Below are 144179 nucleotides of genomic sequence, written 5' to 3' on the forward strand. Positions count from 1 at the left end.
ACTTGACCCCCTCCACATTGTCAAGTTAATTGATGACTTTGACTATAAAGGACAAACTTGTCTAGTTTTTGAAACGCTGGACAAGAGCCTTCACCAGCTGTTGAGAGAGAGACGTGGAGAACCTCTCTCAATTCGAGCAATCAGACCCATTACACAGCAGGTACGTGGATTTGATGATTCCATCACCAAACGATGTCTACTGATTTACTGAACATATCAAGCCAACATATCACCAACATCTGAACAACCAGATTCAGTCTTTGTTTCTTCTTCTGGTCCTGCAGCTGCTCTCAGCTCTCCACACTCTGAAGACTGCTGGCATCGTTCACAGAAACATCAACCCACATACTGTGATGTTGATGAAACAGGAAGACCAGCAGCCCTTCACAGTGAAACTTACTAGCTTCAACTCAGCCATCCCAGTTGCTGAAGTGAAGAGCAGCTCCGTCAATCAGCTTGTTGGATACAGGTGGGTTGGAAGATTTGTCTTCCAGCATCATGTACTGCTGCTCTTCTTTGACTCATCTGATCTGATGTCACCAAAAATCATGAACATGTAAAAGTGAGCAGGAAGTCACTGCAATCATTGACTGTTGTCTTCCTTCCTCAGGTGTCCTGATGTTCTTGTGGGTCTACCCATCTCTGAGGCAGTGGATATGTGGTCAGTGGGTGCTGTTCTGTCCACCTTGTTCCTCGGCAGCCCGCTGTTCCCTCAGAGGTGTCGGTATCGCCTGGTATGTCCTCCAGTGTTCTAGGATTTAAAAGCACAGCTTCATGTTGGAAGTCAAATAGATGCAGGAGTGCCTTTTATGCTGATGTAGCTGATATTCTCTGTTTAGATGAAGATTTTGGTGGAGACTCTGGCTAACCCAGAGAATGAGCTGCTTAGTGAAGGCCCCAACAACCAGCTCTACTTCAAGTCCACGGAGCACACATGGACACTGAAGGTATGGAAGCCTGTCCTGCACAGAGTTCTTTGACATTTAGCCAAAATGAATGAAGTTGTTTTTCTGCTTTTAACATATCAAATGCATTCTCTTGTTGATTGTCTGAACATGGAAATGCTGATTTCAAACATGTGTGCTGTTTTAAACAACCATTAAATCTTTTTTTTCCAAATGCAGCTGGATCCAGATGTGGACGTTGATGAGATCAAACTGTTCGTCAGCCTCCTAAAGAAGATGCTGCATCTGAATCCAGAGAGCCGAATTTCACCAAGTGAGGCTCTGCAACACCCGTTTCTGTGCTTCAGCAAGGAGGACAACAGCTCTCAGTAAGTGATGGCTGGATGGAAGCTGGATGCTTTTTTTGATGGAATGTTCCACTAGTTGATGGATTAGTTGAATATTTGATTCATTTCTTTGTTGTGGTTCTTCTTTCAGTGACATGGTCTCAGCTCTCTCTGTTTCGGCCGACGCTGCCGCCTCCTCTTCGGATGACGCTGTTTCACCTCCTGATGAGGCTTCAGGGAGCTCTGCCTCAGATGAAGCTGCTGTTTCGGCAGATGATGCCGCCTCCTCTTCTTGTGACACTGTTTCACCTCCTGATGAGGTTTCAGAGAGCTCTGCCGTACTGGACACCGAGACAACTCGTGCAGAAGAAGATCCAGCAGAGTCTCCAGAAGCAGATCTGAATGAGGCTGCAGTCTCCTCTGCTTCACCCATCACCGTTCAGACTGACCTGAATGACGCTGTTTCAGCTGATCAAGGTCCAGCAGAAACTCCCACTACTGCTGAACTGAAAGATGAAATGGTGGCTGAAGCTCCTGACACCAGAAAGGCTCCGAGGAGGCCTCTGAAAAGAATGAGGAGATTTTTTGGCAGAGTGTTCAGATCTCTGTGCTGTTGTTGCTCTGTACAAGTTATGGAGTAACTCACTTTTATTGTTTATTTTTTCATTTATTGTTTATTTCTTTTATTTTTTCCATTTTGTTTATTGTTTTCTGTTTCATTTATTCTTCATTATTTCATTATTTTTTGCTATTTCATTTTCCTTTCATTTATTTTTTACTTCCTTGCAAAATAAACAAAAACAGCAGCTGAATGAAATGTCCTCAGTGGTCTGACTGTCAGCTGGAAAAGCAGTGAGACTTTCAGCAGGGATCACAGCTGTAGAAGGAGCAGCAGTGCTATGAACCACAGAAATGGCAGTGGAGTTGGAGTTTCAGCAGGAGTTTAAGAAAACAGATTGTATTTAGAATTGTGTTTAAAGAAGCTTGATTCATTCATCTTTGTCATCAGGTTATGAATATCTTCAAATTAATGAGAGAAAAAGGAAAAATATATTCAACTTAGTAACCTTTAATGGAATAAATCATGACTGAACTCTGTTTTTATAAGACACAGGTCCACTTATCAGCCTTCAGCCCTCAATAACTTTACATCCTGAATCTAAGTTGAAGTTTAAAACTCAAAAATGACAACAAATACATGTAACTTCATGTAACTTGACACAACCACACTGCTGTGCTTGTTTTGACTGACAGAAAAACGATTTTATGTGAAACTTTGCATCATGAAATACTACAGACATTTTACAACTTCACAAACTATCAATGGACAAGTGCCTTGAAACTAAATCTTGCTCAAACAGAAAATAAATAACTGTTTAATAATTAAATCATTTCAAACGACTAAAGCTGACTGAGCCGGCGACCTGTAAACAGGGGGTGTGAATCCAGCCCATGACCATTTACTGCATGTCATTCCCCACTCTTCTACATGGGCTTCCCATCTCTCTCTTCACTGTCCTTTTATATAATAAAGGCAAAAAGGCCAAAAAAAGCTGTTAAAAAAAGAAGTGATTAAAGCAGTTAAAGTCAATCAAATAAATGACACAATAGCTATAAGACATGGTTGTTGTTTTTTTTATTAATCAGATCAAATTTGATCAAATATTATGTGTAAGTTTTTGAGAAACGTGGTAGTGGTAGCTTCATGGTTTGAGCCTGTTTAGCTACAACTAGAACAAAATGACTTGTCTACATTGATGGAGCAAGAATTTAGAATTTTACCAGTGTGAAGGAAAAACGACTCTCTTTCCCTCTACTAAGGAATTTCCTTGCAGCTGTTAGCTGAAGTCATCTCAGAATATCATACAGCTTGCATCTGTCAACTGCAGTCACCTCAAATCATCCTGTAGATCCTATCAGACACTTCAAGTGAACCCTGTTCTAATTTACTTCTCCTGAACTCAGGTTGTGAGCACCTTCAGGCCTTCTCTCCTTTTAATATGGTCATGAGAAAGAGAAGAAGATAGATTCAAAGACAACTGCTGTAAAAAGAAGATATGTCTGGACTCCCTTACCTGGTCAAGATTGAATATTGTCTAATCTGACATGCCTGAGAAGACGAGTTGTCCCCATGTTAGGTTGTAATGTAAATCTGACATTTCTCCCAACCCAATCCCAATATAACCAAAGATCGAAGAGAGTCCTCAGAATCGATGCTGGCAATGCTCACATGAATGTGCTGCTTTGTTGTCTCACTTCTCCTGATATCAGTAAACCTTACTGTCAACCTAAGCCATCTGAGTCTCCAGAGTGTCTCTGTGTCTGCCTCCTCATCCTCCCTCGACATCGCTGAAAGCCCACAACCAGCAAAGTGTCAAGAAAAATGTAAAGACATTCATCTGTAACCTGAATCTCAAGAGGAAGTAATAATACACCTGATACTAACGCAAAGATTCACATACTTTTTTCCCTCATGAATATGTAATAAAGGGTCATTTCCCTCAATAAATAAATGACCAAGGTGTTTTGTTTTTTATAATTGTCTTCTCTTTATAATTGGTTTCTCTTTTCTACTTTTAGGACTTGTTAAACTAGGACTTTTGGCTGTAAAAATCTGATCTATTAAGGTCACATTAGGAGGAGACATTGCAGTGTAATATTTCCGGGTACAATGCGCTACAATAACAGATGATATAATTATGGCAAATGCTATTAGACTAAATACCAGAAGTAAAACATATGTACTCAAAACATACTGGTGTAAACTTCAGATAATATAACCTTTGACATATACTAGAATAATATGCATGAAATCTATCACAAAATAATAAGGGTAAGAAGTGGTGCAAAAAATCTAAACATGACCTCTGTAACAGATGACCTAATGATAACCTAATGTCTTCTGTAAAGTGAGATCTCGGGGTGAAATATGCCGTCATGATCTGACCAATAGATTTAGAAAAGTATAATGGTGTCAAAACTGCCACTCCTATCATACGCCCTATAGATGTGGAATAATGACCAAGGCTCACAGCATAAAAGATGGTGCACAGCTCAGTACCTTCAGTTCTTCTTGGGGTGTTACCGCTACTAAGAATTACTCCTGGATTTTTTGTTGATCAATAAATCCTGCTGCCCTCCGAATGCTGACTTGTCTTGGTGATTTATTTTTTATTATTATTTTTTGAAGATCTGAACACATTTAAGTCATAGATTCTGGCTTTGATTTGTAACTTAGTTTATACTTGAGATGAACATGAGATGAAATGAAAATGATGAGCAGAATAATTTATGTAGTCATTAAAAAAGTAAGAGTGGATGTAATATTAAGATTATTGTGATGAGGCAATTAATATTTCTGAAAAAAAAATCAACACAAAATATTTTCTTTTTACCACGGCTACCAATGTGAAGATGGGTTTTCTTTTTCTTTTAGTCGTTTGAAATGATTTTGAAAGGAAGTAAAGAAATAAATGAAAGGAAAATGAAATAGCAAAAAAATAATGAAATAATGAGGAATAAATGAAACAGAAAACAATAAATAAAATAACAAACAATGAACGAAATCATGAAAAAGAAATCAAACAGAAAACAATAAACGAAATATATCTGTAAACTCATCTGCACCTTCATCGTCACCTACACACATCTGCAAATTTTGTCAGTCATATTCTGTGGATTTTTTTTTTACATTATATTTAATACATTTTTATTTTATTTCGATTCATTGTATCTTTTCTTGTAATTTGATCTTCACTTTGTTCCCAAATATTCTGTGTTGTCTTATTGCTTACCCTTCTATTGATGATCAGTGCTGCTGTAACAACTTCATTTCCCTCCGCGGATTACCAAGGAAAGCAAAAATTCAACTTAAAACTGAGTTTATATTGAGTTCTTATTCCAATATTGTCTTTTTGACTTTGTTAAAGCAACTTTTTATTATCAGATGTTTCTAAAAATCAAACGTCGAGTTCTACAGTTTCCTTTATTAGGTGCTTTTATCCAATGCAACGTATATCTGAGAGTAGATACAACAAAACCAAGGATCTAATCAGGAGAAAACAACCTGGATAAGTGCCATAAAACAAGTAATGGATACAACATCACACCAGAAAAAGAATTAGAAGACAACAGTGAAGCTGAGAATCTTTTCTGTGGCTGTTTCTTCACTATGTGTCATTTAAATGACTTGAGGACATGGATTTGCATAAATTTGTCTTGTTGATACAAGCAAAACATATTGATGGAAGGCCTACAGGTTGAGAAACCAGGCTTCGAAGTGTACACCAAATTTGTTGAAAGTGTTCATGATAAAAAACAAACAAACTGTGTTTTCTGAATTTCTCTCAACAGCAGTGTAAAGAACAATGGAAAAGACTGTGTACACTACCAGTCAAAAGTGTGTGGTCACCCAGGGAATGTCATGTTTTCCATGAAAACTCACACTATTATTGATGGGTTCAAGGGTTTTCTAATCATCAATGAGCCTTTCAACACCATTAGCTAATACAATGTAGCATTAGAACACAGGAGTGATGGTTGTTGGAAATGTTCCTCTGTACTCCTATGTAGATATTCCATTAGAAATCAGCTGTTTCCAGCTAGAACACTCATTTAACACAATACCAATGTCTTGACTGTATTTCTGATTCATTTAATGTTATCTTCATTGATAAAAAATGCTTTATTTAAAAAATCAGGACATTTCTCCGTGACCCCAAAACTTTTGAACACTAATATAGGTCTGAGAGTAGATACAACAAAAGCAAGGATCCAGTCAGGAGAAAACTACCTGGATAAGTGCCATAAAGTAAGTACTGAATATAACATCACACCAGAAAAAGAAACAGAAAACAAAAGTTTAGATTCACCTCTATAGTACATATATCATGGGATCTCTTCAGAATGTGTCAGATACAGAAGAAGTTGAGTTTCTCTTGGCAGTCCCAGTTCTCCCACAGTCCGTCTTTGGTAAAAGCTCCACAGCGTTTCCATATCGGACACTGGTGGTCCTGAGCTTCTTCTTTGGACCAAGCCTCATATTCCAGAGGGTCACCGTTCACCCACAGCCAGCGGTCACCCAGGAAACGCAGGCCGATCCACACCCGCTCCGTGATGTTGTTGTGCTGGATCTCAGTCTGGGCCAGAAGCTGATCGGTCTCAGAGAGCAGATTGGGGAGATCAGTTTGTTTCTCTCTGCAGTGGCTCAGAGCATCTTCCCAGGACATCTTCATCTCCACAGTCACATCGATGCAGTAAAAATGGTGGGAACTTCCCTCAAAGCGATCATCCCATTCTCCACTAGATAGGATGAATCCGCTCTTCTGATTGCCCCCATGATTATCTGGTTGATTATGACCCCAGTTCTGGTATGTAATGTGACTCCCTATTGACCACTTCCAAGCAGAATAGTTGTTGGGATCTCGCTGAAGGCCGATCCATCCATCAGAGATCTGTCCACCTGCGGCTTGTCGGAGCTTGTCCATATCACTCTGGCTGTTAAGAAAAGAAAGATCAGTGTGATGTCGTCGACAGTAAGCCTGAGCTTCAGTCCAGTTCTTGTTCTGACGGATATAAACATGTTTTCCTAAATCTCCTTCAACAGCAGTGAAAAGAAAGACAAAAAGAATGGTTCTTTCCATGGTCACTGCTCTGTAGCTTAACCATAGAATGTTTTCTATGGCGGTTTCCTCTTCAATTGTCATTTAAATAACTTGAGAATGTGACCTTGCATGGATCTGTCTTGTTTATTCAAACAAAACATATTCATGGAAGGCTTACAGGTTGGCAAATCAGGTTTCAAAATGTACACCGCATTTGGTGAAAGCGTTCATGATAAAAATTGTGTTTTTCTGTATTTCTCTCACCAGCAGTGTCAAGAAAAATGAAGAAGATGATTCTTTCCATGGTCGTGACTCAGTAGTTGAAGCTGAGGTGGTTTTCTGTTGTTCAGAGTATCATTTAAATCACTTGAGGGTGCGACTTTAAGGTCGGAGCAGCTCAGAAATGTCAGCAGTTGTCTGACTATGTATAGCTCTGTATGTGAAAACAAGAATTTAAAAATAAAAACCTGAATCCTGTTGTTCAGAAGCACTCTGGAGCACAACTTCATTCACAGATGTAAAAGTAAAAAAAACTTTCGAAATGATTTGCTACACACTAGTTTCACCCCTGGACAACTATTGTCGCGAATTCACAACATACCATTTTCATTCAGACTGCAGCTGAGTTAACGAATCCATTCCCCTAATGCAGGTTTGTGCATATTCAATACGTACCTCAGAACCTTTTGCAAGTACTGGTTTCCCATAGGACCGGTAGGAGTGGGACCTAATTATTACATATCTGTTATTATTTTTATATATCTATGAATCTATGTTCGATGTGTAATATATAAATTAGCAATCTCCACTTAAAATTGAGTTTATATTCAGTTCTTATTCCAATTTTGTCTTTTTGACTTTGTTAAAGCAACATTTTATTATCAGATGTTTCTAAAAATCAAACGTAAAGTTCTACAGTTTCATTCACAAGATGCTTTTATTCAAAGAGATATATATCTGAGAGTAGATACAACAAAAGCAGGGATCTATTCAGGAGAAAACAACCTGGATAAGTGCCATAAAACAAGTAATGGATACAACATCACACCAGAAAAAGAAACAGAAGACGGTAGTGAAGCTGAGAATCTTTTCTGGGGCTGTTTCTTCACTGAGTGTCACTTAAGTCACTTGAGGACATGACTTTGCAAGGGTTTGTCTTGTTTATACGAAGAAAATTATTCACGATAGATGTATCAGTTGAGAAATCAGGCTTCGAAGTGTACACCACTTTTCTTTTTTTAAAGTGTGCAGGATTTTTAACAAAAGTGTTTTTCTATATTTCTCTCAACAGCAGTGTAAAGAAAAATGAAGAAGATGGTTGTTTCCATGGTCATGACTCAGTAGCTAAAGCTGAGGTGGTTTTCTGTGGCTGTTGTTCTAAGTGTCATTTAAATCACTTGAGGATGCAACTTTGCATGGCTGTGTTTTGTTTTCACCACGGTAACTTTAAGCCAAATAACTCTCACAAGCACAGAGCACTGAAGACAATGAGAGAACAAAAAAAAAAGAATACATTTGATTGAATTACAATTCTACAATTTTTACAGTTTCATTTAGCAGATGCTTTTATCCAAAGCAATGTACGCTACTGGTCAAAAGTGTGGGGTCACCTAGGCATTTTCATGTTTTCTATGAAAACTCACACTATTATTCATGGATTCAAGGGTTTTCTAATCATCAATTAGCCTTTCAACACCATTAGCTAACACAATGTAACATTAGAACACAGGAGTGATGGTTGCAGGAAATGTTCCTCTGTACTCCTATGGAGACATTCCATTAAAAATCAGCTGTTTCCAGCTAGCTAGAACAGTCATTTAACACAATACCAATGTCTAGACTGTATTTCTGATTCATTTAATATTATCTTCATTGAAAAAATGTTTTACTTCAAAAATCAGGACATTTCTACGTGACCCCAAACTTTTGAACAATATTATACGTCTGAGAGTAGATACAACAAAAGCAAGGATCCAGTCAGGAGAAAACTACCTGGATAAGTGCCATAAAGTAAGTACTGAATATAACATCACACCAGAAAAAGAAACAGAAAACAACAGTTTAGATTCACCTCTATAGTACATATATCATGGGATCTCTTCAGAATGTGTCAGATACAGAAGAAGTTGAGTTTCTCTTGGCAGTCCCAGTTCTCCCACAGTCCGTCTTTGTTAAAAGCTCCACAGCGTTTCCATATCGGACACTGGTGGTCCTGAGCTTCTTCTTTGGACCAAGCCTCATATTCCAGAGGGTCACCGTTCACCCACAGCCAGCGGTCACCCAGGAAACGCAGGCCGATCCACACCCGCTCCGTGGCGTTGTTGTGCTGGATCTCAGTCTTGGCCAGAAGCTGATCGGTCTCAGAGAGCAGACTGAGGAGATCAGTTTGTTTCTCTCTGCAGTGGCTCAGAGCGTCTTCCCAGGACATCTTCATCTCCATAGTCACATCAACGCAGTAAAAATAGTGGGATAGTCCCTCAAAGCGATCATACCATTCTCCACTAGATATGATGACTCCCCTGTTCTGATTGCCCCCACGATTATCTGGTTGATTATGACCCCAGTTCTGGTATGTAATGTGACTCCCAATTGACCACTTCCAAGCAGAATAGTTGTTGGGATCTCGCTGAAGGCCGATCCATCCATCAGAGATCTGTCCACCTGCGGCTTGTCGGAGCTTGTCCATATCACTCTGGCTGTTAAGAAAAGAAAGATCAGTGTGATGTCGTCGACAGTAAGCCTGAGCTTCAGTCCAGTTCTTGTTCTGACGGATATAAACGTGTTTTCCTAAATCTCCTTCAACAGCAGTGAAAAGAAAGACAAAAAGAATGGTTCTTTCCATGGTCACTGCTCTGTAGCTGAACCTTTGAATGTTTTCTGTGGCTGTTTCCTCTGCAAGTGTCATTTAAATCACTTGAGGATATGATTTTGCATGAGTTTGTCTGTGTTTATAGAAGCAAAACAGTAGATCAGTAGATGAAGCTGAGGTGGTTTTCTGTTCTTCTAAGTGTCATTTAAATCACTTGAGGATGTAACTTTGCATGGCTGTGTTTTGTTTACACCATGGTGACACCACCAAACCAAATAGTCGTACAATGACTCTCACAAGCACAGAGCACTGAAGAAGCTGACAGAACAAAAAGATGGATACATCTGATTAAATTACAGTTTTATAATTTCATTTAGCAGACACTTTTATCCAAAGTGATGTACATCTAAGAGTAGATACAACAAAAGCCAAGATCTAGTCCAGAGAAAACAACCTTGATACGTCTCATATGATAAATTCAAACGGAGGCATTCAATGAAGAGCAAGTTTTTAGTCTTTTCTGAAAGACTAAGAGGGACTCTGTAGATCGAACAGAGTTTGGTAATTCGTTCCACCACTGGGGAACCACAGAGGAGAAGAGTCGAGATATTGACCAGCCCTGTTGTGGTGGTTGTATCAGGTGCCTTCTGTTGGTTTACCGTAGTGGGCGGTGGGGAGTGTAGACCTGAATGAGAGAGCTCAGATAGGAGGGAGCTGTTTTCATTGTAGATTTGAATGCAGGTGTTCAAGTTCTGAATGTGATGTGGGCAGCAACTGGAAGCCAGTGAAGAGATCTGAACAGCAGGGTGACATAACATATTTTTACACGACAGTCATGAAAGTAAAGGAGGAGGTGTGTCACGACCAAAGTTTGGGACATGTTGTATCTTAACACAAACAATTTTTAGGGTTCTGACTACTCTTCTTGTGCCAGTCAGGAACTAAAAATATCTACCCAGGAAACAGACTTCTTTGGAGCTCTGATCACTCCTTTAACTCGATCTTTTCTTACTGCCTGTATAAGTGATTTGTAGCATGACATCTACAGCAAAACCACATCCAAATTATGAAATTTTCATGACATCGCTTTTTTGATTTTCATTTAGCTGCATTTTGGTTGTACTTTGGCCACTGTAGTTTCAGTGTAGTCGATTAATCTTCACTCCATCTTAAAAACAAGATAAGACCATTTGCTTAATGTGATGCACAGTGTAAAAATGCCTCCTGCAATCCTGCATACAAAATTCAAAAGGACAATGGAACCTCAGTGGTGTATTGAGCAGAGTTTCAAAACACTGGGGCTTTTTTAAGGAGCATGCATTGTCTTTTAACTTACCATTTGTTTGATAATGCATTTAGTTCCCTCAGAAAACAACAGTACAACATATTCCACCCACATGTACACCAGTTAGCCACAACATTAAAACCTCTGACAGGTGAAGTGAATAACACTGATCATTTCATTCATCATGCAATGTTCTACTGGCAAACCTGGGGTCCTGGCATTCATTTGGATGTCACTTTGACATGTACCACCTGCCTGTTTGAGACTGAACACACCTCATCCCCATCGTAACTGCACTTCCAAATGGCAGCAACCTCCCCCAGCAGGAGAAGGCCCCCAACCACACCATAAAATGGCTCAGGAATGTAAAGGAACACAATAAAGGACCCAAGGTGTTGACCTGACCTCCTCAACTATCAATCCAGCCAAGTGTCCGTAGGTTGCACCATGACCTTTATGCTCCATAACCAACAGGACCCAAAGGATCTGGTGAGTGCATTAGTCTGGGGTATACACACCTTGTTCCAAAAGGTCATTCTCCCCAGAAAAACCAAGCTCAAAGACTGAATATGCAATGTAGTCAATTTCAATAACCAATATTTCCAACTTTCACATTGATCACGGCTTTCAGTCTTTCAGACGTTGAATGTACGAGGTTCTTGAGTGTGGATGGTTCTATCTTCCTCCACTAGAGTTGAGCTGTGTCATGGTGGTTGGTGGTAGACTGGTAAAGATGCAACTGTTCAGGATTCGCCAACACTTTTCAATTCGGCTGAGGTCACAGGAGTTTGGTGGCCATTCCTCCTTACTCAGAAAGCCAGTTAGATGCTCAGAACACCACTGCTCAGTCATACGGGCAGTATGAGCACGGGCACCATCTTGCATATATACTAATTCTGAACATCTGTTAAACATTTTCCATTCAGTCACAGGCCCTGATTTTTTCCTCCTGGCCAAAACTGGAAGTAGTACCTTTTCCAGAATGTTCTTAGTATAATAATGTGCACTAACAGTGTACCTTGAGACACAATGTGCAGCTCTGAGAGACCTGAAGCAGACATAGACCCCCAAACCATACTAAGGACACTGAATTTCACTTGCTCAAAAGATGTTACTTTTTCACGATCATTTGTATCGATAAGGTCATTTTGGCTGTTGGGTGTCAGACATAAGCAGAGAGGGCATTCATCAGAGAAAATCCAGTACTCCCAGTGTTTTGGAGCTATGTACTTCTTTGCGAAAGCCAGTCTCGTCTCCTCTCAGTTTGTGAGTTTTTCCCAATGTTTGTCCAATGAGGAGAATGAACTTTTGGGACACAGTGAACATAAATCAAAGAAAAATACTTCTATGATAATGATACAAAGATTATTCACAAAGAGAAGGAAAGATTCTAAAAAGGGAAAAAAAGGACAAACATACAAGACATTTGAGTTGCACAAAGCTCTTTTGTTACATCATGGGGACATATATAATAGGTAGGGTGGTTTTAATTTTGTGGCACATCGGTGCAATAAAGCACAGCAGAGGTTGATAGCAGTGTGTCGTGGAAATACTCAAATAAACCTCAAGTGACCTAAAATTGAGTGCATGCAATTAGTTATCCTCCAAAACCGACTCTATTGCTCCTTACCAAGGTTTGTCATAGTTTCAGTGTTAAAAGGACAAAAAACTGACACAAACCATTGTTGTGTACTCTTGTGTTGACTTAGCACAGCCTGGTGTATTGTTCCACAGCACTTGTATCCCTACCTTTGCTTTTGTTTTGTCTGTCACTGAAGGATCACAGGCTGTCAGCGCCAATTCAAAACAAGCCAAAGCAAACTATACGGTGCCAAATGCATCTTGGCATCAGACATAACCTTCATTAAACAGATGAATTTGTTGACTCTATCTTGCCGCAATGCTCCTTTTTATGTATTCAAATCATTGAACTGAGGTTTCCTTTTACGTTCAGCGATTAGCTGGCAAATCATTGCAATTCATACGGTGTGTTCGAGTGCAGCTTTGAACAGAAGAGGCGAGTTGATACAAAGCTTTGCTCTGAAAAGTGAGCTTGTGAGGTTTGTCAGTAATCGCTGAGTTACTGCTTATAACGCACAACCCCTGCAGATACAATGAATGGTAATGATTTGTACTTCTGAGCAGAAAAATCATACTAACTGCACCTTAATATGATATACTGAATAAGACTCTCACATCAATACACTTTTCCCACCGGCGGCACCATTACCGCAATGCTAATGAAGGGAGCGCTTGGTGAATAGTTGGATCATTAAACTGTGTGTGTAGAAGCTGGAACAGAGTGGAGATGCAGAAAGGAGTCTGGTGGTGATGATGATGATGGTGTATGGATGTTTGCTAAACATGAAGGCTCAGCTTTAGTGGTGTTCGCACCGCTCAATCCAGCAAGGATGGTAAATGTGTCCCCACTCTCTCCTAATGAGAGGACACTGGCAATAATGTTAAAGCCTGAAGCCAAAAGCGAGAGAAAACAGGAGAGAGGGGGAGAGTATGCATGGTGGCATATCTGTGTGCGTGTGTGTGTGTGTGTGTTTGTTTCCCAGAGGAATCGGTGGTGCGTTATAGATTGGAAAACAGGCCTGTGTAGTGAACAGATTAGAAAATCAAGATTGCTCATTGTCAGCCAGCACTGGTGTCCAAGCCTTAAAAAGAGAGAGGTAGAGAAACACAGAAGAAAGAACGGGAGTCAGGATGGTGGCAAGATGCCATTCATCAAAAACTCTGCAAACAGTAGCACGGATGTCGAAAATTTGTTTAAAAGCAGATATGGCAAAAACAGAACAGACGCTGATGGATGCTGGATTCTTGACACACACACACACACACACACACACACACAGGGTCTGTTACTGCTGTCAGCATCAGTACCGCAGTTATTCATCAAAGCCTCTCTTCCTCTTTGTCTCTCCTCATCTTCTCTTCTCCTCTTCCTCACGCACTTTCACATATATGACGGTGCAGAAACTGAGCACGGGGATGATTTGAAAAATATGAAAGAGTCTACTTGGCGTAAACCAATTGAGATTTGAGGTGAAAGATACAATTAGCCCTAAAACTGTGAGGTTTACTGGTACAGTGAGTTTATTTACAGTTTTTTTTCCGATTGCTAACACGCATTGGTCGAAACTGAAGTCACATGTTCAAAACTCTTAACACAGCCTGCATTTCCATCACGTATCTCAGCTAAACGGTAAATCTTATCCCTAAAACTGTTTCTCACCAACAAAACACTTCATACATGTCTCAAAATAAGCTCATTCAACTACAACACTAGCAAATAGTCTCACTTTGGAAACAAATGCTGTCAGTCTTAGGACACTGAACTGCAAAATACTAACAACAGAGAGCATTACATGAAATAAATTGTAATCTTTCAAGTTTGAATGATTTCGTTTTTAGATAAATCAGTATTTTATTATAAAATAAGATCTTTGCACTTTGAGTTTTCTAAATTATTGTAATATATTGCAACAAGAATGAATCGGGAATGCAGCAGTTTACTTCAACAACATTGACGTATTTTTTCTGTGCCTTTGCATAGGTACTTTGGGACCTTACAAAAAATAGAATGTTTATCTCAGAATCTCAGAATTCAGGGGGCAGAATAGAAATCAAGGGATAAAAGTCAAAAACTAACAACATGTACACACGTGGACAAAATTGTTGGTACCCCTCAGTTAAAGAAGGAAAAACCCACAATTCTCACTGAAATCACTTGAAACTCACAAAAGTAACAATAAATAAAAATTTATTGAAAATTAAATAATCAAAAACAGCCATTACTTTTGAATTGTTGATTAACATAATTATTTAAAAAAACAAACTAATGAAACAGGCCTGGACAAAAATGATGGTACCTCTATAAAAGATTGAAAACTATTTGACCAGAGTGACATGATTAACTCAGGTGTGTCATTTAATTGACATCACAGGTGTTTCCAAACTCATAATCAGTCAGTCTGCCTATTTAAAGGGAGACAAGTAGTCACCCTGCTGTTTGGTGAAAAGGTGTGTACCACACTGAACATGGACAACAGAAAGCCAAGGAGAGAATTGTCCCAGGACATCCGAAAAAAAATTATAGACAAACATCTTAAAGGTAAAGGCTATAAGACCATCTCTAAACAGCTTGAAGTTCCTGTGACAACAGTGGCTGATATTATTCAGAAGTTCAAGACCCACGGGACAGTAGCCAACCTCCCTGGACGTGGCCGCAAGAGGAAAATTGATGACAAATTGAAGAGACGGATCGTTGGAATTGTATCCAAAGAGCCCAGAGCAACCTCCAAAGAAATTAAAGGTGAACTCCAAGGCCAAGGTACATCAGTGTCAGATCGCACCATTCGTCGTTGTTTGAGCCAAAGTGGACTTCATGGGAGACGACCAAGGAGGACACCACTGCTGAAAAAAACTCATAAAAAAGCCAGACTGGAATTTGCAAAAATGCATGTTGACAAGCCACAAAGCTTCTGGGAGAATGTCCTTTGGACAGATGAGACCAAACTGGAGCTTTTTGGTAAGGCACATCAACTCTATGTTCATAGACTCAAAAACCAAGCATACGAAGAAAAGAACACTGTCCCTACGGTGAAACATGGAGGAGGCTCAGTAATGTTTTGGGGCTGCTTTGCTGCATCTGGCACAGGGTGTCTTGAAAGTGTGCAAGGTACGATGAAATCTGAAGACTATCAAGGCATTCTGGAGAGAAATGTGCTGCCTCGTGTCAGAAAGCTTGGTCTCAGTCGCAGGTCATAGGTCTTCCAACAGGACAACGATCCAAAACACACAGCCAAAAACACCCAAGAATGGCTGAGAGAAAAGCGTTGGACTATTCTAAAGTGGCCTTCTATGAGCCCAGATCTGAATCCCATTGAACATATGTGGAAGGAGCTGAAACATGCCATTTGGAGAAGACACCCATCAAACCTGAGACAACTGGAGCTGTTTGCTCATGAGGAGTGGGCCAAAATACCTGTTGACAGCTGCAGAACGCTCATTGACAAATACAGAAATCGTTTAATTGCAGTGATTGCCTCAAAAGGTCGTGCAACAAAATATTAAGTTATGGGTACCATCATTTTTGTCCAGCCCTATTTCATTAGTTTGTTTTGTAAATAATTATGTTAATCAACAATTCAAAAGTGATGGCTGATTTTGATTATTTAATTTTCAATTTTTTTTTATTTATTGTTACTTTTGTGAGTTTCAAGTGATTTCAGTGAGAATTGTGGGTTTTTCCTTCTTTAACTGAGGGGTACCAACAATTTTGTCCACGTGTGTACATGTATACCGTAACATTCACAACCTGTCGTCTGCATTTGGCCACGTTTCCATCCACGTCACATCTGATGTCTTCTCTCGCGACGCACTGTGGGTAGAACCTTTTTGAGTGTCTCCTTCCATATGGTTTCTGATGAGGCCAAACACAGATCACCTGAATCGGTTTTCAGCTGACAACTACACTCAGCTGTGTTTGGAATTACATAATTTTTTTAAATTTATTTTTATTGTCAATATTTTGAAATGATTTTCAATCAATTTCAATGTGGCTGCAGCAGAAATTCACCATGTTTTTCCCCCCAATCATTCTGTTTTGATTGTGGTTTTAACTGTTCTGAGCAAAGTGTGTTAGCATTTGAAAAATGTGCCGTAAAGGTCTAGTGTTTTGCAGGTGGTGAACTAGAAACTGAGAACAGAGTTCATGAATTTTGGTGACTGTGGTCACTGAATGCATTTTGTGTGAAAGCAATGGAAAAAGATTCACAGTTCAGTCCACATGGACTGCTGTTTTGCAGACTGTGTTAAGAGTTTTGAACATGTGACTTCAGTTTCGACCAATGCGTGTTAGCAATCGAAAAAAACTGTAACATTCCCGACTGTTTGTTGAACCCTTGCTAATCTTACATAGCCAGACCCATCCCCACAGCCCTGTAGCAGTGCTGGAGAATGGTCTGACTACACGTTATTCTTATTCTGCTATAGAGGCAAAAACAATCGTATTGTTTTGGTGGAACATTTGAATGCAGAGAGGTGTTGTTAAAAAGGCTTGTTCACCAAAAGAACCAGAAGTGCTGCCTTCTTGCACAATCCAAATCTCCAGAAAAACTTGCAGTTGTCAGCCTCTAGGTCGCTGCTTGGATGTCGTTATTGTTTCTAAAAGGGTGTGGGATTTGAAAACAGAGAGGGAGGAGAAAGTCCTGTAAAATGCATCACAGAAAAAGCAGACTGAAGTCTACATCTAGTGAGCCCAAGACTGTCATTGCTGTATGTGTTTCAAATATATCTGGGACTTCAGAAAGAAACAATGTTGGCTTTGTGAGACCACATCTACAGAAAAAAAGTTTCATTCTAAAACAGTGTGTTATAACAAAAAGGATCTTTTTACCAACCTTTCAGAAATATGCCTGAATAAGTACATGCAGGTGTTGTTGTAAACATGAAGCAGGCGGTTGGTTGCTTATTGTTGCAGAATATAGTTTAGTGGAAGAACAGCAATGGGAAAAAGTAAGACATAGCCACTGTTATCACATACAAAGTCAACAAGGCCTGTAGCTTATTCCCATGTTGAATTAACCATTGTTTTTTTTTTAGGTTAATGCCTTTTTTTTCACTTGATCGAAGCCTGATGAATTAGAAAGCCACAAATAGTGACAATTTTGATTTGATTAGAAACCAAACATGGGTGTCTGTGTCACTGGTTTCCAAAAATCTTGGTTTCTGCCTGTTCAGACTAAAACATAACCACATGGATCAGCAGTGTCTACATAAGTCTCCATTTAATGGGTCTGAAACACTACAGTTTGGGTGGGTGGTAGGGGTAAATGTAGTAGAAGCCAAAAAAAGAGCTAAATTCTAAAAAAAAAAAAAATGTCTCCAGCTTGTCACAAAGATTTTTTACACTCACAAGAGGTGGTTTGTGAGTTTTCTGGAAAGGGTTAACAAATGGATTATTAATAAGATTAGTCTGACACAGCAAATGTCGGATTCTCAGAACTGGTCAGCTGTTTCTGTTGGTTTTTGTTTGTTTGTTTTGTTTTCTCCCATCTAGATGGCATGAAACTTCTACAGTTTCTACAGGTTCATTTAGCTTTCATCCAAAGCTATGTCCATCCGAGAGTAGATACAACACAAGCAAGGATCTAGTCAGGAGAAAACACACGACCCATAAAATCACATTTTCTTTGTTTTCAATATTTTTGCAACATTTCAGGAGTTTGGTTAAAATTTCTTGACATTTACATGGAAACACAACCACAAACTTCTATACAATCAGTCTTCTTTCTGCAACTAGAAGAGTCGCCCCCTGCTGGCAATTAGACAGAATGCAGGTATATGACGCTTACATGTTGGCTTCACTGTGACAATCTTTTATATACATTCTATGGAATTAACAGTAAGTTAAACCAAAGGCAGAGAGTTTCTTAACCAGACATGCTAATGTTTGCAGCTGATGCTAGAAAGCCTCACCCATTCCTTACAGTAGCGTTATACAGATACAGAACCTTCACAGGTTTGCCAGGTTCAGGAGGAGTTCAGCAAACAGTCATTTGACTTGAATAAATGTTTAAAGAGGATTGGAGGGTGAAAGAGGCACAGATGTGTAGCAGTATCCACTAAAGAGGGATTCCAGGATTGAGTGGGTCCCTGAGGGTTTCCCCAGCAGCATGAGTTTAATTTCACAATAATTTCATTCACAGGAGCGCATCCCATTACAGCCCGAATCGGGAAGGATGATTTAATAATAAACATCACTATTACTGCAATTATATCCCTGGATCCAACCAACTGCTCTGCAAGTTAATATCAAACGATCATCCACAACAATATCATGCGACGGGACTAATCTGGTCAGTTGAGTCTATTGAGGCTAATTTGAGTTTAATTGGAAGTACAGAGTTGTTTTTTTACAGCATAAAAATCAACAACCAGCAAGGCTTTCAAAGTGACATTACCTCCTCTGTGCAGTACACTGACACACGTGCTCCCCCCACACACATGCCTGAAACGCTACAACCCCTGAGCCAGCAGCACCTCCTTCCTGTTAAGTAACAGAGGGGGTTTGCACCCTCAGCACTGGGCATCTGTCCTTGTAGGAGGAAAGGCATGGAGCGGTGCTAAGAAAAGACGCTGACGTCAGAACATCGGCCACGCGCCTCTTTCTCTCGCTCTTCCTCTTGCTCACACACACATTCTATCTCTCTCGCCCTCGTCTCTCCATCTTTCCTCTCCTTCTGTCTCTCCTTCTAAGGAGGACAGTCGCTCTACACAATGCCAGCACTTCAATCGGAACCACTTTAGAAATTAAGCTGCTGCTATCTTTCCGTTGCTGTTTGCTGCCACCAACCCATGCTGCAACCCTTCAAGGAGGCAGGAACAGAATTGCCCAGCGAGAACATCCACCTTAGAAGAATACAGCATCACGGCCAGATCCCCATTAAGTGATAGGAAGAACCTAAAATCTAGTACGTTTATCCATAATGAAACTTTGGCATATTATCATATCATGCATTAGCTCGAGTTAGAAGTAGCTGCACTGTAGGAAACCTGACTCAAAATATAACACGATACATAACTTTGAACAAGATGTTGGGATGCAGTGGATGTATACACACATAATGACTCATTCAAAATATAACCAGAAATATCGTGCATATAAATATATCCATCCATCTATTGTCTATGCACTGCCTAGTCCTCATTAAGGTCAGTTTAGAGATACCAATTAACCTCAGCATGTTTTTGAACTGTGGGAGGAAGCCGGAGAACCCAGAGAAAACCCATGCATGCACAACGACAACATTCAAACTCCATGCAGAAAGATCCTGGGAAGACAAGAACCGAGGATCTTCTCGCTGCAAGGCGAAAGTGCTAACCAAGCCACTGTGCAGCCCCATATAAATACACTAAGAGTAAATACAAAACCTCATATAAACAAAAGCTTCTAAGAACAGCTTGAGTTTCAGGAGTGAAATAAGATAAAAGCCTAATCAATCTATTGCTGTTACCAATGCCATATATAAAACAGAAATGACCAATGTTTTGTCGCTTCTCCGAAAGGGCAGCTCTCTTTAAAAGTATTATTTTTTGGGCATTCTTGCCTTTATTACGTAGGACAATGAGAGAGAGAGAGAGAGAGAGAGACAGGAAACATGGGTAGAAGAGTGGGGGAATGACATGCAGTAAATTGCCATGAGTTGGACACAAACCCATGACCGCTGCATCAGGGACTACAGCCCTTGTTCATGGTTCACCCGTCCAGTCAGCTGAGCTATCTGGGCGCCTGGGCAGGTCTCGTTTTGAGAGCTGAGTCACCAATGACTCCCCGCAAAAAACACAAACCTGCACTAAAAGTTTTCCCCCATCCATTTACCTGCTGAGAAACTGTCAGCAGTGTCCTCGAACAAGACAGCGACCTACCTATGAGTTCCTGGAAAGTAGGCTGATTTGGTCCCATGTGGACCAAGTTTCAAATAGTCCTTTTACTGAGAATTATTAACAGCAGAGTGCTTAAACACAGGATACTGGAGTGTTGCCATTCAGTTACGACGCTGCAGTGGCCACCCTTTAGCATGCTTCGGGTAAAATGTGCCAAAATTGCATGTCAGGTGGAAATAGGTAAGTCCCTCTTGTGCTGCAAAAACAGCTCTGAGTTGTCAGCACATGGAGCCTCTGAGGGTGCCCTGGTTTTATTGTTGTGGAATTTGGTGTAGTGTCATCACTCAATCACTTTATCCTGTTAGGGATTTATATGAGGGGCTGCCTCAGTGGTTCGCGCCGTTGCAGCTATTGTTAGGGTTAGATCCCTGGTTTACATCATGAAGTTTGCATGTACTTTGGCTTCCTCCCACATCCCATGCTGAGGTCAATTGGTGATTCTAAATTGTCCATGTGAATGTAAGAGTGCTTGTTTGTTTCTATATGTAGCCCTGTGATAGACTGGCGACCTGTCCAGGGTGTCCCCTGTCTTCACTCTAAGTCAGCTGGGATAGACTCCAATGACCCTAATTGGGATTAACCCTTAAAAAGCCGGGACTGAGTATGCTCGGTTCCCGCTTACTTGTACACACAGTCGAAACCGAACATTCTCGGCTCAACACGTGTGACTTGTTTATGATTGCTAATTAACATAAAATATGCACACACTCGTACGTTTAAGTCGACCAATGGTAAGATATAAACATTGGGCTCAAATTTGCTTATTTCAAATGATAAAGCCGTATGAGCCGTTATAATGATGCCGCAATTACGAAGCTCTTATCGGGCCGAAATTCAAAATGGCGAACCTCTACGACAATGTGACCTCGCAAGACTTGATCGATATTTTTATGGATTAGGTGGTTTTAGTATGTTTTAGTATATCCACTTCTCCAGAAAAATGGCCGTACATACAAATATATATAAAATAACATGACCTTGTAAGGGTTAAGCGGTGTACAGATAATGGATGGATGGATGGATTTGTATGAGATTTTGTCATAACAAAAGATCAATTTATTGAGTTAAATCCCTTGATCTTTTACCAACAAAACCTCATTAGTTCATTGTTCAATCCAACTGATAGCAGCAACTGCTCAGTTTGTGTTCAGTGTTGAGGAATTTCCTCATAGCATTCCAGAAATAGTATGTTCCCAAGAATGAGACAGATAAACATATGAACAGACGGATGGACAAAGAGCTTCACATGTGGACATTTGGACCGAGAACCCAAAAACGTGACACCTCAGATCAGCTGTCACCACTGCAGAAGCATAGAAATGAATGTCGCAACCCGTGTGTATGTCAATTGTTTTAGGATGGCTGAGAATATTCTCACAATCTGCCATTAGACAAAGATGCTATTCTTACACATTTTGTTTCTCTGATTTGCTTCTCCATGCATCAAAGTATTACTAACAATACTACTTAGTGCTTGAGCACATCACTTTGTTCCTGCATCGCCTTGTTAACATGCCATATGGCTGGTTTATGCTTTAGATTTTATTGAACAATAGACTCATTTTGACTAACAGAATCAAACAATAGGGGGCGTGTCAAGATTTTACTGGTTTTTAATGATTTTCTTTCACGTATTTCAGATTTTCTGATTGCATATTCAACTAAGTGGCATATTAAAATTTAATTATTTTGTGGCTTCCCTGCAGTGCTGCCTGCTCACTCACCTCTAAAAATGCAAGGGGGAGATGAGAAAGGTGAATCGCTTTTGTCCCGTGAGATCGGCCTTAAAATTGAATTGCAGGGCCAAGGAGAAAAGGGCCAAATATTCATGAATGAGACGAGATCTGATGATGTCAGCAGCTCTTTGGCCGTGCATTTATTTATTTATCTAAGATGGCAGCATGTGTGGGCGATGTGCACGTGCAGGTGCATACGTGACATTGCAGAGGTGCCTCTGTGCTAAGTTGAACAGGTTCAGTTTGGCATTGGGGGGACTTGAGTAAGGTAATGGGCTGAAACTCATTTTATTATCTCTATATCACTCTCTTGACACTTTTCCCCCCACTTTTTCCTCCTCTTCACCTCGTCTAACATTGTTCCCTCTGCTGAGCTTAAATCTTCTTCTCCCTCTTTCTGTCTCTCTCCCCTTCTTTATTATACAAATTTCTTTCCAGTCATTTTTTTCCGTCCAATTTCTACTGTAATTTCTCACCTCATTTCACACGTGATCCTCCTTCATCTTCATTTGCATGACTCGACCATAAATATTCTTCTCCCCAACACACACACACGAACACACACAAACATACACAAACATACAATGTAATTAAAGTGCTCTGGGGGCAGTTGGGAGGTTAGATGTAAGAGGAGAAGAAGTGAGCGATTATGCCACTTCAAAGCAGCTGTGGACTCATTCCCCGGCAGCTTCAGATGGATTACCCCTTTTGTACCCTGGGGGGGTCATTGTCGGTCTTTTTCTTGTTATGGGGTTGAGTCGGGCCCCTTCCTGGGTGTCGATGGGAACTGGAGGTTCTTATGGGGGTTGATCTTGACCCCAGCCCCCGTTACATAATTTGCACAAGGGGTTGAGTCTAAACCCCCTCAGAGGTGGTTGATCTGGACCCACCCCCCGACCTTCCCCTCCCCACGCAGAGAAGGAAGGGGTCAGCTGGGGTCTTACGGGGGTCGGCTGGGGTCTTTGTTTCTTATGTGGGTTGATCTGGACCCACCGGGGGGGGGACAAAAATATTTCAGAAATGAGACACAATATGACAAAAGAACAATGAGTAGTCTAGTATTTTACTTTATGATCAAAACAACTTGTCATGGTCTAGAAATTATTTCAAATTTATAGTTTTACAAATTCATAATTTGCAGTTCATGTCTCCTCTGTAATTTTTACACTTTAGGGCCGGATTGGACCCTCTGCTGGGACGGTTTTGGCCCACGGGCCACATGTTTGACAGCCCTGGTAGAGTATATCTTCAAGAAGACGGCCAGAGACTCCCAGCAGCCCAACAGAGAGGGAGAGCCTCGGTCTTAGTCTCACACATTTCATCACGTTGTTAACACGAACTGTCTCTCAGATGATTCATCTGTCTGATGTCTTCTGTTTCCTCTCCAGCTGGACGTTCTGAAGAGGATCCGAGGACTTGACCCCCTCCACATTGTCAAGCTCATTGATGACTTTGACTATAAAGGACAAACTTGTCTAGTTTTTGAAACGCTGGACAAGAGCCTTCACCAGCTGTTGAGAGAGAGACGTGGAGAACCTCTCTCAATTCGAGCAATCAGACCCATTACACAGCAGGTACGTGGATTTGATGATTCCATCACCAAACGAAGTCTACTGATTTACAGAACATATCAAGCCAACATATCACCAACATCTGAACAACCAGATTCAGTCTTTGTTTCTTCTTCTGGTCCTGCAGCTGCTCTCAGCTCTCCACACTCTGAAGACTGCTGGCATCGTTCACAGAAGCATCAACCCACATACTGTGATGTTGATGAAACAGGAAGACCAGCAGCCCTTCACAGTGAAACTTACTAGCTTCAACTCAGCCATCCCAGTTGCTGAAGTGAAGAGCAGCTCCGTCAATCAGCTTGTTGGATACAGGTGAGTTGGAAGATTTGTCTTCCAGCATCATGTACTGCTGCTCTTCTTTGACTCATCTGATCTGATGTCACCAAAAATCATGAACATGTAAAAGTGAGCAGGAAGTCACTGCAATCACTGACTGTTGTCTTCCTTCCTCAGGTGTCCTGATGTTCTTGTGGGTCTACCCATCTCTGAGGCAGTGGATATGTGGTCAGTGGGTGCTGTTCTGTCCACCTTGTTCCTCAGCAGCCCGCTGTTCCCTCAGAGGTGTCGGTATCGCCTGGTATGTCCTCCAGTGTTCTAGGATTTAAAAGCACAGCTTCATGTTGGAAGTCAAATAGATGCAGGAGTGCCTTTTATGTTGATGTAGCTGATATTCTCTGTTTAGATGAAGATTTTGGTGGAGACTCTGGCTAACCCAGAGAATGAGCTGCTTAGTGAAGGCCCCAACAACCAGCTCTACTTCAAGTCCACGGAGCACACATGGACACTGACGGTATGGAAGCCTGTCCTGCACAGAGTTCTTTGACATTTCGCCAAAATGAATGAAGTTGTTTTTCTGCTTTTAACATATCAAATAGATTCTCTTGTTGATTGTCTGAACATGGAAATGCTGATTTCAAACATGTGTGCTGTTTTAAACAACCATTAAATCTTTTTTTCCAAATGCAGCTGGATCCAGATGTGGACGTTGATGAGATCAAACTGTTCGTCAGCCTCCTAAAGAAGATGCTGCATCTGAATCCAGAGAGCCGAATTTCACCAAGTGAGGCTCTGCAACACCCGTTTCTGTGCTTCAGCAAGGAGGACAACAGCTCTCAGTAAGTGATGGCTGGATGGAAGCTGGATGCTTTATTTGTTGGAATGTTCCACTAGTTGACGGATTAGTTGAATATTTGATTCATTTCTTTGTTGTGGTTCTTCTTTCAGTGACATGGTCTCAGCTCCCTCTGTTTCGGCCGACGCTGCCACATCTTCTTCGGGTGACACTGTTTCACCTCCTGATGAGGCTTCAGGGAGCTCTGCCTCAGATGAAGCTGCTGTTTCGGCAGATGATGCCGCCTCCTCTTCTTGTGACACTGTTTCACCTCCTGATGAGGTTTCAGAGAGCTCTGCCGTACTGGACACCGAGACAACTTGTGCAGAAGAAGATCCAGCAGAGTCTCCAGAAGCAGATCTGAATGAGGCTGCAGTCTCCTCTGCTTCACCCATCACCGTTCAGACTGACCTGAATGACGCTGTTTCAGCTGATCAAGGTCCAGCAGAAACTCCCACTACTGCTGAACTGAAAGATGAAATGGTGGCTGAAGCTCCTGACACCAGAAAGGCTCCGAGGAGGCCTCTGAAAAGAATGAGGAGATTTTTTGGCAGAGTGTTCAGATCTCTGTGCTGTTGTTGCTCTGTACAAGTTACGGAGTAACTCACTTTTATTGTTTATTATTTCATTTATTGTTTATTTCTTTTATTTTTTCCATTTTGTTTATTGTTTTCTGTTTCATTTATTCTTCATTATTTCATTCATTTTTTGCTATTTCATTTTCCTTTCATTTATTTCTTTACTTCCTTGCAAAATAAACAAAAACAGCAGCTGAATGAAATGTCCTCAGTGGTCTGACTGTCAGCTGGAAAAGCAGTGAGACTTTCAGCAGGGATCACAGCTGTAGAAGGAGCAGCAGTGCTATGAACCACAGAAATAGCAGTGGAGTTGTAGTTTCAGCAGCAGTTTAAGAAAACAGATTGGATTTAGAATTTTGTTTAAAGAAGCTTGATTCATTCATCTTTGTCATCAGGTTATGAATATCTTCAAATTAATGAGAGAAAAAGCAAAATATATTCAACTTAGTAACCTTTAATGGAATAAATCATGACTGAACTCTGTTTTTATAAGACACAGTTCCACTTATCAGCCTTCAAACCTCAATAACTTCACATCCTGAATCTAAGTTGAAGTTTAAAAACTCAACAATGACAACAAATACATGTAACTTCATGTAACTTCACACAAGCACAATAAGCAATCACCCAACACTGCTTTGCGTGTTTTGACTGCCAGTACTGGAAGGTTAATATATATTTACTGTATCTGTCAAACTCTAAAAAATATCACTTGACATGTCGAAATACATTCTCAACAAACAAACCATTACTAAATATAAGGTCTCTCGTATTTATTCCAGTTAATTGGCATTGTTGGTTGAGATATATATATATATATATTTTGGTTCGGCTCAACTACATGACTTTTACACCTACAATATATTACATTACCTCATTTGCAATTAACTTCTTTTAGCAATGTGTCCGTTTGAGTGGAGGAGCAGCCACAATCTTCCCCTCCTCTTCACAAATTGATGAGCTATTCCTCTCACTCGAACAGCCACATCAAATTAGCATACAACTTCTTATCATTGCTTCAAATGCATTAACCTCTAAAAGAATTTCTCCAAAATATATAAATCTTTCAGCATCATGTCCCACGAAAACAACAGACGAGACGAACAATAGGTGAAAATTCAAAGCTTTTTTTTTTTTTTTTTTTTATGATGAAACTTGAGGTCACCGGAGGAGATTTTGTTCATCTGAATCTAAGCCGAGTGATAAAACTGTCAGTGGCAGAGCAAAGAGATATGACTGTTGTCGTCTCAAATCGTTCTCGTAACCTTCATAGGCGGCGAGGAGAGGACGAGAGCGGCACCTCAGCCTCGTCTCATTGGAATGAAAGAGACATTAAGGGGATTCTGTTAGGAATGTTAATCATGTATCGATCTGTGTAATCTATGGCCAACTCTTGTCCCTGGGTCCCTATGTATGTGCGCAATGAACATCGTTCCGGGACACTGCAGGAGAAACAGAGGCCCAGTTTTAATCCTAATGAGGTGCACATGCAGTGTAAGACCTCTGTTTCCTCTTTAGTGACCTACTACATATTGCTGCTGTCTCCCCTTAATAGACCATATAGGATCCACAGTTGCCTATTTAGAACAGACATAAAACCTCCGCTTCATTCCACGGAGCAGTTATGAGATCCATCGGTCCTTCCATTTAAATATGACCCCTTTATACTTAAAGACCACACACGAGATTGATTTTCTGTTTATACAGGGGTTCACCCTCGATTTTAATTTATACACCAGATAGTTCATGTTTTATGGAACAGATGTGAAGCCACCGTTTCTTATTCCAACCTCAGGAATCCCATTTGCTACTTGAATGAAATGCATGAACTGCCTTAATGCATTGACCACACTCTATTACAGGTCTTTCTTCGGTGTTGCATCATTATTCCACTATATAAATGATATATTGATGGATGTTGGTATGTAGTTTTGGCATAATCAAAACGTGATTGGAATAAAGGACTCGTCCAGAGTTTTAGCGTGTGCTTTAAAATTGTGGAACTTGAGAGAAACACCTTAAAAAGCCCAAATCGCAGCAGCACAGGCCAATATATACTTTGTATGCATTCACAAAATAAGGCAAAAGTAGCTTCTAACTGACTGAGGAGAAAGCCCTAAAAAGAGAGTTCTATCTTCTATCTTCTAACTTTTGCACTCCTAAGTTCTTGTTCTTGTTCTCTCACAAAGCATTTTAGCTCTAAAAGCATCTGAGGAAAGTTAGAGGACTCCACTAAGACTTGCTCACAATCAGCCCTGGTCGCTGCTGGTAATGGAGCTGGTGAGAGAAGCAATCATCTCACCAACAGTGGATCATTTTCCAGTGGCCAAGTGGCAGAGAGAGAAAATGCAGTTGTGGTGTGCAGATGAAATTGAATATCTCAGCTATCTGTGAGGACTAATACATCCAACTTAGATGCAAAATTCCGTGCTCAGTTTACTCAACTGTATATTAAAGAGCACACATTCCGCTGTGGGAGGTTTTCTTTCCTTTAGTGTGTAATAGCTTTTTTGTGTGTGTGGTTAAGGTTTACAAAGTTAGAAAACCAAAAGTCCACAAAAAAGGAGTTATTCTCTCCCACAGAAATTCTCTCCGTCTTGTTCAAAGCCCAGGGTTTTCTTCTGGAACTTATCTATGTCACCATGTGTCACATTTGCATAACAGCTACCCCACAGGCAGTCAAACAAGGAACCAGCAGCTTTCTTGCAGCCCATCACTACTTCCTCACGAGAGCCACTTTGGCTAGGCACGTCTCTGTGTCTCTGCTTATAGATTTGGGGTTACGGCATTATCTCAATTCTTTTTGGCCAGTCAGAGCAGACTCTTCAGGAGGGGACCTCAAAGAGACAGGAGCTACAACGGGGCCTTTCAGAGCATGGAAAGAGGCGCCACAGTATAAGAAATAATGTGTTTTAGAACATTAAAGCAAGTAAACATACTCTAGTAGACACTAAAATATAATTATAAAACTGTAAATATAAACTTATAAAATTAATACTTGTTTGTTCCATGTGTAAATTCAATAAAACAGGATGTTTTTGCTTCCTTTATTTTGGCTCCATAGGCTCCACCACCATACTCCTAGTTGCTATCGCTGACGTAGTCTCCATCACCATGACTGCTGCCCTCTTCAGCTCTGGCAAACCATTCATTACGGACTGACATAAAATACGTCCCTACTGGTGTGCCAGCGCAGGAGTGGCAGTGCAGACACCAAATTTACAACTCCATTATAGGGTGAAATACAGAGAGATTTACCGACCCCTGATGGACTGATCAGCATTGTGGGAACTCATCTGGCAAGAGCTTAAATGTATTGGACATTTATTGATATCCAAAAGTTCCAGACTCCAGCTTTATTTTAAAAATAACTTATTGTCATGTAGACTATTACATAATAAGAAAGTGTGACATCCATAAGTATGTATCACTGAATTAACAACATTTGTAACTATGTTACCACCAGAGAAAAATGACAACCAGCAGCCAGAGGAATTTTCTACAATCTGACAATCAAAAAGGTGTGCTTATCATTGGCTTATAACACATTTATTACAGACGCATGAAGCACTACAAAATCATTTATTAATCAACAGTAAATACATCGGTTAGAACATGTAAACCCTTGTTTATATGGAATGGTTTCTCTTAAAGCCAAAAAACAAGGCAAAACATGTAACTGAAAGGAAAATTTTAATTATTTTGTCATATTTTGTCATAAAGCTGTAATAAATAGTGAATATATGTCATCACAATTCTTGAGAGCAGAAGGTGGCATCTTGAAATTACTGACCAACAAGTCATATCCCAAAGATACTCAGTTCCTGGTGAGATAAAACACAGAAAAGAAGCAAATCCTCACGTTTATGGAGACAGAAGCAGTGAGGGGATACCACTCAATCCTGATTAATGACCAATCGGTTGTCAAAATTTGTCAAACTGTGTGTCAAATGAATCAATCGAGTAATTAAAGGAGCACCATAGATATCAGCCAGGTGATATATGAGCGATGACTTTGGAGGTTTGGCACTTGTACCAGGGACTACTGCAGGTGAGAGAGAGAGAGAGAGAGAGAGAGAGAGAGAGAGAGAGAGAGAGAGAGAGAGAGAGAGGGAAGGAGAGAGAGAGTCAGTCATAAGCTGTGGCGGCACGTTGCACTCTGCAGCACTTGCGCACTCCCTTTTACGCTCCGCTCACCTCTCCGCGTAGTAAAGCCTCTCCACGCCGCGTCTCCGTCACCAGCAGCCGGACTGACGGCCCGCCGGTGGTCCGAGGCCCCCCTCTCTGAGACTCCACCGGCCAAAACCGAGACAACCGAGCACGGTTACCGAGCACCACCTCCCCTCCCCTCTCCGCCCTCCTCTTAACCCTCCTCCTCCTCCTCTTCTTCTTCTTCTTCCTCTGGCTGTTGTTGCGCTTCTGCTGCTGCTGCAGCGTCCAAGTTCAGGTGAGCCTCGTCTCCCTAACAACAAGTCCGCGTCTCCCATCCTCCCTCCTCTCCGGTGGATCCAACCGGGATGCTCGCGCCCTCGCCGTTAAATTCGATCTCATAAATGGGCCGCGCACGATGTGAAGGCTCGCTAGAAGAAGCAGGAGGATGGCGAAACCAGGCTTGTCTGCGGCGGTGCTGCTGCTGCTCCTGCTGGGCTTCCTCTCACTGTCCTCCGTTCATGCCGGTGAGTTTCCCCCCCTCCCACAGGTTGATGAGCCACCAGACACATGCTGCCCTTCAGTGTTACTGTGTTTGGACCGCAGCTGTCTCATGTGAATGCATTTGGCATGTTGTTTTATCAAAGCGCATCCTCTCCTTTTGGGAAGCACCTGACAGGACGCATGGATGTGCTTGCATGCGCGTCAACATTTACATCAGCGAGGTGGAAACAATGAGCTTTGTAATGTCAAAAATGGCTCTCACACTGAATCAGGACTTGGACTTTCACCTCAGTTTGGGAAACCTTTCTAGAAATGAACCAGTCTCTTGTTGCCTCCAGGAAGTTCTGGATTTTTGTAGGAGGAAACACCAAAATGTGTGCTTAATTTAAGCAAATAAGATTATAAAACTCCACCAAAGACTAAAGGAGCATCAGAGCTGAGGCCATTAGTTGATTAATTGAGCAGCTGGTGGATTTTTCCTTGTTCCAGCTTCTCAAATATGAGCATCTGCCACTTTTCTTTGTCGTATACGATGTTCGTCAGCCAAAACAAGACATATGCAAACATAATTTCTCTGCTGGAAAATAGTGGTTGGCATTTTTCCCTCTTTCCTGGCATTTTTTAATTCATAGATTTCCTCACTTAGTTGGGGAAATAGTCTTTATTTGCAGCCGGGCTCCAGCATCCATCAGGGTCCCGAAGGCATATGAAATGAAAGTGAGTTATTCTCTTTCAAAGCCCCTACATACACCACAGCTCTAATCACCATATATCATGCATGTTGGAGATAGCAGGTGCCTCATCTATCGTTCATAATATTGCATATTTTTAACCTGCAGCGGCTTATGTTCAAGAAAAACATTCATCTCAGACGTAAGATCTCGGTTAGGCTACGGTGCGTCCTGATGATAAGCTGAGAGATGACAGATAGTCCTTTGAAAAGCCCAAATCTTGGCGATAGGATCATGTGGGATTAATCTCAGCCTCTAGAGTTTTCATATTTGGCTTCCTGAGGCTGGAGATGAATGTAGTTTTAAGAGGGAATTTTGTTATTCTGCAGCCAGCGTTTGGTTCTCTGAGAGCAGACGACTTAAGAATGGATGGGAATCCCTCTCTGCTATTGCATTGTTTCTGTGTGTCTGTGTAAGCGCTGGAAGACAAACAGTAAGAAAGCAGTTAGCCAAACGGGGAGTCATTGCAATGGATCACGCACATACTTGAGAACACACTCACACATCCGCTCTGCATCCACAAACACACAGTGCTTGTGAGCCACTGGCAGAGTTCTGTCACCCACTAAAAAATATGAATCCCACCAACTCTATGAGACACTCTAGTTTTTTTTTTTGTGTGTGTGCTGTATTCCGATGATTGTGTTAGCATTGAACAGATGACAAGCGAGGCAGAGAGAGAAAAAGAGAGTACATCTTCTTCCTGTAATGCCATTATTTGGCTCTCTGAACAAGTCTCGGGCTGAGGGTTCAATATTTGCTGAGGTGCAATGAGACATTCTAATTTGCAAAAAGTGACCGACAGCAGTTTCTGCAGGTAATCTGGCAGGTAAACAGAGAGAGGAAAGAACACTGTGGCATTATGGGATCACACAGACACACAGCATTAATGTGGTAGCATTAAAAATGTTTAAAGTATAGATGAATAAGGCTACACATGAACAGTGTTGGACAGGCTGCATGGAAAGCAGTTACGCTGCATTAAATGAAGGTTCGCTGCACTGCTGTCACCTCCATAGAAATGTAGCTAGCTAGTAGCTGTTGACAAGCTGCAAGGTGTTTACAGGCCACACAAGAGATTGATATGTGATGTCACTTTCAATTGGCTTCTGTTAGACAAGCATGTCCGTGCATGGTGGTGGCATTATGTTCGCAACATGAGCGGCAAAGTTGCAAAACAGCCGAGTGTGGCGAGCTGCATTGTTGCCAAGCTGCTGTTGAAGTGTTAAAGCGTTCATGGACAGCGTTAATGTTGTGGTTAAATAATACTGAGGACTACCTAAGAGCAGCAAGAATACTTTTTTTTCTTCCATTTTTCAGACAGAATGGGCCAGGTGAAACAAACAGTGAACAAAACCAGTAGTGGGTGGCACTTCATCGCTCAATGCGAGTGCTGAAAAGGTTAAAGTTAGCTCAATTTCAGTTGTTAGCAAGTGTCAGGTGCCTGTTTGTATCTTCATATGGCCAGTTGTTCTTGCACCTGTAGCCTGAGCACACCAGTAGTTTTCTTTCAGACTATATTGAAAGCTCTGCTGTGCTTGTTGCTTCAGAGATGCCAAGAAAATACATCTTGTGTGGACGTTTCTACACTACTTAGATGAAAGTACTTTGCCACTGAAAAGCTGTGTGCCGTGTTGGTGCAGTGGTCGGCTCTGTCGCCTCACAGCAGGAGGTTTCTGAGTTCATATGCTTCAGCTCTGAGTGCTGGTCGGCTGAGGCCTATCTGTGTGGAACTTGAATGTGCTCCTTGTGCCTGCTTGGTGTTGTCTGAGAGTCCCGGCTTCCTTCTGTGTGTCCAGCCTAAAGAGATGCATGGTAGGTTGAATGGTGGTTCTAAATTGGCCGTAGGTTAGTGTGAGCGTACATGTTGTCCACCTCTCACTCAAGGTCATCTGTGAAAGAAGCCTCGACAGGAATAAGTGGGTATAGGATGGATACTAAAAGCTGTTTCATTCATAAAACAGCGCTGTTATCGCCGCATTACTCAGAAAGGTAGCAAAATTAGCCACACTGCTTCTTGTAGTGGCGCTACTGCTGAACACTTCACACTGCTGTGTACATGCTCAGACGGTCTCTTTTTATATGAAATCTGAAATATCATTCAAACAAAGAACAAAAGTCAATATCAATTTATGACTACCACAATCACAGACGTCCACTGTCATGCTGAGTCTTATTGGCTTTCAGTTAACTGGGTAATTCTTTTCTTTAGTCTTGTCTCTGCTGACACAAGATGAGTGAAACGGCATGCTATGCTGAAATGAACAGGCCATGACACATTCAAATACTGGAGTATTTTGGATTCAACATCAAACTTTCTATCTGTCTTAAAAAGAACAGATTGAATTTGTTTTGAAGGTATAAGACAAAAGTAAGACACAAACAATAAAACAACCCCAAAGTTAAAGCCACTCACTTGAAGCAGTTGAGGCACTGCAATGTACTTTAAGGTAAAACATCCAGGTTGCATCTTATTCTTTCAAACTTTTGTACTAGCAGTGTAGACTAGGTAGCTGATGTTACTGACAGACGTTGTTGACTTTCTGCTATTTCTCGACATGGGCTTCTGTTACTTTACAGTGTAAGCTTTCATAAATTCTAAGGGTTCACGTGCCATCTGTTAAACAAGCTATGGGCCAATAGTAGACTGTCCAGGGGCCCACATACTACCTGTAAGTAAACTGTGGGTCCAAAGTGGGCCTTAATTAAGTGTACTGGGCTGTTTGTGTCCATCTAACACTATGCCTGCCATTTTGGGCTTTGTATGGGTTGCGCACATGACCATCGTTTCATGACAGATGTGTGCCTCCCGTGGACCGCCCATTTAGGACCCAATTTTCAGACCTCAGTGGCCCCACATGAGACCCAAACAGGGATGCATAATGGGTAACATCATCCTAATAGCCACTTGCTGCTATTTGCTGCTATTTTGCTCCAGTTGCTTTAAACCCAAAGTGTTTTGGCCACTTGGGGCAGCAGAAACAATCTCAGTATATTGTCACCTTAAGTTGAAACATTCATTTGCTGCTCAGTGTTCCACCATGTTCATTTGCAGGTTGCTAATTTATGCCAGTAGTTGCAGGGCAGAAAACCAAAACAAGCAGCTGAAACGTGCTTTGCTCCATAGAGCTGTTAGTTGACTGCAGAGATGAGTGAAAATGTGAAGTGTTCATTGCTCCAAGTCAGTCTTTTTTACCACACAAGTGGCCCACATGAGCCATTATTAACATACCAATCTTGATTATAGCTGCTGTAAGACACTTGGAGGTAAAACAGCAATGTTGACTCTGCTGTGGAAAGTTATGCAATATGTACATTTTCCCTTTCAGACTGGTGGAATAATGGTTTTGTTTGGGGAGACTTTAGGAAACAACTAAATAAAATACAGCTGAGTTTGCTCATCTGTTATAATTATAGCACAGAATAGATAAATGCACATTTTAGTGGTCGTCCTGTATGTGTGTGTGTGACTGCACAGGAGCAGTCGTGTGTGTGTTCCAGTACAATGTCAAGGTCTGACTCTGACGTGGCTTTTACAACTAAGGCTCATGGGAAATACAGCTCTGACTGTGATCATAGCAGACCTTGAGTTGCACAAACACACACACTTTCCCTGTAAGTCCTCACCCCACACACACACACACACACACACATCCCACTTTGTGCTCACTTTGCAGTTAAGAAATGAAAAAAGTTCAGCAGGACTGTAATTTAATCCATCACAGTTAATTCTGGGATGTGGTTTATAGCACAAACATCAATTGTCAGGATGACAGAGGAAATATATCCTCATGAGTCACGCTTTAATGAGATGTGTGCCTGGGAGAAAGAAGAAAGAAGAAGGTAAAGATGGGAGAATATGTGTGTGAGAAAGAGAGAAACACCAAAACAAAGACAGATGAGAAAAGGTGGCTTTTCAAGGGAAACACCAAGAGGCCTGTGCATGGTTAATTAGGCCTGGTATTAATGACAAGAGAAAGATTAATTTGTGGGAGGTGAAGAGAAAATCTCAGGGAAGAGCATCAAGAGAACACGGAGGGGGGAAGACGTGTGCTCTGGTCGACACTGTGGCATCTATTGTATCTATTACACGGTGTAAAGATAGAATATTTATGACCTGTCTCTTGTAATTTGTTTCCTCTGGCTGTACATGTGCGTGTGTGTCAGACACCTTGCTGTCAGCTCCGCTTAATGTGACCATCAGAGAGCTCGAGGTCAACTCTGCCGTGGTGACGTGGGAAATCTTGGAGGGAGACCCCGTCATCGGATTCGCCATCACCCAACAGGTACCTTTGTGTGTTTTGTGTCCTACAGTAAAAGGCAATTGGACTTTTTGGTTGTTGAACATGCTTCACCTCTCATCCAAGAAGCTTCCTCAGTTCTGAGTGGCTTGTGGGGAGTTCCAGGTATTAAAAACCATTATGTATATGCCGTGAAGTGTGAATAGCTGTGAAACTGCCTCTGGAGGGATCTCAGGGCTGCATTATAAGTAGTTGACAAGTGGTGTCGTGCACCCCCTCCTCCTTTCAGAGATGGCTATTCCAGTTTAACACAGATGGCTTCTTTTATTTCTCTCTTAAACTATCTATGTTTTCAGAATGTGAATGTGTGCTATTCTCAAAGCAGTCTGTCTCATCTTACAGAGTCAAGATTCTTGTCTTAAGTAGCTGCTCTCCTGTGTTTGCCATGCACGTTTGGGGGTTTTGTATAGTCCCCCTTAAATATAGGTCTGTTCTGTCCTCAATGCATTGGACTGCATACATAGTGTTGTTCACCTTGTGTTTGGATGTTTAAACAGTTTTTGTCTCAGAGTGTTGCTGGGTCTGAAGTGCAGTGGTGGTTTGTGTTTCTCAGCCACAGTAGTTCCTTCTATCCACATCTTTTTGCTGACCCAATAAAGTCCCATTTGAGATTGGTATTGGTCTCTCTGTGTGTGTAGGTTTATAGTAAATAGTGAGGCTTAGGCTGTGTGATTTCTGTGTGGCAATAAATACCAAGATTTTCCCATCAGTCAGATAGAACTGAGGAAGAAGTTGGATGAAAAATGAAACTTTTTCAAGACTGAAAAAGGGAACAACCAATAACATCCATGAATCCGCTTAAAATCACAAAAATGATGTTCGTTATTGGCGCTTATCCACTATCACCTACTCGGTTCGACTCGACTCCGCTCAGTTTTCCATTACAATTGAGTACCACCTCATCGTGGGTGAAGTCGACATAGCATGGCGGCCCGGAAGTCCCTTAGCGTCATTTGTGTGCGACACAAATGTAACACAACAAAGGACATCGAGGCAATGGTATACCTGCTGCTCGGTCTATTAAAATAAATACATTTTGCCAAGTTCCATGAGGAACAATACACACCATCATTGCTGCCAGTTTTGTTTTTAAAAATGACCGGTTTGGGTTTTTTGAAGGAGTCACTTTCGTATGTCGTCACTCCCTGTCCAATCAGTGGACTGCACTCTGTAAACGTCACATTATCAGCTTGACTCAGCTCGCTTGGAACCCCAGTCGAATAGGTGCTAAAATAGTACCTGGTACCACTTATTATGTCCTAATAGAAAACCTTACAAACTGAGTAGAGTCGAGCTGAGTAGGTGCTAGTGGAAAAGCGCTATATGGCTCCAGGACTTGCCTGAGAATTACCAGGTTTTTAACTTTGCTTCATTGATGATTGTTTGTACATCGAGTACATTGCAAACAGAAGCACCTGTACTAAATAAATGCATTGTCAGACTTTGAAACCACTGATGTCCATAAAATATACAAAAAGCCCTAGAAAAAGCTTTGATTAGTTCATACAACTGTCATCGATACACTTTCAGATGCTTTTCTAATCTGCATTTAGTCTCCATGAAGTTTTTAAGGTTTAATAAATTCCCTTCTTTAATTGCCTGGTAAATAAAAGTTCCCCTGAGGAGCCTGACTCTTAATCTAACAGGAAACCAATTGACCTGAGCAAGCAGCCTTAGCTGGATAATAATGTACATTTCTAGCAGAGTATACATGGCCAGAGAGCCACTCTCTTTTTTTTAGGCTTAATTACATTGTAGAAAAAAGCCCAGGAGGCTTTATTGCAGCTTTTTTCCCAACTGTTAACCAAGAGAGACGTGCATGCATTTGCACCATATCGACCTTAACCAGACAAATTGGACTTTTCCTCCATAAAGCAGCATTGAATTCAAGATTCAAGAGTTGTTAATTGTCACATTTAGTATATGCAGTAAATGCTAAGTAACTGTTCACAAGGCTATGCAATAACAGTAAGACATTAGAAAGAAAAGAAGTTTGAAAAATAGTAGAAATTTTTGACAAAAATCACAATGATAACTGGAAAAGCACTCAGAGTGCACAGTACTCTGCCAAGGCTGCTCATTCCCTCATGTGGCATTGTCAAAAATGCAGCATTTGTTTTAGAAATACATTTGTATATTACTTATTGATGATCAGAGATCATGGCAACATAGAATGTGGCCATCTAATATAGATGTACCCACAAGCAAAATGGCCTTGCGCTGAGCACAGGCGTGTGTTATGCATTAACGTATACCGAATTGCACGAACTAAATATGTGGCGACACCGATACACTCCCACAATTTAATCAATTGTTCCTTGTATCACTTCGGATGAATAAGTCCCGATAAGTCCGCAGTGGCATAGGATCGCAGTCATGTGATCGTCAGCAAGCAGCTGATGTAGTGTTCGTTTGTAGTCATAGTTACAGTGACGCCGTGCCGCTACTAATAACATTGATACAGAAATATTCAACAAACCCGTAGATCCAGACTATAAGCTGCATCACTGTCAAAATCTAATCACTTGATCCTTGTGTCATTTCTGACCTTCGGTGAGAATTTCATCCAAATTCATTGGTTCGTTTTTGAGTAATGTTGCTCACAGACAGACAGACAGACAAACGTACGCCGATCATCACATAACTCTGCTATTCCTTGGTGGAGTAATAAAGCATGCATTCGGGGAACTTTTGCTAACAAGAAGGAAAATACCGCCATGAGGGAGCAGAGTGAAGCTAAACCTGTGGTTTTCGTGTAAGTGATACCGCAGATGATACTTTAAGCCAGTAGTATGTTGAAATATCAACATTTTTGGGGCTAGAGTTTTATTCTTGGTGTGTTGGGGGGAAAACAAATGACATGTACAATCAACATCTGCTACGATGCTGATCTTTTGCTTCTCTGTTTCGTGTGCGGCCACAGAAGAAGGATGTACGAATGTTGAGGTTCATCCAGGAGGTGAACACCACCACGCGCTCCTGTGCACTTTGGGACCTGGATGAGGACACCGAGTACATCGTCCACGTTCAGAGCATTAGCATGGGAGGAAGCAGCCCCCCCAGTCAGCCCGTGCTATTCAGAACGCCTAAAGAGTCAGAGAAGATGGCATCCAAGAGTCCTGGTGAGGCAGAATCACACACTATTTTGATTATGAACACAAATGAATATAAACATTTTTTTCTTTTACTAACTATGAAAGACACTGGAGCACATGCTGCAGTTATTCTCCCCTATTTCTCTCTTTGCTCACATACAGTAGATCTCATTAATGCAAACTACTATGATCAGGATTTCTCTCGGTTCTATGTGCACATTTATATGCGCAAAAACCCTTTACGTTATGCATATATCTGACATGTTTCAATGAAAAGCATAATCAAAAGCCAATCACCTTCGGTACGAGTTTTTACTCATGCTGCACACACGTCAAACATACATGTATAAGCAGATAATTAAAATTTAATACATACAAGAACGTATAGATGTTAGTGAAACCCTACAGCAACTGAGTCAATCATGCATTAATGTAGTGATGCTCAGAGGAGGGAAACAAACATTCATGTATTTCCCTTGCTGACACGCACATGTGCAGATTCACAAAGGCATCTATGCATGTCTGTACAGGCAAACATAGATTTTAGCAGTTTCTAAGCACAGACAATAACACAGCAGAGGAGTAATGTTTTGTTTATGCTTCACCAGGACAAAGAAAATGGTTATTTGACAGTTTAATACAAATAAAAAACACAAATTGCCATCTTTGTGAGAAACCCTCCCACCTCCCCATACCATTTGTATTGTTCTCACTCTCAAACGCAGAGCGTTGCTGTTATCTGGGGCGACTTGCAGTACTTCCAATTTTATCGTGTCCGACCCAGTTACAGTGCCAAAAGCAGCTGCTTCAGAGGGACACGGCAAATGCTAAACGTTCATCAACAGCAGGGTGATAAGAGAGGAAACAGGAGACATTAGGGAGCAATGCAGGCCCTGGAAACTTCACGGTGTGGGAGCTTGAGGGTCCTGTGAGGGGGAAGTGTGTTGAAGAGTGATATATGTACAATGGAGAATTGCCTGTCTTAAATCATTTAGTTTCTTCTGCAGCAACAATCTGGGGATTTTTCACGGGTACATCAAGAGATATTTTTGTGATTATGGGCAAAACTTTCACTTGAAATTTTTAGTATTTTTTGAACAACTGTGTCTTGATTTCAGACATGTAGACAAAAGCAGAGTCATCACTTTTCGTCCGCAGTGACCCATTTCGCTTTCAGAAATGACCACTTCTACAGACAGATTTTTTTCCCCTGCAGCTAGCTGGCTAGTTTAGTTATTGATGGCTATGTTCAGTGGCTTCCAGGTGATGCATTTAAATTGAAGTCCATGTAAAAATGGTCTTGTACCTGCATGACAGCTGATGTAAAGCAAAGCATAAGGTTTAGGTTTGTGTTGATGTCCATCAGTTAAAAATTTTGCATATATGCAATGGACTCTATCATGCAGATATAATATAGTCAATGCTTTAGTACATTTTAAAAACCGACTGACTAACCAGAGCGCCCCAGCTTATTTTTAAATATTATGAATAACCAATTTTACTGTGGCATTTACGCCCACAAAGAAATATCGGCAATTAATGGCATTGTGTACCTTAATATTGAAAGTAAAGCTCAGTAATAACTGTAGATAACGCAATAAGCCAGATATGCAGCTTTTGTAGCAGTGAAAACACAGAAGGAAAATATACATCCTTTAAAGTCTGAAAATGGCTCAAATCACTCTTAATACAACTTGTTGGACAGAACTTTGATATGAAGCGAAATCCATAGCCTGACAGGCATGTTGTGCCCTGTTAAAGTTGATATGCCACAGTTGGACAATCATTGTTTTGAGACTGAGAGGACGGTTGCTAATTGACAGATTAATGCAGTGATTCATAATCAGTTCATGAAATTCTGGTGTCTACTCTGTGCAGGAGGAATTCTCTTAGTAACAGTAAGCGATTTACGTGTACATCTGGCTTGGATTTAATGGAAGTTGAGGATTAGTACAAGCAGGGGAAACTGATCCAAAAGTGAAAACAACCCTTTTCACAAATTCGGTACCATCAACAGAGAAGAACAGATTGTTCTAACACACTGTTCTATGCACATTTGATTGTTAGATGCACAAATGTTTCCACGGTGATGAAGATTTAACACTAAAATTTGGAGCCATCTCCTAATTGTGGCTCCTGTGCAAAGAAAATCAAGGTTTTAGCTCTTGGTGCTGATCCAAGTTTTTGTGTGTTGCAGTACGTGTCAGGTCATGTGACGCAGGCGTTTAGTGGAACAATTTGTCTTGATGATGAGGGACTCTGACTTTGATGGAAGTTCCCTGTGTGCAAATTGTGTGTGTTGGTGGAAGCATTCATTAGCTGTCCTGATTAAATCTCACAGCCCTTATTGCTCTCCTCCCCTTCTAAGCAGGTATTAATCAGCCCGACATGATTTGGTATTTGTAGACACAACACAACACAACGCGCAGCCTGTCTGTGTTTCCATCAGTGTGTCTGTTTATCTTTCTTTCTGTCTGACTGCAGCTCATATGAAAACACAGTAAAAATATTACAGGCGATCTGAATGCACTGACGTCTCTGTAATGTGGTAAAATCTTTAGTTGAGGTGTAATGTTTTTATGTCGGTTATTACATTATACAGGGAGCTGAAAATCCCAGGTTTTCTCAGTCAATCTGTTACAGCAGTAAAATATTACAAAGCCTCCTCACTGTCGGGAACGTTCCAACCTTTAATTCATCTCTGACAGTCTGCTGAGCGCCGTGTTGCTCTGCAGCAGCAGGCTGCTTCACAGTTGCATTCATTCGCATCCAGTATGGAAGATTCCCATTGAAACCACAGCTTGCTGTTCTTCTCAGTACAGCTGCAGTAGAGTCTTTAGCTTAATGAAACACACTGCTATCTACTATCAATCCCAATTATGACCACATACTAGTACAGACATGAGAGGAGTAATATAATAGTAGCAATTTAACATTAGCAAAAAGTCGTAGAAATTAAATATTTTGGAATATAATTTCTAAATTGTAGATAAAAATGCTGTTTATTGGAGTTTGTTTGTAGACTTAGATTTGAGTCAAGGGTAGATAAAGATGTGATAATTTGATGAAAGCCTGATTGAAGCTACTTTCAAATTGCTTTGTAGATTGCTGCTAAGTTTGCTTAATTTCTGCACTGCCACCACACACAAAAGTTCTGAGTCACAGACTGAAAGCAAATTGCTGTATTTGACAAACAAGTAGCATGACTGTAAAATAAGTCCAGTTCTTGCAATTTACACTCACTGGCTGAAATTTTGCTTAGTTTTCTTAAGAAATTTCAGGTTGTTCATGATGTTTGTAAAAAGATAATTAGTACTTTTTTGTACTAAAACAAATGTTGGCATTGTGGTTATTTACAGGTTATTATGCTGTCATTTTATTGGTCTGGTCCATTTGACATCAAATTGGGCTGAATGTGGATCCTGAACTAAAATGAGTCTGATCTAGATGTTCACCTTAATAACATGTACCTGAATATACAAAAAGTGATATAATGTATACGTCTCCACATGCTCGATGCCTGGTCCTTATGGTACCTACTCTTGCCAGGAGGTTGTCTTCAAGTCCACAGTAGGACTTTACATCCATCAAGCAATCTTCTGGTCTGCTGGTGTCTCTTGACCTCATCTCGCAAAACTTCACATCTACGGTGCCAGAGGTCTACCTTCACTACAGAAACATGTAACATATAACGAAGAATTACAAAATTATTAGAGTTAAACCTTACTCCTCTATCTAGCCTGAGGCCTCAGTTTTAGCTCAGAGGGATCACCATGGCAACAAGAGACGTGAGAGCCGGCCTGACCAGAGAAGTATTGACAGCATCTTCTCATCCAGACAAACAAAGCGATGTCCTGAAGAGACCAGACTTCCCTCTTCAAAGAGATCTACATGTATTGACCTTATTTCAAAATAAAAGCAGACCATCAGCTTGTAGAGTTAGCATCAGATGCACAGGGCTGGTGGTGTATGTGAGAGCTGCTATAAAGTTTAGTATTCATTATTCTTCAGTCATTTGAAAGGCAAGTCAGAAGATTCCCCTCGAGTAGGCCAGTCATAATAAATGTGTCAGTTGTCCATAAAACATTGATTTGATAGCCTGTTTAATAAATTAATATTCTATTTTCCCTTTATTACTTCTAAATGTAATGACGAAATTAAATGCAACACTATGATCAGGAGAGTGTTATAGTGCTGTGTTTTACCTCATTCTTCATTAAGGTTTTAATTTCTGCAAATAAAAACATATAGTAATGTGTATCTTTTAAAAAACAGTGCATTTCAGCCAGTGTGCGTCCTGTGAGGACATTCACATCACCTCAAGATGCAAGCAGAGACAAAGCAGTGACAGTGGTATCTTTATTCTGGTTTTTAAGCCCTTTCGATAATGTGCTGAGCCAGGGGAAGCGTGCCTCGGCTGGAGCAGGCCCGCAGTTTGACCAGGGGGGGATGTGGGAGGCAGCACAAGTCCTGTTGGCAACAGTGAGGTTGTAGTCCGGACTGTGTTCAAACCTTTAACCCTGTGATTGGTGTTATGCTGCAGCTGCCAGAGTGCTATCAGCAAGAGAAACACAGTGAGGGATTGGGTAGGGATCCAGCTCTGTCTGTCTCTGCGGACCTCTGCTCTCACTTAGCTTTAATTACGCTGGCCAGAGTGGAGAATTTACACCAGTCGGCCTCTCTTTTCTCCTGTCACCCTGTTTGATTCTTTTATCTTTCCCTGCAGAGCTTCAGAGTGATGGCAATTTCACAGTTGCTCTCAGGGACAATGAATCGCAGTGTCCTCAGCGGCATTTTGTTGATTCTGTATGTGTGTGTGTGTGTGTGTGTGTGTGTGTGTGTTCTCTCTCCAGACGAGGTGATGATGGAGGAGGTCGGTCAGGCTGCCCAGCTGAGGGCCGGAGAACTCATCATCATTGTAGTGGTGCTCATCATGTGGGCAGGTAATATTCCTCTTCAGCAACGCACATTTATCACTGCAGACCTTATAGGAATCCACAGTCTTTGGGGCAAATCAGCTCCTGGTCTGAGTTCCTAATAAGAGACAAACACACTGGCAGCGGTGTTGGTCTCTCTGCAATGAGCATTGTGTTCCCTGCAGGACTTTCAGGAGGATGTAAAGACGGCCAGTGTGCATTTTGGATGATCACAACACAGCAGATCCAGCGTTCACTTGTGTACACTCATTAGCAAATGAAAATAAACTGCACCAGGGGCAAGCTGCTGGTACAGTAGCATGTTTCTTAAAATGGACGGAACTGTGTGTTAGGAAAGAAAATAAAAATGTGTTTCTTATTTTTGAATTTATCAAGCTTAGCAAAAAATTTTGAACATTATTATCCCCAAACTGAAATTTGTCTGGCAGGCAGGCAAAACACTGATTTCACATGAGATACATAAATTAAATGAAAGCATTCTGGATCAAAGTGAAGGCTGTTGGAGTGTGTGGTTTGATTTTTTAACTCTATGAAGTCGTGCAAACGGAAAACGTGTTATCTTCCCACAATCAGTAATACAGCTATTAGAAATGCAGCATTTTGAATATGGAATTAAACCAGCTGTTGTTTTGTGTGTTTCCATATGTTTTACACGTTATTTATAGTGAGGGCATTGTGCCTTGTCGAAAGTGTGACACTCCAAACTAATACCAGACTTTTAGAGATCTTAGGCTTTGCTCAAACTGCAGGGAAATTAGATTTTTAGAAAGCCTGTCTGCATGGGTTTTGTGGTAGATTCCCTCCAGCTTTGCCTGCACTGGCGCATAGCCCTAAAGTGACAATTTAGTTTCGATGTCTGTCCATTTTGCTGGCCATATAGCACTCCTCTAAAAGGAGCAGGAGCACTTCAGCGACTCTGGATATGACATTTCCATTGTGCGTCATGTTTGGAATCTAATTTGAGCATCCAGACTGTCTGGACTGAAGTTAATCTTTCACTATGTAAGGTGGTTCGGATCAAATTTGCAAGAATCTAATTTCATGTGGGTTTTTTTTATTTTTGCTGTTCAGACTTCCTACATTAAATTTGGATTCATCTGGATATACTGAAAAACTAATTTAGCAGTTGCTGACAGAAATGTAAAATAACTACAGGTCAGCCTAATGGTAGCTGGGCGTCACCAAAGTTTTTAGAATACATCATCATGGACACCATGAATATCTAAAAAAAAACAAGCTCCAGTCCAGAAGTAAATGAAAACTGAAGTGTCAACGAACACTAAGGATGGTGCGATTCATTCTCTGAGGACCATGAATGTCCTTCATGATTATCTGTCGAACAGTTTTTGAGGTAGCTGAACCTAACACTCATTATAAACCAACCTCAGGTATGCATTCTTGCACAGTTGCCGCCTGAAGTCTGTTGGATTTGCATTGCATCAGTGAAGTGCCTGCTTTCCTCCCATAAACTCCAAAAACAACTGACAGCTTTTAGTTATACTTTTTACCAGTTGCAGAAACTCTGACTCACACATTATAATGAGAGCACACAGTATGCACATCATGCAGAAACAATCCCGCCTTTTCTTCCTGGTCAGATCTTTTAGACAGAAGCTGCTGCTCAGTAACAGAGGACTTTCTGTCAAAATGTGCTTTTACATCAAAGTTTACCTGTGTGCAGATGGAAACATTCTGTGAACTGCTTTCTTTTCAAAAATTTGTCCACATTCAACATAAACAGAGAGCGTCCAATTGCAAGATCTCCTTTTCATCATCACATACTTATCGACCCATCTACGCAGACGAGTAAGACTGCTTGTTATTTAGGTTTCCTAGTCATTAACTTCATGATGCAGTTACCCCCTTTGTGCATCTCAGTGCTGTTTTACAGCACACTGCTATAAATATTCCCTCCTATCCAGCTTCAGCAAGTGTAATGAGATACAAACAAGGCCCAAATACTGTATACGGTATATACAGTGCACTAACAGTAAGAGGCCTCGATCTCCCTCGCCAATTACCCATGAGAGGATGAGAGGCTGGGGGGAGAAACAGGGGGAGATTCAAAGAGAGCTGGAGAGAGAGCAGTGAGGGAAAAAGAGTGAAAAACTGAGCCGATCGTGTCTCGAGAAGAGGCAAAAGGAGGACAGGATGGTGGGAAAAAAAACTGAATGTGAAAGAGGCGAATTGTGTTTTTCAGCTTTTAATTGGGCCTGTGGGGTAAGCTGGGGGATATCGCAGCGAGATATCCCATCTTGCCCTTTGGTAGTGCAGTGATCAGATGAGCAGAGGCTGACACAAGCAGAACAGTCCAGGCTGAAGCCCGTTCGAGCCCAGATTCAAAACTCCGTGCGCTCCGCCACCGTCATGAATTATTCTCTTTCTCCGTGCTTGTTCTCTATCTGCCTTCACATCTGTAACTCCTCTGCCATGTGTTTAATCTCTGTGACTGAAAGGCAAGATATCTCTACATCAGGTTCCTATCTCCATCTGCTCATTTCACACCGTTCATGTCTCCGGTTCTCTCAGTTCAGTTTTATCGGCTGTATTGACACGTCAGGAGCACGTATCATCACCTCGACCAGCTGTTAAAAGAAATGAGTACCTTTGTATCAGTATTTCAGTGTGTTTAAGCCTAGAAAGGGGAAAATCAATATAATTAAATATTTAAGAATATGGATCACAATTAAACATCACAGAATGGTAGCTTTAATTGCTTCCCTTTTTTTCAAATCTGGTCAGGTCAAGTCAAGTCGCAGGTAGTCATATCAAACTTATAAAACAGCAGACGTTAGGGCAAAGTAATATCCGATAGAGAAATAAGATTGTTACAGATTTACTTAAGATCCTACAGTAATATTTATTATATAAATTTACCTGACTGTCTTTAATTAAGGGTCTTTTTCTTAATTTTTATATTAAGTATAAAATCCTACTATAATACATGGAATTCAAATTTACCTGACTGATTTAGATACTATGGTTAAGACTAGGGCTGGATCCGAATATTGGAATATCCAGTTGTGACGATGGTATCCGAATATTAATTTTGGGATCCAAATACTATCAGCTTAATACAGAAATGTGTCTGGTCTCTATAACTCATTTCCTCATTCATGATAACTGTCAAGGGCATCCATTTTTCGTTCAAAAGTTTGAGGTCACCCAGGCAATTTCATGTTTTCCATGAAAACTCACACTTTTATTCATGTGCTAACATAATGTTACAAGGGTTTTCTAATCATCACTTATCCTTTCAACACCATGAGATAACACAATGTAGCATTAGAACACAGGAGTGATGGTTGCTGGAAATGTTCCTCTGAACCCTTATGGAGATATTCCATTAAAAATCAGCCGTTTCCTGCTAGAATAGTCATTTACAACATTAACAATGTCCAGACTGTATTTCTAATTAATTTAACATTATCTTAATTGAACAAAAAAGCTTTTCTTTCAAGAATAAGAACATTTGTCAGTGACCCAAGCTTTTGAAGGGTAATGTAATTCATTACACAAACTTACCTAACTAACTTAAAAGCTAGTGTTTAGACCCTACTAAATTATACTTAGAAAGTCAACAAATCCCAACATTGCCTTAAAGCAAGCACTCTGCCAACAGTTCCGTAGACCTCCTGCAGAACCAGGCTCTGGGAGGGCGGCCATCTGCCTCCACTGGTTTGTGTGAGGGTGAAGGGGAGAGCAAAAAGGACAGAAGAGACAAGCAAACAGACAACAAACAAGAGAGCATAAACACTCCACAGATTGGAGGGATCAGTAACAGATCAGACTCATGCAGCTCCAGAGGCAGAAACACCTGCAGAGAAGAACAAGGAGACAGAGAACAAAGCACAAACTACATAAATGAGAATAATGCAATTTCAGAATACTTAAACTGTAACTTGAATGCAAAATTTCTGATGCCAAACAATTCCAATCCAAGGCAGTTTTTCTCAGCTTTTTTGCCACTATTCAAAGCTGAGTTCATTCTTGATCTTTGAAAGAGAAGCTGACCAAACAGTCTCCACTTACGGTCCACTTGCATGCATATTCTTGAGCTTTCAACTGTATCACAAATAATGACAGAGAATCAAGACAGAGTTTAGAAACAATGCCAACCGAATGTTGGTTTTGAAACCTCTCAGGTTCTGGAGCTGTCTCCATTGAGGTTCATTTTAGTTTTGCCTCAGTTTCCCAGTTTGCCTTTTTTGCCTCCTCAACAATGGGGCTGTTTTCCTTTTGCCTGGCAGAGTTTACATAGTTCCATTGCCAGTAGCAACTAGGGGAAACTAAACCACTATGCTCTTCCTGTTTAAGTTGCTTTGCACTGTAGATGCGTTTTGTTTGTGTTGTTAGTCAAGCCAAATTTTCTCAGGTGATTTTGTGCTCGGGGCCAGACAGAACTGCATGGTAAAAATGAGGCTTACAGGGAATCAGTCTAGCTGCCGATGGCATTACTGTTCTATAACCAGTACACAGTGCAATCAACATTTACTTCATAATCATTAAAGCAGCTCGTCTGTTGCCATTTGAAATTATTTGAAATGGCTCAAAATACAATAACGGCCAATGCAAAAGCTATTAAAGTTGCTCTTTGGTCACTGATTTAACCCAAGTTACGTGTTTAAATGTTTTTTTACATGAAAATAAAGATGGAAATGATGTTGACTGCTTATTTTACTTATACTTTAGTACTGCTACTATATCTCCCATCATGTACAAAACATCATATGGACATATTAACAAAGTAAAAAAAAAAAAAAGGTATTTGCATTGAAGACAATCTTTAATAACACGTCCATAATCGACCCATACGTGATGCGACATGTTCTGAAAAAAAATTCGGGGTTGCCGCTCCAATAACTGATCTTGACGATTCCAACAAATAGTCACCGTGTCTTTTCGTGTCTCAGGGGTGATCGCCCTGTTTTGTCGCCAGTATGACATCATCAAAGACAACGAGCCCAACAACAACAAGGACAAAGCCAAGAACTCCTCAGAGTGCAGTACTCCTGAGCACCCACAGGGGGGGTTACTGCGCAGCAACGTCTAAGACCAGCCCTGCACCGCCTTCTGCAATAACCAACTCCTCAAACCTCAGGACAGGTGAGGAACACGTCCTCCTTACCGACTAGCACCTGCAAAATGCTCTCGTCCTAGATCACACCTCACAGAAATACCTCTTTTGTTCTATTTTTAATTCTCTGCTTCTTTCTTTGTTCCGTTTTCTTGCTGTTCTGCAACAGCTTAAATTAGGTAAGCATATCATCATGAATTAAGATGGGTTTCACCACGCTTTTCATGTTCTTGAACTAATCTGACGTTTAAGTGACTCTTTGCTTATTTATTTATTTATTTGCAACTGGCCGCTTGCTGAACCCCTCCTCTGAGTAGTGACTGTCCAATCGTAGCTGAAACCATAACGAAGCATGGCAGGCCTGTCAAGCTTGGGATTTCTCAACATACTGTGCACTTGCCTGCGGCTATAGTTAGAAAGATGCTTCATAATTTGAAAGCTTAGACGGCGGTGTCTTGATTTAGCTTCACCAAATCTAAAAATACAAGAAAAGTGTAATGAATACACTGCATTTTTTCTTCTGCGGCACAAGCTGTAAGTTGATAACCAACTTACTGTCTAATATGGTAATCTAGTGTAACCTTTGAAGCCCATTGCCATTCTTTCTGTGTGTTGTGGGGCTGCTGGTTGAAAGACGATGTGAATTTAGGGTCATGTTGACATGTCTTCCATGTACTGCGTGGATCATCTGCTATTGAGTTTGCAAACTTTTTGTTTGCATGAAGTTAAACCTCAGTCTGATAGCTGTACCTCCTGTATATGACTTCTTATCTCAACATGAGTCAGCAGAAGACTTTGGTAAGTCAGCTGCAGATAGAGTTTTCAGGCAATTTACTGATTAATTAGCGACTAGAACTGATAAAATCTGCTAGTTGTCATTTCAGTCACATCATTTAGTCATTTCAGCTGACAAAATCAACATTTCCTGGATAACAGAGGCTGCTTTTGTCTGCCACTGTCGTAAATCAGGAACCCATTATTTCAACAGTTAATATGAATTTTGAGTCAGTTATCACTGTAAACTGCAAGTTTTCACAGTGTTGAAATGGAAAGCTTGATAAATGTAGCAACAGTAGCTATGGACGACAGGGTTTGGTGATTTTGGAACAAGAGAAAAAACGTGCAAATAACACAAAACAAATGCTTTCATGACTGTAGAGTTTTGCCTTTTTGCTTTCTGTCCTAACCTACAACTGTATATAAAAGATGGGCGTACCCATCATGATGTTACACATTGGTTTGTGGCTAATGTTTTGAAGCCTCGAGTTTGGAATTTGGCCTTTGTCATCTTGCTCTTTTGAAACCAGACGCAACAAACAAGGGAAGAATCTGATAATATGTATAATAGTGACCTGTCAATCGCAAGACAGCCCTGCCCTAAAAGATACTGTACTTTATCTTGTATTTTTCCTTTAAATGGGACCATGCATTACAAAATTAGCATCATGCGGTTGTCACAAAGGTTCGAAATTAGTGATTGAGACCATAGCTTCAGTGGCAAAATGTTTACTGAGGCAACATATCGTGGAAAAAGTAGGGTTCATTACTAAAATACGTCTATATAATTAGAATTCATTTACATACAGAGGAGTCGCCCCCTGCTGGCTGCTGAATGCAGGTGCAAGGGGCTTCCACATTGGCTTCACTTTTCAGACCCTGAGACTTTGTCTATCTTTTATATACAGTCAGTGGTCTTTGTCTGTCTTGAAGTGCAATTATGCTTTTTCTTTCAGACCCTGAGACCAACAGAAAGCCATGCTCAGAAAATGAACTGAAGAACAGATAAATCATTACAGACACTCTTCTTGACACAATGGAGAACTCTACAAATACAAGACACAAACCTGAACTTGTGAAATCAAAGCCTGCAAAGTGTCAAACAGGAAGCAGCAGAGGATAAAACTGCATTCACTTTTGTTGTGACCAAAAACTGGACTGTAGCCAACTTGCAGCCAATACAGACACAAAGACATGAAATGGCTGTCGATCGATTTCTTCTTGACGAGAACTGCTTGATTCATACGTTATGGTTACTGCTCATCAGCGGCATCGAATCCCGGGAGAGGATCATCAAACACGAATGTCAACTTCAGGTTTGTGTAAATGTTCGGAGCTGGCAGAAGGGAAGGCTGCCACACAAGGATCGCTGGTCCAAGTACCAGCCAGCACACAGCAACACAAGTTAAGCTCTGTTTTAAACTAAAGACTTTCTCTTTTTCTATCTGTCCATCTGCCATTACCTCCTTTCTGTCTTTATTACAGCCCTCTGTGTAGCAGCTCATCTCTCTCCCTGTCTTTCTGTGTCAGTGTCTCTCTAATAAGCACATTGCTGTTTGGTGCTCCTCCTGTTGTGATTGCCTGAGCCCTTACAATCCCAGTCTCGATTACAATATGATTTTATTGTTGGGTCAGAAGTATTGCACATTGGGTTTTGTCTCCTGCATTTCTCTCTCTCACTCACTCTTTCTTTGTCATCAGTTAAATGATGAAATCTGTTTTTCTCTCTCCTCTCTGAACTGCTACGCAAACTCCTTTGAAAGGTTAATATGAAATCTGGCACATTTTTTACAGCACCCCCCATATTTGATTCCCATGAGTTGGGTAACAGTGATTAATACGATCACGATTCAAGCAAAGTTTAAGGATTAACCAGGCAATCTCATCCAAATCGAGCGAATGTAAAAATTTGTTCTTTTAAAATCCAGAGGTTAAAATCAATCAATATTTTTGGAAGAATGGTGTAGCTGAGAAGTAGCAGATTTAGGTTCATATTGAGGTTTAGTCTTCAGCGCTGCATATTCAGCACCATATGCTGTCTGTGGTCTGCAGCAGGATGTGCAGGGAATAAGGATGGTGATAGGCAGGGCACCATTCCTAATGAAATGTATACAGTGGGCAAAGTTTGGCTGAGTTTCTAGGCTGGTTTGGCTTTAGACCAGCGGGGATGCCAGGAAGTAGAAGCCCAGAAATGATGAAGTCAGCTCTGTGGCTGAAACCTGTTTTTACATGCGGTCCCTCTTTGCAGCTATCATTAAGATACGAATATGTGACATGATGCTAGAATGGAATGGAGGGAAAATAACGCATAAAATCCAGATGTAAACCACTATGAAAGCTTACATGAAGATATAGGATACAGACATTCTAATGGATGAGATTCTTTTCTTTTCAGTCAAGTTTTCACTTTTCAAATGTGGAACAAGCAAACCGTAAATTTGCACCACTGAAACATGTGCCCTGAAACATACAGTAAATATTACCAAAGCTAACTAAAATGTGATCTAATATTCGTTAACCTCTTTGGATGAGGGGTGAAGAGATTCTTGATGAGGCAGATTGTCATCTATCTTTCCTGGCATTGCCTTTAGGCTGGTAAAAGGCTGACACGGTTCCAGTCGTCTCGTAAGCACGGGGTTGCAGGATTTACATACTGCCTTGTTTTTTTTTTTGGGTGCTGTGTCACAGATTAACGCTTTGCGATCTCAATAGTGAAATGTTTTCACAGAAGACTTGGCTGGCATCTACTTCCAGACAACCACAACTTCTTCTCTAGTCTCATGGTTTCACTTTCTTGGGGTGTTTGTGAAGATGCAATTTACCCGCCTCCAACTCGACGTCTTCTGTTGATTCCACTTCTGTGTGTCTCCTGATCCACAATGAAATCTGACAGTCTGAAAAAGTACTCAAATTCAAATTTATTCCAAGCCTCTAACAACCAAAAGAGGTCTTTCTATATTTCAGGTGTGTTATCAGTTGCCCTTTAGGCTTGTGTAATATTAGTCAAGCTGCCCATGTGAGACATTATATATAAGAGTGACTAACTGATTATATAAATTGTTTCTTTCAAAAAATCCATGACAAAACAAAAGTCAGCGATTGAATTAATCTTACTAACAAATGTTGTTTGCGTAGCCGAAGCCTGTGATATGCATCTTATTCCTCTGTGCAGCAGAGCTTCATTGTTATTTAAAAGCTGTTATTAATACTTCATTGAGCCACATTGTCGCGCTGGGTGACATATTCTTACATTACAGCCAACATGGGCACTATCATTTCTACCGAGTCACTTCCTCAGGATACCGATGCTGTATAAACTCATCAAATGTGTATTAATCCGCAGCTGAAAATAGTCCCCATCAAATCTGTTAAAAACTACACTACCCAGCTGTTTTAGGAAATTACACACCATTTTTAAAAAAAGGAGATATGTGGGTGCCATTTTTTAAAGGTTTGTGTCATCAGCAGGAACAGATGGACAGCAAATGAGCGCTTCTGGGTGACTAGGAAACAGATTGTTGGTTTTAGTCTTTTCTTGGGATTTGTTAACAAAAAGAAGCTGTAGAATAATGAGCCTAATTCCCAAACAAAGAAACAAATGGATAGATTATTTAAAATGAGGAAAATCACCCTACTGTGCATATGCTTCCCACTTATTCAGTTACAACTTCATCGAGGGTTTATGTGAGGGGGTGAACGACCATATCGGCATCATCCAACTAAAGATAACGCTTCATGTTTTTTCCTTCTTTGGGGCTTCCTGTTCAATTACGTTGAGATATCCACATAGTTGCAAATATATAGTACCCCAACTGATACTGACGCTCATCAGTTGAGTTCACTCAAGGAGTCTGACAGAAAAATGCTGCGAAGCTGAACTCAGCAGAGTTTCACCCTTATTAGAGATAATGAGTGAATGTCTGAATGGCTCTGTGGTTGAGATGACTGTTAATCGGCTGCACATACACACTCCTGCTGAATCTAAACACAGCCCTGCGCATTTAAACTGCCCTGTGCTGAGAGAGACGGCCATTACGCTCCCATCTCAATCATCAGTTCTGTGAATACGCCTCACCCTCACCCTCACCCTGCCATCCATTTTTCCCCCTCTCCTTCCTTTATCAGCTGTCCTATTTGCTCCTCTGTCTCCAGCCACCCTCATCCACCTTCATTCTCCCATTTATGACTTCAACCTCAGTTTCTATCCCTCTGTCGCAATGCTCTCTTCCTCATATATCACTCCAACCTTCCTCGTTTCTCCCCTTCACCGGTCTTGTCCTCACTTCTCTTCCTTCCCCAGCTTCCCTATCCCCTGATTCTCATTACATCCACTCGCAGACTCCCGTTAGCCGTCTTCTCCCTCTCTGCATCAGCTCTCTTATTCGGCCCCGGCCCACTGCCTATCCCTCGCTCGTCTACTCATTTATCACCTTTTCGTCTCAGACTGCTGGGATGGACATTTTACCTGGTAAACAAGTAGGGGAAAAATAGACGAGAGGGAGGAGGTGGAAGAGAGAATCAATGAAAGAGGATAGGGAGAGATAAGATGGGTCAGGAAAAAGCAGCACCTTTTACACCATTAATGTGACATATAGTGTTGAAGTGGAGTCAGTCGGCAATACTTAGTATTTTTAAATCTTGCCAGCTTTTGCAAGCCTAAAAAAACAAGTGCAAGAGTATAAGGAACAAACTAAAGCGTGTTTATCTGCTCTAATGTAAGTGTCAGATGTTGACATATCTGACTCTAAGCTTGTTCCAGACCAGCACATCAACTGTGTTGTCTTTTCCCACTGAGGGGATAGCATCAGAGTTTAGGCTTTTGTTCGGAGCTCTGTTCTTCACTTTATTGGATTTGGGGAAGCAACACAAGCTAATAGAAGCTGGTGCAGTGGGATAGTGCCAAACACATCAGTTAGTTCTTATCCTAAAAGCCTTTTTGTCCTGTGAAAACATGAACAAGTATGCAAGCTACACAGCCAAACAAAGTTAGGTTTAAAAGGGGAAACAGTACAGTCTTCCATCTTGCTTATTAATACGAATATAACTGGACTAACAAGCTTTAGACTTCAACACTAGAACAGTGTTTCTTTATCTAATGTCCTCTACCTGGATCATGAACTTTTTGTTAAAAACTTTCAGGATAAACCTACAACATGATATCATGTATGCACTCATCACCTGCATGTAGTATTAAAGACAGAGTTTAACAGCACATGGAGCTGAGCTTGGTTTAATTAACTTCACAGCTTAAGCTGATATAATCTGACAGCAACAGATATCAGTTTATCAATCACAGTCAACAGACCCCAGCTGGAAATAGAGATAATTTTAAGAATTTAAAATGATGATCTCTCACACTTTTATTGCAGTCTGCATAAGGATAGTGCAAAAAAAATGTGAACACTTTAGGTTTAGCAAATTAGCAAGTTAAATTGCTTAATATTGAAAATGGAAAAAAAAAAATCACCAAAAATAGCCTCACTCCCCCCCTTGTGTTTTAATTTCTCATCATGTGACATACAGGTGTACTACAGGTCGCAGGCTTTAAACAGTGCTTTTACTTATTCTTTAATGTAGGATGAAGGGAAAAAATCTCCAGATTCATTCACATGGCAGTCTCTCAAAAGACAAACGGATGCAAAACGTGCACAAAGGAGAGGCTTAAAGAACAACTGTATAATGAAGTGTCTCTAATGTTGTTTTGTCTAATAGCTCAAGCTGAGCGTAGAAAGAAATTATCTGAGGCGGAGAATACCAAATAAAGTGTTTTCCAAAGCAGACAGAGACAGAAACAGCAGACCTGTAATTCCTCTGAAGCAAATGATACTTGAGGCGGTGACAGAAGTGGGGCACCATGACCAGCACCAGCAGAATTAAAGAGCAAGAATGTCCGACAAAGTAGACGGCGTGAAAGCGAATGTCAGACTTTTCCCAAAGGGAGCGTAGCTGGTGGCGACTGAGGGAGCCTGTTAGAAGCTGGAGTTAGACTGATTGTTGCTGCTCCGTCTGCACAGGTGGACCAGCTGAAAGCCGGGAAAGGATCTAGTCAGCAGGTTGGGAAGTATTTTTAAATCGCTCTTATTCTCTGGCTTGTTTTTAGTCCTCTATTGTGAAGAAGAGAACAGGCCAAGGAACAGACTCTTATTGTGCAGATGTAGTCATGAAAACTCTAAATTAACATACAGGTCTACATTTGCATCTACGCCTTTGTCTTGATTATTTATAGCACTCATTTAAAGTCGGCCGCTTTTGTTTTCAAGTTCTCCCTGAAAGTCCACACTTTGGTAGATGTGCTTTGCCATCAAAACCAGTCTGATGTGAGGGAGGCTAGCAGTCTGCCTTTGCTTCTGAAGTGTGAATCACCACATGCATCCCTGATTTGGATTAACAGTCGATCAATTAGATCTCTATCGGTGGGATTAGCACAGAGGACATCACCTGCTTAGCCAGCAAGCTAGACCTGGGAAAAATGGCAACAGAAAAACAGCAACAGAAAACAGGCCTGAGACTGACACAATTTCACAAGCTGTTGCAAGTCAACCTGCAGAAATAACTTCTAAATTGGTGTATTTTTCCAAAGCTGGTGCAACATGTCAGGCTGACTGCTCCTAGCTACTGCTACAGTGGCTTCCACTTGAATTGAATGTGACACTGCCGGACAGATGCACTACTCAGTACTGATTGGTTTGGACAATAAAAGACAATATGTTCTGCATAATATCACTAGAACCAAATCTCTGAATCTGCTTTTTCAGTTCGATGATCACACCAACGCTAACCATTTGAGCAACTCATTTGTTTTGAAGATGATCTTTTCATTATTGGGAGTTTTATTTCAGTTGGACTTTGCCTGTTGACTTAAATTACTGCTATCTTAATTAGCAGCTGAATCCTTTCAAGTCTTTGGAAATCAAAATAGCTGTACTTTCTTTTGTGACCGATCAAAGGAAGCAAAAATGTTGTTCTTGCCACACACACGACAACTGAACTTTATAGTTAAACTGGCTGCTTGGAGGCAGACATCATGGGCATCACTGAGCGTTAATCTTAAGTAGAGGTTGATGAAAGTACAGATGTGCTTAGTGACTGTGATACTACTGAGCCTGAAGTAGTAATTTTCCTGTACTGGTGGAATCTAAGCATACACACGCACACACTTAAACACTCAGTCATCCAACCAAGTCCATTCTCCGACTGGCTGCAGTCCAAACTGACACATTGAGGGAAGCAGCAGAAGGCAGGTCTGGCCCAGATAGCTCAGTCTCTGTCTATCTGAGGCTGCAGGAGGCGACTGAACAGCTGCTCAAGGTGAACATCCAATGAGGCATGTGCAAATACGGAGTCTGAGACTAGGAGAGAGACCTAAAGACAGACAGAGGAGGAGAGAGAGAGACACACACACACACACACACACACACACACACACACACACACACACACACACACACACACACACACACACACACACACACACACACACACACACACACACACACACACACGGGGGGAAGATGAGTCAGAGAATCAGAGGGAATCAAATTGTGAGTGACAGACACACAGGGGCAGAGAGTATCATTGCATCCGGTGGGGTTTGCAGTGGTAAAGCTACACATTCATTCCAGTCATGATGAGGTGTTTGAAAGTTAACAGGGAGGTCTGTTGGCCGTGGCATGAAGTGAATCTGGATATTTACAAAATGCATTCCAGTAAAAGAAGGACGAAAGGTTGCATCATGGAGGATCTGGACAAATAATTTCTTATCAGTCATCCATCATTTCTCCACATAGAGAGTTTGGTAGCGAATAATATTATGCAGCCGGAGACTTTTATTAGGTGCTTGCTCCCTCTTACGGCATCTCCAAAGTAAGATGTTTATATGAATGTTTTAAGCCCTCAGTACTGATACAACTGTGTGATTTAAGTCTGATTAACATGAGAAATGTCCCAGTAGTGCAATTAGTCCCGATACAACACCACAAGCTTCTCAGTAACCCCAGCCTTAAACTAAACTCCTGCTCGTCATGTTCCAGTGGAAGCCTGTGATACGGCTGAAATGGTCCCGTTCCCAACTGGTCTGCCTGTACTGTAGAGGACTGGGTGAGGGAGAACCTTGAGTATCAACCTAGGGCCCTACATAGAGTAGTAAAGAACAGGGCCGTTTACTTATGGTATATATTTGTACTTTATGTCAAAGCAAATAACCAAGAAGCATGGATTTACAGCAGAATAATGGAGTCAGTGTTTTATGTACGATCACGACGTCTGTGTTGAACCATTTTGATGTTCATGGGATAAAACCTGTTCATGAGGGCTAGCATGACTCTGCTATTGTTCACATCATGGTGTATACACTACTAGTTGAAAGTTTGAACACACCTTCTCATTCAACGGTTTTTTATTTGATTATTTTCTACATTGCAAATGAATACTGAAGACATCAAAACCGTAAAAGAATACATACAGAGTTATATTGTAAACAAAAAAAGTGTGAATCTTGAGTATTAATCTCCACTGCAGAAAATAATACAAATGAATAAACATTGAATGAGAAGTGTCCAAACTTTTGGCTGGCAGTGCATATATACTATTTCTATGAAAATATAAATGTCTAATTATGTATTAACACACAAAAGAAATAAAATATTTTCAATGCACCATTCATGTGTCTTCTTGTATGTGTGAAATCATACTAGTCAAGGTAAAAATAAAATAAAATATGTTGATTAAATCAGAAATGAAATTTGCTGCTTCCAGCCTTGTTTTATTGTTAGTGTAAATTGAATATCCATTGAGAAAGTAATCTCATGTCAAGGCCAATTTAGCTGCTGTTCTGCAGCTTTTGATCATATCACAAGAACTTTATCAGCAGGTTGAGTTCGTCCAGTTGTCTCACACATTTTTGTCCTTTTTTTGCGAACACTTAAGGACTTTTCGTCAGTGTCGGCTTGGAGATTGATTGTCAAATTGCATTCTTGAACCAGGGAACAGAACAAGCAATCTTGCCACTATTTGTCTGTTCTTGAGCTTTCAGCCAAATCACCTGTCTTCATCAATAAATCTCCAGCAGCCCCCGAGAACTGTAAAATTAAGCCAATGTAGAGGTGCAAAAAAGTGAAGTTCTTTGAAAGTCCACTTGAGGCTTGCTCCGAACCGAGTTGATTCTCATAGACTCCCATGTTAAAATGCACAACTTTACAGCAGAAATACACATGTCTACAGCTTGATACAAAAAAGGTTCTGGCCTCTATAACTAATGTCCTCATTCATGATAACTGTCAAGGGCATTCGTTTTTCGTTCAAAAGTTCGGGGCCAACCAGGCAATTTCATGTTTTTCATGAAAACTCACACTTTTATCCATGTGCTAACATAATTGCACAAAGGTTTTTTAATCATCAGTTAGCCTTTCAACACCAGTAGCTAACACAATGTAGCATTAGAACACAGGAGTGATGGTTGCTGGAAATGTTCCTCTGTACTCCTATGGAGATATTCCATTAAAAATCAGCCGTTTCCAGCTAGAATGGTCATTTTTAACAACATCTGCACTGTATTTCTGATTAATCTGATGTTATCTTCACTGAAAAAAAATGTTTCTCTTTCAAAAATAAGGATATTTGTAAGTGACTCCAAACTTTTGAACGGTAGTGTACAACTGACCTGTTTAAATAGTAGTGAGGCCTGAAGTAGTGCATATTCCCAGCCCTGTCCCTGAGTGAACTTCTGATTCAAAGCCAAGCCATAGCACTCTGTGAAGAAGAAATATAGCATCAACTTCAGCCTAATATTAGCTATCCCCAACACTAGCAGATGGCAGCAACATGACAAAAAGCCATCAGTAGTGAATATGATGGCTGTGAGCTGATGCTGCTTTTTATAACATGCACAGAATTACAGAATATGACATGAAAAGGTTTAAACAATGCCTTTGTTATGTTTATGAAATGAATGTCACTCAGTAATAATGGTGAATTTAAATATTGTAACTTAAGTTTTTTTTGGTGGTATTTATTTTAAAGACTTGTTTCCTTCTGCTTGGTGAGAAACCAGACAGATTAAGTTGCCAAGCCAAACTGTTAGATGAATTACGTTTGCTTTTCGGATTCAGTTCCCGAGCAAATGTCTTTTATAGTCTCTTCTGTGTACCAAGTTACACAGCAACGTGTTAAATAATCTCCACCGCATCTGCCCCAGGTTTGCTATGTATCAAATTAGTTTGATGTAATCACATTCAGTGGTGAAATATGATTGCTGTAATAAAGGTGTTAGAGCTATATTTTTATACAGGGCCTCTCTACCAGACAGAGACACATTCGTGCTTTAGCTTTGCATATTTCCAAACCAAATTACATCTGTGAAAAAGATAAGGTCTTAAAAGGATGGGAATTCCAGGGCAGTTGCCTTGAAAATTGTGACTCCCATTTTATGATTCTCATATATTCTTTGTACGCTGATCAGCAACAAGATTAAAAGTGCTGACAGGTGAAGTGAGTAACATTGATTATCTTGTTACAGAGACACCTGTCAAATGATGGGATTTATTAGGCACCGAGGGAACAGTTTTCTTGAAGTGAATGTGTTGAAAGCAGAAAAAATGGGTAGCATGAGGATCTGAGTGACTTTTACGAGGACCAGATTGTGATGGTTTGAGGACTGGGTGAGAACACTTCTTAAACAGGAGGTTCTGGTAGGCCATTTTCCTAAATACTTGATGTATTGCAGATTACCTGTAGTACCTGGGTAGGTAGAACCTCTCGTGTTTGATGCTGCAAGAGGCGAGCAGCTCTGCTTTGGCAAGCACAGTGAATTGTGGGGGTTTTGCTTGTAAAGGGGTACCGTGACAAAGACTTTTGTGATGCATAGCGGCATACAAAAATCAAAGTGGGATCAGCTAAGGAAGCATACCTATATCCCAATGGTGTACTTAAGGCTGAGCTTCAAGTTCTGTAATTTAGCAGAGGATTAATGTCTTGTTTGTTTAGTTCGGAGTACAAAGTAATCAATTATAAATTCCAAACACTGCATTTATTAAGAAACATATTAAAATTTAGAGCACCTGTGTGACATCTGACTTAAACGAAGGATGGGATTAGATTCATACGGATATGAATCAGGTCAAAATTGTCTTGACTGGCTCAATTGAGACATCTATAATTAATGTAATATTTATCAAACTGCATCATGTCCATCAAATAGGAAGCAGGTGAAACTTCAGGCTGGACTAGATTGTTTCCTAATAGATGAGATCACTTTAGAGCTTGGTAAGAGCAGATGTTATCTCTCTGAATACTAATGAAGGGTGTGGGTGGCCTAATTTGGCTGCCAGCATATGGGGTGTGACAAGGTTAGATTGCAATGGATGTGGCCCGGGCGTTCAAACTCAAGGCTGGTTTATGAGGCCGGATCTGCAGTCGCCGTGCATCAATATAACAACCCCTAACACACCCACCTACACACACGCTTACTCACTCCCACCCATCCAGGGCATCCTGTGGAACCGAGAACATAAATTAGACTGGGGCTCCAGAGAGCATACAACCGCAGGTGTTCGCACACTTTGGCCGACATACACACACGAGCTAATGGTGCTGTGTCAAATAAAATGGTGATATTTACTTTATAATGAATGGGGTAAACAGTAGCAGCAGATGAAGACTGCATAGATTGTCAGAGGAGCCTGATAGAGCCTAATGATGCAAACACACTTCTGTTGGTTCTCGCTTTGGATGGCAGGTAGCTTGGATTGCGTCTGTCTAATGTGATGTGATTGTCAAGACAAGGACATGAATGCACACAATGCACAGAGACACACAATCATTCCTCTGCATCAGTAGCACTTTAAATTTAGCTCTCTTCCCTTTGCAAGTCTTTACAGCCCCCTTGAATGCAGCTTGTCTTTGTGCTCGCTGACTTTAGCTGAATGACCAGATGGAGGAACAACGCGATATTCATATCGCCGTCCAAGTGCTCCAATACACTACAGCTTGCAGGTCACTTCATGCACCAAATTCATTAGATATGTGAATCAAGAATGGCATCGATTGCAGCCACTGTAGATTCATTTCCTTTGAAGCTGAGGCTATGGATTAGTTTGCTTAAATGTTTATTCGATGCTGAGGCACTTTCACTGCAGCGTTTGACTCAGCTATACAATAACCCTGAGCACACACCAGTGTGTAAGCTATTTGTGCACATGACATAACCGCTGTATGCCCTCTTTGCCCTCAAAGTCAGTTTACACAAGATTTTGTTGAGTGAAAGCCAGAAACGAATGCTTGATGCTTGTGTGTTAACAAGGTTTTCTATGTACAGTAGCTGTCCATTTTGCTGCCTCTTGTACTATGTTCGGCTTTTGTTCTGCATGTTTTCCCTAATGTAGTTAGCTAATACAAAGGCTTGACTGTTATACAAGCAACCGTCATTTAGGCATGCACTTAATTGCTTTCTTTCTGGGAGTTTCTTCAGAAAATGAATACCGCTCTCATGTCTGTATGCTAAATAAGAAGCTGGGGCCAGACTATAGACAGCCTTGCACAAACAGAGCACTGCTGCCACCTCTGAAGCTGCAGACCAACATGTTTTACCTCATACTGTACCTCAAAATAAGGCTTAGAAAGCAATGCTAGTTGGATGTTTCCCTGTTTGGTGGTTGCCAAGCAGATAATTGGCTTTTTTAGGGAATGGCGGGACATGTGTCATAACCACCATCTTTAGCATTATTAAATTCTCCTATAGATTTATATTCCTGTTTCTTTAGGTTGTGAGTCTTTACCTCATAGCATTTCTGGTAACATCTCTTAATACCTTCATACACAGAAAATGTTAACATTGTAAAAACCATTTGCAGTTAACCAGTTTCACCAAAGTCCTCAACAATAAGGTTGAAGTTGCTGCTTCTTCTAGAAAAAAGTAGCTTCATGAAAACATAATTCATTGCTTTTACTGTTTGTTTTTGGTACACATTAAACAAACAACATAAATTGTGTTACTTTGTAAGCATGAGCTATTAAGTGAATTGTTATCTTTGTCAGGGCCAAGCTTACTGCCTTCCATCTTTATGCTAAGCTTAAGGCTTCAGCTGCTGTACAGGCATGAATGTATCTTCTCCTCGAACAGCGCAAACAATAAGTTTGCTTCTATAAATACCGGTCAGATTATTAAATTACTATAACTTGCTTCAATAAAGAAACAGTCAGTCTGAATGGAGGCTAGCTTATGCCTAATCTGATACCTTTCCAGATGCAAAGGCAACACACGCATAAACAATAGTTAGCTAATACCAATTTCACCAGTGACCTGTTTTTTTGACCACCTTAAAGTTTTAGCCAGGAAAGCGCTTTCTCCTCAGCTGCTTTCAGTCCTTGTGCAAAGTCATGCTTCATGTTTCTTACAAAAGGAAAGTGTTTTTTTTAGCAGATTTGTGGAAATGGTCTGCTTGATTTGCAGTGAAGACATTAGTTTACCAAAGAAATGTCACAAGTTTTATGTTGCTCATTAGTGGCAAATGTCAAGCAGCATTCTGGCAATGATGAGAAATTTGCCACGGCTGGCAAACATGCTGTTTGTCATCACAGTTTGCCAGTAAGTCAAATGCCTAAGGCAAGTGACAATCTGGCAAGTTTGTATTTGCCATAGACTGCATTTCTGGTAATAGTGGCATTTATAGCAGGCTACCTTTGCTACCGCAAACTTGCTGCAAGGACATATTTTCATAAGCAAACCTGTGGTGAGCTACAAGGTTGTGGGTTGGAATATGCTGATTGGCTGTTTCCTTGTGCCTACTGAATATTTAAACTGGGGACTCTGAAGTGACCATAGGTGAGAATGTGAGCTTGAATCTTTCTGTTTCAGACTTGGCTTGAAAACCTCAAAATACCCTGCTTCTTGCCTGTTGTCAGCTCGCATGGAATCCTAGATTGTATGGATTCCAGGCCCCCTGTGACTCTTTGAAGGATAAAGTTGGTACAGCCGACAGTTCCCACAAAGATAGCCAAAAATCAGGCACAAGTTTGCCACAAATCTTTTTTTTTAAATAGGAAAATATGACCTTGGTAGAATCTTGTGGCCACATCGCAACAATTTTTGTCAAGGTAAACCATAACTGCTTACTAGAAACACAACTTTGTAAGGATATTTTACCATTTTGTTTGTACGTTTTGCCAGCCAGGGTAGTTTGTTTCCCAGCTTTTAGTGTACCAAACTGGCTAACTGACTTTATAGTTAACAGACATGAAAGAGATATCAAACTTCTCATCTGTGACTTGGCAAAAAAAGCCATATTTTCCAAAATTTTCTATTCCATTAAGCTCACTCAGTTTTGTGTCTTCTTTGAAGGAATATTCTTCTGGAGATTATTTGTTCTCTGTATATTGAATAGGAAGTGTACTGAGGTTTATAGCAAAGACCTTGAAAAGAAGCCAAAGGAAAAAAAATACAGGAGGTGCCTGAATTTTAGATAAGTATTTCCATTTCACAGGTGTCCACTGGTATGGTGTTGCCAGAAATTTAATATTCACTTTAATGCATCAATAAAAATGCACAAACACAAAAAGGCAGATTTAAGCTCATTTAAAGTCAGTCTGCAGTTTTCTGTAAAGATATTTCATATTCGGCTGCTTTTATCCATCTGCCGCCGCTTGACCTTGATGCCCAAACACTCACTGAGTCCTTAGCCCTTATTGCCTTTTAAGTGTGTCTACGCCTACAGTATCGGTCCCTTTTCTGACAGAGAAGAGACTTTTGCCTGGCTCTCTTCACTCTGCACGCTTTCATCAAACTTACAGAGAGTGGAGACAGAGACTTGGAGCTCCCTTTGAGGAAAGACTGTTAAATAATGCAGCTGGTTAAGTAAGCTTGTCGGGACGAATTGTAAAAAAGCCCCTGCTTCACTGAGCCACAGCCTGTTAGAGAAAGAGGCGAGACCGCGTGACTTTCAGCCCTCCAGAGTCCTGTTCACACACATGGCTCGAATACAGAACGTGGCAGGGAACGTGTGTGTATGTGTGTGTGTGTGTGTGTGTGTATGATGAGGAAGCCAGACAGGCTGAGGCCCAGTGTCCTCCTCCTCTGCCATCATGTCCTCTTGCTGGTGGTTTATAGATCAGTCTGACACAAAGCATCCTCTCCTCCTTATGACGACCTCTCTCAGAGCTAATAAAGTTGCATTTATTGACCTACACTGTCACTTTGAATTTGGGACAACAGAGGACACTTATTAGAACGAATTAGACAAGTTATAACATCATTGTGCAGCAGTGGAGAGTACAAATGACTGCCTTGGTCCAGAGCTGAAGATGTGACCAGCATTAGACACAGCTTTAAGTCTTAAATAGCAGGAATCTGTGTGGGCTTCACTACACTGGATAGAACAGCACTGCCCCCTGCTGCTGGGACAAACAAGCCGCACCCTCTTTTTATCCAAGAGCAGCACAGAGTCTGTGCAAATGTGGGGACAACCAAAAGTGAGGACTCATTCAGAAACGAGCAAATAAATATAATCATGAACTTTAAGAAGCTGATCTAAGCCCATTCAGACACAAGAAAGTCATAAGAAGTACAACCTGTGAGCATAGGCAGTAATATTAAAGGTAAAGTCTGAGATTCTAATCCACTACAGTTTATGTCAACTTCAGGGAAAATCTCCTTTACAGTCCGCTAGCTGTTATTGTTTGCTCTTCGTACACAGCCTTAGTTCTGTAAATATGAAACAAAGTGGCTCAGACTGATTCACACAACACTCTTCCACGATGTCCTGTGCACAGTCTTGCTTATGCACAGGATGGAGGCCAGAAAGAGAGAGTTCAACAGGAACACCTCAGACCTCCCTCCACTGGCCCCTCTCCTAAGACCCCTTCATCTACAGGTTCAAAGATGGACACTGTAATACACCGTGCAGCTTCGACATTAAGACCACTGACAGGTGAAGTGAATAACATCGATCACCTTGTCATAATGTAATGATCTGCTGGGAAGCCTTGAGTCCTGACATTCACATGGATGTTTGGCGTGTACCACCCACCTACACATTGCAGGTCAAACACCACCCCCAACCTGTAGGATGTCCCAGGATAAGCCTGATTTAGGTTAATCCCACCCTGCAACCCACAGGACCCACAGAATTCACTGCCACAGGACATCCCCAGAGGTCCTGTGTTCATGCCCCACTGGGTCAGAGGAGTTTTAACAGCATAAAGGGGACCAACACAATATTAGACAGGTGGTCATAATGTTATGTCTGATCAGTGTGTGTATTACAAGTAGGCTTGTCCTGATTCTATATTTGAGATCAGTGTCTGTACAAACCTAAGCCTGGGAGCTGTACCACAGCCTATCTGCAACACTTGAAGAGTTTAGTAGCTTGATAAATGGAGCTAGGTACTGGCAGATACTAATAAACATCAAATTGCTCAGATCGCATCAGGAGTTAAACACGTGATCAGGACATCCCTAATTGCAAATATCAAAGGCCTTCTCCGCTCACTGATAAAACCCTGATTTTTCCCCCCCCCTGTGTATCAAAGTTACATGTTTCAAAGTTCTTTTTGTATGAAAATAATCCAATACTTTCTTGAAATGGCTGAGTTGTACCTCTACACTGTTGCTTGTATTTCTTAAATCCCAGCAAGTATACAGGAAGTTCCACCCTTTAAGTTAACAGGATTGGTTCTTAAGGTTTGCCATGGATGACACCCTGGATTTCTGAATCCATATTTTGGAGTTTGTCATTGGCACACTGCCATTTTAAAGATCATTTTTAACAGTAATGACAGCCCTACATTATTTGCATAAACACTGAAGTTCTATATAATGTGTATATTTTACAAATTGTCAAACAATTGTGCAAAATCAAGTTAATTCTGGACCTTGGAAATGATAAGAGAATCCAGAGCAACAACTAAATGAACTGTCAAGGTCAAATTAAGTTCCCACAAAAATGTTTGCTCTTTCAATCTACATAGTCATTATGTGATTCCATCCATTGTAATCTAAGTGAAGTACATAAATATACCAGGACTACTGTGTATTCATGAATATATTTCAATTCTTTACAATGCTGGTAGATTAAAGTGTACAATGAAAGGGCCGCAGCGGGTTGTGAACACATCTGGGCTTCATTTCAAGAGAAGAATGTTACACTGCTGCAGCGAAAAAGTAATGCCTGTAACATTAAGTCTTGAAGGAGCCACTGGAAGATTTCATATAAATAGAACAAGCACACTGATTTTCAGATTATAGACAGAAAACAATCTTCAATTTTCATCCAAGACAAAGGCCAAAACCTCACTAGACTAAATCCACTCATGTTGTACTTAAGAATTTCTTTTTTTGTAATTTGACGGTATAATCATAGCTGATTGTCCTGCTGTTATTATTAAGGCCTGTTGATACAGTCTGTACAATCAAGTCCTATGCAATCCATAAAAAAATAACTATAAATTATAACTAAACACATACAAAATACTGATTATGATGCCCAAACTACAGAAACGGAAGAATTTAAGTAAACAAAAGAAAAACACATGCTAACAGAAGATGACTTGGTGGACATACGTTAGCACTAATGTTGGCAGCGTAACAACAGAAGAGATGTAGTAACACTAAAGGATGTTATTATTGCTTTGGTGTGCAGGGGCAGCAGCCTGTGCTGGTTCCACAGAGAAGGGAAGAACGGCTCATGTGAAGAGTGCAACAACAAGGTGAAGAGGCCACACTTCATCTCACAGTTCTACACTTGTTCCCTTGAGGACTTACTGTAGCCTCATTTGAAATAGACACGAAATATCATGTTAAATCGTAGGAAGACGCCTCTTCCTCCGTCTAGTTGTCATCTCTCTCCCCGCTGTGCAGTGGTGGTCAGAAGCCAAAGATATCGTCCCCAAACGGACTCAAACCGTTAGGAGTGTTTCCATTGGCGTTGTCCCAGTCGGGTTCAGTGAGCAAGTCTTGGGGCGTCACCCCAGTGTCCAGGACCTGGGGGTTAGTACGCGACACTGCCAGTCTGAGAAGACAGAGGGGAAGGAAAGTGAACAGACTGAAACTCAAGAGCTCCCTTTTGAAAATTTGAAAAGACACAGCTTAAGTTTTTCTACTTTCTAATTATCCAATTAAAAGACGAAAACCAGTTAATCTGTCTCTTAATACCTTCTTCATAAATTCACAAATATAGAGTTTACTTTCTCTAAAAAAATGGTTAAATAATTCCCTCAAACAGTTTGTTTCTTTTAGCATTTTTAGTGATACAATAGTAGAGGTTGGGTGTTTTTATTAATTTTTCGTTAAAAATGAAGCTCTGAGGTGCAGAGGAATCACACAAATCAGGCTTCCTATACACAAGTAGAACTTACAAGGACAAATTCATTGTTGGTTTTGGTGGTTTTGGTCTTTTAACTGGATTTTTTTCAGGAAATATCAGCAGTCATGGTTAGGCTAAATGTGCTACATTGAATAACAGCAATTTTCTAATCAAAAATACAACCTTTCCGAGGAAGGCAGGATCTAAATGTTCTACGTGGGAACCAAAGAGTGACACTTTGTCACACACATTCATGATGATGAGCAGGCCTGGGAGTTGGTTCATCATTTTTATTTCTGCAAACATTTGCAGATTTAGAGCTGTAACGAAGGAGAAATGATCTTGCCAGTTCAGTCACCATAGACTCAAATTAAAAATGTAAGAAAAAGACAGAAGGCCTACTCGCTTTTGTAAATAGAGCTGTACACTATGATGAGTGCTAGGTCTTGTTCATTTCTCTATTTATTTTTGTCTGAGAATCAACAAGCCACAAAAGCTGTTTTTATTTAACTTCTACCCTTTAGTTTTAAGTAACCTTCTGATTTTAATGCCGTCTTCACTGCACCTCAGCCTGCCAGACCAGTTTATATAACTAAAACCTCAGGCTGCTCTAATTTGTGTCCCTCCATTTGGCTGCAAACATCCCTTTCTCTCTGGGATAATAAATATGTACAAAGTCCGGGTGAAGGTCAGCTGGATTACTTCAAGACATTCAGTTCATTTGAACCATGGGATAAATGGTGTTGATCCGTCACCGAGTTCGAGTGACCCACTGCTCCACTTTTCCAGCAGCGACACAAACACAAGAATGGCAACAAAGCCTGCTGTGTGAAGTGGATTCACATAATTCTCACTGCTTCAGTCCAGTCAGACTATATATATATATATATATATATATATATATCATAGGAGAGGGTTATCAGAGAAAAAAAAAAAAGATTAAAGCAATTTTTGGTGATGATGAGATGGGCAGAGACGAGGACATTTTTCATTCTGACTGAAATTCAATACTTTAATTCAGCTTTCCTTTCTGGACTCGGTCGACAATGAATCCATCTGGGAAGCAATAAAACACAGAGGAAGCTACTGTATTTCACACTACTGACTAATATCACCTAACTGCAAGCCGTGTAATTGGGTTTAGCAGTGATGTAATGGAATGGATTGATGTCTGGTTAGTAATTAGGACTATCGTACTAAGTAAGGCTTGTAAAGGCTGACAGTGGTGCTTAACTTTACCTGGAAATGAACCATAGCTATCCAGAGCACAGCTGGAGATACAAACACAGCAGATTGAGGACAGTTTAAAATGATTTCTCACTGATTGTGTAGTGTCTCTTGAGATTATCCCCACATTTTGCAGGTTTGCATTTTATCAGAACGAAGGGTTTGTATACTGCAATACACAGAAATCATCAGTAAGTGGCACTGTGAAGCAGTGTGAGAATGAACTACAGAACAGTACAGTGAAGGATTTGATGAGCAGATTTTGACGATGGGGCATTTTATATCTAACAAGCAGCATAGCTAATCAACCAGGACTAACTTCACCATTTAAATATTTAGCACCAATATCTCACCTTGAGAAGGCTTCATCCAAACCATCTTCTATTTCCTGGAAGAAAAAGGATTTTGCCTCATACCATCACATATAACAAGATTCCACATAGATACACATAACTCTTTTTCACTCATTTTCAACTATACATGAAGCATTTTTAAGCAATATACTGAGGCTTACTTATTTCCTAAAACTTTTTCATGAAAATGCAAACTGAAAGTGGTCATGACCTTAGTGAAAGTAAGGTGCAACTGCTTTCCTCCTAAATATGCTCAGTACAGCGAAAGCCAGAGAAGCAGCAGAAGATCATACCCAGGCAGCGTTGTTATTGGTCTCAGAGGGCCGGTGGTTATCCAGCTGATCCTCTTCTACGTTTCCGTTGGTTTCCACCACCACATTCACACTGTCCTCAAAGGCCAAAAGGCTGTCTGTGGCAACATCTAATTGAGAGGCGAGGGAAAGACAACCATCACTAATAGATACTAAGTATTTGTTGATATTTGCAACTGCTTAAAGATCCTCTTTGAGAAAACGATTCTTCTTCAGAAATGGTTGCTGTGTCAAACATGTATGGATCAGTTACTCCAAAAATACAATTTACCAGTTTTACAGTGCTGAGAGTCAAGAAGAGTGAGTAGAGACAGAGGCAAAGCCGGACTAAATGACAATGTTATAGCTGAGCCATTTTAAGGCAGAAAGGGACTACATTCATGGAAAAAAATCGTTATATTGAAGGTTGATACATAGAAATATGATGTTAGGATTTTATTCAATGACTGGAGGACATTGCCTTTTTTATTAAACAGACTAACAATGTTTTGTGCAGATAAAACAAATTCCAAAATTAACCATATTTCCTTGAAGGCGTTACTGTTCAGAAAATATTCAGACACTCAATTTATTTATACAAATACAACAGTTTGTGACAGGCTCATGAATATACTTGTAAATGTGAAGTATATCTGCTATGTTACCAACAAGACTGACAAAACAAGCACTTCAGCGATGTGTCTACAAACACTGATATTTTTTTACCTGTTCCTTTCAGACTCCCAATGCTGTTCGATCTCTCTGAGTAGGAGCTGCTGCTGGCCTCTCCAGCAGAGCCAGATTTCACTCTCTTCCCTTTCTCTAAAAGACAAAAGAAAAAAAAAATTAGAAGAACTGTAAAGAGACGCAACAAAAGCAGGTCAAAGACCTATTTACTGCAAACATGCACCAGATATGAGCACCCTTGGTGAATCAAGGCTGATTTAACACAAACACAAGCAGGCGCAGACACTGACAAAACTTCTCCAAAGACAAGTGCCTGTGTGAGCACTGCGTTGGAGATAGTGTGTGTGTGTGTGTGTGTGTGTGTGTGTGTGCACATCATTTGCAGGAGAAAAGGGAGAAGAGTGTGGTTCCTACCTTCTTTGGCTACTTGCCAGAGCTCAAAGGCTACTGTGAAGGCCTGGGCTACTGTCAGGGCTACTGCCTGAGCCTGGAGTAAAGGAGACAACACAATTTGTAAACGAATGTGGCAGGAAAAAAGAGCAGAATGCATCACATATTCCAACCTAAGTGACGCCCGGTTACAGCAAGCATAGACTAAAGAGTGGAAGGCTTTATCTTCAACATGTCGCCTGAGAGACGAGACAAGAAATGTGCTTCTGTGAACTACTTGTGCTGTTCTGAGAAGATATGCAAAACAAGATTTTAACAAAAGACAATTGCATAGTTGGTTAAAAAAATGTTCCACCTCAACAGTGATGTTTTCTATTTGCAGACATCATCAAAGAAAAGGTATGCAAGCTCCTGAAACCTGGTCTGCAGTAATTATCACATAGAAATGTGTGGTCACCTCAGTGCTTCATGTTCCTTGCTGTGTCATTACTGGAACATTGAGCGAAGATGATCAACCCTAAAAACTGATTAACTGAGATAATGCTGTTCATTTATTAAGACTAGACCTGGGGCAACTTCTCTTCTGCCCTACAAAAGCACAGAGCAGTAAATACAGAAGTAGTGAAGCTGAAAAAGAGGTTTTTGGACTGGCTGGCAAAAATGAAGCATAATGTCTTAAGGCGGATTGTTTGACACAAAAAAATCATTGCTGCACTCTAGCTCTGGATAATCCTGATAAGATGCAACAATGTCAGCGAACAAATGTGCTCTTTTAGCTCCGTAATCTATTTTAAGCTAGTTTAAGAAAACAAACCCTACTCTCAGGATTACAATCACTAAATCAAACAAAGTCTGTTTTCTTTAGAAAATCAGTATAACAAAAATACAAGTATGTGACATAAAAGTAGCTTAACTGCATCAAATTACATGATTTTCAAAAGAAATATAAGGATGTTACCAGGTCAAATTTACCGTTTGTCTATTACACATAACACCTAGAGAAAATCAGTATGTGAACTGAGCTGTTTTTCTGCAAACATAAAACACTGTTTTCTAGAAATTACACATTTCAGTGGCATCATAATTTGCCATTTAGAAAACACATCTGAAAGTCTGATTCAGGTCTTAACTCATCCAAATATGTAATTACTGCTTTTTGCCTCTGTAGGGCAGAGACAGAGAGTGTACTTTAATCAGAGACTGTATCCGCCAGACATCACGATGAAAGTCAATTCTTTTCATGAGTCAAATCGGTTTCTGCTGGGACTGAAGAGCAGCTACAGTAAAGGACAGAAAGAGGTCACCACAACTATCTGCACACCCACAGTCAGAGAGAAGGAAGTATTAATTAAGTGCAGTATTATCATGTTATCCTGGGAGAAAAGGGGATGAGTGTGGAGGCAGGTAAGATGAGAGCAAAAGTGCCCTTCCGTTTCTCAACACGCGGGAGGACACAGGGAGACGACAGGAGCTCGACTTCTTGGATTTCCTCTTAAGGATGGGAGGCGAGGTGAAGGTAGAGCTACGGTGTCAGCGAGGCACTTACGAGAACCACAGTTACAGGATAAATGATAGCTGTTCCAGAAAGGTAAGTAGGGAAAAGCAGAACTAAAATAAACCATTCGCTCCAACCACAGAAGCAGGCTTGAACCCCACCCCCCAAACCACAGAGAAAGGCAGACTTAATCTTTGAGCTGTTGAGAAGTGCTCGCTTCAAGTTCAACATAAAAACACGGAAGCTCTAAACTCACCACTTTCCTCTTGGAGCAGAGGTAGGCGTGGCACTCCAGGGTCCCGTTGAGGGTATTTTGAGCGATATAAGCAAACACTTTATCATGCAGTTTGTCCACAGTGCAGTAGGATATTCTGCAGGTCAGAGGTGACAGGTTAGACAAGCAGCACACAAAGAGGTCAAAGGTACTTAACCCCATGAGCCCTCAACTATTTTCAAGCTAATTTCACTCGTTTTAGGCTCTCGTCTTGGCCATTCCTGCTGCATTTTTAGCTTAGACTGTCTAGATCCTCCATCCTTTGACATGATGTAATGCAGAGTTCCCTTTCTTAGACTTCATATCAGGTGGGAAACAGTCGTGTTATGAAGCTATTCTGTTTCTACATGTATCTCACCATAAAATGCTGTCAGCAGAAATATCTGTTCATACTTGTGTAGGAGAGATTGTCTGGAATCTGGCAATATCAAAACAATGATGGTGGAATACTGTATGATTTAGGAAGCAGGACAAGTATGTAATTAGCGCCTAATGTGAAGAAATGTCATTATTAGATTCATCATGAGCATCAGCCCAGCTAGATGTTTGCCCCTCCTCCAACCCTCCACTGCAACAAAGAGGCTCCCAATAGACACTTCACCGTGCAAGTCAAGGATCACCAGTCACTTGTGCACACGTGAACTGCACTCATCTTTGAATCATTATTGTTGAAACAAATTCAGAATTTTGCGTATATATTTTCATATAAAGTAGGAAGTAATGACAGCTGGACACAACACAGAAATTCAGTCTAATTTAAAAAACAGACTACTGCAATGCTTTAGCACACCACTATCAATGAAAATGGTAAGCTCTGCAGTTTATTTTGATGTGCAGTAGGGCTTGAAGCCATACGGACTTTGTGACTCATTCAGTCGAGAGGCGAGGGTGTGAAAATGGGTGAATAGTCATATATTATTTTGTAAAGGTCTAATCTATCCTCCCAACATGATTACTTCAGTGTAACAAGCATCATTACAAAGCTTTAGTTCTGCTCCTTCTTGTAATATGGGTTCCATAAGCCATGAGCCATATTGGTAACAGTGTACGGCTCACTACCATTCAAAACTTTAGGGTCACCCAGGCAATTTCATGTTTTCTATGAAAACTCCCACTTTTACTCATGTGCTAATGTAACTGCACAAGGGTTTTCTAATCATCAATTAGTCTTTCAACACCATTAGCAAACACAATGTCGCATTAGAACACAGGAGTGATGGTTGCTGGAAATGTTCCTCTGTACCCCTATGGAGATATTCCATTAAAAAGCAGCCATTTCCAGATAGAATAGTCTGTAACACATTAACAATGTCTAGACTGAATTTCCGATTATGAAAACTGCTGCTTCTCTTTTAAAAAGAAAGACATTTCAAAGTGACCCCAAACTTTTGAATGGTAGTATAAGTACAACGCAGTTAAAATGCTGCAAAACCTGTGCTGCTCCACACATACCTGTATATGGAAACATTCTCCAGGAGTTTATTGGTTGAGCTGTCACAAAGAACGATTCCCTGAGGAGAAACCTTGAGAGCAACTTTCTGAGGCTTCTTCCCACTGGCTTTAGCCTGTCAAAGAGACAGCAGTGAAGCAGAGTTTGTTTAGTAGCATGTATGGTTTGATGCATAGTTTTACATCAAGAGAGCATGGCATATCTACAAAAACCTCACACATAGCTGCCAAAGGCGAACATACACCTGACTTGTACCTACTAAAACTACAAACTACATGTTAGAGATGTCAATCAGAGACCACAACAAGTGACTGTTTTAGGTCACATGTATGATTTTATCAATGGGTCAATGCAATGCCAAAGAAACCCCTTCCATTGACTACAAATCCAAGTCTAGTTTGTTGGTCTAGGGGAACAGTTGAAGTAAGAACAGCAGCTTTAAAATCAAAACTGGTCCAAACTTTACAAATGGTGGGGAAATGTAGGACATTTCTATCACATTAGGGGATGGCGATCTGGTGGTCTATCACGTGACTTTCTTCAGGAGTAGTATCACGAAACACTATCTGAATCACAAGTCAAACAGATAGATTTAGTGGAACATACGTATGTCATCACATCATTACTTGAGAAAATGGGATACAAAGTCTGCCACCTAAACTCAAGTTTTAACGCCAATATGCGCCACCACTGCTTCTTTCAAGATGTTGGTTTAGACGCTGCCAGCTAAGTTACATTGCATCCAATGAGCATCATCCTAATCCCGTCACAATCGGTCATGTTTGCTTAGTTCACATGCAGTAAGAATGTTTGGAGAGAGCCATTAATTAATTATTTATGACACTATCTTTAGAATTCCTTTGATAAGAAGATCATACATCACACTGAGGCTGTCCACCCATATGTGGCATAAAATCCCTAATGTTGGAATAACTATCACACTGGTGAAGACCTACCACATCTCAGCAATAAGAGATGTTTTTACCAGTTGAACACTATCAGTGAAAATCCCCCAATCCAATCCTGATTTACGTGTATTACTTTAACTGACAGAAAACACAGTCATCCATTAGTTGGGACATCCTCAAGCTTAATAAGCCTCAAGCTTATTAGCCATTTTAAAAACCAATGGAGCATTTTTTGCGACATGACTGTTAATGATTCTGGAAACACATTTTGTAGAAGTGATCAAAGAATACATGGTACTTGTACTTTTTTATGTAAACATCAAAAGGCAGCGAAAACAAATTGTCATTTGAGCCCTGACCGTGGCAACAATCCTCTTTACAGCAGCTGCTGACAGCTCTTCTCCTTTGGGCTGGTCCACTAGTGTCATGCCGAGGTGACGAAGGTTAAAGGTCATGCCCTCTAAGATGGTCTCCCGTGTGTCAGTCCAGTTCTCCGGAAGCTCTACAGAGGAAAAATTGATTTTTATGGACAAGTGAGCCAATAGATTGATCAACAGTCATCACGTTCCTGTCAAGTTAAAAACATCAAACATTTATGCACTTATTGCCCCATTTCATGTTCCAAAGTAAATACCACCAGTCGTGAGAACATTCAAAGAGTCGGAGAAAAACACAAATCAGAAGAAATGTAAACAGCCCATGTTGAACTTAAGTTGAGCCATTTCATCTACTCTCTCCCCGAAGAGGAAAAGCAAAACAGGGTATCTAGGTCAGAGGTTCTGTGGATGTAAAGTAAATATTTCATCTCCAAAACAACTTATAGGACTCGACAATAAAAAGGCAAAGAGTTAGAAGCAAGTGTACACGGACTCTGACATACTGTGATAAGAGGAAAGTGTGGTTTCCTTTGCTGAAAGTAACATAACTGATCTGACCAAAACTAGGCCGCGTATGCTTTTGTAAAAGTGCTTCACAGTCACAATTTTTGTAGAATTAAAAAAAAAAAGCTCCAATAAAAACAGCATACTGACATGTTCGCTGCAAAAGAACGAGGAAGGCTAAAACTGTAAGTGCTAAAGGAGCAGCTGCTGCCTCCATGTGGTTTCCTATCAGGTTCTGCGTGGTGCCGGCTGGCCATGACCCTGCAGCACTGTTTACACAGATTTCCTCACAGAAAGAAAGGATGGGTAGGTGAAAGCAAGAGCAGAAAAACACCACCATTACCTAGAAATTCATCCTCCTAGCATTTGTCTCCTCTGGGATGCTGAGCATACCACATACTCGTGCAGGCACAAGTCCACACAACCACTATACACGAAGGGAAGGCTGCATGCTGATAAGTCAGACCAGCAAGAAGGTTTTTAAGGAGTGATAGAGTCAGTGATGCATTGAAGCTGATGAAAAAGGATTCTTTCTTTACAGAGCTGAGATTCATTGCACCGAAGTGACATTCCAAAAATGTACATCATTTACAGAAAACAAAGAAATCACTGTGTTCAAAAAAGGTTTGGCATAGTTTTACACTTTGTTGTGAAGAATGTTAGGATGCTAATGATTCATATTCTTCTTGAAAAACAAATTCCAGCTTAACACATACAAGATGTTCTTCTGCACACTGGAACAAGTCTACAGGAATGCAAGTGGGTTTGCCAGACTGCACTTTGGCAAACTGGTGTTTTTAGCTAATTGCTAGCATGCAAACATAGCCACGGTGACGCGCAACAGGTGTTATCTTTGTCTTATTCCTTATCTTAGATCAATGTGATAGCACACTAATATTTGCTAATCAGCACTAAATAAACATACGGCTGAAGGTGATGGGAATGTCACTCATTTTGCTGATATTTGGACATACTGGATTGGTGATGGTGCTAAAAGAAAAGCAACAGGACAATCAGAAATGCATCTTGGAAGGAGCATGAGAATCAAAACAGTTGCATAAATATTTCACTTAAAACAGTACATATCAGCATCATGGTGGTCTGATGTTCTGCATTTCACCAGTTTTCAGTATCATTTTTTTTTTAACTGGTTTGCAACAAAACAAACTCATAAATGCACTGCTTTCAAATACTATTTTCTCTATCTGTAACTATTATGTGGTCTCAAGTAAAGTCCCACCCACACCACTATCTGATTGGTTCGTCATCATAAATAACAACCAGCCAACACTGAAACGGAAATGTAAAAATGGAGAAAATATCTTGCTTAATCACACACATATGTAACACATGAATAAACAAATTCATTCTAGTCAAGTTTTCCCTTTCACTGCCAATGTGCATCAGTTCAAAATAATCACCACCGGTCTCCTCAATTACAATAATAGTTGGTATCCGGTAGTAAAAAAAACAAAACAACAACAATCAACTCTTATTAAAATGATCAAAAAGGAACAATAATATCTAAACACAATTTCATGGCAACCCAACAGCTATTTCATCCTGAATCAAAGCAGAGCATTGATTGACCAACACTGCTGGTCATAGAGCCAAAGATTTAACTACAGTATGAATGTATGGACAATTTCAGCCTGATATAAGTTTATAGTTTTCACTCTAACTTTTACTTCTGCCCTTTTTGTGAAAGTTTTGATGGATACAGCAAAGTAGAAGGAGACATGATTTAAAAAAAAAAAAAAAAAAAAAGTCCAGCAATTGCTGCACAAACTTCTAAAATGAGCTGGGAGGAATCAGGTATTGTTTGAAACAATCTGCTGTAAAGTTACTGGCTCAAACTAATGTGTGTCTACTGGCTTTCATCAGGGCTGTAAGTGGCGATTTGTCACTGCACTTCTTTATATGAAAAATCAGTTTGTGTGTCATCACCATCTCTTGTCAGCACTTAACACCACATGAATACATTTAAAAAAAAACACTGAATAAAATAATAATACAGAAGCCTGAAAAAGGAACTAATATTTTGTGACCCTACTTGATAATTGCAGTTGTTTAGTGTTTGTAGCTTGCGCCACTTTAAAAGTCTTAAAAAAATAACAAGTTTCTAGTGTTAATGCCTGTAAAAAAGCCTTTAAAACACAAAACCTTTCATTTAAACCCCAAAAGACGTCAGCCTTTTAAAGAACTCCTTAAGACTGAGTGAAAGAAGTTTCATTGCAAGCTTTATAAGCTGCTCTCACACTGTGGTTGGTGTCACACCACTGAATGGAGAACATCAAGTCTTTATTAAAGTACCAGCATCAGCTTTCAATTTTGTCTATTCTGAGAAAACAGCGAGAGTGCAGGTACCAGGCACAGCTCAGCCCGAGAATGTGGAGGGTTTGGGATCAAAGGTCAGCAGCAACAACTACACGTGAAAGGAAACAGCTGTGTGCATGTGTGAACTTAGACCAAGTAAAACCAGGTGATCCCTACTTAACATACAAAGCAAACTCACCATCTGTTAGTGTCAGGAGATTAATTGCTGCTTGTAAAACAATCATGAGTTGTCTGACGGTAGCATACGTGGAAATGGCTTAAAAGACAGGGGGAAGATAAAGACAGAGAAAAGAGGAATTTTACAAGAAGATGAAGACACAGCTTCAGTCTTCTGCTCGGTAGTCATCCATTACATCCAACACTGATGAATGAGGATCCATTTAATGTCGCTCGGTGCAAAGAAAGTCTTCGTTAACACTGTGACAACAGACACGCTGATCCAAAAAGGTCCAACTGTCAGGCAGTTCACGTCCTGGTTGATTTGTGCGTCTACACCAAACACTGCATCACTGGGGAAACCACCAACTGTGGTTCTACAACTTCAGACCACTCCAGCACTCTGCGCCAAAATATCTTTTTCTTTTACAACCAAACCTCTGCTGCCATTTCACTATTCTCTCTACTCCCCCGATTTGCAGCTACACAGAAATTCATCTAAGTCGATGTGAGGGATTCTGCTGATGCAGAGATACATAAACATATTTGTGATAACAAGCTAGTCTGAAAGTGTATTTGCAGAGGCAAAGATAAACAACAATTTCAGAGGCCTTTCACCCCAACTTCGCTTATCAGCCTGTGGACTAAAAGAAGAGCAACAGTTTTTTTGGTTCAACTGCATTTTTACGGGAATTAGACAAGTGAATCCTGTGTGTTTTTATGTTTTTTAAACTTTATGAGAGCAAATTATGCCAGACTTGAGGACTTACTCCTCCTCTCATTGGCAGAGTTTGTTGAGCTTTCTGCCCGTTATGTCTGACAAACCAGTCAAACCACAAAACCCCAAACCACAGCTCTAAAAACTTGCACACATTTAACTCATCTAAACTACAGTTTCTTTCATATTGTAGCAACTGCAGAGCCTGTATGCTTGCATGAGATGGACCTGTTCCACATACAGAAACGTAGAGATGCCAGCAGACTTTTTATCATTTTGTATTTTTGCTCACAGTGTAGGACAATCTAAAAATAGTGCTGTAACTGAAAATAATTTCATTCTTGATTCATCTGTGGATTACTTTCTTGATTGGTTGATTAGTTACTTGGTCTATTAAACATCAGAAAATGGAGAAAAAATGTCAGTGTATTCAAAAGAAGGAAAAAAAAAACCCTGTTCCTAAGAACAGTCTGACTTAGAAAAGAGCTAACTAAAAAGCACGTCCCCGGCTTTCGTAACTACTTCATTTTGGGGTGGAATTATTTCCACCCTGGCAGTGATTTGCCATACTAAGCATCACTTGTGTGCATTGGTGTACGGTCATGTGCTTCGATTTGAGGAGGCCCCGAGAAAAAGGCTCTTTGCCACAGACGAGCACCCTCAGGCTGGTCCTTGACACTGGCAGTGTGCCGCCGTAGGTCGTTTAGGGCAACCAAGCCAGGGCATTAAGAGCAGGAAAGTGGATGAGGCCTTTGTCATTTAAAAACAGGGCACAACCCACGGCGGCTGAATAGGTGCCTCCTCAATGCAAAGTCACTCACAGTGTGCAGATATGTAAAGATGAGTGGCTAAGCCCCAAAAGCCTCATTCATGGCATTCTGCAAAATGGTACAAGGCTCTAGTGGTCCTAGTGGTGTTCTGTTTGGCCAGTTAGCCAAATTCACCGGATGAAAACAGTCCCTGAGTCCATAGGAATATAGGCCGATCCCGACTTGGTCCGATCGGGCCAGAGCCAGACCTGGAAGTCTGGCATGAATGATATGGGTCAGTGCTGGTGAGGAATGTGAACCCTGCAGCCAGGAGAAGACCTGGTAATCTATACTACAATACACTACTTCTAGAACAAGTGGGTCAGTAGCTGCATTTTCAGGAAGCTGCTAATTCCACTATTAAACAGAGCAGGAACCCATTTACAGTCAAAAAGCCTGATGCAATTACCTCACATAGAACAAAGTAACCCAGTCTAAAGCGGACGGTGAAAATGCAATAAAATACTGATAAGTGTTCCTTTGCACATGCGCATCACGCATGCTGGAACTGTACTTTTCCATCATTACTGTGGAGCAGTTACCAGCTACACATCATAAAACCAATACACTTCCAGTGAATTTTTTGTTTTTGCATTTTTATTTTTGTCTGTTGGATTGTTTACAATCAGAGGTAACTGCAGCCACTGACAGCTGTGCAGGAGTAACTACATTAACATCGGAGCCCCTTCCATTAACACACTAATGCGCTGCAAAGATGTAAAAGTGTATCTCAAATTCCCGACACATTGCCATTTTTTCCAGGTGAGCCACTAAGGTTACAATAATGGAGTACATCAGTGCAATCCACCCTGCGTTTTCTAATCCCCCTATAGATTTGACAATGGCCTTTCTGGAATTTAAAATAGACCGGCTTGAATTAGTGCCAACGAGGGGCCGTGCACTGACTGACCCGCAGCATTCCTGGCTTGTCCTCTTGGTTACAGGCAGGGGAGCTTTCAGGCTTTCTAAGCCACCCGGTCATTCCCCCCACAACTCTACAGCCAGGATCAAGTGAGATTTAGCTTACAAAGTGGCCCTTGAGTCCCACAAAAGGCACCAGAGCGGTCTTAAAAGAGGTTCATGTTAATGTTGCTGTGTGGGCAAGCTCCTGCCCTGCTGAAGTGCCCTTGAGCAAGACACAAAGGAAAAAATATTCACAGTAAGTTCTGACCCTGACCCCTGCACTTCCTCTGGTGGTGTGGGTGGAAGGAGGGGGGTGTTCTGGGATTATCCACAAATCCAAAATACTGCAGCAGTGAGTAAAATAACACGGCAATAAAAGAAAGTTATTGTACTGACCAAGGCAGTAAAACCCTGTGAAAATATTATGATTATAATCTTACAGTCATCACCAGGGAACGCGTGAAGCATCGGAGTGAAAACATGTCGAATATTTATGCAACTCATGATTTTCAGAGGTTTCACTAATTAACTGCTATTTTTGTTGCCGGCTGTTTTCAGAAAATCCAAAAACTGGAAAAACCGCACTGCGAATGGTTACTCCTCCTCCTAAGACAGAAATAGCAACATTTCCCCTCAAAAAAATCTGAAGAAACAAGCCCCAATGTTGCATTTTCATGGTGCACTTTAGAAGCCTTTGAGAAACCAAACAAAACGCACCGCTCCTTACGAAAGTTTAAAAAAAAAAAAGATGCCAAACTTCATTTTTGTCACTTTGTTGTGACAGTCGACCGAATGACAACATTTTGGACGGTTTTGCTTTTGGAACATAAAACAAACTTTAGGAAAGTTAGCTTAAAATGTCATAATTAGCCCACCGACCGTCCGTAGTTGTGGTAAAACGGACACAAGGTTTGGCTGAAGTCAACTTCGCCACGGTGAAATTAGCAGCCAGTGGTGACAGAAAAAATGCATATAATTACATCTCTACGTTTTTCTCTTCAGTTAACTTCTATTTCTTACTTCTGTGTCTGCCGGCAGTCCACGACTGTTTCGCCATACTTGGGCTCCGGATAATTGCTCTCCCAGCCGACTTGAGGGCATCCATGTCGGTGTTTTGAAGAGCGGGGAGTCGGTGAAGTTTGCGGTGGTTCCTCCTGGAGAATGTTGTTGACCGGACTGCTGATGGGAAGATGGACTGGTGCTGCCTTCCAGTGCAGTCTGACATCCCGCTATTTACATGCCAGGCGGGGAAGTAATGCTGCATTTGAGTCACATGGGACATTACGCGGTACCAGAAAAAAGTGTACGGCACAAAAAATAACAACACAAATTCTTCTGTTATTTTATGCTCGTAAACCCTCTTAAACTGAAGCAGTTTCTGGACTTTTTTTTTGTTTGTTTTTTGTTCATGACACGTTTGCTCACATTTTTCAGAGCTCATCTCTATGAAAACTACACAACAATAGCTAGAATTAGAGAGAACCCAAAAATGTCTTCGTAGAAGCATGGCACAGTTATAATGCCATAAATCACATCTAAATAAAAAAAAAATGCATTTTTCAAAAATGTAAAAGTTTCAAAAGTCGTTTCCAGCTAGAATAGTCATTTAACACATCAACAATGTCTTGACTGTATTTCTGATTAATTTAATGTTATCTTCATTGAAAAGAAAATGCTCATCTCTTTTAAAAATAAGGACATTTGTAAGTGACCCCAAACTTTTGAATGGTAGTAAGTACAACACGTGTCACCAATACTGGTGGTACAATTTTGAATCTACATATTATAGACACGATTAGGCTTATTCATGCTTTTATAGTCTCTATGAACTAGATGTTGTATACACTACTTGGCCGTAGAAAGATATTTCACCATGCTGAATGTATCCTCAAACAACCTGCTGACAGCTTCCTCCACTGTATACCTCTTTGGAGCCTATATTTTATTTATCAAGTATGTTTTATTTTGCTCTCAATCTCTCTTCAGCAACCTGCAGTTTACCTGAAAACTCTCAGAAGTTCTTTTAAGGTGAGTGTTGGTTGCGGCTGAGGCAGCTGGGGCTTCTCAGAGCACAGAATTTCTTGTTTCTAACAGGATCTGATCTGATGCAATTAATTTTTTAAATGATACATGGAGAATATAATAATTTGGGTGAGATATCACAAATTTCGAATTTTTCCCCAAAACTAAACATGTCAAAAAAGACATGTTCGAGCTGAAAATCCAACAATTCTTTTTTTTTATTTTTGGGTTGTCAGTATAGTGAAGAATACATGCCTTTCAAAATTGGATATGGTTTTCTTGCTGAAGATAGCTGCCAAATTGTGATAATTAGATTGTATTGGACATAAAAAAAATCTATCACCAACTTAAAAACTTTCCTTTTTATTCATATTTTAATCTGTATTGCAATGTGTTTTTTCCTTTCAGGTGAATAACATTTTGTAAATAGGTCACGTTTTGCGTTATCTTCCTGGAATTGAGCAGCCAATATGCTGAACATATTTACCTAACATTTATGCCAGTTCACTTCCCCACCCGTGCATGCATAAAAAACACAGGACAAAGCAGCTCTGTGGCCTCAGGTTTTCTATTAAAAGGATTATTTGTTTGCTCTTTAGCAACTTAATACAACTTGTCTGTGTATTTTCTGATGAAGAAATAGGCATTTCCATGAAGTACCTGAAGGCAGCATAAAGGCATGCCTCTTCTTTTCTGATTTTATCTTGCGAAGACAGGGTTTTAGGTGGACAATGTAAGCAAACTGTGCTAAGCTGGCTTAAAGGTCTAGGGATGACAACAAGATAAATCATTTGCTGAAAATGTGCGTGAACAGAAAACTGTGCTTCAAATCAAGTCTCACCAGCTTCCACAGCTGTGTCAACTGGTTGCTGTTTTTTCCCCCCAAATTCTGTGGACCACACTACCACCATCTTGTGGTCAGTTTTAACTAGCAAAAAAAAGTTGGGCACCTTCCCAGAAAAAGGAAAACTAGACACACAGATCATGACATGCACAGAGAGTCAACAGCTTGCATTGCCACCAGCAAGACTTTCTTTAATAGTGATGATCAAAGTGAGAAGTGTGACACTGCCACCACCACTTTGAGTAAAGAAAACAAACATGGTGGAACAATGAAAAGATAAAACAAAGCACTTTTTTTTTTAAACCTTCTCTTCCTTCTACACAAACTTGTAAAAGCAACTTGAGAACTGAATTCACAACGCCAGAGCGATCCACAAACAATACTTTTTTTTTCTCAGGTAGGCGACATGACAGCACAACATGGTCAAATGGTTCAGGGGTAACCTTTTCCCAACACAGCACATTCACAGAATCCTTCCTGGTAGAAAATCTCGGAAACCAACTGAACATGATGGGAAATATCAAAGAAGTGCCACTCAATAAAAGTCTGTATCAAATAAATAAATGTGTGAATAACACAATCAGTCCAACTGACCATCTGCTGCTTCGTCGTGATCAGCCCAGACCCTTGTAAACACAACACCATCTGAATATGTTCTAATGACAAAAAAATAACAGCACTCTTCCGCAAACATTACGCTAGCTACATCGATCAAAGTATGGATGGAAACTAAACATCAACACTTGGCACTTAAGAACTGAAATGAAATGAACAAAGAAAACATTCCTCAGTAAGTTAATGTACATCGTTGTAAACAACAAAATGCCAGCTAGACGGCATGATAATAGACAATCAGTTTGGTTGGTGTTTGGCATACCAAGACTGCGCCACTATGAAACGACTTGCACCATGTCCAGTGTTAAGTTTTCCCTTTAAGCCTGCAATAACGAGGTCAATTAGCTGCAACAAGATTGAATGTGTCTAATGTGACACTTAATTGTTTAAGCCTTTGAATACTGACTTGTGAGAGATCTTTAACTCGTACAGACGAAAACCAAAGCTAAAGAGAGAGCAACAGTTTTGAAGCGGATACTTTTAGATCCCAGGATTTGCAATGTATGTGGTTTCTGCATCTTAAAAAGAGAAACTGCAAGGCACTGTAAAAATCTGCAAATAATGGTAACGACCAGTTACCTCGACATCATTAAATCCGGTGAACAATATGGCCTAACAGGTTCTAATTTGGTCCAGAAGGGAGAGGAAAGGTGTCTGCAGCAAACGAGTGAGAGTCAATGTAACGTTTTGGCAGTGCCAGGTCCAATCTAGCAGTAGTATTCTTAAGGACAAAACTACATCTGCTTCATCCACTTACTGATAATCCTGGAGAATCCATTATTCCAGCATTAGGAGACTAAATTGTATTGGAATATCTGAGGAACACAGAAAACGTTTATCTGTTCAATATCACTATTTTAGAAGAAATGTACATTGTTGCAACTGAACTGAAACATTACAAAACAAACAATCACTGATTTAAGTTAATGCTGATATCAAAACATGAACAGTATTACATTCATGTATCTCTCAAAGGGCATTACTTTACAGGTGGGCTTCTAAGTCACATCTGAACTAAAAACATGCCTCATATAAACCATCATGAGAAGCCAACTGTTGTCTTTAAATTAAAAACCTTGGATGTCAGCTTACTACACAAGAAAATATGGCTGTGAGGGGGGGTTTAGACTGTACACCAAAAGAAGACTGACATGACAGCGATGCATGATGGCTCTTCGGTAGACATTTGGCCAACCAGTTCGGTGTTCCTTTCTCCCCCTTCAAACAGATCACGCTGTCTGATGGCTAAATCCCAAAACTCAAAACAACAAACAAAAAGAAATCCTGTTGTACACAACCCCCTCTAAATAATAGTTCTCATAATAGAACCAAAATGAAAGAAAACGACAAACAAATACATATACGTATGAAGGGGTTGTGTGCACTGTGTGGTACGTTAGAGTGCAAAAAACAGTCAGGGGCTAGTAAACTCAAAAACAACCCAAACCGGAACTAAGAGCAAAATAACCAAAGGAAAAAAGTTCAGTCTGACAAAAATGTTGATGTCAGAGTCACTTTTTGAGGGGCTGGTAAACTGAGGCGTTGGGGTCCAGGGAGGAGGGACTATTGTCCATGAACTTGGAGGAGTAGTGTGGGGTGACGGGGCTGAGGTTGCTGCCGTCTGACGAGTAGGACAGGCTGGGCATCACTGCCATCACCTCTGCTATCTTCTGCTTCAGCTCCGCAATCTCCTGCTCCCTCTGGTGGATCTGGCCTGGATGAGATGAAGGAGACAAAGATGTTCATTTCACAGTGGTACCGGAAGAAGAAGACGCAGAAGAGTCGGGGGAACGTGAGTCCCATCTAGACAAACTCCCTGATAGCTCTATAGGTGCTTTTCTGTTGCTGAGACAATTTCTGACCTTCATGTGAAGCAGCGTAAAGACAAAATTTGACAGTACAAATACTTTCAGGTAATGAGAAAACCCTCCATCGGTGCACACTTGAGCTTTACTCACAATAAGGGCGGCACAATTTCTTGATCTAGCTTTGACATTCTGATGTGCAAAATATTCATATTGCAGGAAGTGCAAAGTCCATCCATCCATTACCTATATACCGCTTAATCCTCATTAGGGTGGGGGGTGAGGGGGGGCTGGAGTTTATCCCAGGTGACTTAGAGTCACCAGTCGGTCATCAGTCTATCACCAGGCTACATATACAGCCAAACAATCACATCCACACTCACACATGGACAATCAAGAATCGAAGATCACACCTAAAGACAGTTTAGAATCATACCAATGTATTTTTGGTCTGTGGGAGGAAGTTAAAGTGCTCGAAGAAAACCCACACATGTACAGGGAGAACATGCTAGCTCCATGCCGAAAGATCCCTGGAAGGTGGGGATGCAAACTGGGGATCTTGTAGCTGCAAAGCAAAAGTGCTAACCACTAATCCACTGTGCAGCCCGGAAGTGCAAGGTGAGTAAGGAAAATGACATCAAACACATCGTGCTACAACTTCTGTCACTGCTTGATATAAAAAGAAAACTTGGCTCTCATTTTCACATTTAAGAGTTATTCAAAGAACAGAAAGAAAGAAAAAACGATGTTATTTGAAAGACACAAAGTCTGTTGACTTGCAGGCTTTGCATGTTCAAAGGCAAATGATACAGGAACAGGAGAGGAAGACCTAAAAGGAAGGTTTGGTTGCAAGAACAGAACGCCGCAACCTTTGTATGGAAATATTTTGGCTAAAGAAAGAATGATGTTGCCCCCCGCCAAAGAAAGGTACTTTGTTGGCAGTGTCGAGGCAACAGGACTGATCTGTTTGAACATTTAAATTGGCAACACAAAGCTCTGTGTAAAAAGTGCAAAGGCAAACCTAAAAGCCATCCAAAGCAAATAACTGTTGTGGATGTCTTTGCCAGAGTTAGACCATAAGAGAAAGGTTCAAACAACAGAGAGACATCCATGATAACCTTTCAACACATATAAGACATGATACAGATTAACACTGCTATCAAAGGGGGTTTGAAAACATGATGCGACTGCTTGACAAGCAGTATGCAAACTGTCATGCACTTATTATCCTCGAGTTGCCAGTGCAGAGTTTAGTGAAAAATGGAAGGCACAGGTAGAATATAATGCAGTTACAATATGATTTGTGGTCCAGTCAGACAAAGGTGCTCTACATCAGCCTGGCTATCTACTTTATTCTATTATATCACAATACATATTGCAGAAACTAACTATTGCAATATGGGATTATTTTAAATTTCTACTGTGTTTATTCTCTGATTAAAACCAAGATATTTATCATGACAGAACTGATTTACTATGTGGCCCACAGTAGGCTAACACATTCAAAGATGTCAAACAACTTGCTGGAGCCCTGTATTTAGCCATATTTAGTCAAATTAGTGTCATTAAATGTTGGCTGATGTCATTATTAGTCTTTCCTGCTTGTAACGTATCGAAGGAGGCACAGATATCACTGGATTACTTGGATATTGAAGAAAACTTCAAAATGTAAAGATTATCTGGTATGCGCTGATGTCTTATTTTTATGGTTTTCTTATGGGCGTTCATTTGTGGTTGCTTCCTTTCTGTTTTGAGTGTCTTGTCCAAACGTAGCTTGAGTTCCCCTTAACCAGCTAATGAGTATTAGCTAAGCTTCTAGTACAGAGTGGTATAAGGTGACTCTTATGCTGTTAACACATGAGGGGTTTTCCTGCATAGGGGAATTTTGGGGCCTCTACTGAGGACACAAAGGAAACTCACTAGGATAAAAATGATATGATTTATGAGTTTAAAAGAAAGAGAGAGGATGAGATAAGAAAATCCCCCACACACAACAGGCTTTTCCCAGGGCTGACATTCTGACAAGTCATAGCAAGGAGAGAGCACAGGTGTAATTAATAACATCAGTAAGGACCACATTCCATTTGTGCTCACCGTGACTCTCTGGGACATTTGCTGGAGCTGATCCATCATTAAAGGGGATTAGTTTCACCTGGGCCTCTCCTGCTATGACAAGTCAAAACGTCTTCTGGCAGAATTACAAAACTGGAAGAAGTGTACTTCACTGATGCAGAGTCAGCAGTTGACAGCAACAAGCCAATAAGTGGGTGTAATGCGTTACAGCACCGAATGCTACATGACATTTACTTAAGCAGCAATTATCAAATCAACCTTATCCTCTAATACTAGTCACATATTCCTCTGCAGCGATTCCATTTACTGCATTGTTTGAGTTTGTGAAGAGTGTGGCGATTGAGATGAGAAGATGCATAATAAATACTGACATTTTACAATATGTTATAATGCACTATGATAATTGGTTCATCCATTATCGGCCTGGATTATGTGATATTCAAAAATTTCCCGATAACTGCTCCGCCAAGGAACGGTGAAGTTTTGTGAGGATCGGCACACATTTGTCAATCTGTTTGTCTGTCTGTTAGCACCATTACTCAAAAAATGGACTGACGGATTTGGATAAAATTTTCAAGGAAAGTCAGAAATGACACAAGGACCAATTGATTAGACTTTGGCAGTGATGTGGCTTATAGTCGGAATCCACGAATTTCTTAAAGATTTCTGTATCATTGTGAAATAGCGACACGGCGTCACTGTAACTATGACTACAAGTGAACACTACACCAGCTTCCTGCTGACGATCACATGATTGTGATCCTACTACAAATCCACCACTGTGAGACTTATCCGTTGGAAATGATACAAGGAGCAATTGATTGCATTGCATGGGCGCTTCCAAGTCCCATCAGTTCCCACCGCCCGCTACATATTTAGCTCACAGGATATGTACATAATGTACGCATGCATAACACACGCCTGTGCTCAGCACAAGGTCATTTTCTTTGTGAGTACATCCATATTAAATGGCCACATTCTATGTTGCCGTGATTTTTGCCACAAATATTTATCAAGATTTCAGCCATCAGACATGATGCAACGACTTAGCAGCCTTGGTGGAGTACTGTGCTCTCTAAGTGCTTTTCTTGTTGGTACTGTGTTTGTTTTTAAACCCCTAATTTTTATGTCATGACTTGAGTTTACCTGTTGGCCACAGGACACTTGCCCACTGTTTTAGCAGGACCTAGTACTAACAGCATGAAAGAGAAATGCTAATTATCATAATAACATGCCACTATCATAAATGGGTCATATGTTTTAAAAACACTGACTGGTGGAAACACCCAGAAATTTTTATGACTGACATTTGATAGTTGCAGCTACTTTCACTGCATTTGTTTTAATAGCAAACAGAAAAGCAAACAAACTTGCAGACATGTGATCCATATTGAAATCATCTGAATACGGCGTGTAAAAGCAATGAACAGTAACCACAGGATTCCCATGAGACTATGCCAACGGTACACAGCAGTCAATTTGGGGAAAAAGCTATTCTGTGATGTGGCAAGCAAGATATGAAATAGTTACACACACTGCTGTAGTACACGCTGTGTGGCGTTGTGGTGTTGGTTATGGTTTATTGATTCTACTTTGAAAAAAAAACTAAGATAAGCCTGTGTAGCCAGGAGGTTACAGCTGATTAGAGTACAAATTTGGGAACTGCTATGCCTGGGTATTAGATTACAAGTGGTTATATTCTAGTGTGGTTTCAACTACAAAATCATTTTGTAGCCTTTTTTAGCCTTTTGTCACTTTATCACACAGAGAGAAATCTCAGCTTCAGCTTGTTTAAGATCTTATTCAACAGCCCTCTAGTCATTTTCTTAGGAATTCATCTCTTTCAAAAGATTTTTTTCACTCATGCTTTATTCAAGAGCTCGGAATCAAAGACAATGACTAGAAAACTTGAATATTTTGAGAGTGTCTAACAGTAATAAGAGTAAATTTCTGCATCCCTGCAGGCGCCATCTACCTTGTGCTATCTCTAGCTGCCTCTTGGCATCCCCCAGTGCAGAGAAGAGGTCCAGTTTGATCCTGGTCTCAGCGCTGAGGCTGTTCTCCAGGTGCTGGGTCTTCTCCTGCATGGCTGACAGCGCTGACATCAACACCTCTGTGTCCTTCTCATTCTCTTTATACTTGCGCAGCTCCTTTGGGTGAAAGGAAAGAAAGAAAAGCAGAAAGGAAAATGAGACAAAGGTGGTTACATGAGAACACATTTCAGTTTCTGTGTATATTTTACAGTCGCTACCAACTATTGTGTTTGCGTTTTCAAACATTTTATAGCGGCATTTGATGCAATCGGGTGTCAAAGGGGTCTCTTTGTTTAATTACATCAATTACCCAAACTAAATGGTGCATCATTTGTTTAAGGGATCACATTTGTTGCTGTTGTTGGAATACTGCAGCAGCTTTTTTACTACATTTACGAATATATTACAAAGTTACATTCAAAGCGCAGTAGTCTCACCTGACATTTGCCTTCCAGATCCCGAATCTGTTCCTCTTTAAGTTTCATGTCCATGCTGAGCTTCTTGCACTCCGTCTCCAGCTCTCTGATACGACCACGCAGAGAATCAGTAGACTCCACCCTGTTGGACAGAAGAGAAGCTTTTCTAATACTGGAAAAAGCTGAAATGGTCAAGAGTCGACATACAGAAGGAACAAAGACTGGTACCTAGTGGCAGCTGCTAAAGCCACAGCTCTGGCAGCAGTGGCCTCCTCCATCTTCTTTCTCTTCCTCTCCTCAGCCAGCTGTTTTTCAACCACAGCCCTCGCCTCCTGCTCAGCCTTTAGCCTCTTCTCCAGCTGGGAGATGGCCTGCTTATCCTTCTGCTTGGCCTGGACGGCACTGTGTAGCCTAAAGTACAGAAAAGAATACAGCCATCAGCCACAGCATTAAAATCGCCTGGCAATCAGTGTGGTACATGATCTACAACAATGTTTAGGTAGGTGGTACATGTTAAAGTCATATCCACATGATCCCAGGATCAAAGGTCTCTCAGAGGATCCTCACATGAACTTTGCAGGCTTGTCTTCTACCCATAGTGCACCCTGCTGCTATGTCTTCCCAGGTAAGTAACACACTGGCACCGAGCTGTCCACACTCTGACTGATTTGCAAGTACACGCCCCTCACACAGCAAGCAGACACCTTTCTATTACAGCATCATAAAGGTTTTGTGTTTGAGGATCCTTGGGTGCCCGTGACCTTGTTGTCGGTTTACAAATTGTCCCGTTTTGACAACTTTGGGTACTAACCATTGCATATTAGGGGACAAATTGGGGGCCACCCCATATTACAGGTTGCTTTGAAGATGCTCTGACCAAGACATCTGGGCATCACAGTGTGGCTTTTGTCAAAGTCGCTCAGATCTTTATGCTACATCTAAATGATGTGGTGTAAAATAATGCCTACTTACTGGTGTGATTTGGGGGCATGGAGTTTAAATACACAGCATTTTAGCAGGCTAGGAGGTTCGAAATAAATGCTATATCAGTTTACATTACAGCAACTGAAGGCATCTATGGAGCCGAACCTCAAGTACTTGAAATTTGTCCCCGATCTTTAGGGAAATGCAAATTTAAATCACTGGAAAAGCCTTTTAATAGCTTTCATCTGTCATAAAGGAAGATAACATGAAATAAAATGCTCTGTCTGTTTTGCTACATTTGAGTTTTAGCAACTAAAGCTAGAATGTGATGAGTTTAAGTGGCTATACAGTATCCGATAAGCACAAATGCACCCACTTGTTCTGCAGCAGCTCATTGTCCTGGCGCAGCTGGCCCAGCTCGGAGCGAAGGCTGCGGTCTTGGCTGCTCAGAGAGGAAAGCTGACTCCGCAGCTCTGACTCCAACTGCCTGTTGGCCTGAAGATCTGCCTTCAGACGCTTCACATCCTGCTCCAGCCTTTGAGAAAAGAGAGCACAACAGTTGCAAACATGTTTCCTGTAACGACTCTTGTTCTTCTAATATAGAGGGTCAAGCAACAATTACTTTAGAAACATCAATGCTGCAATATGAATGAAATGTTGCCTGTTCTTGCATACTGATCAGGGAAATTTGATACAGACCTAGAAACCATGTTTCATTATTAACCTGGTACGGGTAAGTATCCTTCAATCCAGTGTCATTTCTGATAGAACAGCAAAACTGATGCTGGATGGGACTCTGAAGTGCATCAACAAGGTGTGCTGTACCAAAAAACAGACGTTGCAACATCACAACAGTGTGCCTCTTACCGCACTAGAGCGTCTGGCTTGCCCAGCTGGTTATTGGGGATGCCGTTCTCCACCGGATCCTTCTGGGCCTTCCCTGCACCCTTCTGCTTCTTCTCATTCTTACTGGTTGAGGAGCCTGGTGGCACACTGCCGTTTGCAGAACTGTGATTCCGTGGAGATGAATTGTTGTTGCCTCCACCTCCACTGGCATTTTTGAAGTTCTTTGCCGTTCCCCCCATTTCCTCTTTAGAAGTAGTGTGCGTGTTGGTATCGGCGTGTGTGTTTTCTCCTGCCAGGTCGTTATTCAGTCTCTTTGCCCCAGCGTAGTTCTCAATATACTCTGCCTCCTGTAGTTTGGAGTCCAGTGCGTGTATAATACTGTTGTTATTGATTCCAATTGTGTTTTGTTTTTTGCCTTCCCGCTCTTTTGCAGTACTGTCCTTCCCTTTTTCCCGGTACTCCAGTTCAGGTAACGGGACTGAGGCGCTTTTCTTTCCAGGAGGTGCTCCGTTTTGGGATACTACTGTGGGTTCTACCTCCGAGATCCCTTTAGCTAAGGCAGCTGGATAAAAGCAAGTGTATGGCACATTAGAAGACAAATCACAACACACTGGACAGATTTCACATATTTAGCCATAAATAGAGACTAAATGATGACCTTGATGGACAGACACAAAACACAGAAAATCTCTGACAACAGCTATAAACAGCCTCAGGGCAGCAGGAGGCTGCAGAACCCTTTTGTGCCCCCTATTAACGTAAAACTAGTAAGAAAAACTAATCTGAGGGTGCTTTAATATTTAATCTGGTAGGCAGGACCAAATCTAGTCCATTTTCTTGTTTGATTCAGGTTGATTAAGCAGTTGTCAATGGAATTGTAGTATCGAAAAATCTGCGTCAAGCTGACAGTAAAGTGGGTGACTAGGTCTGAATCTAGGTTGGTTTGTGGTTTGGAAGCAAAGAAGAGCAATCTATACATTATCTGAGCATGAGTTCAAAAGATTCTGATAAACACTGTATAAACAGCTTGTACTTTGATTCACGCCACCACATGAGTGCAGCAATTATTTTTCAGGGCATTTAGAAAAAAAATAAAAATGAGTTACAAAGGGTGTGTGCTGAGCCAGTGCTATAGTTCATGTATTTAGCATTTTAACAGTGTAATGTAGTGTACTGTAGAGGCACTATGACTATCTTGTGCTCTGCTCTCTTTGTGACCTTAGAAGTCCACTTACAGTTAGTGTTGAAATCAATCAATAAGTCAATAAAAAACTGACTTTTAACTATTTCATTATTTCATTACTCATTTACAAAAATGCAAAACACTTCATTGGATCAACTTTTAAATGTGAGACTTTAATGCCTTTCTTTGTCCGAGTAAAAATAGGATCTCTTTGGAGTTTAGAATTTTTGTGTTATGCAAATGTGCATAAGACACATTGGAATAGTGTTGTGTTCTGATCCAGCAACTTTGACTGTTTCCCACTAACAGAGCTAGAGCTGTGACCTATTCATATTCAATGAATTTGACAAAAAAAAATATTGGATTAGAAATGCTGAATTCACCTGAATGCTCTTACTATGCGTTATATATGTACAAGTCATTTTGTGATTAATTGTTTGTGATGCTAGGACTTGCAGAGACACACAAGGTTTGGTAAAATACAGCAAGACATGCTGTCAATCACACCAATTGATTTACACATGCACACATGCCAACCCTTTCTAACACTCCTTTGTATTACCCAATGAAAAAAAATCCTAGAAAAACTGTAGGATCTATAAATGATGGCAAAATATATATTAGATTCTGGTACAAAAATCATGTTCAACTGTGTCATTGCATGGGGAAAAAACTGAAGACTGCACACTGCACAGTTTGTGTGAGGCATCAAGGTGGAAGCATTAAGTGTGTATGATGCAAAGTAACATTTGAAATTGAAACTGCACCCGAGGAATAAACATTGGAAGGAGAATCAGCCACAGATGATGGCGTTTGCGTGTCACAACACAATCCGCTGATGACTGCAGCAGCAACATTGTTGAACTTCTACCAGACATATGTCGGTGCTGCTTATTTTTACAATAAGATTTTATGATCATGTCGATAAATTATTAAAATAGTGAGAAATGTGTACAATTTACGTGATTCTGTATGTGGTGACATGTTTGCATGTGGGTCTGAATACTTATGATAATGAATATAATACCTGCCAGGCCATAAGGCTTCTTGCCTACAGTTCTTGGTTCAGGTGAGTGCTTGAAGTCCACAGTGTTTATTGCTTTCACTGATCGACACCTAACTACAGGTGTGAAAACATCCTTCACATTGAGTTATAGAAATGCACATTTAACCTCTGCATCACTATGTGTGCTGTAGATTAAATTACCCAGTAAATGTACATGACAGTGTAAGTCACTTAAGTTATATGTACATGCTGTCCTACTGACGGCAAACATCCCTGTCATCCTGTCCATGAGCATCCTGACTTATTTCTTATTGCTTACTCATTCTGCAGAATGTTTGTTGTGCTTTAATTCCATTCTAGTGATAAGTGCTTAACACGATTCACAACTCACCCTCTTCAGCCTCCCTCTCTTGTCTCTGTAGCATCTGTTGCTCTGGCGGTAACGCCTGCTGTAGAAGCTGCATGTAGAATTCGTTTTCCTTTTGCACTTCCTTCTGTTTTCTCAGTCGCATCTTGTAGCTAACGTAGCTTTTGAAGCCAAAGCCTAGAGTCACTACTGGATAGCCGATACTAGAATGGGGGAGAAATTCAGACAGTGAAGACATTGTGATTTTCTTTGCAATGTAGTTTTTTTTAAAGCTCTACCACAGTTAAGTATTCACTGTGTAATAAATTTGAGAGAATTAACACGAGGCATCATCAAGAGTGGATTTCACAATTTGAAAAAGGAAAAAAAAAAAAACACTTAAAGGGCAGTGACAAAACAAATACGACGATTCTTACCAGTGAGCAGCGAAGGGGCGACACAGGTCTACATGAAAGTTCTTCAGATCTTTGAACCGTATGGCAGCTTCGATGTACACAAACAGAATCCACAGCGATACAGTAGGTAGACAGACTCCTCTCTCTGCGTGAAAGAAGGAGATGAGAAAAAATAAAATATAATCACCACACTTGGGTAGAGCACTTAAAAGACTTGGCAGCTATGAATTTCTTGTGCACCAAGTCTTTGAGGTGAATATGGCCGTTTGGCTGCCAGAGGAAAGAAAAGAAAAAAGAATTCACAGAAAACTAGGACTAACCTGTGTGCCAGACATACTGGACCCATACGTAGGTGCTGGCAGCAAAAAACAGCCATTGGACGGGGATGAAAAGGAGGCATATGATGTCTGATGTAAACGCCACACATACGAAGAACACAGAAAACGCCTAGGCGTGGGGAAAAAAGAGACACGGAGTTAAATATTCAATGTTTGCTGCTCCACACCACTTTCAGCGTGAGTTACCACCAAATAGAAGGAGAGAGGGGTGACAGGGTCATACAAACAGGCTCTTACCAGCCCCTGATATCTGAAGGAGTCGTAGACACTTCGGATAAATAGCCAGAAGGGCCACAGGTACTCAAACCTGAACTCCAGCACGAAGTCGGCCAGCAGAACTAACACCCACACCACCAGGAACTTCAGGTACAGGAACGTGCTGTGGAGACAAGACAGCGACCAAAATATGGAATAAATCGTTAAACACAGACACAGGAAAATGAGATAATGAGGTGCTGCTAGACTTGGATTATGGTGGATTTAGGTGGTTTAACAACAAGCATCTGTACATAAGGTTTATACAACAGTCTCATGTGTTGATAAGAACCACATTTCCAGTGAGACAGCGTTAAATCGAGATTTTAAGGCAGATAAATACTGATGTAGCAGTGGGACATGAAGGCAAATAGACATTACTAATAGTATCAGTGTGCCTGTAATGTCAAAAAGATGCATAACAATGTTTAAAATATGAATAAGTTTTAGGGAGAGGGGTAGAGTAACAGCAAGTATGTATATGTGGTCATGTCTGGACATGTTAGCCACAAAAAGCACAGCTGGTTTCTTTATCTGGTTTGCCATGAGTTAAACGGCAGGAGAGGGCTTGTTATTTCAATATTGCAACATTTCCACTAATGTGTACCTTTACATGTTCGTGTGCTTTAGTGGTAATCTTTACATCGACTGGTTCAAATTTAGCCCAGTGGCAGACAAAGCGCAGGTGAGAACCCATCGACGGACTTCAAATCGAGCGCCCCTGACATTGCTGCTGTCATGTCGAGCTCCAACAATGATTTTTCTTACAACTTCACGCTGTCTTTTTATTATTTTTTGCTGAAAAAATGTCCACCGAATTTCATTCAAACCTAAAACCCGCAGAGTAGCACTGACACCAACCATTTACAGTCAAGCACAATTCGAATGTAACTGCCTAGCTACAGACAAACGGTGTCTGAGATGCCACACTCACGTTAACCTAGGCCTATGATTGTGACAATATACGGGCATGTTCATTCAGCTCCTAATGTAGCTTAAAACCAAAACGTGCTTAAAATGAATGTAGCTGAGCCTGGCAGCCCCGTCTTGACATATGTAGAGAGGCGCCATTGTTATACAATAACGTCCCTCCAGCCCCTTTTTTGTACCTGCTATATATACCCTCGGTGATTCGGTTCCGTTTTAACGGCCGTCGGAGTTTGCTGCAGTCCGCATTGCGCCGCTTCATCCTCCCCCTGTTGATTCACTTGAGATATCGGTCGGGTAGCTGTAACTGGAAATGTCATTCGCTCATCCTAATATTCACACTTCTTCAATTATCCACCATTGTTGTTGTTTTATGCACATGAAACAAAGAAATAAATAAAAACAGTCCGCGGAAGGCCCTCCCCTTTTCACGACACGCTGCGTTGCCTGGCGAACGTCTGACGTCAGGCCGCCGTCGACGGCGTACAAAACATGGCTGCCCCCCTCGAGTCGAGACGTTTCTCTTAATTTTAGAACTTTATATTAATTTCTGGACGGTAAGTGTGACAATAACATGTACCAGTAATTTTATTTAGTCTTCATCGGCGTTATTTGTCATGTTAACGCTACTTAAGTGTAAAATAAGTGCATGTGTACCTCCTCCTACATGGTAAAACTTGCCCATGCTTACTGAACCACGTTTGTTTTGGCAGTCTTAGTCGGGTGTTTAAAATTTTGACTTCATAGGCAGAAATGTGTTTTACCTAAGTGCTTTTAGCTGCGACACTGCCATATAAAATATTGTATAATTTCAATAAGGCAGTAGCTGGTGGTCACAAATGTGTTTTGTGGAGTTTTGAATGGGAGAAATGCAGCAGAAGTTTAACTGGTGTTAACATATTACAGTTGAAATGTACATTATAGGTGACTGCGGCGATGCCTGCACAAAACACCGCAAAAGTCAGTACACTGTTTGCAAAATATTCTTATCGACAGTATTAACTTGATTTGTGCCACACAAATGGGATCTTTACACATTATTGGCTCAGTCTGGCCCAGCAGTCTTTAGATTTTTAATCCAATACTTAGATTTGAATAATTTTCAAGCTATATGTGAGCAATTAATATAAAATGTGAGACACTGTGCTCTAAACAAAGTAAGGTCATCCTGATTTCTATCTATGCTTAACCCATGCACCACAATATTACCACTGTGAGGGCTCTCAAACTATGTCTCTCAGGATTAGTCTAATTTCTTACATAGTGAGAATATTATTTCTGTAGAGTTGTGCTAGTGGCATTAAAAGTAATATCCGAATATTTTAAACAAACTATCAGGATTTAACACATCATTGGAAAGAAAAATCAGTAGATCTCGAGCCTTTTTTTTAAGATTTATTTTTTGCTTAGAAAGAAGCAAACACATTTAGATCTCAAATGTTACTATGATGATAAATCGATTTGTTCAGCCTACAAGCAAGGAATATAGTTTAAAGTACATTGTTAACGCTCAGCTTGAGTGGACAGGCATAGTTTCCTCTCACAGTTACTTGTGATACAGTCCTACCTGGTCTTAGTCGGACAGTTCGAGACAGAAACAACCTAAAGCCAATTTCAGACATGGGATATGAAATATTTCTGCTTCATCAATCTGTTAAAGTGACATCAATCTGTCATTCAGACTTACGTCAGTGTTAAGTAAATATTCAATTCAGTTTTATTTATATAGCGTCAGTCACACGTCAAATTGTCCCTCCAGAGTCCAGATTGAATCCTCCAGAACAAGCCCTAAATATTTGTCATGGCTTCATTCAGACAAACAAGCAACAGTGATGGAGAGACAGCACTGGCATGGGATGATAATTGTATTGCTATTGTAGCTACGACAAAATAAAAATATCCTGACAGCTACGATTGAGCTCCGAACTCAACCTAAGGATGCCACAAATATTTCAACTGTCGCTGATAAACTGCGATTGAAAGTGCAGAATCTGAGTTCTTTATGACACTAGCACATTTGCAGTAAAACAACAGCCTATTGAGACTGACCACATTTTAGCTGATGAACTGTAATGTTACAAAGCCTAATGTGAATGTTTACTGAGGAAATGAGTCCTTTTAAGCTTCAGATTTTCTGCAAACCAGATCTGGCACTTTGTTTGTTCTGTTAATTAATGTTAGTGGGTTTGAATAAGACAGGCAGATCTACTCAGTGAACCTACAATGCACTCTATAGCTGCTTATACTGCATGTCAGTATAGTAATACCATAATTCAATGTAACTTCTCATTCACAAAATGCTTTAAAAAGCATCTGTCTATTACTGAATACCGTTTAGAAACAATAATGTCAGAGCAAAGTGAGAAAAGGTCTTCCATTTCTCACATTATCTCAGTTTCTTAGTAGCATATGCTTTGTATACGGTTGTTGCCACTTAGATTTTCCATTCCAATGTCCCCTCATTTTATTTATTTATTTATTTTTTTTACAGATGATGTGTAACAAGGATGACAAAATAGAGAAAATGGTGCCATCTACTGAGGAAGAAGAGAAGGAGAAGGAAAACACAGTGGAAGGGAGAAAAGAAGAAGAGGGAGAAGGAAAAGAGGTAGAAGGAAAAGATGACAAAGGTGACAGTAATGGAGATGAGGAAGAGGAAAGTAGCGGTGATAAAGAAGTGGGAGAAAAAGTAGCACCACAAGCCACACATAAAAAGAATCCATCACCAGTTAAATCTGAAAAGAAAAAGTCATCTGATGTCCTGAACCTCAACAACGAGGTGGTGAAGATGAGGAAGGAGGTGAAGAGGGTGAGGGTTTTGATCATCAGGAAAATGATACGTCAGATTGCTGCGCTGAAGAAGCAAAAGGGGAAGGAGACGGAAATTGAAAGAAATCAAAGGAGAGCGGCAAGGTTGCTGGAGGAGGTCCACACCATGAAGAACCTTTTACCAGACCTGGTACGTTTCTGTTTCCGTCGCTACAAACTCAAGAGAGACTATCATTTCTGTAAAGCTTTTAAAATGAAATTGGTGAAAAAGCTGCTTAGGACTTACAGGCTCTTAATTTTTAAACTGTAAACCATTTCATTGTGCAGATGTGCTATTCTCTCATTGACAGGTGACCAAGACAGCCTTGCAGAAGAATCTCAACTTTGAGGAGGTGTGCAAAAACCCCAAGTCTACTATTTCTGACCGAGCTATTGCACGCATCGCCAGCCACCCTCAGTTCAACAAGAAGATTGAGGACATCAAAGCTGCTGTGAAAGCCTTCAAGGAGGAGCGGATGAAGGGTGGGAAGCAGGGAAGAAAGGAAAAGGTGCAAAATCAACCGCCACCTGTTGCCAAAGCTGAAAAAGAAATAGAGAAAAAACAGGACTCAGCTGGTCCTGCTGATGTTCAAATTCAAAAGAGGCCAGAATTTAAGAGTGCAAGACCGGAGGCCGTAAAAAGTAGCAATGTAAAGGATATTGTGAAAAATAAACCTCAAAGTAAAGCTGCAGAAAAGAAACCCAACATTAAGCCTGTCCCTGCGGTGCTCCAGAAACGAGCGGACGATGAAGAGAGTGACTTTGAGTCGTCAGATGATGAAGAGAAGGAGTACTTTGATGACAGCACAGAGGAACGTTTCCAAAAGCAGTCCTCCCAGTCAGAGGAGAGCGACGATGATGACGACTTCTTTGTAGGGAAAGTGAGTAAGTTTAAGAAGAAGAAGGAAAAACAGAAAAACATAGAAGGAGAGGAGAAAATAGACGAGAGATCTGAAGTGATAAAGGACTCAATAGACAACGTAAAATCTAAGGACAAGCTCCAGAGTGAACTTGATGAGCTTGAGTCGAGGTTGAAGTCTAAAGCCCCCGGCCTACAGTCTGTCTTCTGTTCTTCCCTGGCCGGGGCTAAGGCTGGTAGGGGTGGAGGCACTGGCAGAGGGAGAGGTGGGGACAGATTTAGGGGCCAAGGGAAACCAAAAGGTGGCAGTGGTTTGAATAGAGATTTTAGTAAGCAATCCAAGTTCCAAAAGCATGTGAAAGGTACAGAAAATAATTCAGGGTCCAAGTATAGCAAGCCTTGTCCTGAAGATGATGAGGTTAGGGGCTTTGCTTCTGCTGGCAGAGGGAGGGGGCGAGGCAGAGGTGATGCTTTCAGGCAGAAGAGTCACAGAGGTGGAGGAGTCGTTGGTCAGCAGCCACCACAGCAGGCACTGCATCCGTCCTGGGAGGCCAGTAAGAAAAGGAAAGAACAGCAAGGACAAATCTTGGCCTTCCAGGGGAAGAAGATCAAGTTTGATGACGATGATTGAAATTATTTTTTGTTTACCCATTACATACCTTTTGATCGAGGGTCTTATGTTTTTTGTTTGGATAATTTATGTCATCTTACACCATAGTCACTCACCAGTGGTGATCGCAGTATAGTTCAGCCCAGGTTCTCACTATAGGAGTTTCACATAGATTTATGTATGTTTCAGTCCTTCCAACAATCAAGTACATCTGCTTGGGGATCTTTGTAAACTGATGTTCAGTAGATTAACTGGTAATGTGAAGGATTATTGATCCAATCTGAAACCTCCCAAACTGCTTACAGACTCATCAGAGCCGTCCTAATAATATCCAACATGTCTGACGTTTAGGAGTAAAAATCTGGATGGTTCCAATTACGATCACTACATGAACTGTGAACCTCAATACCAAGTAACATGAAACATTCTACTCCTTGAGGCTACCGTTGGCTACAGCTCATAAAACTATTAAAATGTAACCCCCCTTGTTAAAATTCGAAAAAACTGTGTTGACAGCGATTTCAAACTCATATTCTTTTCCAGACTTGTTTGGCTTTGTGCTTTTGTGTTAATTTTTTAATAACTGCAAAATATTTTTAACTTTACAGCAACTTGTTGCTTGATGTTGTGCTCATCTGTTTCGGAAAGAAATATTGTGTTGTTAAACCTGTACTCAGCTTTTTCCTCCATACAGCTGTGCTAGATTGAAATAACCCATGTATCTTTATGATTCCAATGATGGTAAATGATGTTTTGTTGCTTTGTATTTCTTGTGAAATTATATAATGTCATACAGACATCAACTGCAGCTGAACCTTAACTTTAATTTTTCTTGTTGGTCGCCCATAATTAATTTGTAACTAAATCACAGTAACTAAATCATGAAACAAATGCAGGGAATAACGTACTGACTATTAAGAGAAATTATCCGCGCTGTTGCAGTGCTCTATGCCCATTGGTCAGTTTACAGCTACGTCAGACGCACACGGCGCTGCATGCAGAGCGGTAGCCAATAGGAGTTCATATGCAAATCTGGTTTGAACCCGTCCCGGGAAATCAGTGTTTCCCGCGTAGAACATCTTCTCGTCAGTGTATCTAAAGTTATTGGGCTATCTGCGATATTATGGGCAGAATTTGAAATCAACAGACGACGCAGTCTGTACCGCGCAATAAGTGGAGGTGATACGTTAGCAGCCATTACCGGACGCGATGAGAACGGAGGTTACGTCGCTCTCCGTGGGCTCCGTGGACTTGGGGAGCGTCCTGACGGTATGGACTGCTATTCCTTCGTCCTGCCTGGGAAGCTCCGTGAAAGTGCGGTTCTCCGAGCCGCCTGACGGATGACATTACGGTACACCGACGGAACCTCAGCACCCGGAACACGGTCTGCGCTGGACCGAAGCTAGGTGTGTTAAATGAACTGCTACTATTTGTGCTGATGTACTGTACTAGCTACCAGAACACTCGCACATGACACTGAATATATACCAGAACCTGAATGAAGCTGAAACCCCTCATCTGTCTGTAATTACACGAACACTACAGTCTGTTTACGCATATCGTCGTCCATGTTGCTGCTTTGGCTGTACGAGCCTGTCCTGCACTTCACCATCTGTTCCCTCCTGATGGATTTAATCTGTACAAATCTAGTCACTATGTATTGGAAGATATTTCTGACATTTGTCACATTTGCCACACGCAAGTATTCGATAATCTCACCATTTGTAACTCGAACTACAACTATAGTCAAAGGCGCCAATGTTAGTTGGGATAATAACGGAAGCTGTTAGAATTTCTTCAGAATAAGGGTATTACAAAAAAAGGAAACTAACTTGTAGATTGTGATTGCAACTGACAGTTATTCTTGGTGTCATTTTATCTGTTCAGAGTTTTCTTGATTGTTGAGGTAATATAAGGCAAATGTCTTCAAATGTCCTAAAAGAAAATTATTCAGATTTACATAGATGGATAGATAAAACCTTTATTAATCCCACAGCGGGGAAATTTACAGTGTACAGCAGCAAATAGAACATTACATAACATTTCAGCCATGCCCCAAAATACATTGTCACTTGTCAGGTGAATGTGTAGATGTTTTGTTTCTAGAGAATCCATTAATGACTGCCAGCATTTGAATAGAAATAAAATGAAAGCCTATGGAATTTAAATGAAGGTTTTATTTCATTTTTATGCTTGTTTTTAGTTTTATTTGATATATTTTTCATGAATAGCAGTATTTCCTCTAGTATATTATTTTAACTAGCATGGCTTTAGCGTATTAAATGCTAGTTATGCTAGTCCTGACATTTATTGGGTCTCTTTTTTGGTATTTGTTTTGTAATATTATTGATTAGTTAAAGCTGTTTTTTTCTGATTTCAAATTTAAGAATGTGTATCGGGACAGTTATATATAGATTTTTCCATTATAAATTTATGATTTTAACATACATTTGAATTAGCTGATTTTTAATGGCTCTTTATTATTATTATTATTATTATGATTATTATTTCATTAATAAATACACAGCAGTTTTAGATCCATAAGTGGGGTGTTTGTCACCTTATGTTGTGCATAAGATCAGAATCACTTACAGTATGGATTAGTTGTTTGGTCTACGAAAGAGTGAGAGAAGTCCATCAACGCTTTGCAGAGCCCAGGGTGACGTCCTCAAATGTCTTGTTTTGCTCATAGCCCAAAGATCTTGGGTTTTCTGTCATAAAGGAGGAAAGAAACAGAAAATGTTCACAATTAAGAGGCTGGATTGTCGCAAAGCATTGTTGGTACAAGGGGCATAGCGCTCGATGCTAGTTGCTGTTAGCGGGCTGCTACAAGATATTACTGCCTTCAAAGACAGCATGACGCGAACTTGCTGTGTTATTAATTGTCATAGCCGTTCACATGACCACCAGGGAAGATTAAAAGGTGAATGTATCGGCTTTTATCGGATTCCATCCTGGAAAAGGCATAGTTCTAGCTATGTCTCCGATGTTACCAAGCGTCGTCGCATGGCTTGGATTTCAGCCATCAGAAGACCAAACTTAACATTCAACAATACACCTGCACATATGCTGGTGTGCTCCAAGCATTTCCATAAAGGTAAGATGGTAGTGATTATTTTTGCAGTTTTTTTTTTAGAAGATTTGTTATGACTTGGAGTTAGAAGCTCATGCTATCGGTAACTAAACTAGCAATGCTACCTAAGGGTTTGTAGCTTAATACTTTTGTCATTTGCAGCCAAACCAGCCTACGAAATGCTGGAATGCGATCCTGACTGGGCACCCTCTTTGAATCTCGACCATTCTGAGGTAAAGGCAGTTTCTACGGATAGATGTATGGGCCTGCAGCGCTCTCCTTCGTCTTAAACATGACTACTAATTTCCATTCAATTTTTTTTTAATGTTGTTAAAACAACAAGGTCATTAGTTGTCAGCGTTTGTTTAACTTACGCGCAATGCTATGTTTATGTTAGCATACTCTCATACCCATCATGCATTGCGTGTTAGTCACGTGGTCTGTCATTCTCTATTGGTATTTGGTGTCAATTTTATTTTCCCGCTTAAGCAGGAGAGCAAAGAGAGTGCACTAATATTGATTGATGGAAGTGTGTTCTCATATTCGTGTGACAAAGACAAAATAATATACTTTATGCTTTTATTGTGAAAGTGCAGCGTGAATCTTCCGCCACGCTCAGCTATCTCCGGTCACTTTACGTTTGATTTACCTTGAGCCCAGGCATCACACCGCGCCTGGTCGGTCCATACTTTTGTACATTCTGTTCTTCGGCCGTGTTGCGTGACGGCGGACTGTCACGGAGGAGTTCCTGCGGGGATTCATCGGTAAGAGGTGATCGAGAAGTCCTCATTACTGCCGGGAGCGAACTAGTGCTGAGGCCTCGGGTGAGCACGGAGGGGGATGGGGAGTGTTGCTCCAACTAGCTAAACACTCTGCTGAGGGAAGCTAGCTCCTGCTTTAACCCCTAGTCACCGACAGCCGTCAGGAACGACAACCAGCCGAAGAAGACATGATATTATTTCATGCAGGGAGATGTTCACTGCTTCTAATTTAACACAGCCGAAGTTACAAGTGAATACAGTGAAGTCCTGATAAGTTTATACTGTATTATTGATCAAAATGGCTGCCCTGTGGCAAACTAAAGCAAACTAGAAATCTTAAATTGTATGATATTGTAATACTTGCTATATCTGATGTACCTGCTGCTTTCCAACACGTTGTGCTCAATACTTTTCCTTAGGCAAAGGGAAGGCTGGAGCTGGAGGCTGGAGATCTGCAGGACCCCCATAATGGTGGCAGGAGCACCAATGCCAAGAAAGCCATGGCCTCTTTGACCCACACAGGAGGGAAACGTAAGGCTTTACATTGTAGTGAGTCGAACTGAGGGTTTTCTGTAAATACCTGTGCTCAGCAGAAGAAATGGTAAAATGTTTTCAATACAACACAGTTTTATTCATGTGGTGCCAATTCACAACACTCGTCATCTAAAAGGAAAACAGCTCCCTCCTAGCTGAACTCTCTCATTCAGGTCTACACTCCCTCCCTCTCACTACGCTCAGCCAACAAAAGCCGCCTGCTACAACCACCACAACAGGGCCAGCCGATAGCAAGGCTCTTCTCCTCTTGAGGCGTTAGTCGAGGCTCTGCTCGTACCCGGCTGCAGCCATCTCCCGCTGGATCTTTTCGAACACAAGCTCGGTCTGAGAGGCTCCCTCTAACTTTGACTGAATTTCAAATGAAGCTCACAGTTCCAGGAAGCACTGGGTCTCCTCCTCAGACCACTGCTGCTCGGATGTGGCGTCCGTATTTACCGTTGTCAAAACACTAACACTAGATACTACTACTACTCGCTCGGCTTTTTAAAAATGATGGTTCTGTGTTTTCACGTTGATCGTTGGTCATTGTAACCCAACCTCCAGCCTGTGATGTACTCTGTTCTTAAGTCTGGCCCAGCAAAGAGTTGGTGCCTGAAAAGCACCAGTTTTTGGAGCCTGGAGTTGGTGCTTATTTGGTGGAAACCAAAAGAACTGGTGCTAAGTCAGGCACTGGAACCAGCTTGGTCGAAAAGGGGCCTGTTGTGGTTCCCCGGAATGAGTTACCAAACTGTGTTCGATCTGCAGAGACGCTCTCAGTCTTTAAGAAAAGACTAAAAACCCAGCTGAACACCTTTTACACTTGATAGACTGCAAAAAGAAAAAAATACCATATTACCTTCCACACTGTAGGCACAAAGATCCTATCACATTTGTTTTATGGCACTTATCCAGATTGTTTTCTCCTGATTAGGTCCTTGCTTGTGTTATGTCTACGTCGCTTTGAATGAAAGCATCTGTTCAATGAAATTGTAGAATCATAGGGTGCTTCAGACTGTATGGTTAGGACTTCACAGTGTTATGTTCTAGCAATATATCCAACAATTCCCTTTAAGGAAGCATGTGGTGACAGTAAGAACTAAATACTTACCATTTTACTTCTGGAAAGTCTGGGAGACACAAGTAAACCTGCAGTCTTGAGAGCGAAAAACTCTGTTTGGATAATATGGTAAAATATGGCTTTTAAGATAAGATAGAGCTTAGTCATTAAGAGTTTTGTATGTGAGAACTGGATCTTAAAGGGAGCCAATGAACAGAAGCTAATATAAGAGAATTGTGATCTCTCTTCCTGGTTCCTGTCAGAACTCTTTTGCCGCAGCTGCAGGCCCTTTAAGAAATTATTGGAACATCCTGATAATAATAAGTGCTTTAAGGTATTCCAGGTTACAATTGCATTGACTAGTTTTTCAGCATCACTCTGAGATAGGCTGTTTCTGAGTTTGACAATACTGTACTGGTGAAAGAAGGCCGTCCTACAGACTCGCTTTAGTTAAATGAAACATCCTTATACTGGAGGCTAAGGCAGTGCCATCCAGAGTAACTATCTGGTTAGACGTTGTGTTGACAGCTAAAAACAAACTAGAAATTCAAGCTTTGTCTGAATTTAGAGGAAGAAAATTAAAAGTTGTCCTGGATTTAATGTCTTGTAAGCATAGACTGTATATATAGTGGACGTAGCATCTGGCTCCAGAATTGAAGCCAACCCGGAAGTGTCAAAAACTTGCAATATCACGCCGTCCGCTAGGGTTGGCTCCAAAAAGCTTTTTCTCCATAGACCCCAATTCATTTTTGGAAAAAATAAAATTTGATAGACTGATGTTCTACAGCTCAGGATTTTTTTCCCGTTAGTTTTCGTGGTCAAAATGAGAGATCAGGTGGCCGATCTTAAAATAAATCAATACTGAATTTTAAATAAATCGTTAAAGTTGGCGGAGCCAGGGGGCGTGGCTATACTTGATAGACAGTAACAGAAGCCTCTGTGGTAAAATGTGGGCGGGATAAGAGAGTTCTCAGCCAATCCTGCCCCTAGTTGCTCTCCGGTCCAGTCTGTTTGATGACGCTTTTTACGTCACTGGCTCCAAAAAATCCAAAACGGCGACCAGGAAGTAGCAAAATCCCGGCTTCATTTTCTCGGCATTGAAACCAACAGGTGACATTACGGTTAGTTTACGCCTGCTTGTAAGACATGCTTGAAGCTTGACTAACTGATTGGTTTCCTGTGGCTTCATAGTTAAGTGCAGCTGGGTGTCATTTGCATGGAAATGGAAGTGTATGAAGTTTGTTGTAGTAGTATTGCCTCAGGAAAGCACATACAAGGTAAAAAGTAAACTAAAAAGTTCTACAGTTTGACCTCAGTGATTGGTCCTATGTTTTATTCCAACAGTCTGTAAACAAATGACATCAGGTCAAGTCATTGAAGCACCCAGCTGAGGTCACACATATTGGGATACGTTCTGGTTTCATTGATGAAGGCCTTAGTGAGCAGATTCAACAATGAATCCAGCAAAATTTTCTTGATTCTGCATTGCTCTTAGCAGTTGTGAAAAGTGGTGCTTTATTCCTCCTCATGTGTTATTGTTCTGTTGATCTTTATGAAGAATTACAGTGCCTGTGAAACATTTGTCTCAATTGCAAAATTAAGCTTCTATTAATTTTTATAGCTTGTCCTACAGTTTATCTTTCTGTCAGCTGCTACACATCATTTTGATCACACACTAACCCCGAACAGAATTTAGACTTAAAACTACACCATGTTCTCCTTTAAAACATCTAGTGTCCTGTTTAAAGTGATTTTCGTGAATCTTTGATGTATTGTCATGTCTTTAAAGTAGTGATTGACTACACCACCGTTTTGCCTAATAGCAATGAAAAAATGGCAAATGTTGGAAGCGATCTAACCATAACAAGCACAGTATAATATAGCCTATTAGAAAAGATACTAGAATCAGGAACACTCATTCTAAAATTCTCTGTCCCCATCTGTTTTTTCAGCGCCTGCCCCCAGTCCCGTAGCACGCAAGTCACTTTTCGAGAGGTCGCGCTGTGACACCTCGCTGGTTTTGCTGACGAAGGGGTTTGCAGAGCTGCTGAATCGCTCCACTGACGGAGTGTTGGACCTAAATGTAGTCGCCCAGGAGCTCAGTGCCCCGAAGAGACGCGTCTACGATGTCACCAATGTCCTGGAAGGGATCAAACTCCTCAAAAAGAAATCTAAAAACACCATCCAGTGGTTGTAAGTATAAACGGTTGTGCAAGGAGGCCAATCTCTGCCAAAACTACGTCTTTATTAAAACTCACTTTCCTGAAGCTAACAGATTTCACTGCCTTTAAAAGTGGTAACAGTTGCTTGTAGATAGGAAGCATCTTGCCTCAGCCTTTATGTCAGAGACTTAATTTGACTGTTTGTCATTTGCACTTCCACCATGATTGTTTTTCTCTGTTTGAGGTTTCCTCAAGTTTGATCCTCTGTTGGATTTTCCGAGTGTTGTTTGTTTTGCTCTTAACCCTGTTCTGTTGGGATTTGTGTCCACAGGGGCGGACAAGTGACTACCTTAGCTGAAGAGCTAAAGAGTCTCACTGAGGAGGAAAAGTACCTGGACGAGCTGATCCAGAGTTGCACTCGGCAGATACACCAGCTGTGTGAGGACCGTTGCAACCAGAGATATCCTTTGCTTGGAAATTCAGCTTCATTTTACTCTGTATTGTTGTCTGGCATTGTTTGCTCTCCGTTCAGATTTACTGGGCGGTGTAAACACTGTTAGGGCACAAATCCTTTTGACTTCACATCAGCAGGGAGTTTTGTTCATGTCCACTAGTCTTCAAGCTAATAGATCAGATATTTTTCACACTGACCCTGAAATGTGTTCAACTCACATTAGAGCTGCACATGTATTGTAAATAAACAGATATACACTCCAAATCTTCAACTATGGCTCATTAGCCTCAAATCTTACTGCTATACTTTGCACATTCACACATTTTCTAATCTGTTCAAGTCTGTGAGGGTCATCTGCATGCAGCTTACTGACGGTGCTGCCACTTCGCTGCAAACCTTGACAGTAGTGTGCTCGCATAGAATCAGGGATGGCAATTTTCCGCGGATTTCCGCCGACTTTCTTGTCGCTGATGTTAACGTCGTTAACATCTCGCGGGAGTCCGCGAGACTTTCACTGACACTATCGTTCGATTGTAAACGGCACCATTCAGCTGAAATCAGAATTTGCTGTTGCCATCCCTGTAGAATATATAGGCAGCGATCTACAATGCATCCTCCAAACAGACTGCAGGTAAACTAAAAACAGTAGTGTAATTACTGCGGTTGTTGGGCTGCACAGTGCCTCAGTGGTTAGCATTGTCGCCTTGCAGCTAGAAATTTCCTGGTTTGCATCTCGGCTTGTGCTGGGATCTTTCTGGGATTTCTTTCTGCATTGAGCTTGCATGTTCTTCCTGTGCTTCTCCAGGTTCTCCATTTTCCCCCCACAGCCCAAAAACATGAGGTTAATTGGTGATTCTAAATTGTCCGTAGATATGAATGTGAGTGTGATTGTTTGTCTGTATATGTAGCCCTGTGATAGACTGGCAACCTGTCCAGTGTCCCCTGCCTTCACCCTAAATCAGCTGGGATGTGCTGCAGCGACCCTACTGAAGATTAAGTGGGGCATAGATAATAGATGGATAGATAGATGAACAACTACTGTGTGCAGAGAGCATATCCTTGTCTTAACAGTTAATCATTCAAATGCTCAATTACCATCTAAAATATATAGAAGTAGCACAAATAATGTTACGTCGTTAGATTATCTAGATAAAATAAATATGTGCTAGGAAAAGTCACATTCTAGATTAAATTTACAAGTAATGCCAGCAGTTTCAGTTTGAACTCTAGAGCTGCACAAAGAAACACTGCCTTTCTGTGTTTTTGCCAACGGTTACACATATCCATCTTGTTGAACAAACTTTATTGGAGCTCTCACTGGAACCAAAACCACACAAAGCTCGTCATTATGTTCAGTGTGAGCCTCACATGGACAGCAGAGCAACTACACGTTCTGCACATGCAGAATCCCAGATAACTATGTTTTCTGTGAATGAACATCTTGTGCAGGATTAAGATTAAAGATGAATAAAACAGGGCTTAAAGTTTTCCGGTGCATGGAAATGTACCATTGAAAAAATTTCATCAATCTCCGTCCAGAAGGCTCCAAGCATGTGCGTCATTGTGCATTCAGTTGCTCCGCTTTAATCAATCAAACTCCAAATCCTACATTAAAAATATACACCTTCTGTCCAGGCATGCGGCTTTCTGATAGAACTTTTATACAATTACAGTTCTCTAACTGCGAGTGCGCATCGACTGCTGGGCGCACGATATGCTGCGCCCTCTTGGTTCGGCATCGTCAGTGCTGCTGAGCCACTGATAAGAAATAACAGTATCCCACAAACAAAATCCAAATTTGCAAAATTTGTTGGTGTTTTTTGTAATTATATTTAAAGGGAATTACTGGAAACACATTGATATATATTGCATATTATTTATTTTATTTCTGCTTGGACTGTATACCCATTCCACGTGTCCCAGCCCTGTGGCTGCCTGGTCTCTCCAGAGCGCACGGAGCTCCAATCTGTGAGCGGTGCGGTGAAGAATGGAGCAGCTGATCACTGGTCAATAGCGTTGGAGCTTGTGTTTAGCCCAAAGACGCAGATACTAAAGTTTGCTCAGACTTTGTGTGACAGAGGAGAGAGGATGTGTCTTTGCTGATTAACAAAGAGAGCAGCCGCTGCCGCGATCCCTGAGCCGCGGTGCGTTGACTCGCCCCATTGGCGTAAGTGCGTCAGTGGCGATGCGCGTGCATGTCCCACAATCCCCATGGTTTCGCCACAAAATAAAAACAAACGGGCTTATGTATTGAATTTAAAAAAGTAACAAAAACAGAAGTTGTTGATTTTGTTTGATTTCTTAATCTTTAAACATTTTCTATGTGTTTTACAACGGCAAAAGGAAAAAAGGAAACAGCTATTTAGTTTGCTGGCTTTTATTTTGAAAGGAAAAAAAATCAAACATCAAGCCATACGGATTTGTCCCATTATTTTCCTCAGAACATCTGTTTAGTTAAATATGCACAAACTGAATGTAGCTTAGGTGATATTAACCTTTTTTATTTGAGGACATATAGGATGTTTGTAATAATGAGTTAAATAGCTCTCAGCAGATTTTCTGACCTTATGCATCCGAATGATGTCTAGCCACAAACAAAAACTGTCCAATCTCACGCAAATATTGTTAATAAGAACAGAATGAACGTATGGGTTGTGTGAAATGAATAAAGGATAGGTAGTTAAATAAGAATGTTCTTAGGCTGCTTTCACCGTTTTTTCTTCCCAAAATATAGATAAAAAAATAGAAACATTTAAATTGAAAGCCAACTGAACAAATTATACAGTGAATACATTTTTTCCCTTATCAAAAACAAACAAAATGTGTGTCAGTTCAAGTTGAAAATCAAATGATTGAAACTAATCACACAGATTATTGAGGTTTATCAAATGAGCAGTTACTAACATGCGTATGTGTGGTTATGTGCTACAGAGGGCTTCTTAATCAGATCTTTGTGAGAAATGGGCTGACTCCAGAGGAAAAGGCCAGAGTAGAAGTTCTTCAGCATGAGCAGTCCATTGCCGCCAGGACCCAGATAAACCAGATCAGGAAGGCCCGAATTTCTTTGCTAGTTACAGAGTTTGAGAGAGTCAGTGTCATGATCAGCTTATTTATATTGTGAGGCAATAACTAAAATTGCATTAAAGAGTTAATACTAGTACTTTTATTACCTGATTAAATACAAAGTTGGTATAGCAAGTGACGTATGACAGTTTATTCTCTTGTAGTGTTCCAGAGAATATTAAACAAGTTAATTCTGTTGTCTGTGTTTTGCAGTTTTTCAACAAACAACATTTTGAACATGTTAAAAAGAAAATGTTCAGAAAATTCACAAACAAAGCAAAAACGAAAAAAGAAATGACTTTTTCAAACAGTATTCTCCAAGCACTTAATATTCTCTTGAGACTGACACTTGAGATAATGTTGTACGTAAAAATTGTGCCGTATGAAGGAAAGCAGCATAGTTTTGTAGCAGTTTTGTTGTGGTTGGTGTTGTTTTGAGTTCTTGTTAAATCTACTGAAGAGATAAAAATTATTTAAAGTTATTAATAATGCATGTACTTGGTTTTCATGATTTTTCCCCTTTACACTAAAATAAATCTTTGCAATTATAGTGATGTGGTATTGAAACATCAACACAAAAAAAATCTGACTTGGGGCACTTTCTAAAATGCCTTAAGTTTTGGCCGTGTAAGGTTTTACATTTGAGCAACAATAAAATAGTGGGATCATAATGGGCATTATTTCCACCAGATGACCTCATATTTGCTCTGAATTAATAGAATCTCATATATATTGTGTTTTAGTGCGTTTTAAAACACATTTAAATACGTTTATTGACACTATAAATTGGATCTTAGAAGTTCAGGCTCAGGATTTTTTCTCACTTTAAGCCCTGATAAAATCACACCATGACTTCCCACTTTAAAGCCTAACCCTATTTGCATGCTATAGCTGGCGGTCAACAAGTGGTGCTGTACCAAAAACATTCTCAATGGAATTTGCATCCTAAAAGGTATGAACAGACATAAATAGATGTTGTGACAGTAATTGTTTGGGTCATGACGTTCTGAAATGTTTCTATCTGAATGGGTGAATTTGTGGACCTTAACACCTGTGGGCGACACGTGTTAATACAGATCTTTCTCTGTTTTTTATACATACAGTCTGTTTAAAGCTAGTCTTAGATCATTTCTACAACACCCAGTCATATCACAAAATCTCTTTTCAAATTGAGAAGTAATTTTAGAGAGCTCAGTCAGGTCCCCATGTTCACTCTAAGTATTCCAGTTACTCCCAAGCTAGTAGTGGTTGTAGATGGACTTAGTTTTGGTCCTGTTTGTGGTTTGTTTGTAATGTTGGTTGTGGTATAAATTTTGGACTAAATCATAGACTGTATCCCCAGCTGCACACAAACACCAGTACACATCTGTCTGTGGTTATCTTCCTTGACTTTGCGCATCACGTATGCATATTTAACTTATGAAGATGTCAACATGATTTCCATTTTAAAAGAACAGACTGTGATCGTGATCAAAGCCCCTCCAGAGACTAACCTCGAGGTGCCACATCCAGAGGAGGTACAATTCTCAACATCCATCGGACACGGAATAGTTAATGGAGTCACTCCTTTGCCGTATGGTCTCACGGAACGGATCTCCGGTCGTGTCTGTCTGTTTGCTTTCTCAATGCTTAGAGCCTCCAGGTCCACCTCAGAAGCACCCAGGGGCCCATCGAAGTGTTCCTCTGCTCTGATGACCCTATCCCTATGGACGTCACCGACAGCTCAGCAGCTGATAGGAAGGACTCGGTCTCTCCTTCGTCTTTGTCACCCTTCACTCAGGTGTCTTCTAAAGGTGAGCGTTGTGCTTAGGAATCATATATCCTGTGTCAGAAAAGGTAAGTGCTATAATAACGAGCTTGTTTGTGGCCATGGAGAAGTGGGCAAACATTTTCCCCACATAAAAAGCATATTCAATACTATATTTAGTTCAGAGCCTTCTTAGAGCTTTGTTGGCTTCATTTTGCTTTGGGTTTTAAATCCTTTGTTGCTCATCTTTTTTCTCTCCTCGTGTCTTATCCACACCCCCATTATCTTTCCAGACGTCGCTAACAATAGTTGCAGAACAAATAATTCTTCCAACCCACTGTCTGAGCAGAAACAACTCTCCTCACCGGTTAGTTTCACCGCGGTTTCCCCCACACCCACCACCCCCTCCTCTGAAGACCAGCACAGTTTTGTCACCCTCGCACCTTCTCTGGCCATCTCTCACGACGAGGAGCAGTACCTCCTGAGCCTGGCCGAGGACGAGGGCATCACCGACCTGTTCTCCTCCGTCGACTTGGACCAGTCGCTGATGGATATGCCACTTGTCTGAACAGCTGTTTTTGGAAACACGGTAAATGTCAGGAAGAGGAGATCTTCACACAGACATAATGCCACGAAGATACAGTAAAATAACAGTGCGGACTTGAATGTGAGTTTTTTGAAATTTGCATTTGCCTTACCAGGACTTACTGACTCTTAAAGGATGTGGAGGAGGTTGTAAGCTGGGAGTGTCAAGTTGGAGCTGGACTGTAATTCCATTCTAAGCCAGTCTTCTGGCTTTTTTTCCCGCCTCTGGACTGGGGCTGATGCGTGCCGTCGCATGAAGCATTTTGATTCCAAGCTTTAATGTGTTACATGTCTGCGAGACCTTTTTGAGTGTCTCTCTGTCCAAAGTATGAGCATTACGGTCTCAACACAGGACTGAATCATGGCCTTCCTGTTGTTTCAGTTATGGGAAATACACTGTTCCACTTGTCATTAAGGACAGTGGAGATCATTTTGTACTTTGATCAGGAAGCTGCCATTCGACGAAGCGGCACAGCGTTAACATTTAAAGGTGATCATTTAGCACATTTAAAATCTTCTTTAGAGTCATCCACTTGACTGTTGCTGCTCAATGACTTTTGGGATGTGAATGACGCTCGTGCATGACTGTATGGTTACTAATGCTGTGGTTTACTGATGATTCTTAGTTTTCTATCTTAGTTTCCCACTCTTCCATTCAAGATAATAATACAAAATCACATTCTGAGCCTTCTTCCAGAGAGTTAGTTCCTCATCACCTTGAACTGATATGCAAGTAATCCTCGTCTTGTCTTGCAACTCCTGCAAGGAATGCACCAATCCATGTTTTTCCATTCCTGGTATCAATTCCAATACCTCAACTCAGCGTGTTTCCTGATACTGAGTACCAATCCGATACCAGTGCTCTCTTTTTCTCCAGATGTACGTGACCGTGTGGAAGTCATTGGAATCATCTTCATGTGACGTTACCTAAAGTGAAATGATGTTGGACACACCTTGTTTTGTAATAACATAACAAAAAAACTGCTCATGTCATAGCCAGTGACCGTTAGTGTTTGATTGGTGCATTCCCATCTGCTACCTAAGTCAGATCAGTCTCCGTCTAAACCTGTGTGCTTTATAGCTTCCTCAGGGCTCTAGTAACCTTAACTAGAGGTGCAATTTTGTATAATAAAGGTTGATTCATACACAGTATTTATGGTTTTCCCCAAAGTTTGTTTGTGCCAGAACACTGTTACATTTCTTGATTACAAAATCTTGCTGACAGTGTTTGAGATTCCAGTCATCTCAGCATGTGATTTCAGGCACCAACGAAATCCGTCTTCCCTCTCGTCTGCTGATGACACTCTGAAAGCATTTACTCACCTTTTTTTTTTTTTTTTTTTTGTCGCTGCATCGACAGATGTTTAGCTCTTCTGTTTTACAATTGCAGAGAAATTTGGATCATGACAATCCATGTTAGGTCTGTATAGCAGAGACTGTGGGTTGGATAGTTCCTGGTGCTGTGCATGGTGGATCACAGTTGTAGAGAGACTGATGGAGCTGAACCACTGTTGATGGAATTGGATTAACCTGTGATTTTTCTGCTATTAGAAGTCAAAATGCTTCTTAAGAAAAAGTCGACGTTAAGTGTATGGAAACGTAAAATGTTAGACTTAGCGTAAGTTCTTCTGCTGATGATTGGATTGACTGATTTGCTGTCATTCTATATTTGTTGAAGTGTCTCTTATGACTTCCCATTAATATTTTTCTAGAGTTTTGAATGCTGCTGTTGGAGGTAAGCTTTGATGAGTGAAGTGTTTGCAACCACTAAGCAGGCTTTCTTACTATTCTTTGTCAATATCAAGCTTAGACGATGCTGGAACCAAGATGCTAGGCTGCCATGTTTGCAGCTTACAGCAAGTGACCAGAGCTAAGCCAATATAAGGCACTGAACTGTTAACTATTGAAATTAAATGAGGTAAGAGAGCTGCTTCATTTATGCCAGTATGGCCTTCTTTAATCCAGTAGTCTGTCTAGAATGAAGGAGGATGGAACTGTGCATGAACCTAAAAAGTCAACTGTCTGTGGTTGGAGGAGGTGGAACGAATGTTGCTGTGAAAAAAAAATACTTTTGAGCATTCTTCAAAATGGGACAGTAAGGTGTCATCTAAACTAGACTCATGTGATGGTGGTGTTTTGTTTTTTAAAATACACTGCCTGTCCAAACCAAAGTCACCACCAGGAATTAACTAAACAAATAGGGAAGAGCCTTCCGTTGGATAATTACTGCAGTGATGAATATATTTCAGCTGCAACAACTTATTTAACCCTAGTTGATGCAGTGAGGAGCTTCTCATTTCTTAAACATATCTGAAGACATATCCTGTGGTCATGGAAAATATGTTAATCTGTTTCAGAAGGATAGAATTTTGGGCCTGCATCAATCAAAGAAAACAACTAAGCAGATATCTGAAATGACTAAAATTGGGTTTAGAACTGTCCAACGCATTTTTAAAACCTGCAGGTTAGTGGTGAACCATCATCTTCGAGAAACAAATGCGATTTGAACAAACTCTTAAATGATCGTAGGAAATCAACAGTGGAACTCAAGGCTATGTTTAATAGTGGCAGTAAGAACATTTCCACACACACAATGCGAAGGGAACTGAAAGGATTGGGACTAAACAGCTGTGAAGCTTTAAAAAGAAAACACTGATCAGTGAGGCTCATCAGAAAAAAAGGCTTCAATTTGCTAGGGAGCACCAAGATTGGACTCTGGAGCAATGGAAGGTCATGTGGTCTGACGAGTCCAGAAATACACTGTTCCAAAGCGATGGGTGCATCAGGGTAAGAAGATGGCAGATGAAGTGATGCACTCATTATGCCTAGTGCTTACAAGCTTGTAGGGGTTGGAGTTATGTCATTGGTCAGGTTCAGCAATGTTATGTTCCCAAAGAATGAGGTCAGCTGACTACCTGAATATACTGAATGACCAGGTCTTTCCATCAACACAGTCTTTCTTCCCTGATGGAATGGGCATGTTCCAAGTTGACGATGCCAGGATTCATAGGGCTCACATTGTGAATGAGTGGATCAGGGAGCATGAGGCATCATTTTCACACATGGATTGGCCTCCACAGAGTCCAGCCCTCAGTCCAATTAAAAATCTTTTGGATGTGTTGGACAAGACTTTGCACAACGGTCTGACTCTCCCATCTTCAATATAAGATCTTAGTAGAAAATGAATGTGACTCTGGACAGAAATAAATGCTGTGGCATTGCAGAAGCTTATCGAACCGATGTGTCGTTCTGAGAGCTAAAGGCGGTCAAATGAAATACAAGCAATTTGTTTTTTTTGATGGGCAGTGTATATGTATCCCAGATTTTCTTTTTCTCCATGAGATTGTTACTTTTTTGACAACCACTTTAAATCACTGGCACTGTTGACCAAATGTCTGTCTTATGCACATTTACACCTAGAAGACCTAAAGGGCTGAATGGCTATGTAAACTCATCTTGTTTCTGGAAGACAGTACTGTATCAGGCTGAAAGAATGGGACACATGGCTGGTTTAAAGGGCTCATGCACATGTTTACTTATACTCATTTCACAGGGCTTTCTGTTGACAATGAGATACGTTCCGGTGCAAAATATTAATACAAGATATCTAATTGGTCTATGTTTGGGGTTTAGAAAAAGTTTGCTTCCTTTATGAAAATCTTGAAATGAAAGATGGAAAAACTCCCTTCAGTGCTTCTTCAAAAGCCTCACGCCTGCAACATCTGATGAGCTTTGCCATTGCAGTGACATTAGCATCTGGGCGAGCTGAACGAAAGAGAGGCTCTTCAGGCTTATAAATCAGCAGAACAAACATAAAATACTGTCAAATGAACATCACGTGAGAAAGAACAAACACAGAGAGTGAAAACCAGCTGGATGAAGTTGTTTAGATTGTTTTCACGGACCAGGAGAACCATAGATATCATTTTTTTCCCTGGTGGAGCCTAAACCAGACACCTGCTGTGGAGGAGCTCCGGGGGCAAAGTCCACTATTCATACCGGTGGAGGATGGGATGGGAGCTTTGGACTGTTTCTGATGATGCTGAGGATAGTAGAAAGGAAGAGAAGAGTGGTGGCCTTTGTCTACAGCTGTAAAATGAGGGGGAGCAGCGTTTTTAAAGAAGCCTCATATTCAACCTGAAAATGTGAAGGGAGTCAAGCAGTAATTCTATGCGTTACTTGTTGGCTGGAATAGTGTTGTGTGAGTCGGTTCGAGCTACTTTGTTTCCTGTTTTTAGGGCCAGGGCTGTGCACAAACACGTCTCCAGCATACACAGAATGGACCGCTAGTGGACTATGAGGAGATATTGACTGAATTTAACAAAGTCTTTCGGATTAGAATGACTTACTCCACCTTTAATTCCTGTTCGGTTTTCTCTGAGTTGTTTACGGTCTACAAGTTGCAGTGCAAGCCTTGATCCCTATATTTTCTTCCTCTTTCAGCTAGATTTGTTGCCGTCTCTCACATTGCACCGTTAATGTAGCATTTGACCATGCTACATTGACCTCAAGATTGGAATACTGTTTGACCCGCTGCTGTTTGCCCCTCTTCACCTCTGGGGAACACAAAAATCTTCTCTATTGAGCTGTTTGCAGGCTTCAGTCTGCTCTTAAGGTCACAGTTTTGTCTGATGGGGAGACATTTGATCAATATTTGAAAAATTGAATAAAACATGTTTGGTGACTTTATGTAGTTTTCTGGAGGAGATTTGAGTTTGTGGAAAAACTTTGCCATTTTATTTTGCATTCTGAAGAGAATTCATTACAAATGGTGGTCAACAACGAAGAGACTCAAGTTTGCAAGGTGCAATGAGGAAAATAAATACGTCCCCCAAGCTTGTTTAAACTGTAATGTGTTTTAAACGTGTACAGTTGAGCTGAAACAATTCATCCATTCATCGCCAAATGTTTTAATCAATGATTTTAATAAGATTTGAAGGAAAAGAGTCCAAATTTTCGGAGTTGTGATTCTTCAAAGTGAATATTTTCTAGTTTCTTTTCTCCTCTATGCCGGTAAACTGAATATCTTTGGGTTGTGGAAAAACAAAGCATTTGAGGATGTCATATTTAGCTTTTTTTGACACTGAATTAACCATCAGTTGCTGCCCTGTTTGACAGTAAACGGGTAAATTTATGAAGAATGAATTGCATAATTAATTTTTTGTGAGCTCCTTTTTTTTTTCTGAGAATGATTAAAATAAATCAGTGACAATACCGGATAATTTTTGTTAAATGTGTCATGACTTGTTGATTAAAATGAGTCAAATTAAGTTTTGACAGTGATGGTTTCTACGTGGTAGTCTTCATTTTCATAGGTTTTTGTGTTGCGAATGGTAAAAGCTTACATTCATTTATTTGTAAAACCAGTGTTGGTTTACTTGCACATAAAAATCTTCAATCAGTTAAAAAAGTTAAATGCCCTGCCTGTCCAAAACCAATGTTGCACACTATTTCATTGGACCGCCTTTAGCTCTGAGAACAACACACATTCGCCGCGGCATCGTTTCGATAAGCTTCTGCAATTTCATTTATTTCTGTCCAGAGTTGCATTAATGTTTATCAAGATCTTATATCGATGATGGGAGAGTCGGACTGCTGTGCAAAGTCTTCTCCAGCACGTCCCAAAGATTCTCAGTGGGACTGAGGTCTGGACTCTGTGGAGGTCGCTTCTATGTGCAAAAATGATGCCTCATGCTCCCTGATCCACATATTCACAATGTGAGCCCCATGAATCCTGGCATCATCATCTGGGATCATGCCCATGCCATCAGGGAAGAAAAACTCCATTGATGGAAAGACCTGGTCATTCAGTATATTCAGGTAGTCTGCTGGCCTCATTCTTTGGGAATATAATGTTGCTGAACCTGACCAACCCCAGATCATAGCACTGGTCCCACAGAATTGTAGGCACTAGGCATGATGAGTGCGTTACTTCTTCCACTTCTCTTCTTAGTCTGCTGCACCCATCACTTTGGAACAGGTTAAATCTGGACTCATCAGACCACATGACCTTCTTTCATTGCTTCAGAGTTCAATCTTTATGCTACCTAGCAAACTGAAGCCTTTGTTCTGATTAGTGTCACTGATCAGTGATTTTCTTAGAGCGACACAGCTGTTTAGTCCCAATTTTTTTGAATTCCATTTGCATTGTGCATGTGGAAATGTTCTTACTTTCACTATTAAAAATAGCAGTGAGTTCTACTGTTGATTTCCTACAATCATCCAAGAGTTTGTTCCGATCGCATTTCTATCCTTCAGGTTTTAATAATGCGTTCGATGGTTCTTAACCCGATTTTGGTAGTTTCAGCAATCTCCTTAACATCTTTTCCACGACCACAGGATATGTCTTCAGACATGGTTGTTTAAGAAATGAGAAGCTCCTCACTGCATCAGCTGGGTTAAATAAATTGTCGCCAGCTGAAACATATTCATCACTGCAGTCATTATTCAGTGGAAGTCTCTTTCCTATTTGCTTAGTTAAATCTAAGTGGCAGCTTTTTTCTTAGGACAGGCAGTGTATTACGATCACTTCATAGTGTTTTGTCTTCATGGGACAGTGAGAGTGGAAAGAGACTGGAAATGTGAGAAGAGGACTGATAAGCAGTAAAGGTCTGGCCTGGTCAGGAATCAAGCTGGGGCTTTGCTGTTTGAGGATGTTTGCGCCTTTGAGGTATGCACTTAATCAGTTTGATGACCAAGTGTCCAAATCAATGAGAAAACTGATTTCAATTCCTTAATTTATTAGATTAGTCTACTTAATTGGAGCCATTAACTATGAATGCTGTCTGTGACTGATGCCTGATAGTCTGTATAACCTTTCAGATGCATACAGGTGATGCTGAAACGTGTCCACAGTGTTTGACTTGACTAGATACTACAACCAGAAGAGATCTGAATCCCAAACTGCCTGCCGAGATAGAGCAGCTTGAGGTTCCTTTTCCTTCTGGCTGGCTGCATGAAAGGAACAGTCATGTTCTATGCTTCAGTTTCTATATATAATGTAATATTTGTAACCACGTCAAAATGTTCTTCCACCATCACTCCTGTCTTTCTGTGCAGTGTGTTTATGGAGACACTAGGAGGCAGTGAGATCCCACAGAATCCCTGATAAGCCAGTCGGCTCACAGAGCTTGTGTTGTTTTCAAACTGTGACATTAAGTGTCACCAGCGTCCTTCTGAGAACTGGCTTTTAGGAACTCGAGTGGAAATGGGGTGAGATTAAACTCTGTGACATTGTGTTGGACACGCTTAATGTCAAAGAGCGGAGAAAGTTTTAGTCATTCTTGGAAGAAAGTTGAGGAAAAACGGGCTCAGTCTCAATCTGAACACCCACATGCAGCCACAAACATCACCTCTTGAGCTGTTGGGGCTAGTTAGTGCATTCATTGTCATCGTTTGGACAGGATAGGTGCTTGCTGACATCGTGGTGTGACAGTTTGTCTTCGCTCCAAGAGTCCCCACAATCATCCTTAGTTTTTCATACATAAAATGTCATTTAGTTTTGAAGCATTACATCTTAAGAAGATCACAGAAAAGGTTTAAAACTCAGGTTTTTCTGACAACATTGATTGCTGACCTCATTGCTGATTTCTGGGTATTAAAGAAGGCATGGATGACCAGTTTGGTACATCTAGTATAGTTTTGATGAATTATATTTTATGCATTTGTCAGTCTGAAATATTTATTGCAAAGACAATAAAAAACGTCTTTGTGACACGAGTAAAAACAGTAGGTATTTTAAATTGACTATCAGTTTATTAAATGTAAGCTATTCTTCAGATGTATAAAAGAAAGTATTTAAACTTTCGATTTTTCCTCTATACATCCTCATACACTTCTTTTAAACTTTCTTCAATATCTTTCCTGTATTGACTAAAACCATCTCTCTCCCTGCTTCTCTTTGTCTGAGCCACAGCATCTTAGAAAAACACATCATGGACCTCAACATGATGATGTAATCTGTCGGGCGCCAGCAGCTGCCAGAGCTGACCATAGATGGCAGTGTTGCACCTCAGAATTCCTCATAAACCCTGTCAACCCAGTTCCCCACAAACAGTGGCACACTCACTCCGAGTTCATAGAGTCACTGGATCACTGCAATTATTGATCGTGTGTTTCTGTTGGTTTTTTTTCTTCTCCTCTTGGTGCCACTAAGATTTGCGCACACAGAAAAAAAAAAGTGAATATTGAATTGGGTCACGGTGGATTAGGTCTGACGTCAGCCGCATCTTGTCTCAAGAGGGCTCGGTTAAAGATCAGTCTATATAGCTGTCAATCAGCCGATCAATCGGTCAATTAAGTTTCATTTTTAGAGTGCTTTTCCTTGTCACACACAAACAAATGACATACAGTAGAAGATTTTAAAGTGCTGAACAAAATGTACAGGTGACTGGACTTCAAGGGTGAGATGGGACTAAGTCGCCACTTAAGACACCGTCCCTCAGGGGCTTTAAGATCGACTTGGAACAAGTGCAATCCACTGACAGTTTGGTTGGTAGGCTTGTCCAGCTGTCCATTTCCACCCCAAAAATGTTGTACTTGTTTCTGCGCTACGCTTTCTGCAGCCAGCCTGTTGTTTTGACTGCTGTAATGCACTGAGGCAGGGAGTAGAGAGAGAGAGAGACAGAACAAAAATGAGAGAGGGTTAAAGAGGGAGCATGAAAGCAGGAGAGAGAGGGAGCGAGCGTACTACTCGTCTCTCATTGGTACTGGGAGCACGGCGTCTTTTTGCGTAGCGCCATCCCAGCCAATCGGCTACCTTTCCAATATTTTGGGTTTATGAATGAAATGAATAGTGAGAAAGCAGGACAGGAGTAGTTTGATTCATCACCCGTAGCTCAGGGTGTACAGCGTACGCCGAACAGATAGGTGCACTTGTTCATTGTGCAGACTGACTCAGAGGGCCTCTAGATGGATATGGAGAGATCAACAGATGACGATGAGAGTACACACAAAAAACAACACCTGCAGGCACACCTTTACCTTTCTGTTGTCTCTCACAGAAGCAGCTGCTGTCTAAACGGGATATTTCATTGGAAACCTGTGGCCTGATCTGTACAGATGAACTGGAATGTAGAAGATCTGCAGCTTTGGTTGCACTTTTCTTAAGTCTCAAGTAGCAAGGAAAGATTAAAGACACTTTTTTGAGTGGCCAAACTATGTGTAAAGTCATTTTATTGTACTGGCAGTTGATTTTGCTTCTAAACCACAGAGTGAACTCCAGCAAACTTCTGCCTTCTTCCAAAAATACATCAAGCAGCACTCCATCCAGACAAAACAGTCTGTGACATGATAGCACTGTAGACCTCCCGAGGTGATGCAACAACTTCATATCAGACAAATAAAACAGAGCATGTCTGGAGTTGTATTTATAGAGGCTGAGGGCTTCAGACAAGGTGTTATTGAAAGGATTAAACTGTCTTTGAGAGCACAGCCCCCACATCTTTAAAACCTTGAAAGACCCGAGAATTCTCAGAATTGTAGAGGCTCTAAATTTCAGTTTTGTGACTTTCCAAAAACAACTATCAGACACTTGAATCTGCTTTTTGCAGAGACTGGCCAGATATGCAAAGATTAGGAGCAATGCAGTGTTTGAACACGAGCTTTTTTTTTTTTTTTTTTTTTTTTTGTGCCTACAACCAAATATGAAGGCCTTTGGTGAGAGATTGTCTGAAATTATGCCTGATATCCCCATGTGGGGAGTTATCTCTATGACCACAGGATTTCGGTCACGGGAATTCAGGACAGCCTTTTTCTTTGGACAATACTTCTCAGCAACTGGTTTGTTTTGACCATTTGCTGGCCTTAGTTGTCAGCAGCAAATCTGTATCCTCTTAGCTATCAAGGCATTTTGTCCTGTGCTCTCTACTGCTGACATCTGCTCTGTTCTCACTGTCATTAGTGGTTTAGAGGTACTTTCTAGGCAACATCTTGACCATATGGATGACGGGTGAACTAGAATCAGTCGCTGCTTTGGGTTGCAGTTAAAAACAAGTACCATGTGAGCTGTTATGAGGCTGGTAGAGACAGCTGCTCAGTTTAAAACTGTCGTGTATCTGTTCCTTCAGAGAAGTGTTGGCCGCTGGTTGGGACCTCATTGTTTATAGGTGGTGATACAGACCTGTGACACTGCCTAGTTGGTGATCAACTGCTAAGCTAACAGCTAACATGCTTGCCAGCTGGAAAAATGGCAGCAGTAGTGGGTTCTAATGGCTTTTTGAGCACCATTTCATTGTATTAAGAGTGACTGAAGAGGGAAAATGCTCTACTCTGTTAGCAGGCTCATGGGCTCAGTTGCAAATGGAACAAAGAGTTCACAAAGTTCAGCCAGGAGACAGAAGATACTTTTGCCATTGTCTCATTACTGAATTTGTGGAGCAATTTCTTCTCCCAATAGAGGAGATTAAATGAAAGCGGATGGTGAAACAAAGCTAATAACTCTGATAGCTTCCTCTCTAAACTCTCTTGCCTCTGTCCCCTTAAAGGTCAGCACTGTCAAGACATTTTGTTATTGATCACCAGCATGGATTTGCATGTCACCCCAAACAAAAATTTCAACCAATTTACTTTGCGCCCCCATGAATGAATCCACTCATAATGGTGATCTCACTGAAATTAATTTTTACACTTAATTTTACACTTTTCCAGGCTTGTCTATTGGGGTGGCTTGACGGTAGCTTCTGTGGATTCAGGAACATAAAAAACAAAGAAGTAAAGTTTGTAGTTTGAAGAAGAACCTGGTTGCTGCTGCAGTTGGTGTCATCTAGGAAGTATGCCTATACTTCAAATACATATACTTCCAATTTTATATTTGAAGATAATCATGTTGAAAGCCTGTAAAGTCACCCTTAAAGTCATATAAATAGTCCACAAGTAACAAACTATAGAAACAAAACTCTCCTGTCAGGGAAAACTACAGAAATGCAAATACTCAGACGTGGTCCCAAACGTGACGTGGTTCCTTTTATATTCCATATAGTCTTTTCAAAGAATGTCATCTTATCACTGTCATGTTCTGTAGAGAAGAGGCCGGTGATTTTGGATTTATCCTTGGGAGTACGCATATCAACAAAGTTTACTAGAATGCAAGTCATCTAAGGGTGCATCTACATGGCTTCAGCTGTACTACTTCAAGAAGTGGCCTTCAAAGAATTGAAGGCTGGGAAACTGTGACTGTACCTCCTCCCCAGAGTCTCCTCGCTCTCAATGTGCAAAGGATTCACTGTAAAATTACTGCAAGTTTCCTATTTGAATGTCACAGAAAAAAAAGAGGATTTTCCAGTTGTGTTTAAGTTGCTGAAAACAGCCCAAAAAAAAAAAGAGAAAAGAATTCTCGATGCCACTGAATCGAGAGAGCCCAGTGACCCTTTGGTACACACGTGCTGTTAAAATGTGGCTATAAAAGAGTTAAGGCTTGAAACTGGAAATATAAATCTTCAAAATAAATGTCAATGTCAAAATGTCAGTTTTTTAGAGTGGGATTAATGTTCAAAGTGCAACTAAAGTGCATAATTTAAATGCAGGCTGAAAAAGAAGAAAAGCTTTAAATCTAAAAAGATACACAGTAAAAGCTACCCCATAGTTACTTTCCACCTCTGCGGATGCTTGATAGGAGGATAGAGGGCCGATCAATTAACTGCTCCTGTCTGCAGGAATCCATACTGTAGGTGGGTTTATGGACGGAGTATTAGAGAAAGTCCTTTTCCTCTGTCACATGGTCTTCAGGGGCATGTCTGTACAAAGGTTTGACCTCTCCTCTTGAGGCTTTGGCTTTAGATATGCTCTCTGCCAAGTGTTAACACGACCATGGCCAGATTGTTATATTTATATGTGGGTTTTATACTGTAGGGCTCCGTCTCTGGAGTGAATGCATGCGGCACTGCTCCAGATGATGTAGGAGTTGGCTGGATCGCACACAGCTGGGTCCTGGTTTTGGTAAATGTGGAGCGGTTGGAATGTAATGTCTGGTTCGCTCTTGTTCACTGGTTTGAGGTTTGTATTTTTCCTCTCCTGCACTGGGCCACGTGGTGTGGGTGTATAATGCTTCAGCTGTTGTGATGACAGCCTCGTGACCTGTTGTGAACCTCGTCCGCCGCTCCACCCCTCTCTCCAGCGGGTATTTACTTTCTTTAGTTCCACTTGGATACATCAAATATTTGCATAGACAAAACCAGACGTGAACCTGAACCCATAGGCTCCTACCCTTCAGCCAATCGAGACAAAGACCGTCAGTTGTCATTTGCATGTAATTTGCATTGGATCCCCCTGTGACTGTTTGCTATGTCAGGAGGCCAAATTAACCAGTGTTCCGTTTTAGCCTGATTTACATCTCATTTGCATTGGAGTTGCTTAACTAGGGTTACTTAGCTGAGTGACCCCTGTGGAAACTCCTTGCCTCACGCTCAGAAGAGGCAGATAGTGCGAGCAGCTAATTTCATTAAGGGAAACAGCCGTTTGACTGTGAGAGTGTCTTTGGATGTAATCATTAAAAGGGACGAGGGCTTGCAAGCTGTTTGTAATCAGGCTGTTTTTGCATGCATATGGACTTTGTGTCATATTTACTGTAAGGATGAAAGATTAGGCATGGAGGGGATAGTGGGCAGCATCAATCTCACTCAGCATCTTAGAGCAGGGACATTAATCATCCCATCTACGGAAAATCATCCTCATCAGACTCCGGGCCACAGTGTGCACACATGGCAATGATCACTGGATGCAGGAATGGACAGAAGGAGAGTTAGTGGCTGACTGAGCAGAAGCACCACAGCCAATACTTCTTCATTGATCCTAGGAACTTGGACTGGGTGTTCGACGGTGTTTTGTCTTGCTAATGTGTTCATATGGCGACACCTGGCTGCGTAGAAGTCCCAGCACGCTGAGTAGGCCAGATCGTTTAAGTTCCGCTTTCTCCCAGGTTGATCAGAGACTCCTTTTTTTTTTTTTTTCAGGGAGGCTCCTGTTTTCCTTCTTTCTCCCCTTTTCTCCACTCTCCTCTTCCATCACAATTTATTTATAGAGGGCAACAAAGCTTTATGGGTAGATGGATTCCCTCAGATATGATGTGGTGGATTTCAATAAGGAGAATCAATTCTGGCTTTGTTTGTGGAATCAACCCCACACTCCACACTAGTACACAGACATCAACCGGGGCAATATATCATCCACAAAAATTTCATCATGTTGTTTGTTTGCTTTGAAAAGAAAAAAGGCAAGATATGGTAGTCAGAAATCAGGCCCATATTCCATGAGGAATTGTTGCGCCGCCGCTCGGTAGTGGTTTTCTATAAGTATTACCTCCAGTCCTACCTCTGTTTTCTTCATGGAATGAACGTTGCATCCACAAAGAAATCTGATTAAATGTTTTTCCTCTTTTGCCCAAGGATTTATCAAAAGCTTTCATTCATACTGTATATAGTGTTTGGGCATGGTTCCAACAGCATTTCTCTCCTGTTGAGTGGCTTTATTAGGAAAATGTGACTCCTGTTTTCTGTATGTGTGCTAATCCCATCTATACAGGGGAATGAAAATGGCCTTGTTGGCTAAATCTGCAATTATTCCCTCTGTAAGCGGACTAGGCTGCACTCACACTCTCATTACCAGTGTTTAAGTGTTTAGTGTAGTGTGAGGTGCTTCGCCGTGAACGCGTGCTTGCATATGTGCACATACGTAGACACTCGCCGCGAGGCTGGTGGTAGGTCTAATGAGGGAGAAGGCCGTGAATGGTTCCTATGCTGTGATGCATTAAAGCTTAATAACCTGTCCTTTCAGCTCGCTCTTAAGAACATGCTCCAGAGTTGATAATTGGAAAGATATTTGCCTCTTTTTCTTGTTCTCTCTTGTCTCTTTTGTCTAATGGCTGCTTTCAGTTCAGTTGGGTCCATTATTTACCCTTGAAAGAATATTTCTCCTTTCTCCAAGTCCTGTTTTGGCTCCTCGCGCAGAGCTTAGTTTATGAATTAGATGGAAGTGGCATGTTTAGTTCTGCCACTCAAACATCTGCCACATTTAGTGTTACAGTGCTGCCAAATGAATAGATGTTATTTCGGAGTTGTCAAAAGGCAGTTGTGTCTTTAAAATTTTGGTTTAATTCCTCTTAATAGGCAGTAAACAGTGCTTGAATGTCAAAATGCACCTGTTTTTTGAAGCTTCACAAGGAAACAGAAAAGGAATGCTATTATCTCTGCTGAAGCCGCTGTAGACTCACTGTCATGTCCCTTAATGTGGTTCAAGGTCTGATAAACCAGAGTAAAGAAGTCATCTCAGCTAACAAAAATTGGCAAAACAAAACTAAAACTAAGCCTGAAAGGCATAGAAATAGTGGTTTAATGAAACATTCAACTCAAGGTCTACTTACAAGCTTTTCCATGCCTTTCAACCATAACCCTAACCCTTGTACAATAGCGAGCTTGCATGTCGTCAGGTCCATCTCCATGACAACTAAGCAACCACCATCACTGCTGAGGACCATAAATACAGCAAGTGGAAAAAGCGACCCTTGAGTTCTTTGGTTAAACTGCTATTTCCAAGATCAAAAAGTCATTAAAATGTTATAAATAAAATCATAGCCATTATAGGCTCCTTCGGTTCTTCAAACTGAAGAAGCCTTGTGGATGAGAGGCGAAACATCTTCAAGAATCGTAGGTGAGTCCAATAGCCTTCGTTTTAGCACTTAGGTATACGATAACCTGGATGACTGAGAATCTTCACAGGCTAAGCTTGCATGGCAAAACATTCATCTCCATGACAATTGAGAAAAATTCCATCTGTGACAGGCAGTTGAATAAACTGATCAAAGTGTTTGATTCACAGGTTTACCAATGTATAGTATGTTAAATGCAATATGCCAGAAATTCCTTGATGTCCTACTATATCTGGTCATGTTTTGCAATGTATAAGCCACCATGTTATATTCAAGCTCGAACCACTCAAACACTTGAGTTTGAGTCACTTTGTGTCCGACATACGTGTATACACACACTTGTACATATATATATTTGACCAAAGGCTCATTTTGACTTTTGCTTTGTCTGTGTTTTTCATTTAGTATTTCCTTACATTTCAGCACAGAAACAATTTGGTTACACTTACAAGAGATTCATGGGTTGAGTCATGTTTAAAGACTATATAAAATGTTGGACTTAGCAACCACCTCTGAAAAGTGAAACCCCTGTGGAAGTGCCTTAAAGTGCAATACGACTGACCACCGCTATCCACTGGCTCCAAAACACCTTGTCTTCCATAGACTCCCATTCAAAAATCCAAGCTAAGTCAATGTATTCTTTTCAGTGAGTATTATGGATTTTTTGTAGTTAAATTCTCTCCTTCTGATCTATATCCTGGTGGTCCCCCTGAAAAAGTAAAGGTCAGAGTATCTTCAGGTTCTCAGTCAGCTCCACCCCTCACTTCTCTCCAGATCCACCCCCTCTTCCAAATATATAAACTTCTGGCTCCAAAAATTCCATGCTAGCCACTTGGAACTAGCAAATTTGAGGTCTTAACATGGTAGTCCACAAACCATTGGGTGACATCTCAATGGCTTAGTCCATTTTTTTAAATATACAATTTGTTTTTTAAATACACCATGTTGCTATATTTACCAAATGTTACAAGGCTCCCTTTTGTCCAGATCTTACTCACGCTATTGCCACGGGTGAACTGATAATAATGTGGCCACTGAGCTACTAGAATGTGAGGAGGTCCCTACGGGCCCATATGTATAGGAATGACGTTCACTGATAATGAGCCTTTTAATGGGCTGTTAAGGTCTGAACTGGGTGGAAACGCAAGTATGGGATTTTTAACACAAGGCTGATTTATCTTGTGTTATGTATTCTGTGGCTGTGGAAGTGACATTTTCGAAGTAGGGAAGCTTGAGATTACAAGTCCATACCAGTATAGGATGAAGTGACATATAGACTGCTAGGATCTTGGTTACTTTCACTTCCAGCACTGGAGCATGATCCAAATTAGAGACTTGAAGTCATGATGTCTCTTTGATTTTGACCGTTCTTTCTAAAATCCCTCTCTCTGTTCTCTTACTTTATGGAATTACAACACTATCTAATCTCTGCAATGCACCTTTAAACCATCAACAGCAGCTTGTTAAATGGGGGGTGACCTGGCAAGAACCTTCAACATGTTCATCTCTTCTGCGTGACTTTTTTTTCCACTGTGCATAAGTGGCAGTTGGGCTAAATTCTATGACCAGAGACATTTCCAGCATGCTTCTCAGACTAGTCCCAGGCTAAACAACCATAGGAATGTGACATGAAAATAAGTTATGTACGCCTTGCTAACAGCTTGGTGACTTGCAAATCATTTTCATCACATGTATATTCCTTACCATGTCCTATATGTGTTACCTTCCAGTGTTTATGCCTTTAGTGGTGTTCCCAGAACAGTTACTGATGAGATTGATTGATTGATTGATTGATTTGGATCCCCATTAGCTATGGCAATGCTGAAGCTATTCTTCCTGGGGTCCATACAATATCTTTACAATGTGTCAATGCAGTTGCATCACTTACAATACAATCCCTATACAAATGCAACATAAAACACCAAAAAATACACAACACAACAATACAAGACAATACAAGACCACTCCCAGGTCAGCAGTGATATATAATATTTACATATCATATCTACACAGATCTACATATATTATGTATATTGGTCACACAGAAGTCAAATTTCTTCTACCCTTTGATATTACACCCAACCCCATTGAAGCACAAACCCTGAATTAACCCGATTTAACAATTCAATTTAAATTAGATTTGACAGTCACCCATTCTTTTACTATTCATTTCACTGGAACTATTTCTGTTGCAAAGGTGCAATTTTAAGTAATACTTGTACTTCCAATTGACTTATATTAAGTCTCTGTTGTACACAGATGTTTTTTGACTAACTTCTTGAAAATTATTTTACTATTTTCTTGTGTAATATTTCTGGTAGTTTATTCCATTCTTGGATAGCTCTGTAGATAGCCATTTGTTTAACCCTTTACGCTTCAGTGCGTCATAGGTGTACCGCCGGCGGTACACTTACTAATTTGCATAGGAATTTCAAGAATGTCCGACGGCTGCAAACCCGATTATACAAACACTATACGCCGATGGAAAGCTTAGATTCTCATGAATCCGCCGGTATAAACCACTTTCAGATGTGATTACCACAGCGGGTGAGAAAAACACATTTGTCCGACAAAAACGAATATTCATCCATCCGTTCTCTATACACGGCTTCAACGCACACAGCGCGACTCACATTTCCGGGTTCATTATTACACACAGAAAAAAAGATTCCACAAAAAATGGCCATAGTCCAACCTTTTACATCCAGACAACACAAGCCAGTAAACTATTTTGTCCAAAACATGTCCTGAAGTCGGTATAAAATCCACGAATCGGTCGTTTTCAAGGAAATGCACCTCGCGATGTGCGTCCAATATTCCCTGTATTTTTCGTCATTTTTGCGAAAAATACAGCGATTTTTTTGTACTGAAAACGGCTGGAATTGACTGAAGCTTAAAGGGTTAATTGTATTTGTTTTTGATTTGGGTAGTGTAAAATTTCCTCTAGTAGCATATCTGGTTGCATAGCTATGTCTAGCTGAACTAAAATTTACATTTTTATACAAGATTGATGTTTGTTTTTTTGTAATTAAAATGTTTCTAAAGAAAACCAGCAATGAATACAGTAATCTTTCCGTAACCAATAGCCAGCCCAAATAATTGTGCATGGCGACAATATTTGTTCTGTAACCGCAATGCAAAGCTATTCTTGCTCCTCTATTTTGTACAATTTGCAACTTTTTTATATTTTCTTGTGACGTATTAGACCAGAATACTGGATAGTAATCCAGAACTGATAATACTGAAGATTGTAACACTAGTTTAATTAAGCTTAGTGACATGAAAGCTGCACACCTTTTTACAACAGAAACAGCACTTCCCGTCTTAGATACCATCTTGTCAATATGTTTAGTCCATGACAATTTATTATCTAACACAACAAGTCATTTTGTTTCTTGTACTTGTTTAACAGGCCCATTATTTATAAGATTCAATTCAGGCTGTTGTTGTAAAGTATGTGTTGTGCCAAATATAATACTGTTTGTCTTCGATATATTAAGAACCAACTTATTTTTCCTTATCCATTCCACCACAGATTGCAGCTCCTGCTGTAGGGATGTGTTTAGCTGTGAGCATTTAGGTGCCGACAACCAAATTGTAGAATCATCTGCATACATTGATATAGTGGCCTTATCTAGTACTAGTGGTAAATCATTTGTAAAGACTGTGGATAATAAAGGCCCCAAACAGCTCCCTTGGGGCACTCCACAGCTGACCTCCCTCTCATCAGAATAACTACCATTGAAATAAACCTGTTGTTTTCTATTTGTTAAATAACTTTTCAACCATAACATTGCTGATTGTGAAAACCCGTAACATTCTAAATTTTTAATCAATACTTCATAGTCAATAATATCAAAAGCAGCTATAAATTCCAGGAAAACTGCTCCTACTAATTTCTTTTGTTCTATATCCATTAACCAATCATCTGTCATCTGAGCTAGGGCAGTCGCTGTGGAGTGTCCCTCCCTATATGCATGTTGGCAATCTGTGGTCAAATTATTTAAGGAAAAATAAGTTCTAAGTTGTTCACAGACCACAGTCTCCATTATTTTACTTAACACAGGCAGTAGACTTATAGGATGACTATTAGGTCCAGAAAATGACTGTCTTGCATTCTTTGGCAGTGGTGTTATTTTTGCCTTTTTCCATTCTTGAGGACATCACATTTCTGTCAAACTTTGGTTAATGATATGAAAGATCACCGAGACAATCAAATCAGCCACCATTTTTAGAAATCTGCCGTCTAATCCATCAATACCTGGTGGCTTGTCTTTACAATTTCTCAACATATTTTCTATATAACTAATATTTACAGTATCAAAATTAAATTTGCAATTTTTCCCTGACATTGTCTTATCTCTTATTAATAAGTACGATGATTCAGTGTCTGTCTTGAAAGTTATTTTTTAAATTGATTTTTTAAATAAAATAATTATTTACATAATTTGCTATCTCGGTTGGTTTGGTGATGAGAGTTCAGGTTAGCATTCGTGCCAGTCAACACACACACACACACACACACACACACACACACACACACACACACACACACACACACACACACACACACACAGCTCACTGCTCGCTGCTGGCCTCTTGGATGTGGTTCTTTGTGTGCCCCTATATGCTGTGGATTAGAATAAAGGGCAACTTTATGTGTTGACGCCCTGAGCAGTGTCTGTATGGCTTGCAGTAAGTGCCTAATGTGTGGTCACAGTTGGTAGAAGCCTGTCCACATTGCTGTGTCGCCACAGGGCTGAGGACGACGGCTCAGCGCCGCTGCTTGTTTAATGCGCTCTGAACCTGAAACTGGCAGTCTGACCTCTTTAGCTTCTGCTTATAGAATCTCTCTCTCTCTCTCTCTCTCTCTCTCTCTCTCTCTCTCTCTCTCTCTCTCTCTCTCTCTCTCTCTCTCTCTCTCTCTCTCTCTCTCTCTCTCTCTTCCCCTCTTCCCTCCCCTGCACACCTCTTCCTCTCTTTCCTCAGCTGGCCTTCTGTCCTCTCCTCCCTCCCCTGTAAACTGTCGCTCTGAATCACTCTTGAACTTTCCAGATTCAGACCTGTCTGTCCTCTTCAGTCTCTTTCATAACTGCGGCATTATTACTTTTTGCGGAGATCAACGTAAATATTTTTTTTAAAACCTGAATTAATGATGATTTATGGAGGCACTTAAGCTACTGATTGTTTGCCCTAATGAGGCCTGCTGTTAGGATTGTGACTGGTGACACAGCACATTTTCTCTGGGTTGATGGACAGTCTGGTGACCCCTGAAGCCTTGACCCATACAATGAGGGGATTTGGTGGCCCTTTATTCTGTGGGGGGCATTTTAATGGCATGATTTGAGTCTGCTTGCTTCTTTTGTGAGATAGTTCAACAAACTTCAGAGTAGTTTGGAGTGATTATCTATATCCCATAATGGACCATTTCTATCCTGATGGTAGTGGTCCTCCCTCCCCATCCATGGGACACTGGGGTCACTGAATGGTTTGATGAAAATGATGTGAATCACAGCTATGGCCTTCAGGCACCAGATCTCAACCTAACTTGACCCCTGAGAGATTGTGGTCATCTTTTGGAAGAATAGTCTTCTTCCCTCTAGCAGAGTTCCAGAGACTTAGAGGTCAATGGCAAAAAGCTTTACTACAACACTTGGTGTTGGTTTCCTTTTAATTTGTCTCCTGTATCATACTAATAAGTCTGGCAAGAGCATTAAAGGCCAAATTAAATGAAAAGTTTCACTAACAACTCAGTATATGTGTCATTTACATTTCCTTTGACATGCATCCATGTTGGATGTAAATTGCTATTACTAAAAAAACACATTTACAAAGAAGTCTGATGATTTATTTGGGGAATTGTGTGTGCAAATACACAATAAGTCTGACTTGGTTTGGTCATTTCCTGTTTGCATAAGAGAACCCATGAAAGGAAGACGGCTAGCGTTAGTTCGATGCTCCCTCCTTTCTATACCATGTCCGTCCCAATTAAGTGTTTTGGAGCATAGTGACTTAGACGTTGGAGAAAAAAAAAACGTGAGGGAAAGTAGCATCTCTTGGAAGTCGATGCTAATGTTAACAGTCTCGATTAACTAATAGCAACCTTCTGAGCAAAGCTAGTTAGCCTAGTGTGCTAGTTTATCTATTGAAGTAGAATACAAACGTAACAGAATGTTTGATCTTCTCAAATGTATAATATTATAGAGGACCAGACATCTTAAATCACTAATGGTATACCCAGTGCTGTCTGGGTCTATTAAATAAAGACAGTCATGCTAGTTTTTAAGCAAGACATACGCTAAGGTGCTTTTTCCAAAAAAGTCTCTTGGTCTTTTCAAAAGAAATGAAGAAACATGCACAATAGTATCACTATAGATAATAGTACAATTGACAAATATTACATATGTTTCAGTTTTACTTTAAACCTCAATGTTAATGTTAATAATTTGTAAGTATTTCAGATTTTTGAAGATAAGACATTTATTATGGAAGAAGTAATATAGAGGCCTTGGCATCATGACTGTTTACTTGAATTATTAAGGAGGCTGTAGAGAAGCTAACATAAAATCAGCTGTTCCTGACTACACACACAAACATTCACACACCCACACTTCTCTTGCCCTCTCTCCCCCCTGCTCTTGTTATTGTGACTTATATAAGCTGTGCTACCGTTTCTGTTTGACCTCTCACTGTGGTGACAGTTAGTGCTGTGAGAACGCCGCCCAGTCCCGTCCAATCATGCTCAACAGATATGTGTGTGCGCTTGTGCATAAGTGGATAGCCTTCTGAAATATTCAGCTGGAACAGAGCAAATATATTATTTCAGTGAAATATAAGTTGACCAGAAGTATAAGTGCTCCTGCAGGAAATTATATTTAAGTAAAACCCCCTCGAGTAAAAAGGCCTAAAAACTTGTGGTTAGACAGAAGTTTGCAAATGCTCCAAGTCTATCAAGTCAAATAAGAGAAACTTTGCTGAAAGTGGTTCCACAATCTTGTGGGTGTTTGCATATGTTTGTGAATATATGCAATGAATGTGTAGGAAGTGTACACAAAACTCACTCAAGTTATACAAAAGTGTGAAAGTATAGAAGTTTAAGAGCTTGAATGGGAAATACTGTGTGCACAAGTGGAACTTACATTTCAAAAAATATTCAAATATAACTAACTAGAGAAACTTTATTAAAAAATGTGAACACTTGTATGGGGATTTGTGTGTGTGAAGGCATGTGTGTGCATGTCAACATGTGTTTGTCGCCGTTCTGGACCCCCCGTCTGGCCAATCCTAAATGTCACACCCCCCTTCATGCTTTGCGCAGTGCGGGAGATGTTATGCAACTTTATCCCTACAACCGCAGCTCTTGCGGCATCAACAAACCCTGCCGGCTGCAGATCTGTCCACAACAGCCTGTTGTTTTTTTTGTTTGTTTTTTTTTTCCTCCCTCTCTCTGTGTGATTACGGACTACATTAGCAAGTTAATTATATGACCTGACATGTACCACTTGGTGAGAATGGTGCCTGGAACGGCGGCGCTCGATAGCCAGAGAGTCCATCTTGCACAACGATGATAAACAAGCTGAAAAGAAGCAGGTTAAAATGATAGACTGTCTGCTGTGATGAAAACTCATGTGTGATTTGTCCTCATTCTAGTTGAGCTCTCACATGCCCGAGCCGGGGATTGCACTATTTGATGGCTTTCAAGGCCCAGTTCTTTTAGTTCTCTCTCTCTCTCTCTCTCTCTCTCTCTCTCTCTCTCTCTCTCTCTGTTTATAGCTATGTAACCAGTGGCCTGGTTGTTGGGTTCTTGTGCACTGAGTTCACCTCTCTCCCTGGATGAGTCATCGCAGGATAATCAGGCCCAGAGCTTTACGAGGCTAACTCAGCTTGACAGAAAAGACATGCTCTGACCGCCATCAGCACCCCGTGATTTGCAAGTCACCCCTCTAAAAAGACAGATAAAAAAAACACACAACCAGAGAAAAGGAGAGATTGATTAAGAAATGCTAACGAGTTTTGTCTGTGCAGACGGTTTCCTCTCTCCTTAACTGACTTTGCATGCATGGCTTTGCATAATTAAGCCTGTGCATGGGTACATACAGTATGTATGACAGTGTGTTCCTTCCCTGCTGGTCGTGATAGGTCACCGGGTGCAGTGAGTTGGCACATCAGGGTTTTCCCCAGGTTAGTGCCAAGGCCAGTGCCCAGGATAATTATGGTATTATTGCGTGTGTATGTGTTTATTTTACCAGAACATTCTCCTCTTCCCTTCATTCCCCTCACATTCCCGCTCTGCACTGTGTCTGAAGCCAGTGGTGCCATCTGTCAGTTGTGTGTGTGTGTGTGTGTGTGTGTGTGTGTGTGTGTGTGTGTGTGTGTGTGTGTGTGTGTGTGTGTGTGTGTGTGTGTGTGTGTGTGTGTGTGTGTGTGTGTGTGTGTGTGTGTGTGTGTGTGTCCAGAGCTTCAGAGGGAGAGAGTATATTATGCAAATTAGAGAGATGGAGAGAGAGAGGGGAAAAAAGCAGAGGGTGGCAGTGAGCGGAAGGGCGGAGAAAGGGGGAGAAATGGAATGGAAATGATTCAATGTGTGTGTGTGTATTTGTGTGTCTGAGCGTCTGCCCGAGAGCTGCAAAGTCAGCCATTAATTTGACCCCTTCCTGGCAACATGAGTGTGTTGTGGTTTGACACTGTGTGCGTGTGTGTATGTGTGAACTGGAAAGCGGCTGGTACCACCAGTTCCTTTACTGGAAGCACACTGTGAAGCTGGAGCCGTCCAAGTGTTATTTGGTGTGCAGGGGTGGAAAAAGGACCAGTGGCCGTTCCAAAATGTCCCGCTCATGGAGATGTGACACTACTTGATTAGAACGGAAGTTATTGACCGCAAAGTGTAGCGGAGTCAGATGCTTGTTTGTTGGCATTCCTATGGATTTTACTCTTGAAATGTCAAATTGCACATTTTCTGGTAGATATTGCAATTGCATTTTGATTTTAAACATTACCTCTAAAGTCAATATCAACTTGTAGATTTAAAACATGTCATGGGGCACTACCACAAAAGCTACCATTAAAAGCTTGATTGTCTCACAAGGAGGAGTGACACTATGGCGCCGATAAATTTGATAAGGTCATTGTAATACCTGGGTGCTGCATAGCTTACACTACCATTCAAAAGTTTGGAGTCACTCAGACAATTTCATGTTTTCCATGAAAACTCACACTTTTATTCATGTGCTAACATATTTGCACAAGGGTTTTATAATCATCAGTTAGCCTTTCAACACGATTAGTTAACAAAATGTAGCATTAGAACACAGGAGTGATGGTTGCTGGAAATGGTCCTCTGTACCCCAATGTAGATATTCCATTAAAACCAGCTGTTTCCAGCTAGAATAGTCTTTTACCACATTACAAATGTCTGGACTGTATTTCAGATTAATGTTATCTTCACTGAAAAAACTGCTTTTCTTTCAAAAATATTGACATTTCTACATGACCCCAAACTTTTGAGCGGTAGTGTATGTCCTAAATTGCAGCCTTTGTGATTTCCATTGTTTCAAGTTTTGGTTTTCACTTGAGATTGATCACGTCTTCAACCCGCCCTGCGACAGACTGGCGACCTGTCCAGGGTGTCCCCTGCCTTCGCCCGAGTCAGCTGGGATAGGCTCCAGCATCCCCCGATAAAGTGACGATAAAGCGGTGTATAGAGAATGGATGGATGGACATCTTCAACCCTTTGCGCCACCCACCTAAACACTGACATACTAGACATACACCCCCCCTCATGGTAGCAGTAATCCTCAGTGACAGCAACCTCCCCATGCAGGACCTAGTGCCCTGATACTTTGCAAAAACTGCTCAGGAATGACTTGAGGAACAACAAGAGCCTTAGAGCCTTAGGTGTTGATCCAATGCCTCATCGAGACGTCTGTACCATGATACAGGCGGCCTTAACATCGTGGCTGATTAGCATATATATGTAAGAGACTGATGCTTCTTTTAAGTTAAAAATGTATATATTTTCTTTATGAACACCTGTTTCACACTATTCACCATATTTGAAAATCTTGTTTTTATTTTTAGCTAATCCAACACTGATTTCTCACCAATACTGACAGACTAAGTTCTCTCCATACACATCTCTAGATATGTTTTTCATTTTAAGCTTGTACCCTTTTGCCGCATCCTGATGCTGACTCAAATAATATCCCTTAAATCAATTTACCAATATTTATTTCTCTGTCTGGAACCAAAGAAGCCCTCAGATGACTTCCTCCACATATGCAGTAGTGATTCCCAAGACCTGTGTACAGACTTGGATGTCTAAAGTTTCCCTCTAAATGTTTCTATTCCACCAAGTAAACAGTGCTTTATATTACATTTGGCACATGGAGACCTGTAATTTATTTGATTTCTATGATTTACCCTGATGAGAATGTGACTTTATGGTTGGAGACACCCAAACAACAAAAAAACTATGCTGTGAATCTCTAAACATTTTTAGTTTCTGAAAGGACTGCATATTGGGAACACAAGGTCGAGCTCCACCATTCAGTGCAACAAGGACAAGAGGGGCAGAGTTTCAAGAAGCTGAAGTCCATAAAATAACCCAAATAAACAACCGGGACCGGAGTCAGCACAATTTATCCGGCATGATTGCAGCTGTCCACTTAATGACGTGAATGAAGAACCTGCAAGCAATTTGAAATGTAGCAACAAAAAAATAAAAAGAAGCTTTTCCCAAACATGCCCAGAAGTAAAATTACAAACTTCAAGTACAGAACAAACCCCAGCTTGCTGCAGATGAGGCGAGGAGCTGAAATTTATTGCTTCCACCCGTGGGTCGGGCTCAGGCTACATCACCGCAGCACAAGCCCTGTTTGTTGCTCCCAGTGGCAAAATGTGGTTTCAGCTCTGGTCATGTCAAACTCAAAACATCTTACAGTAAGAACTACTCAGCGTTTGCCACATCCGGCCTGTGTTGTTGTGGCAGAACCATTAGGACTTTTTTGCCCCACAATCTGCTTTTAGACCTGAGGGGTAATTACATAAAATATGAAGTCCAGCGTCTTTTTCTTGTGGCCATTAAGCTGTTGTGACTGGATGTCTGATCAGAGAGGAGGTTGATGCTGGTATCATCCAGTGTCAGTCTCAACATAGGGCTTCTTCTGTGCCAGCTCATCTAACCTTTCCAGTTAATGTCATGGATTTTCTTTGTTAAAAAACATCATGTTCAAACTTGTGTTACGGTTGTGAGGCCTTGCACAATCCTGACACCTTCTGAAAATACATTTTTAGTTCTTAATTTTTCAAGTTTGACCCTGAATTTTTAGTGCAGCAGGTAAAGGATTTTTTCAGGTGAGTCTTTCAAAATGTGATACAAGCACCAAACTTGGCACAAATAAGATGGCTGCCATTTTTTTCAAGATAGCCACCATAATCAATACAGAAATATTACTTTTTACAATAAATATCCACAGACTTGCCCAATATGGATGATTCTGGTAACGAAATATACATTTTAGACGATGCAGAATCTGATTTTTGAACTTCTTAATCACGAAGAACCTTCCTTTTACCTTATTTGGGACTTTGGATCAAAATTACAGAACTGTGGTCAACCTGCATAATGGTCTGATTGTGCAGTAGGTCTTAGATGTATATAGTTTGCAGTGTAGAGATAGTTAACCACATCCTTTGCCATGGAAGGACTCCTGGCGATTCAACTAACTCTCACCTATGGCTCCAAGAAGTTGCTGGTGCATGACAATGGTAACACCCCGGTACCCTGTGTTGACTTGTGGGCTAAACTAGGTGAGGGTAGCACACAGAGAGGGTCTCTGAATATCTTCTGTAAGTAAAAGAGATTTGAACAATCATCTGCATGAATGAATGATCATTCATGTTAAAAACTCAATGTCTTCACTAGTTTTAACTTTCTTACAACCAAATTGTAAATTGTGTAGTTTAATTATAGTCCTGTCATATCTAGAAGACTGCCACAGGCGTTGCCAAATAAAGCTGAGAGCTGAAAAACACTCTTGTAAGATATTTTGACTGCCTTTTCCCAAGAAGAACAAGCTTAACTGATGTATTTTTCTTTCGGAAAATGTTACTATTCATTGAAAATATGCAGTAGTAGTGCTCCATTATTTAACAATCTTTTGGAAAAAAAAGTCTATATTTTCCTACTTTTTATTGGCTGTAATATTCCTTTCAGGGGTTTATTTCATAGCTGCATATTTGTACTATATTGACTTCAAGGTTTTCTATTTATTATTACTTTCTATTTAGCACTATTGTGCTAATCACACATTTCTCTGTAAGGACCAAACTTCATATTGTCATAGCTGAGAAAGCATTTCCAGTAGGACTTTAGGATTTTGCAAGGTTTCATGAACTTAATAAAAGCTTTCACTTTTTTTTTCTTCCAAGAAAGTCCATGTCATGAACTGGGACTGTTGAGTATGGTTACACTGACAACAAAATACTGGCCAGGAATTCAGCCCAAATTCAAACATTTTTGTTGTGGCTCTTTACTATATATATTTAGATAAATCTTATCTTCCAACGATTGTGCCCAGAAAGCAGAAATTCAAAGTTGAATTAATGTAATAAGTCCCCAATCCTTGACTTCCATGCAGTAGCTGCTTTTATAGTCAAAATTAAAAAAAAAAAATTATTTGCCATTCATTCTATTTATTACTCTGCCAAGGAACGCTTCAGAGTTATGTGATGATCGGCATGCATGAATCCTTGCTTCCTTCCGTCTGTGCACAACATTACTCAAACATGGACACACGGATTTGGACAAAATTTTCGGGGAAGGTCAGAAATGACACAAGGACCACCTGATTAGATTTTGACAGTGACACAGCTTATTGTCTGAATCCACGATTTGTTAAGGATTTCCCATTGAGATAGCGGCATGGCATCACTACTGTGTGTATATATATTATTTTCTGGATGTGTAAATATCTGTATATATTTTTTTGTTTTATTTCTACGGTTATTTTACTATTCCTATTTGATAATTCCTAGAGTGACACCAAAAGCCCAAACCAAAATTCCTTGTTTGTTGTGTACGTACTTGTCCACTAAAGCTGATTCTGAAGTATCTTAAATGAAGTCCAACCTGATCATCAATGATGTGTTGTGCTCTAATTTACCTCACAGTCACTCAGTAACACTCAGTAGAGCACCTGCAATTACTCTACCAAGGAGTCGAGTTTTGTGATGATCGCGGTTGGTTTGTGTGTCTGTTTGTCTGTCTGTTAGCGACATTACTCGAAAACAGACTGACGGATTTGGATGAAATTTTCAGGGAAGGTCAGAAATGACACAAGGACCAAGTGATTACATTTTGGCAGTGATGCCTCCTATAGTCTGGATCTACACATTTTTTAAAGATTTCTGTATGATTGCAAGTTAGCAGCATGGCCTCACTGTAACTACGACAAGTAAATACTACGTCAGCTGCCTGCTGACGATCACATGATTGCGATCCTACTACAAATCCACCATTGCATGCTTATCAGGACTTGTCCATCAGAAATGATACAAGGAACAACTGATTAAATTGCGGGGGTGTTTCTGAGTCCATCAAGTCCCGCAGGCCGTTCCATATTTAGGTCACACGATTCGGTATCTGTACATAACGTACACATGCATGAGCGCTTTTCTTGTTTTAATATTTTTTCAGTAGAGAATACATGAAAATAATGCCATTCCTACTAAAATCGTGACACCTATCGCCACTGTAATATCTGTCAAAGATTGTGCATATTGCTCAGCTTTTCTCCCAGTGTGCTGGTTAGCAGAATTGATAAGTTTTCCATCTTTTCCCTTCCCTGTCTGATTGCAGTCACTGATGATACAAATCCAACTGGTTGGAAAAAAATAAAAATTTTCATTTCAGCTCCATACTGAAAAAAACATGTCTAAATGGGTATTATCAATGCATTCCCCGCTCCGTGATTGGGTTGCTTCTCTCAACGTGTAAAATGTCCTTGTTTGTTTCCTTGATATTGTGCCTCTCTGATTAATGTCTGCAAAGCAAATGTACAACGTGATCAGTCAGTCAGTCACCCGCTGAGCTGAATCAGACAGACGCTGACACATCTCATCTCAACATCACTGGGCTTTTACACGACATTTTGACGTGTCACAGTCAAATAACGCACATGATTGAACATGAATGATGACTGATATCATTTAGCTGCTTTGGTTTCATATTGACTCATTATTATAGTTCTATATAATAATGCATAGTTACATGGCTTTCTAGAAGAAAGTGAAAATGTCTGAAGGAATCGGCAAAAAGTCAGTTACAGCGAGGTACAGAATGATCAAAGTAAGGAAAGAGCTGCGAAAGCAAGGTCAAAGATAATTAAAAAGATAATTACAAGAAAGCTACTGTATGAAAATGGATTTCAGGTGCTAATCCTCTGCCTCTCAGATAGGTCGATGTAAAGTTGAGCAGCTCGACGCCCTTGATTTTAATCTGGACTGAATATGTAGAGGAAATGAAAACAAGAACACTGAACTACAGGAAACACTGTAGAGCTTTTGTGTTTCTGTGGAACCTGAGGTCATCCTTTATGTCGACAGTGGAAATGAGAAATAAACATCCCTGTGAAACAGATGTGAGTTACAAAGATGCAGTTATGGGGAAACAGTGGCATGAAACATTCATTCTGCCGCACGAAAGCGAAAAAGTAAGGGAAAGAGCGCTGTGATGACAGTGAGGTTGGCATGAGGGTTGTCAGCCCATGGGGACATCATTAGATGAGATTAGGAGCAGCAGAGGTTATTTTGTTTGGCCCGTGGTTCAAAGTTGTCATCTGATTGACCTTTGGCCCTGGCAGTCTCCTGTGGCGCGGCCTATTAGTTGGATCTCGCGTGTCTGCGTCCGCCATATTTTTGTTTTTTAAGTAGCAGTATAAAGGTTGTTTACATATGTTTGGCCATCCCATGGCATGCAATGTTTGTGTAGGAGTCAGCCTCGCTAGACTGTCCTCTAAAACAGTAGGAGGCATCTGCTTAAGTGTTAAGGATGGACAGACACAGATGACACAAATTCAGAGTCAAATATTTCATTAAAAGCTTCGAGTGGCATATTTTAACTATCAATGTGGACTATGTCAATATATTCAAGAAAGGATGTGCAATTTTTTTCTAAAGGTCCGCAAAGCAGTATCTCAATGGAACGTTTTTGTACTTGAATTGCAGAAAAACTGCATTTCAAGATGGGACTTTTAGCTCCCTGCAGTACACAGACACAAATTAGGATCACTTTAGCCACTGAGACACTGAAGACGTGACAGCAGCGGCGTTAAACTCAAGATCTGCATATGTGTGCGTGTGTCCATATTTCACGTCCCTGACTGGGCGGGCGATATTCTCATTGTCCCACAGGAGTGTCCCCGTCTTCCATTTTTACCCTCTGCAGGAGGCGAACCAGCGAACAGGCCTGTAATTGCGGTAAACACGGAAATGCAATATTCACACCAGGACTGCTCCGCTCGCTTAATGGACGACTTCTGCCATCTGTCTCACACTCCCTCATTTTTTTTTCACTTTCTCTTATTTTTGTCTGAGCTTTCAACACTTTCATCACCCTGGGGTGCCATATAGCGAAGTCATCAGCGGCAGAAAATCAGAAAG

At 40.7% G+C, this 144179-nt stretch overlaps 7 protein-coding genes and 1 long non-coding RNA gene across 14 annotated transcripts; 3 read left to right on the top strand and 5 right to left on the bottom strand.

The window, feature by feature from the left end:
• Positions 1–6141: 6141 nt before the first annotated feature.
• On the bottom strand, positions 6142–6873 carry LOC127536103 (snaclec purpureotin subunit beta-like). The gene is made up of 2 exons (XM_051955572.1): positions 6693–6873; positions 6142–6575 (listed from the first exon to the last, which is right to left on the bottom strand). The coding sequence occupies exons 1-2, from the start codon at positions 6871–6873 to the stop codon at positions 6142–6144; spliced, it is 615 nt and encodes a 204-aa protein (XP_051811532.1).
• Positions 6874–8944: 2071 nt separating this feature from the next.
• On the bottom strand, positions 8945–9274 carry LOC127536104 (asialoglycoprotein receptor 1-like). The gene has a single exon (XM_051955574.1). The coding sequence runs from the start codon at positions 9272–9274 to the stop codon at positions 8945–8947; it is 330 nt and encodes a 109-aa protein (XP_051811534.1).
• Positions 9275–28943: 19669 nt separating this feature from the next.
• Positions 28944–29702, bottom strand: LOC110961301 (uncharacterized). The gene is made up of 2 exons (XR_002596364.2): positions 29578–29702; positions 28944–29425 (listed from the first exon to the last, which is right to left on the bottom strand). It is a non-coding gene; the product is annotated as an uncharacterized LOC110961301 (long non-coding RNA).
• Positions 29703–29931: 229 nt separating this feature from the next.
• Positions 29932–57605, top strand: fndc5b (fibronectin type III domain containing 5b). The gene is made up of 6 exons (XM_022208856.2): positions 29932–30056; positions 34932–35050; positions 37989–38187; positions 43014–43103; positions 48011–48203; positions 49908–57605. The coding sequence occupies exons 1-5, from the start codon at positions 29978–29980 to the stop codon at positions 48148–48150; spliced, it is 627 nt and encodes a 208-aa protein (XP_022064548.1). The 5' UTR covers positions 29932–29977; the 3' UTR covers positions 48151–48203; positions 49908–57605.
• An 8358-nt stretch (positions 57606–65963) lies between these two features.
• Positions 65964–81321, bottom strand: ldlrap1a (low density lipoprotein receptor adaptor protein 1a). Of its 2 annotated transcripts, XM_051955934.1 has the most exons (10): positions 81140–81321; positions 74675–74817; positions 73410–73522; positions 71940–72054; positions 70213–70285; positions 69838–69933; positions 69115–69242; positions 68822–68856; positions 68481–68512; positions 65964–66947 (listed from the first exon to the last, which is right to left on the bottom strand). In XM_051955934.1, exons 1-10 carry the CDS (start codon positions 81222–81224, stop codon positions 66901–66903), a joined length of 867 nt encoding a protein of 288 aa, XP_051811894.1. In that variant the 5' UTR covers positions 81225–81321; the 3' UTR covers positions 65964–66900. The 2 variants fall into 2 exon arrangements, with proteins under 2 accessions (XP_051811894.1, XP_051811893.1); XM_051955933.1 differs by lacking the exon at positions 68481–68512.
• Positions 81322–83137: 1816 nt separating this feature from the next.
• Positions 83138–96578, bottom strand: maco1a (macoilin 1a). Its single transcript, XM_022208861.2, has 11 exons — positions 96351–96578; positions 95224–95365; positions 94969–95095; positions 94670–94793; positions 94278–94456; positions 91719–92259; positions 91228–91386; positions 90156–90338; positions 89949–90069; positions 89454–89628; positions 83138–85314 (listed from the first exon to the last, which is right to left on the bottom strand). The coding sequence occupies exons 1-11, from the start codon at positions 96428–96430 to the stop codon at positions 85112–85114; spliced, it is 2034 nt and encodes a 677-aa protein (XP_022064553.1). The 5' UTR covers positions 96431–96578; the 3' UTR covers positions 83138–85111.
• A 46-nt stretch (positions 96579–96624) lies between these two features.
• On the top strand, positions 96625–101253 carry srfbp1 (serum response factor binding protein 1). The gene is made up of 3 exons (XM_051955926.1): positions 96625–96725; positions 98660–99127; positions 99288–101253. Exons 2-3 carry the CDS (start codon positions 98660–98662, stop codon positions 100464–100466), a joined length of 1647 nt encoding a protein of 548 aa, XP_051811886.1. The 5' UTR covers positions 96625–96725; the 3' UTR covers positions 100467–101253.
• Positions 101254–101380: 127 nt separating this feature from the next.
• On the top strand, positions 101381–115033 carry e2f3 (E2F transcription factor 3). Of its 6 annotated transcripts, XM_051955927.1 has the most exons (8): positions 102963–103542; positions 103681–103751; positions 104699–104810; positions 107823–108063; positions 108364–108492; positions 112952–113066; positions 113183–113342; positions 113590–115033. In XM_051955927.1, the coding sequence occupies exons 1-8, from the start codon at positions 103248–103250 to the stop codon at positions 113862–113864; spliced, it is 1398 nt and encodes a 465-aa protein (XP_051811887.1). In that variant the 5' UTR covers positions 102963–103247; the 3' UTR covers positions 113865–115033. The 6 variants fall into 6 exon arrangements, with proteins under 6 accessions (XP_051811892.1, XP_051811887.1, XP_051811888.1 ...); XM_051955932.1 differs by lacking the exons at positions 102963–103542; positions 103681–103751 and adding an exon at positions 101381–101851; XM_051955928.1 differs by having other exon boundaries at positions 102966–103751.
• The last annotated feature ends 29146 nt before the right edge of the window (positions 115034–144179 follow it).

The sequence above is a fragment of the Acanthochromis polyacanthus genome, chromosome 11, assembly GCF_021347895.1.
Source record: "Acanthochromis polyacanthus isolate Apoly-LR-REF ecotype Palm Island chromosome 11, KAUST_Apoly_ChrSc, whole genome shotgun sequence".
In the NCBI taxonomy this organism is placed as follows: domain Eukaryota; kingdom Metazoa; phylum Chordata; class Actinopteri; family Pomacentridae; genus Acanthochromis; species Acanthochromis polyacanthus.

Bases quoted from the DNA above. Each gene is read 5' to 3' on its own strand.
- LOC127536103 (XM_051955572.1), bottom strand. From the start codon at position 6,873: ATGGAAAGAACCATTCTTTTTGTCTTTCTTTTCACTGCTGTTGAAGGA. The intron at 6,576-6,692 runs GTGGACAGATCT...ATAATCAACCAG, and splicing joins CAAGCTCCGACAAGCCGCAG to ATAATCATGGGGGCAATCAG.
- LOC127536104 (XM_051955574.1), bottom strand. From the start codon at position 9,274: ATGGAGATGAAGATGTCCTGGGAAGACGCTCTGAGCCACTGCAGAGAG.
- fndc5b (XM_022208856.2), top strand. From the start codon at position 29,978: ATGGCGAAACCAGGCTTGTCTGCGGCGGTGCTGCTGCTGCTCCTGCTG. The intron at 38,188-43,013 runs GTGAGGCAGAAT...TTCTCTCTCCAG, and splicing joins GATGGCATCCAAGAGTCCTG to ACGAGGTGATGATGGAGGAG. The intron at 43,104-48,010 runs GTAATATTCCTC...TTCGTGTCTCAG, and splicing joins GGTGCTCATCATGTGGGCAG to GGGTGATCGCCCTGTTTTGT.
- ldlrap1a (XM_051955933.1), bottom strand. From the start codon at position 81,224: ATGGATGCCCTCAAGTCGGCTGGGAGAGCAATTATCCGGAGCCCAAGT. The intron at 70,286-71,939 runs GTGAGTTTAGAG...CCTTTACTCCAG, and splicing joins TCTGCTCCAAGAGGAAAGTG to GCTCAGGCAGTAGCCCTGAC. The intron at 69,934-70,212 runs GTAGGAACCACA...TTTGTCTTTTAG, and splicing joins CTGGCAAGTAGCCAAAGAAG to AGAAAGGGAAGAGAGTGAAA.
- maco1a (XM_022208861.2), bottom strand. From the start codon at position 96,430: ATGAAGCGGCGCAATGCGGACTGCAGCAAACTCCGACGGCCGTTAAAA. The intron at 91,387-91,718 runs GTAAGAGGCACA...CTTTTCTCAAAG, and splicing joins AAGCCAGACGCTCTAGTGCG to GCTGGAGCAGGATGTGAAGC. The intron at 90,070-90,155 runs GTACCAGTCTTT...TCTGTCCAACAG, and splicing joins GCTTTAGCAGCTGCCACTAG to GGTGGAGTCTACTGATTCTC.
- srfbp1 (XM_051955926.1), top strand. From the start codon at position 98,660: ATGATGTGTAACAAGGATGACAAAATAGAGAAAATGGTGCCATCTACT. The intron at 99,128-99,287 runs GTACGTTTCTGT...TCTCATTGACAG, and splicing joins AGAACCTTTTACCAGACCTG to GTGACCAAGACAGCCTTGCA.
- e2f3 (XM_051955927.1), top strand. From the start codon at position 103,248: ATGCTAGTTGCTGTTAGCGGGCTGCTACAAGATATTACTGCCTTCAAA. The intron at 104,811-107,822 runs GTAAGGCTTTAC...CTGTTTTTTCAG, and splicing joins GACCCACACAGGAGGGAAAC to CGCCTGCCCCCAGTCCCGTA. The intron at 113,067-113,182 runs GTACAATTCTCA...CTCAATGCTTAG, and splicing joins AGGTGCCACATCCAGAGGAG to AGCCTCCAGGTCCACCTCAG.